Source organism: Amblyomma maculatum, chromosome 11 (genome assembly GCF_055883805.1).
Source record: "Amblyomma maculatum isolate TAMU_Amacu chromosome 11, ASM5588380v1, whole genome shotgun sequence".
Classification (NCBI taxonomy): domain Eukaryota; kingdom Metazoa; phylum Arthropoda; class Arachnida; order Ixodida; family Ixodidae; genus Amblyomma; species Amblyomma maculatum.
The window spans coordinates 122,543,071-122,687,249 of NC_139354.1; the positions used below are offsets into that span (position 1 = coordinate 122,543,071).

Sequence of the window (144,179 nt, forward strand, 5' to 3'; positions counted from 1 at the left end):
TTCGACCACCTGGGGTTCTTTAACGTGCACTGACATCGCACAGCACACGGGCGCCTTGCTTTTTGCCTCCATCGAAAAGCTGCCGCCGAGGCCGGGATTCGATCCCGCGTCCTTGGGAACAGTAGTCGAGCGCCATAACCACTGCGCCACCCCGGCGGGGTCGCACTATGATGGTAGGGAGCATTCTGTGTATGGCTAGACACATTTCACCGGCAAAATATCCCTGCCTTGCTTCAAATAACCGGCAGTAACCAGACCCTCGCCAACCGGTTTTCCTCACCACATTACAATTTTTCTTTGTTATTTCTGCTTTTAATAATTACGAATGCACATTTTATCCTCAGATATAGCTTTCATTATCGACGTCATTATTTAAGCTACTGTAGAGACTTGCGTAGACTATGCTGGCTAATTGAACTATCCTATACTTGTTCTTAAAGACCTCAACTGTCTTGTCTATTAGGGTGTCCGTCTGATAGTCTTCAGCGACAAAGTTCCTCCCAATGTCTTTTAGGCTCCTGCTTTTTTTGCAGCTTTCTCGATCCTCTCCATATCATACTCTCCTACGAAAGTTTTCTACGCTCATATTAAACTTCGGTAGCACTGACAGCACTACTACCTTAGCCTATGTTATCTCCGAGCTAGCTAAGGACAGAATCATTATGTGTACACATAGAAAAAACATCTGACTACATGTGAAATTTATGTATATTGATATTTATGACACACACCATATACAACTGCTCTGAATACAAACAAATTGTCGACATATTTCCTCTCATCGAATCGCTCACGCGTACTATCGAACAAACAGTCTTCTCTCCAGTTTTACGCACTGGCACTGGAGCAGACAAAAGGTGTTTTGGTTTGTGTTTAGGTTGTATACACTCCCACCGTTGAAAACCACACATACTCACGCTCAAAAACCGCACAAGCCCGTCCAGAATAAACGGACATGTGCAAATGCCGCCCTTTTAAAAGACGTCTGAGGGGGAGCCGTCGTGCCTTCAAGCCTCTGTCGTTATTTCGCCTTCAGGAGCACTCTTTGTTCGTGGCCCAGGGTAATCTCCGCAGCTTTCGCTAACCGATTCTAGCACAAGGAAAGGAACTCGCCTCTTAGCTAGTAAAAGAAAATACGGATGGGCGTCTCGAAAACAAACGCAGAAAATGAGGACCGTTGCACTAATACCTACGCCAATAAATGCGGCCACACTATGATGGTTTTTATTTAATCTGTAATTACTTGAAGACCTCTGAAGCATTCGTTTAGCTATCCTTCGTCGTATTCTATACTGCACTGTGTAATCGTATTTGCTAAAGCGTCATACACAGAGACGAAGACGCGCTCGTATCAGGAATAGGCATGGGAATATGCTGTATCAATTATCTACCATTCGAGCCGAAATGAATGTGTTTCTCAGAGAAGGATATGCCCACTATCACCAAACTATATTTGCGATAACTAAAGGGTGTCTGCTTCTTAGTGCTTGCCTGCGCCAATTGGTCGACTTTCATGCTGTGTTTGCAATTGGATATGTTTTACCAAGAGGCATTTAAATCAGTTTGTCTGTAATGTTTGTGGTAGTACAAACACTGTTTAAAATACCAATAATTCTACTGATAGTGTAGGCGGAGATCATTCTAACAGCGGAAAACAACATCGCGGTTTCAATCTAATTTTCATGACATTTCGGACTAGAAATAAATGTCCAATTTTTTTTTTGTCGTTAAAGAATTGGCATGCAGTCTGACCTTTGAGAACAGAGGAAGCAAAGTATCCTCTTATCATAAGACGATTTGATCCCACTGATATATTCTTGGCTATCATCTCTTACCTGAACACACCAAGCAATATCTGGCCCTTAGCCCCTACGCGTCGCTGGAAACATCTCAAATGCGCAGCTGTGTCTTCGAGTTAGTGCATCCTCTTAAAGTGGCAAGAGCACTCGGTTAACCTTGATTTCTCTTATTTTCCAGCAGTTGGCATAGTGGTGCCCTCTAGAGGGCAAAGTGTGCAAGTTTCGGGGATTCTTTCTCGCAGTAAATAAACTTGTCGTGTTGAAGGTGACATTTGCCTATTTGACCTTCATGATCATGGCCTACAAAGAGTAGATCGACTCCATGCGCGGAGTAGGATTGAAATTAAACAATAAGACCTACAAAGGAGCCGGACGTGACGTCATGGCTTGAACGCAGCATTGCTAGCTCGTACTGAGGTGGCCACTGGGGTAGGAAGCCGGGCTTTTTCTCCCCTAATCTGAGGCTTCGATTTACCGCCCACTGGCGAATATACTTGAAAGCGCACCAAGCCTATGCATTCATGCATTCAAGCAGAACGTGGCCACACTGTTGCTGAGCATTTCCGAGGGTTATACGCTGGGAGAACACGTAATGTCACTTTGCTCGTTTTTCTAGCTAGGTCTATGAATGCCTCGGAATCCATCCAATCTTAGGATTCCCGGTTGTCAGTTGGTTGCCAGTAAATGGGCCCCATGGCTACGCTTCCCCTAATTTATAGTTATTTTGTTGCGAAAGCAGCACTCCGACAGCCAAAGCGAGATCTCGGCTGGCTGCAGCTACGCCGTGAAGTTGGGCTATGGTCTCCTCATAAAAATGTGATTTTTCTCCACCGATAATCAAACCTCCATCCCTCAGATCCCTAGCTGAGCGCTTTAACCAACTCAGCCACAGCCGGGATTTTTTTCCAGCATGGTATTGACTACATGCCTTTAAATGCAGGAAAGATCTACAGACATTTCATATAAAATAATCAGCCTGTAGCCGAAAAGTACAACTGAAACATACAACTCAACACCACAAAACCAGAATAAGACAAAGCGCAATTTCAATAAAACGGCGGCAAGGAAAGACAACACTTCAACAATGGCAGCCAATGCGGTTGATAGTCACTATTTTTGTGTCTCTAAGCTGGTGTACCATCTGGTCGAAACGAGGACTGGGGGAAACGAGAGAATCAGCATTATGATCCAACATACGAGTTTTCCACAGGCTATGAAGTCCAAGGTGAAAAATTGTCAAAGGGTTCATGGTCATGTTCGGTGGCCATTAAGTAACGCACACTGTCAGAATTCAAAATAGTCTTCCTTAAGTGTTCTTTGCAGAACATCACGAAATATTATTGTATCTTTGAAGGAATTAATCAATGTTCGATTGTTTCAGGTATGCCACATAGCGAACAATTAGGAAAAGAAACGAAAATATTTTTTGCGAAGCCTCACTTTAAAAGCAGTTTAGCATGAAGTTTAATGAAAAACGTTTTAGTAGAAGGCGAAATCGGCATTTTGCGTATCCTTTTCATTACAATATCCCCAAACAATTAGAATAGAGTGAAGAATATAAAGGAGGCAGGAACAACATAGACATCAATTCTTTGTATACATTTTTCCGTAAAACAATAAATAAGTACTCATATGGAAAGTGAGCTGCCAGAAAACGACCTGAATCGTAAATTTTTTTCATAAAACCAAATAGAGATGTGTAAAACCTAGCCAGCTAGCAGAAACAGGCCTCAATAGATTATCACGCCGCACCATATCAACGTCGCAAACGCTCGGTAGAACCTTTGGATATAATGCCTCGCGCAAAAGAGTACATGCAAAACATGACACATTTTTGCGATCAGGAACGTGTTGCAGGCATGTGCTCGACCAAAAGTTAATAGTTGGTGCGGAAAAATGTCTGACCATAGCTTTGGAGTTCCGGGACGTGGCCGCGGCCGGTCAGCCATAGTCCGCCTTAGAAGGAGCGGTGCCGCTGCCGACGCCTTGGCAACAGGTGCGGCTACCGCTGGTCTCCCAGCTCAAGTCGTCGCGTGGCCGCGGGCGGTAGCCACGGTACGCCTTAGATGGAGAAGAAGAAGCCACGTCGGTTTTGCTTACGCAACCTACCGGGTTAGCGAAATGTTTTTAATGTGATCGATTGCAGGTTTGGGGAAAACGGTCGCGTAATCAGGGACGTAACGAAATTTATTATTCGCGAAGCTCGCTTGAAGCCAAAATTTTCTTGAATTAAATCGCGAGAAGTTGAGTCTAAAACAGTGCAATGAAGAGCGATTTATAAAGAAAAATTGCCAATTGTATTTTGCGAGCGACAACAACTCGCAGCAATCTCAGCCAACAATTCAAGCAAAACGGTTAATCTTATAAGCAACGTACATGAAAGTTTAGTACTATGAGAAATAAATCAATCAATGTATTTTATTTTTTTCATAAAACAAGCTGGATGGTCTCCTGGGCTAAACGCTCCTAAACAAGCTTGACTAAGGTCCAAGCTTGACTAAGGCTGTAGCACACTAAAAGAAAACACAGCAGTAGGATATAGGACCAACAATCGTTATATAGTTGGTTGATAAACAGTCGAAAACATGATATTTACATTGGACATTAAAAAGAAGGACAAAAATCAAACAATTTAATAATTACATCCGAAAGCTGTAAACATCAAAGAGTTCAAAACCCGAAATTCAGATTCGGGATGAAAACAAAAAGGAATGAGAAAAGAAATGGTCCCTACTGCAAAAACTAGCGTCTCCCAGCGTCTTCAGTGCGAAATAAGTACATTTTTCGCACTGCTTTTCGGATCTGCAGGGGACGCTAGAAGTCTGTGATATTCAATGGAGCTGTGACGGGAAGGCACTGGTTGCACTGGTACGATGGGAGAAAAACGCTGGGATTAACTTCTTAACACTGGGTGTGTCGATAGCATTCGTGATTCACTGGGAGAAGTGCTGAATGGGCTCTGGGCCGCACTGGTCGCTGTTAGCATCCCTCAATGGCCAACATGGCAACAGCGTATTCGCAATCGACCATCGGGGCGTATATGAAAAATATGGTTCAAGTAAGCGTTTTTGCTGCGAAGTCGACGCGCACATTAAAGAAATAGACGCATCATCTTTTTCTAGAGTTTCCATGTCTCGATAGGTCGTTTCGAGCGTTTCGAAAGAGGCCACGATCGCCGCGCCTCTAATATCTTATTACACAGTAACGATTTCGTACAACTAATACTGGAATTGAATAATTTGGGTGACCATGCATATCAAACTTCACGGCTGATCTCGTGGGCACTATAAAACAATGATTACTCCCAAAATGTTCAATGCGGACTCAATCGCGGACTCCAAACAGGGCCTACGCATTAGTGAGCGTAGCCTGCACTGCTGCCCAGTATAAACAGCAGAAAGAAAACAATAAAACAAGAGAGTAGTTTACCGAGCGATGGGTCCATAAGAGAAAAAAAAAAAAACATACAGCGCTTGTAATGCATGATATTTTGCGTGTTTCTCAAACTTTTGAGCTCCTTGCTCTGCGTATAAATTAGCCGAGCCCTCGGTCATCTCATTGCTTCCCGAAATGCTTACATACAAATAAGATTTAGTTACCAGCAAAATAGTGTCGTCACTGCTGCACTTGCCGGTATTGAATCTTGATCGCAATTTTTTCTTTCAAGGTTTGTGCTACAGCTCCGTGTTCAGCAAAAATTACGCCCACGGTAGCTGAGCACCACCGAAGAGCCGGCGCTGCTACATTTTCCAGCGATTCCAAACACGAGATGTTAAAATGATTTCAGTTCACAAAATGCTACGCATAGGCATCCTGAACATCAGTAGCAAGTCGTGAGAACAGGCAGCAAGCTCGAATGGTCAAGAAGTTGTAATTGTTAGAGAGGCAGCAATGGCCTATACACTTCGGAACATGAAGTCCCAACCTTATGAATGCGGTTTTGACTTAACATGCAAAAATGTTTCGAAAGTTACCAGTTGTCGGCGGAGCCGGCCAACTCTGTATTGGCAGGTTGCGGAATGAGACCTGGTTACATTGCTCGAAGAACTTCCATGCAATGAAGAACAAATTATTGTCGGCTTGGCCGTGTGGTTAGCGTAGCAGGGTACAGGGGAAGAGGCACCGAGTTCGAAGCGCACTAGAGCTGCAATTTTTTTTTGCCTAAATTTGTTTCTTTTATTCTTTTTACCTTTTTAATGTAGTTGAGGTGGTTCGCGACTTTTTTACCTTTTACTTTTCCTCCGAACATTTTTTTCTCCCGGCGACCAGTGCACCAGTGCGGCGCGTGCCAGTATGCCGCGTCCCTGTACGCCTAGTCTCCAGCGTTATACTGGGCCCATAATCAGGTATGGTCCTTGGGCGCTGCGACCCAGCGGCACTAGTTTTTGCATTAGGGATGTAATCTTTTTTCTCGGCGCGTAGGAAAATTACAGGCGTTACATAAGGAATAACAAAGTTGTTTTAGATATTGCCTATTGGCAGCGTAGTTTGCTTACTGGCAAAAGTAAAATGCGACGTAGCTTTCCACGTCTGTCTACAATCAATGGTCGCAAGGTTAAGGCGCTGCTTGCGTGCGTGGCGGAGGCCTTTACCCAAATACACAAATTCTTCAAACGATAAGAAATGCTCAGCGTACGAGGCCACCCGTGTTGTAGCTAGAATAACATGTCTAGCAACCATTGTGACAAGTCGCCGATCGAAGCCACAAATTGCGCTCAACAGAAGTTACTTTAATTGCATTTTATTTCATTCTCAAATATTAAGCGCCTCTGTGAATCATATAGGGAAAACATAAAAATTAGAAATACTTTCACCCAGGTCCTTGCCATAAAAGGAACCTGAAGTGTTTAGGCGGCGCTGCAATTGTTCCACAGCGCGCCTAAAGACTGCTGCTGCTAGCCGCTCTGTTCGTGATAAACGACAGACCATATTCTACAGCATTATAGACATGCGTGTGGCAGATAACGTCTTTGCCCAGACGCTCTCGACGTAGCCTAGTTATCTGAGCAAGGCCATGCAGGGGTTATGCATTGCGTGCAATCTGATCCCTGTAAGCGCATGTAGGTGGCGTCATCTCGTTGACTGTGTGTTACGGCGCGGCAATCGATGCAACAAATTTAATTGCGGGTTCCCTATAGATGCTCACAGTTGCGACATCCGAGGCCTAGCATCGGTTGTGCTTGGATGTGTTTGGCCCGGTATATTGCCCAACTTCTATTCTTCTCTATGTCCTTCCTTACTCCCTGAAAAAAAAAAAAAAAAAAAAAAAAAAACAAGCCGCCTAAAGATTCCATTTGCGGAGGTGAGGATGACCGCTGGTAAAGTGCCTTTGTACAGCATGAAGCTCTTTATGCTTCTATTTTTCGGAAACTGACTCTTGCGCCCTTTTACGTAGCGCAGATGCTCACCAGAAACCTGCTTCTAAATACTCCTGCAAACGGCATTCTTACACAAGATGAGGCAAAAAATTTTGAGCAGGGCCTGAATTTGTGCTAGCACTCTCGAACAGAGCGAATTGCTTTACTCTGAGGGCTTCCAGCGTTATAGTTTAATGGCCGTATATCGCAATTAAAATAACAGTTAGCAGCTAGTACGGTTGTCGCACAAATATCATAGCTACTGGCGAATTTCACGACCGGTACACTGATGACAAAGGAGCACACTGATTTCGCCCTAGACTGCAGCCTTATGATTGCACAGGTAAGAGATCGATTTAGCTCAAATACATCCGCAGTCAGCGATAAAAAATAAAATAAAAGTTAGATGTCACACAAATAGAAAGCAAATATGTCTAAAAATAACACGCTTTGTGGCAGTTTCGTTTATGGTACAGGCGTTTCTACAAAACGTTTATATATATCCCCTCATTTATACTACATAGATACAAGTAGGGTACTTCGAACAATTTCCAGTGCTCTGTGGCTGCTGCGTACAATAAATTTCGCCTAGTAGCTGGACTTTGTTACGGCGTGCTAAAGTTCTCAGAAACTGCGCAAGATGCGCCGAAAGATTGCAGGCAAGCACAGCAGCTTTTGTACTATTCCGAACTTTTCATTTATACCTTGGCAGGCTTATGTATAAGTGTCTTGGGCGACTTTAATAGACCACTGCCTAATGCAACGGGCGTTGGTACTTCGACCATTGACGAGAACGTTTACTGTTATTGTCGCCACCAAACAGCTTAGTTCTTTAATTGCGTAAGTCAGCCGAATAAATTACCCCGCCGGGGTGGCGAAGTGGTTACGGCGCTCGACTATTGTTCCTAAGGGCGCGGGATCCGCGGGATCGACTCCCGTCCTCGGCGGCCGTTCCTCGCTGGAAAACAAGGCACCCGTGTGGTGTGCGACGTCAGTGCATGCTAAGTAACCCCAGGTGGTCGATATTTTCGGAGTCCTCCACTACAAGGTCTCTCAGCTTGAGTAGCTGTGGGACGTTAAACCTCAAACTAAACTAACCAACGAAACTGATTATTCTCACCGAGGACCGTCTCTTCGCTTGCTGGTTTTGGTACAGTCACCATCACGTGACAATATAACTGGTTTTTAACACTGACGTTACCTCACACCCCTGTCATTGCCAGTACTCTCAAGCTATATCTAATGCAAGTTGAAATTAAGGGATGGAATTATTGTCTTCGCAAATGAGAAAAAGACAATGATTTTTGATTGAGTGAAAGTCTCAAGTTAACAGCATTCCGGCATACTGTATCCGTATACTAATCTGAGCAGCATACGCTGAATTTTGGGATTCCAACTCTCTGATCATTACAGCCATCGTGAAGGCGGACGCATCTATCGGAACAGCAGTGTCATTGGCGTCTTCGCCTTTTGGCTCCACGCTGCTGCGCCGGCCACTGAATAAATTTACTTTACGCTGGACAGCGGCACGATGCAAAGATAATAACAAAAAAAATCAGTACTTTATTACGCGACAGAGTAGAAATCTTTGTCAGTCCAAAAAGCATGACCGTTGCAGCCGCAGTTGCCGTACCTAAGAAAGGAGAAAATTTCGGCGAAAAAAAAAAAAAACAAGCCCCTGAACACGTTTGAAATTTCGATACAAGCGTTCCATCTGCAGCGTTCAGGGTGGGCACATACCATTTCGCTTTCCCATCATATCCACCGGCTAGACTAATTTGCGGCTAGATTGTACAGATGTTTCAGCCGACGTGGTGTATACCTTTAATGCATCATATTTATTGAAGTGCAGGTATCCTCAGGCACCCACAAAGAAACGAGGTAAATACTACGCCTTCTTAAAAACCAAACCGACTAAACGTTTTAAACACTTTGCCAAACTCTATGCATTTGTGTCAGTTCTAGAAGTAATTAAAAGCCGGTGTTAAGGGCTCTACTGCGTGTATAATAATGCGAAGTCCATGGGTCCTCTCAATGTTAATATTGAGTACTGGATAAAAAACGACGTAATTACACGCTATTATTCACAATGAGCAAAAAAAAAACTGTACAAAACATTTCTCGAAAGAAAGATGAGAACAAAGATTTACTGTTCAAAGAGTAAATCCAGTATGCTAAGCAACCTGTAAATATAGTCACGGACAAAATATTACTAGATGCCGGAGCACCGTTTTAAAACTGCATATGCCTCACTAAGCGGCGCTATGACAGCGTCCAGTTTACGCTGGGTGATGCCTAGGCGCATGCCCGTCCTATACTTGCCCGCTTGCCAGCCTGATAGCTCGTTTCGCGTGGGCAGCTGATTTTTCGGAGCTTGGCCGCTGGCGGCCTCTTTTCGCCGCTCGTGCTCGTTAGCCGCCATATGGCCGCCGTTCTCTGTGCGCTGTACGGTGACTGCGATCACCGAAGCAATCACGGTGCTAGCCGAATTTAGTCCAGTTATTTAATGACAGAAGTGAACTGCTGTCTTTTTTTCTTTCTCTAATAATTTGTAACTTCTTCCCTGAGAAGGTGGCCGGGTTTTTTCAAACAGGCCGCTGTAGTCTCCTTTAAGTCTGCTCTGACATCAATAATCCTGAATTTAAAATTGGCTAGTGATATCCCTCGAAACCTGTATAACCTCATCCACAATATTGTTTTCGGTTGAGAGGATGCCTGTAAGGGTGCCAGTCGGTAAACGGCGACTGATCGCTTGCGATCGTAAAAGGGTTTCTAAAGCCCATCGGGGTTTCCCCCAGTGAAATAGCCAGTAGGACTGGCTGGTCCAAGTCCGCCGTAGGAGGCCCTATCCTTGTATTTCGCTGTAAAGACAGCCTTGTCATCGCCAAACGCTCAGTTCAATCTGGAGCCACAAGAGAGGAAAAAGACTTCTTAAGCGTAGCCGTGGCTATGAATAACTGATTCATGTGTGGCAAAGAAATTCGCAAAGAGCACGCGTTTACGGCATTTTCCAAGATAGTCATACGGCGGCTGAAAAAGATTAGCCTGCTATCTTGATTGGTTGCCTGCCCAGAAGGCTCATCTTGGGGATAAAAAGCACCGTCAATGTCTCGAGTTCCCCAACGCTTTGAAAGGCTGGATCATCGATGACTGGACTTTATTAAGAAAGTGCAATATTTCTCGCCTCAAACAACAGCACCAAATGCGACGGGCGCCATGAATGCGACCGTCATCGCAGACACCGGACCGCGCGCCGAGCACGGTGTCCAAAGGGTGGCTGACGAGCGCAAGCGGCTAAAAGCAAATTCAGAACCAGCAGCTGCCCGTGCGTAAAACGATCTATCTGGCAGGCGATTCGGGCAATTATCCTAGTCACTCTACTGCAACCTCCTTTTAGGACAGTATTACTTTCCACTGTTAAGTAACAATACCACTGGCGACCATTCATCCGCGTCGCCACCCAAAATCGCCTTGAGGATACGTAAAAATTGCTAAAGTCAGGAAAAATAGACCTAAGGTAAACACATTTAAAAAAATTTATAAAACTTCACAACCTAAGATTGACCGGAAAATGCATTTAGACGGCATCCAAATGAGCTTGGTGGATTATGTCCCCAAAACAATTTCCCTGAATGCCGTAAAGTTCAGCCCAATATGATGTTGAGAACAACCTTGAAAGCAGCGGTGCAACATAGACACCAGTGAAACGACCGACACATTGAAATATGCGGCAGAATACAGGACTACGCTCAATAGAGAAGCCGCTCGCACAAGGTTGCGACAACAAAACGTTTGCTAAGGCGCGAGCTGCATGCAAAAAAAAATAAATGCTAACGACTTAAAAGTATGTTTCCAAACAAGCCGAAAGAGAAGGTCTCTTCATAGAGGTCTAGCACAAAAAATCCCACTTCACTTTAAATCAAATATTAAAAGGATAGTGTTTATCGATACGGCAGCACGTGGCCGTCTGACATGGCATTCCAATAGTACTCGAGCATGATGCATGGAAGCTTTCGAATGTATGCACTGCCAACGCACAACGATTACTTAAAACAAATAACCACTTTTGAGAAGCCTTAACTACATTTAGCAGTACAAAGTTTTAAATAATTCGACAGAAACTTCGTAAAGCATAACATTCCGACGCTTTAGGTTAGACACGAAAGCGGTAGTGTTATTGCAAGACGACAAAACGTAGAAAGTAAAACTGCAGCGCATGTGCGTAATGTCTACACCGAGCGCTAGGGATGGGACTCGTAGTGCCAAACAGCGAAGAGTTCTGAAGCGCACTTGAAGGGAATCATGAGTGCAGCGGGGAAAGCACAAAGAACCAAAGGGCGCAATAAAGCGATTCGGCACAAAACATATGCTGTCTAAAAGTGAAAATGCAAACACGGGATAAATATAAAAAATAAAGATATAGGCAGACACCATAGAAGTATCAAAGTCAACCGAAAAAGTTACACTTCTCGATGGGGTTCATTTCTTCATCAGCTGTGCATCCAAATGCAGCGGCGAACTCGTGCGAGTGACGCAGAGGCACATTGCACTCGTCTCCGTTGCTGTCAGTGGCGCATGTCAAGAAGCAGTACGTCATAAAGAACACCTGATCATCGTGGTAGCTGTCGAGACCCTTAAGTACTACCATACCCCCGTTTCCTTCATCTTTAACAGACGTTTGGTACGCCTGGTACGCGGAACCTAAGGCAGGCAGCAGCAAATAAAGCGGGCTGGAGAACGTGCGCGACTGCGATCCATGCGGAGGTGAGAGACCACTAGCAGCAGCTCCTAAATTGCACTTGACCCGCTCCTCGTATTCTTTGTACCCCGTGGTCCACCAGGGGATTTCGTCGCCTTTCTCGTTGAAACGAATGCCGCGCTCATCAAACGATTGGACCATTGCCGCCGCAAGGCTTGCCCCCAGGGATCCGTACATGACGGCAGACGTGACATTAGTGTACAGAATCGGTGGTTCGAGAGCGCCGACGTCCATAGAAACGCTGTTGTAATAGTAGCTGTAGCGGCTTGTCATGCGGCCACCTCCCAGACGTTTGCTGAAGATGCTGATGTAATCTTCCCAAGCCACAGTCTTTCGGAACGCCTTAGCTAGGTTAATAATGTTGTCCATGAAGGAGTCGCCGATGTCAGGAAAGTTCTTATAAAGCGAGGCAAGGCTGTAGTTAGAAAAGAACCGATTGTCCGGTAACAAATTTTGCCACATAGTATCTAGCTTGCTGTATAACTTCTTTTTAACTACATCATCAATCCACGAGTTGTTTCCAAAATTGATTTTCATATGTTCTCTCAAATTGTCAAAAACGACGTCTAAATTATGACGCACTTCTTTGTTGAAGTGAGCGTAGATATGTTTAGCCAACACTAGCAGGCCGAAATTGTTTTCCACGTGTGACAAGCAGGTTTGTTTTCTGAAGGCTTGGAGCGTTCTTGCGTCCCCCTTGATCCTGATTTCTGGTTTACCAAGCACCGTCCACAAGAACATGCGAATAAACACCCAGGAAAGCACCCTCCGAAATGACGCTTGTGGAATATTTCCCAACAGGTCGCTGAGGTGGGTAAGTATTGCGGAATGCTGCAGCAGCAGAACATCGTCTACACTCCAAGAGAATTCGGGCCTATAAACGTCATTCAGGTACTGCCGCCACTGATCACTCCAAGAAGCCGTGAACTGGTCGACGTCCTTCAGCGTGAGTTTCTGCTCCTCCCTGGCGTCAGACGTGAACTTTGGGATTCCACTGGCGATAGCTTGAAGATGCGCCTTGAGCTCCATGCTGCTACCTGGCGAAGGCACCCCCAAGTAGTCGCAGTGCTCCTTGGCTCCTTGACAAGTGCTGCGAACTGATCGTCCGTCGTGTTTTCCCACTTGTACCAAATGCCGGAGCTTACGTAGAGCGACTTGCGTCTGCTCCTGTAAGCCGGCATGGCACGTACTTTGATTAGCAGGTTGATGTTCCAGTTTACCGTCATGTTCAGTAAAATCATCAATGGGGCCTTGACGAGCTTGTTGGACTCTGGCCACTTTTCGGGCCACTGCAAGCCAAAGCCAATTTTGAAGCTCTTGAATTTTTTTATCTCACTTTTAATCAAATCTTCTGAGTGGTTCGCCATGCAGCTTTGGAAGTACCGTGGTGCTAGGGGAACTGGGGTCATGTTGGGATCTCCCTCAAGTTCTTGAATAGCATTTTGTTTTGAGCGGACGTAAATTCTTTCTATCATTGACTTTTCCTTACTAGCCGGCTTCCAAGAGCCACATACGAAGCTGTAGAAGTTGGCACACGGCTTCACCGCAGTGTTCATGGCAGTCTTTAATAGGTTTGCATGCGATATGCATGCAGTCGTCGAGCATATCATCACTTTACGGGAAGGTTTTAGCCACACCACGATTATTAACGTGCTGGCGATGAAGACAACCGCCATGAGGAAGATGGCTAGCGCGGACATCCGGCTGTATCGGGAGGACGGTGCATTTGCCCCTTTCGAAATGGCCTAGAAGTGAGAAGAAATAAATGAGACGATATTGCAATTATTAAAACATCTGTATTATGTATCGACTACAGTGCAACCGTTTTCATTCTTTGGTGGAATTGTTCGCTTGCTTCTTGCTTAGCTACGCCTTCATAGTACTATATATCACACAATTCTCCAAAGACGGCATCCCTTTTCTTATCTAAATGCACGCAGAATTCTCATACCCTATCTTATCTCCTTAGACCTCAGCACCTTCACATTCTTCAATACATACGTTCTCTGTTTTTGTGGCGTCAACTGGAAATGTGTTCGATATACGAGTCACAGTGGGTTCAGTGTCGTCAATTTGAAGGTGTCAGCGTCTTCACTAGCCTGAGAATCCACCCAATTTACTTTATTTCTAACCCCCAAATTATCTTGCGGGACTATTAAACTTTCCTGCTTCCTTTTCCGATAAGCCATTTCAATAAATCATGATGTTTAACAATATGTATTGCATCAAGGACATCTGAGGCCCACAAATCCAACACGACGATATTGCCTACGATGTGCTTGGTACCTCGTCATATGTGCATGCAAACGATTCTCCCGTCTACGAAAGTCACACCATTGTTTGACAAACAGCAGCCGTTTTAATTAGACCCATTCGTTTGGACATCCTGTGATGTCTTTCCTTGCTTGATGTTCGATTTTAATTCAGGACTAACGAGATCGAGTTCCTCGAATATATTTTCTTCTCGTCCAAGTTGCAAGCCTGGAAACCATGGTGGCATTAATGGAAGGAACAGGCCAGCCATGGCGATGCAGGCGTTAGGGCACTGGTCTATTTTTCTTAATGATGCGGGATCGAATCCAGGCCCTGGCGGCCACTGTTTGGCGAACCTAGGCGCCCAAGTGCTGTACATTGTGAGTGAACGTTAAAGTACCTCCGGCGGTCAAAATTTCCGGACTCCTCCTCTACGTCGTCTCTAATAGCCTGAGTAGCTTTGAAACGGCAACTCCATAAACCAAAGCAATTCCCATGAAATGAAACATTCATGAAACGAACAGTCATGATGGTAGAACTTATAGGACTGCAGTCTCCGCACGGTTAGTACATTTCATCGCATTTTGACTGACCGGCTGCTAACCATGCATGATGTAACAGTGTCAGCTAAAATTATGTTCTAGTACGTTGTTCACGGTGTTTTTTTGATTTCCAGTTTTTTACAATCACTGAGAATACTGAATGCAAAAGACGTTCCTAAACACTCCCACCAAACGAATAAGAAGAAGCCTTGATTCAGCGGAAAGGGAAGTAAAGGGGAATATTTGTAAAAAACATTATTGCAGTATTTTTTATAGATGCAAAATTGATGACAACCAAATAAGAACGCCCCAACAAAATTTAATGTCGTGAGTTCAGATTTCACCAGTGGTATGTTCTTGGTTTAAGCTTTAAACGATTAGTATTTCAACTATAAAATATTTAAAATAATAATTGCATTAGATATGGATAGTCAACTCGTTTTCCTATGCAGGCCACATAGCGGAAACTGCATTCATCAAGGCCAAGTAGCTTCAAATAAATTGGATCACAATATAAAATTATGTAAAGGAACAAAAGGATATAAATATAATAAAATAAACGGCCTCATTACCAGACCATGCTCTGGAATTCTTCATGAAAGCGAAAACCTGTGAGCGCTCAACTCTGCCTATAGTCAGCACGATCGTCGATTGGGGAAAACAGTATTTAAAAGCATAGCATTCCTAATTTGTATCATACCCTAAATATGGAGAAATGCAAATAATAGGCGGATTGCATTCCTCTGCACCTCAGTAAAAAAAAAAAATAGAAGGTACAGTAAATGCAATACCTTCAAGCCTTTTTCCAAAAATGGAAAGAAATAGCAAATTTATTCTATTTTAAGCTGTCAACCCCCCTTTCACAAGCAGAAAACAACTTTATAACTCGTGAAAAGGCGTTAGATATTGCATAAAACAAAATTAAATTAAAGTCAGCATATACGAAAATGGATTTCCGGTGCCTATTCCTAGGGGAAGGAATCAGAAATTCTAAAGAATGAAAGCATGCATGCACTCAGGTTTATATCAAGTTTTATACCTTATTCTATGCAACACAATAGTTTTCAGTGCCTGATATATATATATATATATATATATATATATATATATATATATATATATATATATATATATATATAATATCAGGCACTGAAAACTATTGTATTGCATAGAATAAGCTATAAAACTAGATATAAATCTAAGTGCATCCTTTTATTCTTTAGAATCTATTTTGATTGAAGTCTCATAAGAACTGTCATCATTATTTAATGATATATATATATATATATATATATATATATAAATATATATATATATATATATATATAGAGAGAGAGAGAGAGAGAGAGAGAGAGAACTGATTACTGTAGAAAGAATATATGTAGAACTGATTACTGTTCTTATGAGACTTCAGTCAAAATAGATGTTTTATTAAATATCAAACCAACGACTGAAATTTCAATGGAATTGATTGGAGTTCAAAAATATACATTAGTTGCAACTCAAATTAGTAATAGGAGAATGGACGGCCAACTCAACACCTACATTTTGTTTTCTCGGAATAAAGAATGAGCTCTGCGTAAGTCTGTTAAAAATTCTAATGCAATAAACTAGTCCATCAGCCAGGTCGTAGGGATAAATTTCAGTACAAGCGCTGAATCGTGTATTTGTTTTAACAATTTTAAACTACATAATGCATCACTTTTTAGTCCAGATATTTCTGAGGTAGTGGGGGTTTCTGATGGAGATTTAAAAAAATTACGAGATGAATGTTTTATTGAATTCAAAGTTGTCCCTTTTTGCTGTTTTAGAAATCTGACTGACCGTGATGGGTTGGGGAAAAGCATATGATGGTCTACAGCCTCAAATGTTACCATGACCTACTTAATTACCAGACGAAGATAAGTACACTTATCGAAACGTTGGCCCGACCTGAGAACTGAGGCGTACCCCTTTAACCTTGCTGAGTGTTCCTTCATACTAAGTAAAAAAAAAAAAAGATTTTAGGGACAACTTAATGCCGCTGGCCAAGATGCAGGATTGAACATTGATCTTTTGAAGAAACGCGTCGCTCTAGGAGTGAAATTAGTGGTCATTTACATATATTATGTCGAGGCATGGAAAGGAAAGAAAAATAAAGAGCCTCTGCCCGTCCCACACAGTATAACGGGCTTTTGCAAAAAAAAAAAAAAAAAAACTGCTGTAAATCAAAATATTTCTAATACATTTCCTAAATTAAATGTTGACAACAATTACTGAGTAAGAAAAAATGCATGCCAAAATCTTAGTGCGCAAACAGCAGCTCTGTACACGTGCAACATTTTGAAGTGGCAAAAATGGCGTTTTTGCAATTGCAGAGATAAGCGATTTTTAAGAGAAAGCTACTGCGTAACATGCAAAGCTTCAGTACTTTCCTTTCTGCCCAGACATCGGCCTACCAAATATAAAATTTTCACGAGTGTAGAAAACAGAGCGAGTTGGACTGGATTCATCTTAAAGCAGCGCGAAACACAGGACAAAAGAACAGGAGACGACACAAGCACATGAGCGACAGAAAGCGCTTGTGTCGTCTCCTGTTCTTTTGTCCTGTGTTTCGCGCTGCTTTAAGATGGATAAAATGTTCATTGAAATAAATGATTGCGGGGGTCGATTAGTGCTTTTATCTGAACACACACACACATTGGGAAAGGTTGCGGGTCTCTTTCTTCCATTTGATAAGCGTTTTCAAAGCATAGACAAGGCGCCATTTGCACTGGTGCTACTGTGTCGCGTTAAAGAGAGTCTACTGGGTTTGACAACAGGTGAGAGACATCCATCCGTCTTTGTAGGCGCGTTCATGCAGGTGTTTTGTTCAACATAAGATAGAGAAAATAAGAATAAAAACTACACGCACTCGTTTACTACGAGTTTTAGGCTCAGCAGTTCAGTATTCAGAACTGTCAGTAATCTTTACTATGCCGATGGCTTGTGGTTCCCTTGATTAGTGGCAAACGTACAGGGCTACATTTATATACATATGCGCGGAACTACTGTGTCGATGTAGACAATTATAATTTCGTATAGAAGCTTTTTATAGCATGCTTTTCTTAAATTCGTGGGTAGCCTTCCTGCTAGGAATATTTTCTAGCCTCATAGTTAGCTACTACTTCAACGGACGGCCTTTTTCAGTAAACACAATATTCTAGAATTCAATTTACTACGAGCATTACGTAGGCGCGTCAAATGCTGAGGAGCCACAACGAATTGTACGTGGACCTATACCATCCTGTGTCGTAGGTGGACATTTCAGCCCACATTACATAAATTTATAACACCATTGCCTAAAACCAGTAAGTCGAAATTTGCAAAACAGATTATGCGAAACAGTATGTTCCCACGGACCCACAGTGAAATAATAAGGCGCCAGCAACTGGAAATTTGTCAGTAATTGTGAAGCAACAGGGGGCTAGTTCCTTTCATATATCGGTCATTCCACTACAATTGATTGAGCATTTAGATTTAAGGAGGTCCACTCATATTGTGTTGTTCCTCTGTGGTCAATTTTCATCCCAAACTTCCCCTCACCTATTCACAACCATATGCCTGCTCTAAGGCCGCGAGGCACACGTGTAGAGGCACTAGGTAACTAATGTTCCTTGAAACGCATGGTCGCATTACATAGCAAGGTTAAATGTTATTGGAATGCTGCCCTTTCTTACGATAAGGTGCTCTCGTCATTCCTAATGTATATTTTGTCCGACAGTATCAAGTACGGGGAATATTACTTGCTGAAAGCAAAGAAGAAATATTATTTTGAAATACCCTAAAGGCCCAGAAGGGCATTACATAGGGGGGATGTGGGAGCAAATTAGGGTAGAACAAAAACAGGATTACAGATGATGGTATGGTGGCATGTGAGGAAGGTATATAACTAGTCAAGTAATCTTTATACAAATTTTGGAAAAAATAGTTGGGCAAGCAATATTTCAACATAATCTAATAACTGTAAAAAAAGAAACATGTCCAGTGATCTCAGCAAAAGGGAAAAACATGCACATCGCGCATGACAGGCACTACAAAGCTGACCATGAACCTAGGCTCGAGCGTGAAACCTTTAGGCTGAACCAGCAAATTCTTCGAGACTTTCTTTTTCAACAGCGCTGACAAGGATGCAAAAAGTGGTTCTTGTGCTTGTCTCACCTGCGAAGCTTCAAGTGATAAGAACACATCTCCCGCCTTGGTGGCCACCGGATGCTGAAACGAGAAATGTCGAAGCGCTTACGTCAACCACTTGGCTATTAAGGCATCTTTGAAGCACTGCAAAATAGATAGGCAGCACGCATACGAAGACGGGACACGCTGTAGCGAGGCGCTCTTCGATTCCTTTGCTTAACGTCGGCGGTACGGGTTCCTATTCCTCACGCCGGTTGCGTGAGAAATACCCAGAACCGACGGAAACTATCGTGATTATGCGCGGCTCTTCCCGAACTGCTTGAAATACCTTCGGTTGATACTTGCCTATCTCGAAAATAATATGCTGACTTTAAACGAATAGCCGCAATTAACATTCAGCACCCTATACTTCGACGTCCTCAAACGCAGTAAGCTCAAGTGCTGCTGCCATTGCAGTAAATTGTGTGCGGAGTAAGGATTGAGAAACCATTGACCTTTTTCTATATTGCTTGCGCACATCTTTTGTTAACGAAATCATCGAATAATATCTAAAAACTCCGAGGAAACTGTACCATGTTCTCCAAATAAAGTTTTCATTCGAATAAAGTTATAAACGGACAAAAACAAATTAGCCTAGTTACTCGATTTCGTTCGATCTTAGTAACGCTTCCATGCATCGCCTGGAAAACTGGTTTGGTTTGGTTTTGGTGTTTAACGTCTCAAAGAAACTCAGGCAATGAGAGACGCCGTAGTGGAGGACTCCGGAAATTTCTACCACCTGGAGTTCTTTAACGCGCACTAACATCGCACAGTACACGGGCGCCTAGCTTTTCGCCTCCATCGAAAAGCGGCAGTCGAGGCCGGGATTCGATCCCGCATCCTTGGGAACAGAAGGCGTCTCAAGCGCGATTCTTCCACAAAGTGTTTTTCCTTAGCAACCACAAAATAATGCGAGTTAAGCAAGGCATAAAACTCCCACAAACTCAATCCGCAACCAATATAGACACTGCCATTCAAGTGCAAACTCGGCATATTAGAGTTCACGACAATGCTCACTTTGCCGCCGTCTTCACTCTCTGCATCTGCAGAATCTTTGCGCTCTCTTCGCTTGCCCTGTTTCTGGTGCTTCTTGTGGTGGTCTATTGCCAACTGCGTAAACCCAATAATAAGTAAACGCGATTCATTTTCTAAACTTACTGGAGCACAAACAGCTATTATTTTTAGGATGTCAAAACGACCGTTTCAAGCTTCAAAAACTTTTACCTTCCCTTGTCGCACACTGGCTGGCACACGGCGTAAAGCGCAGAACACGAAGGCGAAACCAAATGAAGGTTTCTGGGCCATTTCCAGCTGCCTATATGCCGCACTGCCACTGGAACAGCGCGTGCGTGTACTTGGTATGTTTCTAGCTCCGGAGTGGGTGAATCGAGAGAGAGGGCTTATGCTCTGAGTAGTTCGCTATAGCTCTGACCTTGAAGACCAAGCGGCGCATGCGCAATTCTGATGTTACAAGACGAATGAGGAGACCATGCCGAGCATCGGCCATCGTTACATTATGCATGCGGCGCGAGGCTTCTGGCGCCATTCATTTTAGAAGATGCCACCATCTGACATCACTCGAAAATACGCCGTGACAGAGGGTGGACGCGCTGCAAAATGTGCGACTTTTGAGATAAATCACTTGCTTCTAACATCTCTAGGATATAGTGGAGGAAGATATCGCTTTATTTCGCCTATGACCCAGGTTCAGATCCGAGATGGGCTCTGAAATCACATTGCCTCCTGTTCTACCCAGTTCAAGCGTAGCTTAACAAATTGAAAAAAAAAAAACGGTGATTTGCGTCGTTAGGATACATGAGAATTAAGACAGCTAACACCTAAGCTTACAGTAGCGCAAACTCATTATTATACGGTTGTAAACTACCAAAACAAAGGTAGTATGGCAGGCCGCGGAAGGAGAGAGGGTAATAGTACCTAAACAGGGGAAAATCAGTTGTGGCGATTTCAAGGACCCCTGCGAAACGCGATGCACAGAACAGCGAAAAACAGCACACGTAGCAGTGAACACCGCGGACGACGAACTAGTTGTCACTATTAGTCGACAATAGTAATGTCATATAAGCATAAAAGATAATACACGCATAAATACATCGATGCTACTGGTGGAACGTATAAACGGAATAGATATTTCGCGAGACTAAGAGAGAACGGCAGCTGTACGTCCACAACGTTCAGCAAAATCATGAATGTACTCAGGCTTTTTGAGTCTTTGCAAGCGATCTAAAATTTTGCATTTATTGCACTGACCTCTCTGACGTGAACGCTTCAAACATAATAAAGGCGTAAATAAACAAGTCCTATGCTCCTTTCAACTAGTGTTCACTACTCAGAGTGCAGCACACCAGTTTTAGTCTTACAATGAATAACATCAGCCGAGGTCTGCGAAAATATATAAATACTACGCCTGCAAAACACCCCCATTTTGATTAGTGTGAACCAAGCAGCCACCACAGGGATAATAGTTTCTAGTTCCTGTTACAGATAAAGCTGTGTTCCGTAGCGAAACCCGCATTACCCTGCGCCAAAAATCGGGAAAATTCATAGCTAAACATAGCGAATCAAAACCAACGTTATCTGCGCTATTTATCTGTCTACCATTTGTGATGCCGGAACGTTTATTAGACACCACAGACTGCAGCCGCATATACAAGCTGTGTTGGAAATAAAGTATCCTCCAGAGAATTGCAGAATATAGTTTTACGAATCATTCTCTGCAGAGATCGTATTTGGGTAAAAATCGCAAACAATCTAGTATCAAAAGAAATACTTCAGTAAAAGACCGTAGACTGATCAGGCTAGCGGAATTAGCTCGAAATGCTTCGTTCTTTACACACATGTCACAATCATTCGGTACGCTGATATTTAGCATGTGATATGAGAAGCACGTGCGGACATGAGTAAAGTGCGTGTTCGCAAGCGAAAGCCGCATTACATAGCTGCATTACATTTCTTAAGCTGGTAAGATCAGAAAATGGTGATATCAGGGTCAATATTCTATTACAAATACACTAATAGAAGATGGCGTCTGGAGAGAGCGCTAACCACGGCTCCTTGCGTGAAACTAAGCCGAACAATGACACTTCAATGCTCTGTTCCTTCTCGGAGGCTTTGCGGGATTCGCGCTCCATTGCAATTCCATATCGCACGCTTGGTCCTACGAGTTTTCGTCAGAAAATAAAGACTTCTCTTTTTGTTCAATATTTACTGGATGGCAGCAAAGTACTCAGTAAGCCTTAAAGAAAAAGCACGCCTATACAATTTTTAGTGCTCATTAAACGGAGGTATTTTTACATGGGGTTGAATGATACGCCTCGCCGCGAGGAACAGTCTAGCTTATCATGACGAAATATTGTCATAGCGTAAGCAATGACATAGATGACCGCGTGCGATTAGGGTTAGGATGGGGTACACAGTTTGCGAAGAATATTGAAATGTTTAACCTACCCGACGACCCACGCTGCCCGTTCCATTCACGTTCGGTGAGGTTGAGAAGTTCGCGAAATAAAACGTGCCATACGATTGACGCGTCCAGCTAATAATCACGGTGATAGAAAAGTGGACCAAGAACTATCTTCAAAGATTCATTGTAGAGGTATTAAACCAGCATTATGCGTTCAACCTCACAGAACACCCAACTTTACCACAGCACAGCAAAATTTCAGCAGAGCCGTCGAGCACGCTAAAACAGAGGAGACGCTCCATGAGGCAAGTAGCCGATGAAAGGATGAACGCGAAAGAAAGGCTTGGTCTCAAACGGTTTTTTAAAGCAGCGTGTCGAGTAATGCAGCTGCCACGGTGTTTAACACTTTCAAGTGTGTTGAGCTAGTCCCTGACGGGCCGAATGAATCAGAAACCGATTGCGAAGCGACACGGGCCAAAGTCAAAACCTTCTCTGGTTCATACTTGTCTCACGGTGGCACGTCTTTTCGTGGAAAGGCGATGGTACACCTGTTGCACTAAATACATAATTATTCTCGGCCGCGTGGCTAACAGAACTCAACCCAACACGTTTGCTACAGATGATGATTGTCTACCTTATTTCCAGTAAAGCGCGGGATCGTTCCTCACTTCCACTGCTGCTTGTCGTCCAGTGTTTTATTTTTCGAGAGCAGCGAGACGCTGACAGGGGTGATGACAACATGCTCCTCGTAAACCTTTCATGTCCACATCTGCAAGGCTGGGTGATAATTAACACAATATTGTCATCTTTGATATCGTGTCACTAATTCTGGACATTTGTACTAAATATTACATATAAACTGAGCAAACCTTCCGATTAAATTCTGCTTCTTGATCATAAGCTTAGTGCAGCTATCTCCATCGCAGTTATTTTGCAAAACAATTTGTGGTACTCCCATGTTGTACACACCCAGTCAAAAAGCTATCTTCTTTTCTCCTCCGTTTTCGTCTCAACAGACGTTGTGCTGCAACCTGCATTCTCTTCCGCTTCTAGAAGCTCATTCATTGGACATTTAATGTCGGCAATGTATTGTCCCACATACCAACGCGGCAATCGCTTTGTAGTTCTGCAACATAATAGATACGAGTTGCAACTTTGACAAGTAATGAAAGTGTCACGCCCAAAAATAGTTGTTGTCACCTCAGTTAATCTGACGAGATCTGCAGTTTTGTCTCAAAAGCAAAGTTTCTCCAATTACCTTCCATGTTATGCCACCTGGACGTCCTTGATAGCTTCGTGTACAGCTTTTTAGATGTTGGCGCACCATATGGTTGCTGGTGGCTTGTTTCTGATAAAGTTTCACATCACACCAATAACACGACCACAGAAGGAGCGTGTTTACATCCACCAGCAACACTTGCCTTGCAGCTGCAGTTCGTGGCAACTAGCTCTCTGCTGGAGGATAGCTGCACAAAAAAAGTTGCACTCATTGAAATCATTCCACAGAAGCTTGTCTAGTTAAGAAAGTAATTAGGCTTGTCGTTCGCCAAAAAACGCATTTCCTTTCCATATGTAAAATATGTCAATTTTAGCCTTGGCGCGTCCCTTAGGAAAAGATGGATTGTAATTTTTCATATTAACTGGTTTCTACCTTCGAGCATTTGCTCCCCGAGCCCAAAAAGAAGACAACGGCGTGGTTTTCAAGGTCCCACACTCGGAAGGTGTGGCATCTTATTTTGGTGAAATCAAGAAATTTTCCCAAAGCATGGAACCGCACAAGGCGGGCGTCGTGCGAATGAGTAGAGACCGTAGCGCGAAGGCGTCACACTGCGATACATTCCAACACAAGATTGGCTTGAAACAAAGACGTGCCGGACGCACAGCCACGCTCAAACAGGACGTTCTTGCTGGAATGACAGCAAGCGCGAGGAACCAAAACTGTACTCAGGATCCTCAGGGCTACATTCTGTGACCAGGCGTATTACTAATCGTGCGATAAAATAAAGGCAAGGTGCAACTATTCTGCACCCTGCCCCCTTTCTTTCCGCTGCCTGCAACCAGGGTGTTTATGATATTAGATAGAAATTTCTGTGGCCGGCAATATCCCTTTACTTCCTCTTTGATTATTTTTTATAAATCCCCCTCCCCACCACTAAGAACTTTCTTGCAGTTATACCTGATAGAGGAACTAAGTAGGTTCCGAAACGTCGCGTGTTTTTGTTCCATTTTTTTGTTGCTGTTCCTGTCTCTAGCACTTTAGGTTGCAAGAATGTATCGGTAATCCGGGCAGGTTTTTATATTGAATAAAGGTAGCAGCGCAACAGTCAGCATGCTAAAAGCCAGCAGATAAATATACAGTTCTTAACTTTATTTGACAGTTTTCGATGGCGCACTGACGCTTGTCTGCACTACGCACCGGGATGTTACGTGGTCCTCAACACACGAAATTATCTCCTTCACCTCGGGTACATGGCCTCCTTCAAAAAACTGCGTTCCTTTCCTGGTATTTGCACCGCAAAATAAATTTGCAATCCATTAGCAGCTCCAAAGCCCGCCTCTACAATGAGCGGCACACTGCTAGGAGACGACATATTCGTGGAGACGCGGAGGGAGCCTTCATGATAGGAACGAGGAACCGACCGCGCGATGCGCTGAACGTAGCCTCGGCGGTGGCGGTGCCTAGCGGGTGCAGGGTGCCCATAGAACACGACAGAAGTGCTACAAAGTCTGGAAGTATAGAGTCTTAGACATTCTTGCCACCGCAGCTATGTCAAATGGTCGTTCTAGAAACATGGTCACTTACAACTACAAGCTCATAGGTATGTCTAAATATTAGAGGCACCGATTAAAGGAATATCAATTCAACGAGGTGCCAACTGCATGTACGCGAACGATGGTTTGCAGCGGGCGCTGCTGCCGGGAGTCAGTAATGCCGGTTCGGGATCCCTAATGACCGCAACTTAAGCGTCGGCTGCGTTTTTATATAAAAAGTGGGTAAATTCTGAAAATATGACCAGTCATTAACAGATGAGCGTAGTGTCATTGCGTTTTTGAAGTGCATCATGAATATGCATCATTATGAGTATCTATCATGCCCATATGGAAATCTAGGCGCCCCTGCACAGCTTGCTAAGCTAACTGAAATGAAGTAATACTAATCAAATCTTCATCAGGTCCGATCTCAGGTTACTCAGCACACGGCCTGGCTCAGAATACTGACAGACGTTTTCAATTGAGCCGCCACTCCGCAGTTCTTATCTAAGTTATATTGGTTATTGTCGTGCGCGTCTAACATTTATTGAACAGGAATTAGCCATAATGCGACATTCGTTCTTGTGCGTTATCTTTCAGGAATACCGGTTAAAGTATACAGCGAATAAATATATATAGCGCTGATGCCAAATATGATGTAAAAGGTATATAAGTGACCTCATGTTGATTTTCAAGGTGTTTTAGGCATTTCCCGCAATCGCTGCGGAGACAACGTGCTGGGGCTTTTGTTGCTTTTACTTCCTTGTACCATTTCAAGTTAAAACGGCATTGACTCATGAGTACGTTTTCACTCGGTCCGCATCAAGTAGTGAAATTCCCACCTAGGGCTGTGTATATTGCGATGCAAACCTGCTAAATAGAAACCAACACAAGGCACTCAGGCGACGGACCGTATAGAAGTTGGTAATCCCCTTAAAAAATCAGTTGTGCGACTCTTGTTAAAAGAGATAATCGGTTAGGCAACTGCGCAAGAGAGAACAGAATTACTCGCAATATTTACTTAAGAAGTAAGCCTTAAGAAGAAAAAATATAAGAGGACTGTCTTTTTAGGATTATAACTGCTAAAATCTTGTAATCTATTGTCTCTGATGGAGTTCTTACTGTGTTCAACGGCTTCTTCAATAGTGGAGATCTATTCCCTGACGAAATGTCCATCAAGGCGGGCGGTACTAAAATTTGCCCGCACAAACATATAATATTGAAGATAATTTTCTCACCCTATATTTCCATGTAATTATTCGCGTCTGTTTATCACGCGTACTTTTCTTCTGAGATTTCATGATGATATTTCGAAGGTTTCTGTTATAGTCTGTGCTCTACATTTGTGCCTTTTTATTATGGTGTGCTCAATGCCTTTTTACGGCATCTATGTTTTAATCGCGTATGTGATTTTATGTCTGAATTTTACCATTACTCTCTCTCATTCATTGTCAGCGCTGTATAGTGCTTCGATTTATGCCGTTATGCCATTATTAAATTTTTGTTATAGCTAAATAAAAATTATTGCACTGTATATTTTGCTCAGATTGAGTAACCTGATCCGGTACAAAGTAGAAGAAGCCGCCGTATCGATATAGGCCACCTTCTTTTCCCTTAAAATATTATCAGTGTCTATCTACACTTTAAAAAAAAACACTAACATGTATGTTTCGTAGTGTGCCGTTTATTCTGGCATAGCTTTACTTGCGCGCAGAATAGAATGTCCTTGATTACTTTGATTTGCTTCAATGTAAGCAAAGTAAGTCGATTATAGAATCCTTAAACGAGGCGAGTTAGTGTGCCATGTTTACATAACAGAGTACGGCCACGGGCTCTAGACTCCCAATGAAGTACGGCATCTGGGAATGTCGCTTCCTTTATTTAGACCGGCAGCGCCTATGCTAGAAATCGCCCCCTCTTTTTATGGCTTCTCCTGCAAAACGAGCTAGACCTACAGAATTCAGACTGAGCACCCCAGACCCTTCTTCCTTAGAAAGTAAACTATGGTAAAACTGAGGACCAGTTCCATGCAGCAGGGCTCATCTATTATTGAGACGAGCAGATATGATGCAGGAATTAGGTCAGAACTCCTCCTGCCTTGATAGAGTTTTAGGAGCCAGTACCTACGATTTGTGAGTGGCGGACGAGCCATGTTCTGAGAACAAAGCAAAGCGGCATGAAATCGTAAATATAATCCAGGGAAAATTGTTCCGTCGCGGGAACAAGCCCCCCCCCCCCCCCCCCCCACCCCTCTCCTCCATAAACTCTCGCTCTCTCTTTTACGGAAACCAATTGATTCCGTTCCCGAAACCATGCCCGTAGCACATCTGGCGCGTCCAGACTACGTATCATCTCCACGGTATAAGAAGTAACTTAGGAAAGTATACTATATTTCGAGTCTCTTATTTCGGCGCGGTGCCAGCATGGTTCCTATGTGAACACACATAGGACATGCAAATTTACACGCGTGATTCTCAGAACACGCATGCATCCCTTCAGAGCCTTTTCTGTAAGACTGACTGCGGATAAACTTTGATGTTTCAGAGAGTAAAATTAGAATACAACAAGACAACTGTACATCCGGAGTCGCCCTGTCCACCAAAGGCCGCACCAATAGCATTGTACAGCTTGATTAAAGCTGAGTTTTCATATATGTTGTGTGGTCTTCCACTTTGTGGGGAAACTCAAGAATCATTGATAATTAGTTTAAGAGATTACAAAATAGGTCATTATGCATAAAATAGTTAGGAAATTGCATGCACGCTAATTAGGATGCGAAGGGGAGTAGTGGACACAAAAAGGTAAAGATAAGCAAGATCAAAGCATACCGGGCCGTTTGTCATTTTGCACTTAGCCACACATACCGAGAACCAATTTCTTTACAAACCAACTACCATTCTTTTATTCACAGTAAGAAAGGGGAAACCTTCACAATGTTCCTATTCGTGGTCTCTTGTCCTCTTCCCAACTGAAGGTGCAGCAGTCACTAAGAAATTTGCTAACCACCGCTCCTTTGTTTGCTTTTCTAACTTTTCAAGTCAAGAGCATATTCGTATAATAGAAATAGCGCAGATAGTTTGACTGGATAAGGGTGTTTGCAGATACTTTAAGCATAAAAAGAAGCAAAAAGCCTTTTTAGTGCTGGGGTTAACACTAAATTGCATTTATTATATATGGCTCAAATTAAACAGCGAGACCTAGGCGAAACTCATTCATCTCATATTTCTCTCAATATTCGTTCTGAAGACAGAAAACATTCAGAACCAGAAGGCCGATAGAAAGACAATGCAGAATCATTATAGATAAGAAATGCACTACCGGAAAAACAAATCAACCTTCAAGGACTCTGTTGGGAGTTAATAATGGGAAAACTCTTAATAAAAGTGTTACGAGGGTGAGTCCACTACAATATCTTATACATGTGTCATAAGGGCTTAGCTTATAAATAAAGGAAAATATCAATCAGTGATGCCCTGTTTTGTACCCATGTGTTATATAAAAACCACGTAAACAGCACGTGCCTGAAATGTAAATGGCGCCCTTTAGAACAAGCACATAACATAAAGAGGAGAACGTAGAAGCAATTTCCCGCGTTCAGGGCTGTATATTACCAAGGACCACGGTTCGGCTTCCCAGGCCCAAATTCCGCAACGACCTTCGTACTAGCAGCATACCTCAACCGTTCTACGGCTAGAAATAGATTTTCCGGCACAGAGTAGCGCTGCAGAAGAGCGATAAATTGCTCCCGTCACTGCATGTACTGCAATGCCTGAAGTGGCATATTCACAAATCCCGAAAAAAAAAATCTGCTCTGAGCTACAAGCTGGCATGCCAAAAAGTGTTTGTATATGCAATGCGCGTGGCCTCGATACGGCACGTGGGCACGTGGCTGTGCCAATTCCCGGCGAACTAGCCGCCGCTACTACGACCCCCGAAATTGGTAGGCGGTTGTCTTGGTGCGGAGTGAAAAGAGGAAGTTGATTTACTAGCAATATCTTTCACGTGTACATTATTCTACCTTTGTGGCATCCATTATTCACGTGAAAAAATAAGGGTTAAAAGAAAGTTTTCGTACGTAGCAGGACATGGGAGTATGACAAGGTACACCACATTAGAAGCATTATACCACACAACAAAAGACAAAAACACCGCACACACAGTAGGAGAAGCGAGTTATTGTGCATGCGTAATTCAACAATTTGCTATATTCTCAGTAACCCATTATTAATTATTTCTCTACAGCGTTTCTATAGGTAAGAAAAGAGGCATCCAAAATGAATCACGGTGATGAGGTAGCAACTTAGAGCGTAATTTTGTTTCAATTTTCATTTTAATGGGCTGTCCTAGGAGCACATTAAATAATATAAACGTGCATCACGAGTGGAGAAATGCGAGAGAAGAATACAACTCTTAAGGTACATATTGGAATTCTCATTAGGAAAATGAACTGGGTTACCACTTTGTGCCGTCTTAGCAAAATGACGGCCGAATAACAAAACCCCAAAGCAAGACAAACTACGCAAACGAACATTTAAACACATAAATGGAAAACTCCTTACTTCTCCCGGCGGAACGACACATACACACTAAATAAAATTAAAGAGGGTCGCTTATGTGTCTTTTAGAAGAACGGCGAAAACCTAGAAATCTAAAGCTTAGTTTGTAGACAGGAAGAGTCATGCCTAGTCATTGTAGTCATTATCACTCATATCTAAGCGCTTCTAGTCATTTCCAATCAGTTGCGCCTATTTCCAATCGGTTGCGGTCATTACAAGTTGTCGTTTGATATACTTGTCTTTTCGCAGTAAATAGCAGTCGTCATGATTAATGCCTAATCGTTTTGCCCATTTCCACTCAGTTGCGATCATTTCAAGTCATCGTTTGACAAATTTGTCGTGTAGTTGTTATAATATGTCAGGCCTGTAATTGGTGTCATTAGTATTATAGCTAAGCATTTTTACACATTACCAATCAGTTACGGTCATCACAAGTCGTTTATATTGATCGCTTCGCAGTCATTAGCAGTCATGATGAGTCGTGCGTATTGTCTTGGCATTTCCAATTAGTTGCAGTAATTAAGAGTCATTTTTAGTCATTCTTAGTCATTGAAAAAATTCAGTACCTCTGCCGATCTCTATAACTTTTATTCATTACCTATCACTGTCAATTGTTTTCATTCTTAATTCTCCCTCTAGCACTTCCGCTATTTGCGAGTGACACATCAGCGGACAGATGCGACGCAGCTCCTGCGCACAGCTCATGCGCAGTGATTTTCGTTCCATGAGCTTTGAAAGGATTTCGCCTTATCAGTGAGGTTCAGGATCTTCTTATTGTTTTGCCTTGATCATCTCAGGTGCGCGTCTATTAAGCATTAGAGCAGTAGAAACGAAGTCAAAGGACGCTAACACAAAGAGAACCGAGAAAATGAACTTCAGTCATTGCCAAAAACAATGTAATGAGCGTATACAAAACAGTTTGGAACGGGACGTGCCTTCTAGTTACCAAAACTGTGTTAGCGCAAAGTTAAGCTCTCAGGCCACATGACTCGAGCCCGCAGCTATCCGCGTCACGTATTCTTCATAGCCATAGTCTACTTAGTTCTTGGGATCAAATCTGGCTTGGAACCGCTCTTTTACAACTTTACAGGCTCTAGAGAAAACCGAGACTTTAAGGTAGTTAAAACAAGTAGGACGAAGGAAAGATTCAGCGCACATGTGGGAGTTGATTTACGCGACGAAATTCACTGCATAGTACGAGTTTTTGTTGCAGTTTAGCACAGAGCTTAATCGCCTTAATCAAGCAACTTTCGGTGCTCACTTCCTAGGAAGAATTCCCGTGTCGAATACACTGCCCGATGTCGATAGCGAAACACAGCGTTTACTGCTGTGCCCAAGGATGCGGGATCGAATTCCGGCCGAGGCAGCCGCTTTTCGATCGAGGCGAACAGCAAATCGTCAGTGTGCTTGCGATGGCAGCGCACGTTAAAAACCCCGGAAAATTTACGGAGCTGTTCAAAACTGCCTCTCTCCACAGTTTGAGGTGGTATAGGAGTTTAAACCCCCCGAACCAAACCAAAAGATGTAAGCGCTTTTCTCCCCACTCTGCAGCGCTGCCGAGGGTTATCCTGTGCACATGGGAGCCATTTTCTAAGCAAATAAAACACCAGTATTATGTTACCCTTATAAATGTCGCACTTCCCAACAGGACAATGCTCGCATTGATCGGAAACTAGGGCTTTCTATCAGTGTTTAGGTTGTGGCATTTTTTCAACCCGCGCGTATTAGCTCCCACGCTGATTAACTAATACTGGAACTCAGTAAGTGCTTACCATTGATGAGCACAAACGTTAAAAAGTTGATGTTTCGCGATTTTTTGAGAATACTTATTCGACATACAAAATGCAGCACTACTAATAGCCCAGCATGTGTTTTGTGGCTTTCTGACATTAGGGAAAAAAAAGGAGCAATTTTAAAATGGACCATGTGTAAGCCAAATGCCACTTAATACACAAAGCATACAAGAAAGTCTGGAAAGATGTGCTATGCAACTTCGATATGTTTAACTGCCTGGGATCCTAGAAAGCAAGCGGAAGCTGTGGTATTACTTGTAAGTTCGCACATGCTGTATATCACAGAGCAAGCGAAAGAGAGGACGTATATCAAAAGCTTGTGTCAGGCTGTGGAACACGCGAGAGTGAAAGTCCGGTTTTCAAAACTTGACTCATGATAACCAGCTTGGAAAAAAAATTGAGAGTCGACAAAACTAGCTTCTCCTTCAAATGCGGCTCTCTATCCGAGTCGCAACTATTGAAAAATAAACGCTTTGTCGAGCTTTCAAATTGCGTTACCTGTAATCAGCATCACCTTCGTAAGAGAATCAGCACTACCTTCTAGTCGATTGTGTCATCACACTTTTTTCAACATTTCGGTATACAATTGCTTACGAGGTCTAACATTTACGGCTCAATTATGCTCCACGCGTGACGTGATTTCGAGAAGGTAACTAGTGTCGGGTACAGATGTAGAGAGGTTGGAAACGAGAAAAATCACCATTAGGTAAAGAGTTCTAAACAGGTGACAGTAAGAAGAACGCTGATAAGAACACCATTTTTCGTTCCATAGGCCTCTGGGTTGTCCTCAACGTAAGTAGAACTCTCTTGGTTAGCCTCCACGTTTCAGCCCCATAGGTTAATGTTATCTAATGTTACCCATAAAACGAAAAATGGTAGGGGTATCATTAAGAGATAGGAAGCGTCCTGATTGGGTCAGAGAAATAACTCATGTTACCGACATTCTAGTGGAAATTAAGAAGAAGAAATGGGCATGGGCAGGACATGTAGTGTGAAGAGAGGACAACCGATAGTCGCTAGGGTAACAATCTGGATTCCAAGGGAAGGAAAGCGTAGCAGGGGCGGCAGAAAGTTAGGTAGGCGGATGAGGTTAACAAGTTCGCAGGGGTCAAGTGGATGCAGCTAGCACAGAACTGGGTTAAGTGGAGAAATATAGGAGAAGCCTTCGCCCTGCAGTGGGTATAATCAGGCTGCTGCTGATGATGATGATGAATAAGAATACACCTCCGAGGACAACTTTTGGGTGAGACACGACATACAATTAACACGCGCACACTATTATCGCCATGAGCTAGAGACGCTCACAGTTTGCCTTTGGGTAAAGCGTGTGCGTATGTTCACAAGCAAATGTCTCACGCGCAAATGTCCCTGGCTGTGCACAAGTGGAAACATGCATGCCAGTTGGACGTTGAAATCCTTGTTCTCGTGCGCCGGATTGCCGGGGTTACTGTCGCAGAACTGCTGGTAATAGTTCATAAAGAACAGCTGACCGTTGTAATCGTCCTTGATATCGGACAACACGTAGGCATTTTCCAGGCCTCGTGTGTAGGTGATGAGGAATTCCGTGACATCTTCTGGAGGTCGCGTCCCGGTCCTTGTTCTCCTGGAGGTCACGAAATATTTTTCTAGCCGGTTGTATTTGCTCTCGTAGCACCTGCGAAGGAACGACTGGAATCAGAACTCTTTGTTTGAGGAGAGAATGTATCAAGTGTAGCGCAGTGCTCCAGATACATGTATCTCGTAAGCTGTACAAACGGAACAAAGCTGCTCAAAAGTATGTTCCATCGTTTACACAGTTTCTGAGTCACTTTGTTATACAAAGAATTGTGATAAAATAAGAAATGAAATTTTAAGTCAATAAATTTCTAAATAGGAATGTTAACAAAGGTACAAATTTAGGTTCAAAAAGTGTTTACATACTAGCAACGAAAAGCTGATTGGTCCACAGTAATTGTTAACATTTGCTGGACACCATTGATTATCCTCATTAACCTATATGTTGTTCGTAACTCGCTTATAGTTTAATACCTTAAGTTCGGCCACTGCTATCTCAAACATGATTTATTGCTAGCAAAGAGGTACAAGCTCTCGAATGCATTAAGTGAATGAGCATTACATCAGAGATAAAGCCCCACTTATCCAAACCGCGGAAGTGTCTACACGAGTTAGGAGTGCAGCATTTGACCCCAATGTTGAAGGATCCGATCACCTTCACCCTTCTATCTCAAGTTAAGAGCGGGATTTATCACCCCTTTTAAAGCGTAGTCTCCTGGCTTAACACAAAACGACAACCAACTGCTAGATACCGCCTTTCGGTCATAACCGTGATATTTGTTTTCCAACGAGAGACATAGGATTTATGACAAGAACAAGACATTTCATGATACCATGTTAAAACGTCTATGCCTAATTCCACAGGGTATAATGATAAGGAAAATAATATTTTTTGAAGCCATAAGCCTTTTAGGCTCATGCTGCGTTGGTAGAAGGTAACCGCCGGTCGCGAACGCCAGAAACATCTTTAAAAAATGTGCTCGATACGGAGACAGTACAAAAAATTTGGTATATGATGTTTTATGGCGCATGACCAACTATGGCTATGATGGGCCAAACACAGAATAAAGAGGGAAAAATGATTGATAGTGATAGCGAAAAATAGGAGTTATAATAAACATTAGTAGATGTTATATAGCTAATAATGACTAATAACGACTATTAACGACTTGTCGTGACAACTTATGACTTGCAAACACTACTATGAGTTGTAATCACCCATATATGTAACCACGACTTGTAACGACTACAATTGTGGACTAATAACAAAAATGCTTAGTAATGACTGCTAATGGCTTGGATTGACTACTAATGACTTGTATTGGCCAGTACTTCTAACGACGACTTATAACGAATCAAATCATTAGAAAAGACTAAACATCCTTCGTAATGAGTAGTATGATTAAAATGACTACTAATGACTTGTAATGACCATATGTCTAAACATACCTTCTAACAAATGCAACTATCAGAAATGACTAAAATGGTTAATATTAGAGTTGTAATGACTAAAGCAACTACTCTAACGACTACTTCTACTGCTACAAAGCTTGCATTATCTATCTCTTTAAAGATATCTTAAAATACCAAGCAATTCATTTCGTTTCGTGTCTGAGGCAATAATGCGGACACCTAATTAACACTCAAAAAAGCACTTGCTGCTGGGCTAGTTGGTTTTGGTTCATATTTAAAATAGTTTAAGGCGCAAAAAACAGACAAACACAAAGGTAAGTGACAGGACGAAGCGCCAACTTCCAACTGATTTTATTGCATGCAAGAAAACCTACTTAAATAGCTTTGTAGTCACATGAGGAGGTGTCACCTAAAGCTCAGGAACGACCTTATAAGGCGCGCTGAAGGAATATCTTTTCACAGTTATATAAAACAATTGATGTGTCGCCTACACTCATGTCGCCTTTCTTATTGATATAAAACGCTTCAATCAATTCCCTGGCATTTTTATCTTTGCTTTTGCCCAGAATGCGCACATCAGTGAAGCATGGCTCACAATTGCGGGACGGGCATTCATTAATGTGCTTAGTTATATGGGTGCCTTCTTTGTTCTGTTGTACGTTTCTCTCATGTTCCCTCGTCCGCTCATTCAGGCACCTGCCTGTCTGACCTATGTAGGAGTGGCCGCAAGACAGGGGGATTTCATATACAACCCCTTCAGCACATTTCATGAACGGTCTCCTGTGGTTCGTTCCGCAGCCTCGTTCCTTGGTATTTTCTTTATCGGTACGGAAGCAAAGACCACCTAGCTTTCTCGGTACAGAAAAGGAGAGCCGCACACCATGGCGGCTGGCAACTTTTTTCAAATTATGGGCCACACGATGCACGTATGGCACCACCACTGGTCTTACCTCATCTCGAGGGACCTCCGGCCTAGCTGTACCAGTACCCTTCTTTGTCTTGTTTAGCAGACATTCAGCCACCGCGGTCACGAGCGAACGGGGGAACCCGGCTGCAAAAAGCCTAGCCAATTGGTGATTAAATCACAATTGGCTCGTACATGTTAGGGCTCCGTGCTCCTGTGTTGAGCAGAGTGCTTCAGGCATGCCTTTCAGTTTGTCTGGATGCGCCGTTGACTGCAGTCACTCTTGCCTACAAAGCTGGTCCGCATGAGCAGCATGTATACTTCTATGAAATGAATCGTGTTGTATTTTTTTACTCCTCTCAGATATGATAGGTTTTGCCTTTTCTGCTGTGGATAGTAGACGAGTCCGGTATAGCTGTGCAGTGGGTAATTTTAATGTATTTTTCTCCAGCGTTTCTCTTACCGAGTATTTTTGGCTTATAATCTGGTGTAGTGAATGACGTCTCTCTCATCAGACTAGATTTATTAGGTGTATTTACTCTTTTGTTTTGTCTCGGCATTACATCGATTTTCATCCTGTCTCGCATGTGCTTAGTTTGTCACGCTTTATTTTTTCTTTGATTCTTCTGTTCCCTAGTTTGGTTTCTTTTTCTGTCTCTGTGAATTTGTTAACCAACGATAACAATGCAATGGGAAACTGTCATTGGCTATTGTCCACCCTATTTTTTTTTCATTTCTTTTCTTGAGGACTGTCCTGATTACTATTTTACCTCAGTCTGTCGTTTTTATGTTTTGTGCGTTTGCCTCTCTCTCCGTTAGTTCTTGGACATTTTTGTATGTCTGTCGCTTCAAGGCGAAAGCCTTTATTGGCTCATCGTAGTCGTAAGCAAACGTGTCACAGTTTTCCGGTGGCTCTGATACTTTAAACATTTAGCTGGGGTTTAGATTTAGTTAAACCCAGTAGGTTGGGTAAGCGAAGTAGACGTAGATTATCTTTCTGTTCTTTCTTTTTCTGCCTCTGCGGCGCGGCGTGGCTACCCACCGGGTTTACCCGACGGCTCAAACAGGGGCCCCATCTGCGGTCGCTGTAAATGTCAAACGTGGCTACTGACCGGGTTTACACGACGGGGTGAAACCTGGCGTACAAAAATTAATTGTTAACCTTGTGTCCCACCGGGGAATCGAACCTCCCTCCCTTGGATCTCCAGCCCAGCGCTATACCACAGCACCGCACCCCGGATTAGTTTTTTTTATTGCCTGGCTTTGGGACACGACATAACACGCAACCGATAAATACATTAAAAAGACACACAAGTCAATATAAAAGAATGAACGTCATGATCAGTCAGCGTTAGACTTGCCTCATCACATCAAAACACCTGCAGCGACAAAAAAGACTCTAACCTTGAGAACCATTGAGGAGGTTCTGCATCCACTTTTTGGATAGCAATAAACCACTCAATACTGACTCGAAAATAAATTCGAGCAGGTCTGGCATAGCTGTCACAGTGATAGCCTGCCATTCTGGAGCGCGATATACAGTGGAGGCCCATAGAAATAATTAAGCCAAATAGAACCCCATCCTCATTCTCTACGTTTAAAAATCGAATGCTGTGCGAGTCTAGTGGAAAATGTTTTTTTTATGGTCCGTTGTAATATAAATGCTGAAACAAACCACATCGACAAAATAGAAAGGCGCAGCATCTTGTCCGCAGACAACGGTCACATCCAAGCGATTTTCAGGGAACATTACCAGGGGCGCATTTAAAAACAAGTTTATGGAGCTGATACCGCGCCTCGATGATGAAGTAAAACATCGATTAGAACTAGACATAAGGGAGAGAGAGACGTCGAGAATTCAAGTGACAGGTTAAAACCCGGTGAATCACCGGGACCAGATGGGTTCATCATCATCATAATCAGCAGCAGCAGCAGCAGCAGCGGCGGCGGCGGCGGCGGCGGCGGCGGCAGCGGCGGCGGCGGCGGCGGCGGCGGCGGCGGCGGCGGCGGCGGCGGCGGCGGCGGCGGCGGCGGCGGCGGCGGCGGCGGCGGCAGCGGCGGCGGCAGCAGCAGCGGCAGCGGCGGCGGCAGCAGTAGCAGCAGCAGCGGCAGCGGCAGCGGCAGCGGCAGCGGCAGCGGCAGCGGCAGCAGCAGCAGCCGCCGCCGCCGCCGCCGCCGCCGCCGCCGCCTGACTATACGCACTGCATAGCGAAGGCCTCTCCCATATTTCTACACTTAACACGGCCCTGTGCTAGCTGCATTCACTTGACCTCCGCGAATTTCTTAACCTCATCCGCCCACATAACTTTCTGCCGCCCCCTGCTACGCTTTCCTTTTCTTGCAATCCAGTTTGTTACTCTAAGCGAACATCGGTTATCCTCTCTTCGCACTACATGTCCTGCCCATGCCCATTTCGTCTTCTTAATTTCCACTAGAATGTCGGTAACTTGAGTTATTTCTCTTCACACTCTGCACGCTTCCTATCTTTTTATGTTACCCCTATCATTTTTCGTTCCATAGCCCTCAGGGTTGTCCTCAACTTAAGTAGAACTCTCTTGGTTAGCCTCCACGTTTCAGCCCCATAGGTGAGTACAGGTAAGATGCAACTGTTGTATACTTTCCTATCGAGCGATACCGGTAAGCTGCTAGTGATAATCTGCAGGTGCTTGCCAAATGCGCTCCATCCCAATCTTATTCTTATTTCCTTTTCATGGTCCGGACCTGCTGTTACTACCTGTTCTAAGTAGACATAATCGCCAGATGGGTTCAGCGCGGGTTCTTACAAACACTTCAAGCATGAAATTATCCCTATATTGACCATGATTTTTAACGATGCCTTCAATGTTAATTCACTGCGTCCATAATATGCGTCATCATAAATGATCCTAATCCATAAAACAAATCAGAAAATAAATTATGACGGGTTATAGTTTTACAGCCCAAAACGCTTACAAACGTTGAATACAAAATATTTATTAAGATATTAGCTGGAAGGTTGCAGACCCTGATTAAGGGCATAGTTTTTAGCGGACGTGTGGTATGAAAGGACGCTAGATGTTTTCCAATATTGTCACGTAGTGGTGACAAGGCCGTTGTCACCGAGAGAAGACACCGGCTTGATGGTACTGAAATTAACTCTTTATTGGGCTGACTTGAGCCCGCAAAAGAACTAAGCAACTCAGCGGCGGCGATAGCAACAAACGTGCTCGTCAATTGCCGAACAAAGAATGCCTGTCACACTTGTCAACGCTGAATTTAAAGGCTGCTCAGAACAATCTAGATAACGTCGCAAACTGCTGCTAGTACACCCTGGAACATTGTGGAAACATAAGCAAGTGATCGGAATCTTCGAGACAGATCTCGGCGCATCTTTCGCGACAAAGAAAATGATAACGCGTCGTATCGCGACAATGAGCATGAACAAACACGGGATACAGAATTGGTACGCGTGCCAGAATCACAGTGATAAGGCCGCTTGCCGGCGGCTGTTAAAAAACAACAAATAAAGTTTTGAAGGTTTCGCGACATTACTTCCCCCTTAAAAAAAAACATCGCTTCGATGTTCCAAAACAAAGCAACTTAAACTTAAACAATGCTAAGTTTAAACACCACAGATTCTTTAACACGCGTAATATGGCTTCAGTCGTGCAACATGTACAATTTCTGGGCGTTCGCGTCGCCGTTGTGATGCTGACGTTCCGTCGGGAATGACTTCATAGTCCAGTGGTCCGACACGGCGAATGATTGTGTACGGCCCAAAGTATCGACGCAACAACTTTTCACATAGTCCACGACGGCGAATTGGTGTCCAAACCTACACTTGGTCTCCTGGGTTGTACTCTGCGTTGCGTCGTCGTAAGTTGTATCGTCGGCTGTCGGTGCGCTGTTGGTCTTTAATACGCAGACGTGCGAGTCGGCGGGCTTCCTCTGCACGCTGCAGGTAGGCGGCGACGTCAAGGTTGTCCTCGTTGGCTACGTGCGGAAGCATTGCGTCGAGCGTCGTCGTGGGCTTTTTGCGTGTGAGACATTTGCTTGTGAACATACGCACAGGCTTTACCCAAAGGCAAACTGTGAGCGTCCCTAGCTCATGGCGATAATAGTGCACGCGTGTTAATTGTATGTAGTGTCTCACCCAAACGTTGTCCTAGGAGTTGCATTCTTATTCATCATCATCATCATCATCATCATCATCATCATCATCATCATCCTCCTGACTATACCCACTGCCGGGCGAAGGTCTCTCCCATATTTATCCATTTAACCCGGTTCTGTGCTAGCTGCATCCACTTGACCCCTGCGAACGTCTTAACCTCATCCACCCACCTAACTTTCTGCCGCCCCCTGCTACGCTTTCCTTCCCTTGGAATCCAGTTTGTTACCCTAAGCGAGTATCGGTTATCCTCTCTTCGCACTACATGTCCTGCCCATGCCCATTTCTTCTTCTTAATTTCCACTGAAATGTCGGTAACTTGAGGTATTTCTCTGACCTACTCAGCACGCTTCCTATCTCTTAATGTTACCCCTACCATTTTTCGTGGTAGGGGTAGCATTAGGTAACATTAACCAATGGGGCTGAAACGTGGAGGCTAACCAAGAGAGTTCAACTTAAGTTGAGGACAACCCAGAGGGCTATGGAACAAAAAACAGTGTTCTTATCAGCATTCTTTTTGCTGTCACCTGTTTCGAACTCTTTAAAAATTGTTGATTTTTCTCGTTACCAACTTCTCTAAATTTGTACCCGACACTAGTAACCTTTTCGAAATCACGTCACGCTGGGAGCGTAATTGAGCCGTAAATGTTAGACCTCGTAAGCAATTGTATAGCGAAATGATTAAAAAAGTGTGATGACACAATCGACTAGAAGGTAGTGCTGATTCTCTTACGAAGGTGATGCTGATTACAGGTAACACCTTTTGAAAGCTCGACAAACCGTTTAATTTTTTGCTAATTGCGTCTCGGATAGATAGCCGCATTTGATGGAGAAGCTAGTTTTGTCGACTCTCAAATTGTTTTCCAAGCTGATTATCGTGAGTCAAGTTTTGAAAACCGGACTTTCACTCTCGCGTGTTCCACAGCCTGACACAAGCTTTTGATATACGTCCTCTCTTTCGCTTGCTCTGTGATATACAGCATGTTGCTAATTTACCAGTAATACCACAGCTTCCGCTTGCTTTCTGGGATGCCATGCAGTTAAACATATCGAAGTAGCATAGCACACCTTTCCAGAATTTCTTTTATGCTTTGTGTATTAAGTGGAATTTGGCTTTGCTCCTGTTTTTGCGTTAATGCCAGAAAGCCACAAAACACATGCTGGGCTATTAGTAGTGCTGAATTTTGTATCTCGAATAAGTATTCTCAAAAACTCGCGGCACATTAACTTTTTAACATTTGTGCCCATCAATGCTAAGCACGTACTCAGTTCCAGTATTAGTTAATCAGCGTGGGAGCTAATAGGCGCGGTTTGCAAAACTGCCACAACCTAAACAATGATAGAAAGCCCTAGTTACCAATAAATGCGAGCATTTGTCTCTGTTGTGAAGTGCGACATTTATAAGGGTAACATAATAAAGGCGATTATGTGCTTAGAAAATGGTTCTCATGTTCACAGCATAACCCACAGCAGCGCTGCGGAGTGGGGAGAAAAGCGCTTACATCTTTTGGTTTGTTTCGGTGGGTTTAAAGTCCTATACCACCTCAAACTGTGGAGAGAGGCAGTTTTGAACAGTTCCGGAAATTTTCCGGGGTTCATTACGTGCGCTGCCATCGCACAGCACACTGACATCTTGCTCTTCGCCTCGATCGAAAAGCGGCCGCCTCAGCCAGAATTCGATCCCGCATCCTTGGGTGCAGCAGCAAACGCTGTGTTTCGCTATCGCCGTCGGGCAGTGTATTCGACACGGTAATTCCTGCTATGAAGCGAGAACTGAAAGTTGCACGATTAAGCCGATTAAGCTCTGTGCTAAACTGCAACGCAAACTCGTACTGTGCAGTGAATTTCGTCGCGTAAATCAACTCCCACATGTGCGCTGAATTTTTCCTTCGTCCTACTTGCTTTAACTACCTTAAATTCTCGGTTTTCTCTAGAGCATGTAAAGTTGTAAAAGAGCGGTTCCAAGCCAGATTTGATCCCAAGAACTAAGTAGACTATGGCTATGAAGAATACGTGACGTGGATAGCTGCGGGCTCGAGTCATGTGGCCTGAGAGCTTAACTTTGCGCTAACACAGTTTTGGTAACTAGAAGGCACGTCCCGTTCCAAACTGTTTTGTATACGCTCATTACATTGTTTTTGGCAATGACTGAAGTTCATTTTCTCGGTTCTCTTTGTGTTAGCGTCCTTTGACTTCGTTTCTACTGCTCTAATGCTTAATAGACGCGCACCTGAGATGATCAAGGCAAAACAATAAGAAGATCCTGAACCTCACTGATAAGGCGAAATCCTTTCAAAGCTCATGGAACGAAAATCACTGCGCAGGAGCTGCGCACATGAGCTTCGTCGCATCTGTCCGCTGATGTGTCACTCGCAAATAGCGGGCGTGCTAAAGGGAGAATTAAGAATGAAAACAATTCATAGTGATAGGTAATGAATAAAAGTTATAAATAGAAATCGGCAGAGGTATTGATTTTTGCCAATGAATAAGAATGACTAAAAATAACTCGTAATTACTGCAATTTATTGGAAATGCCAAGAAAATACGCACGACTCATCATGACTGCTAATGACTACAAACCGATCAACATAAACGACGACTTGTGATGACCGTAACTGATTGGTAATCTGTAAAAATGCTTAGCTATAAGTACTAATGACTGCAATTACAGGCCTGACATATTTTAACAACTAGACAAATTTGTCAAACGATGACTTGAAATGATCGCAACTAAGTGGAAATGGGCCAAATGATTAGGCATGACTCATGACGAGTGCTAATTACTGCGAAAAGACAAGTATGTCAGTATGTCAAACGACAACCTGTAATGACCGCAACGGATTGGAAATAGGCGCAACTGATTGGAAATTACTAGAAATGCTTAGATATGAGTGATAATGACTACAATGACTAGGCATGACTCATCCTGTCTACAAACTAAGCATTATATTCCTAGGCTTTAGCCGTTGTTTTAAAAGACACATAAGCGACCCTCTTTATTTTTATTTAGTGTGTATGTGTCGTTCCGCCGGGAGAAGTAAGGAGTTTTCCATTTATGTGTTTAAATGTTCGTTTGCGTAGTTTGCCTTGCTTTGGGTTTTTGTTATTTGGCCGTCATTTTGCTAAGACGGCACAAAGTGGTAACCCAGTAGATTTTCCTAATGAGATTTCCAATATGAGCCTTAAGAGTTGTATACAATTCTCTCGCATTTCTCCACTCTTGTTGCACGTTTATACTGTTTAATGTGCTCCTAGGACAGCCCATTAAAATGAAAATTGAAACAAAATTACGCTCTAAGTTGCTACCTCATCACCGTGATTCATTTTAGATGCCTCTTTTCTTAGAAACGCTGTAGAGAAATAATAATGGGTTACTGAGAATATAGCAAATTGTTGAATTACGCATGCTCAATAACTCTCTTCTACTACTGTGTGTGCGGTGTTTTTGTCTTCTGTTGTGTGGTGTAATGCTTCTAATGTGGTGTACCTTGTCATACTCCCGTGTCCTGCTACGTACGACACCTTTCTTTTAATCCTTACTTTTTCACGTCAATAATGGATGACACAAAGGTAGAATAATCTACACGTGAAAGATATTGCTGGTAAATGAACTTCCTCTTTTCACTCCGCACCAAGACAACCGCCTACCAATTTCGGGGGTCGTAGTAGCGGCGACTAGTTCGCCGGGAATTGGCACAGCCACGTGCCCACGCGCCGTATCAAGGCCACACGCATTGCGCGTACAAACACTTATTTGGCATGCCAGCTTGTTGCTCAGAGCAGTTTTTTTTTTCGGGATTTGTGAATATGCTACTTCAGGCATTGCAGTACGTGCAGTGACGGGAGCATGTTATCGCTCTTCTGCAGCGCTACTCTGTGCCGAAAAATCTATTTCTAGCTGTAGAACGGTTGAGGTATGCTGCTAGTCCGAAGGTCGTTGCTGAATTTGGGCTTGGGAAGCCGAACCACGGTCATTGGTAATATACAGCACTGAACGCGGGAAATTGCTTCCACGTTCTCCTCTTTATGTTATGCGATTGTTCTAAAGGGCGCCATCTACATTTCAGGCACGTGCTGTTTTCGTGGTTTTTATATAACACGTGGGTACAAAACAGGGCATCACTTATTATTTTCCTTTATTTATAAGCTAAGCCCTTTTGACATATGCGTAAGATATTGTAATGGACTCTCCCTCCTAATACGTTTATTAAGAGTTTTCCCATTCTCAACTCCCAATAGAGTCCTTGTAGGTTGATTTGTTTTTCCGGTAGTGCATTTCTTATCTATAATGTTTCTGCATTATCTTTCTATCAGCCTTCTGATTCTGAATGTTTTCTGCCTTCAGCACGAATATTGAGAGAAATATTAGATGAATGAGTTTCGCATACGTCTCGCTATTTAATTTGAGCCATATATAATAAATGCAATTTAGCGTTAAACCCAGCACTAAAAAGGCTTTTTGCTTCTTGTTGCGCTTAAAGTATCTGCAAACACCCTTATCCAGTCAAACTATCTGCGCTATTCCTATTATACGAATATGCTCTTTACTTGAAAAGTTAGAAAGGCAGACAAAGGAGCTGTGGTTACCAAAGTTCTTAGTTACCGCTGCACCTTCAGTTGGGAAGAGGACAAGAGAACAGGAATAGGAACATTGAGGATTCTTCCCTTTTCTTGCTGTTACGAAAAGAATGGTAGTTGGTTTGCAAAGAAATTGGTTCTCGGTATGTATGGCTAAGTGAAAAATGAAAAATGGCCAGGTACACTGTCAAAGGAGATGACGAAGCCTGAAGGAGGTTTCAAGTGAGCGAGCGCGAAGTTTAAGGGATAAGGGAGGAGAGGGCAGTCGAGGGTGCCAGAAGAATTAAAGTAGTATGCCAACATGACCTTGCTGCACGAACGGAAACGGTAGAACAAAACCGAGCCGTTGCGAACTGGGCACAAGTATCAAACTGTCAAGAAACGAAAATCGAAAATTTAGCCGACGGGAGGGAAACCACCGGGCTTCATGCAACCTGCAGAGAGCCGATACCCATGGGAAATCGTAGCTTGCGACATTATGGGTCCTTATCCCAGATCAGTGAAAGAGAATCGCTACAATTGTTAGTAATCGCTGATCATTTCTCGAAATGGGTAGAATTGTATCCCCTGAGTAGGCTAGACTCGAAAATAATTTGGGATAAGCTACTAGAAACATTCACTCGCTTTGGTTTCCCAGCTCAGCTTATCACTGGTAATGGCACGTATTTCACCGGTAGGATATTCAGTGCCACCTGCAAAGTTCTTGGCGTGCAGCACAAAAAGACTACGCCCTGCCACCCTCAAGCAAACATTACATAGCGAGTGAATCGAAATCTCAAGACTATGATGGTGGCATTCCCGGAGCGGCACAAGGACTGGGACGCTCGTATCCAGGAGATGGCCTTCGCCACAAGAACCACAGTAAACCGGTTAACAGGTTTTAGGGAGCGGCCATTCTCCTTGGTCGTGAGCTCAGGTTCCCTATTGAGCATGCTCTGAATGGCTCTGATTTACCGGGTCTTAGCCATTGCGCATGATCTTTCCAGCCGCTTGGCCGAGACTCTGAAGGAGACAAGGGAAAACTTGGACCTTGCCCGCCTGGAACACTGTAACCAGTACAACAAGGGAAGGCGACCTTTGGAGTTCACAGTCGGCGACAAAGTCCTTCGCCGCACGCACCCACTAAGTGACGCAGCAAAAGGGTTTGCTGCTTCTCTCGCTCCACGATGGACTGGCCCTTACAAGATAACAATGCCCGTGTCTCGGCTTTCTTACTTTATCCGCCATGTGCAGGGTGGTCGAGAAACCGGACCAGTCAACGTGGCCGATCTTCGAGCTTACCACAACCGTCCACTAGCCACATAGAACCACTTGACCTAGCAGGCACTACGGTTACCCACGCTCGGCGAATACCTCCAAGCATGCGCCCCTGAAGGAGCAGTACCAGTTCCATCCTTATCCCGCGTTATTTTTGTTTTACACCTCGGGAGTTGTCCCGTCTTGAGAGGGGGGAGTGTGGTGCCCCACAGCCCATTTTAGTGTTTCAAACCACGCGCGCTTTTTTCTGTTTGTGTTGGTGTCCGCCCGGGCAGCGCGAGTACGCATGAGCGAGCTGCCCTGAGCGGGGACGGCATGTTATCGGCGCGAGACCGAGGGTAGATAAGCGCGTCGGAAGCATGGCTCGGGGCTTTTTCGCTGGGCGGCCGGCCAGCGGAGGGCGGCGAGGCAGCGTCTCAGGCCGGCAGGATGTACACGGACGACGGAGCGGAGTCCTGCGAGACGAAGACGGAAGGGGCATATTCAAGAATGCCTTAGGAGTGTTAGCGTGAGTGCTGCCACGCGAGTAGCAATGCGTTTGTGCCATCATCAACGCTTTGGCCCTATTACCCGCCCTATCCGCGCCGCAGTGTGTTTTGTGTTGCCGCGGTGAAGCCCTGACCTATGTTCCGTTTTATTCTGCATAGTTCATTGTCGCGCACTTCGACGGCATGTCTCCAGCGCAGTTTTGACCAATGCTGTTTCTTTTCTATTTTATACTTTTCTGTTGATCCGGAATAAACCAGTGTTTTTAAGAAAGACTCGGTTTTTCACTCGTCGGGCGATACCATCGCTCGCGGACCCGTATTTTAGAAGGCGGAGCCTTCAATATTTACACCCTTAGTATTTTGCAGTTATAAATTCTTCGCTTTGGCAGACTAAATGTCAGTGACACTGCCAGGTGATGGTAACGCAGCCGATGACAGCAAATGAGTCTGGACTTGCACTAAAAGAACTCTTTATTGGGTTTATTAATACCATCGAGTGAACTAAGCAATTCGTCGCGGTGATAAAAGAAAGCGTTCTTGATCTTCTTTAAACTTTGAATCCTCATGAAATTTAGCAATTCTCAATTTATAGAATGCTCTAGAAGATTTAGATAAATCACCCAAATAATATTGGAAAAGACCACAATAATACTAAAATAGTTGTACTCGCCTGCAATCAGCCTGATGTCGTGCATCTGGCTCACAAAGAAAATGTTAAAGGCGTGTTTATGAAACAACAAAAACCACAAGATAAATCTATGCGCAACTATCATAGGGATTAATCCGCATGTCTTTGGTCGCGGAAAATGAAAAGCGCTGAAAGGCGCCGGCAATATAATAGCGCTAACAATTTAAAAGTGAACCTGAGAGGGAAAGGCTCGTGTACGCCGTGCTTCGCGCGAAATGTTTCTGCATGGAGGGAAAATATTCATTTGAGAACCCTGATTATAAGAATCATCTAAGCGTCCCGGTGATTCATGGTTCTGCAGTGTTGAATAAGCATGGCATTGTTTTGAAACGTGTCATTATTGACATTGAGCAGGTCCATTTTGCGGCATTGGGGAACTCCCAACATGCGTAATGCATTTTCCATCACAGCACTGGCCAAGACGACCTTCTGGGCTTCCTTCGTTCTGCGCAGAACAAAAAGGCAGATTAGAAATCTGTGATATCATCTAGAGCAAATACGTTTTAAAATAGTGTTAGGTCTATTTGAACATTATATAAAATTGGTTCTGTTTGCTTTATGTTGATTAGTAGTTTTAAATCCCAATGCGACTTGAGTATTCAGAACTGCCGTAGTGGAGGGTGCAGGAAATTTCAAAAACTAGGTTTGATTAACGTGTACTGGAATCGCGAGCACACAGGCGCCTAACGTTTCACTTCCATCGTGAAGCGGTCGACGGGGTCGGTACGCTATCTCGCATCCCTGAGCAAAGCAGTCAAGCACCAACGCACAGCATCGCGAATGAGGACGCATGAAAAGGCGCATTATAAAGCGCGGTTATGTCCACTCCGTATATAATTTTATTTCTGAACGAAAACTGATATTGGATTGCTTTAGGGTTAGGTTAGAAAAACAGCTCCATAAAGAACAAATCCAGGCACTACCATCACCTCACATTCATTGAGTTGTCTTTGGTTCGCACGGTTGTTTTCATTTAACTGCAACACTTGCGTATAGAAAGAAGACATTAGGAGGAAGCCATTCTCATCCTGAGCTTCTGCTTCTGGCACATCTACAACAAAATATTTCATTACGGTCATATGTAAGCGCCCCGAAAAGGTCAATCCGCTATCTAGGTGCACCTATCAATTCAAGCTATGGTGGACAACGCAACACACTTCTAGGGTATGGCCGCTGCCTGTTGCTTCGGACTTATGCATGGAGCAGCGGTGCACGGTTCCTCCATATTGCTACTTTGTTCATCAGAATGGCCAGCTACGCTACAATTTGGTACACGTTACACAAAGCAAAGAGAGACCAACTGCTTTCAGTATTGACTTCACAGACCACAAAAATTCATCTGCCATTAGACATGCGGTTGCTTGACCTTCCATAATTGAGGCTGTTGCCCTATTAAGGAAGAGCTTACAGAGATCAGGTCAAATATGTGCAAGAACGAACACCTGGCATTGAATTAAAGTCTGTGGCCGCGAAGCCCCTGACCAAGAATGAACTAACGCTCTTTCAGAAAACAGAAGAAAAATGATTTATTACAAGGACCATCATTCTTCTGGTACGAAGACAGTCATTAAGGGGGTAGCCAATCAATATAATTATGTACCAGACTTGAGAGACCTCAAAAATTTAAGGTCGCCACGTTATCAGTTTCCGCCGTGTCAGGTGCTCCCAATCTATTCTCATCCCGTTTGAAGGAGGCTGCAAGCTGCTCCTTCAAGCAATGTTTTCGTTTTAAGTCAGCAATCTTTAATAGCTCATTGGCGTGGATCGTGTCCGTCTGTTTTTGACGCGTTCGGTACGTAAGAGACGGTAGCTGGCAGCTGACACGGCCGAGAACTAACTGGATGTCGAGCTTCCTTGCAGTATGTTTGGCAGGAGCTACCAACTCGGTGCTCTCCTTTCATATGGGACGGTGATATCAGAATCAGCATGCCAAGACCCTGTCATTCACGTATGCCTAGAACACGCAGGTACGTTCATACTGCTTAGATAAAAGCAGGGCTATATATGTTGACTTGTAGATTACGCTACCGCACCATCGCAAAGGCGGGAGTAAAAACATAAACAGGTGTCGATGGTGGAAGTGAAAATAGAGGGAAAGAGGTGCCGTAGTGGTGGGCTTCGGACTACCGCGCGTAGAGGCTTTCGCTTCATCGAATTTTAGGGATCCAAAGTGCCCCCTAGAATTTATTTCCTCATTGGGCACCCGCGTTTACTCTCCTCGCGTCAAGTACAGACTATACATGTATTGCATCAGTTTACACCAATTCATCTACGATTGACCCGCAGTAAACGATTCTCCTACGTTGCTCCGCTTCAAGGATGCAGTTTCTTGTTGGCCAAAATTTAGACACACGACACTTCTACGGAGTCTGCTGACATAGTTGCCATGGTGAGCATTCTGCTATTTTGTCTTTATTTTGCCTGCTGTCTATTTTATTTATTAATTTATTTATGCCGCAAAGGCCCCATTTAAGAGGTATAACATAAGGGAGTGGTTGACGAGTACATGAATCATTTGATGAATGATCTGAAGGTTGATGGGTCTATCTGTCAATCTTAGAATGCTGCCACGTAGGCCCAAGGTATTGATTTTGGGCCAGTCGAAGTCTCATCGAAAACGCCAGATTTCTGCCGTCTACTTAAACATACAAGTGGCGAGCGCTGGCCACTGCAAAGCGCTTCGGTCATTTGGAGAAATTACATCTCCCTCATATTGAATCCGCAAGCAGCCCCAGCTAAACATATTGCGCATCAAGGCAAATAAGACAATCCGCCACACAATTGGCGTGCGCATGTCGGTTAACCCTGCTTCAGAATACGTTTCGTCGCCACCGGCTGTATTGCTGTACCAGTCAGTACATGCAGCAGTTTCCATAATCCTTACACACTACAAGATAATGAACTCACATTTATGAGGCTGAGTCCCATTGCTAAAAAGACCTGCCCTACCCATTGAACAAGCAACATAAATCGCGCCCGCTTCTGATGCACTCTAACGTAATGCAGGTACCAGCAGTAACATAACCTCGCGGATAGTACTGCAGGAACATACAAGACAATCAGTTTTCCAGTGCCCTTCTGTACCATCTAGGTATACGTGCAAGGTGTCTTCTATACCCCTCTCTCAAGCAGTGAAACTCTTATCAGCATGCAGCTTTACTTTGGAAGCAGTAAATCAACTGCTAAAACTACAACTAGAGGAATCAACTGTGATTATTTCCTCTCGACCTTTACCGAAATCTACCCAAAAGATATTTCCAATGGCACTACAGCGGAATTAGAGGAGGTACAGAAAAATGTAATCTGCTGCTGCATGGCTAGCACAAACATCACGGATTATTGCGCATCAAAAACTCAACAAACTTCCTTTATTTCCTGGCTCGCATCTCACTCACACCAGTGTAGCACGCAGAAGCGAAACGTTTCAAAACGTCATTATAATTACTTAATTACTGATTTACACTTGTGCGTCTAATTTGATCAGGCAAGGCAAGTTCTATACCATAACGCCACAGTAAGATTCATTCTAATCTGCATTTATTACAGCCGCTTGCGTGCGGCTTTATCAATTTGATAGCAATTCTGTATTCTTTGTTCATGCTCTTTGTCGCGAAACGCGGTTTTATCAGTTTTTTTGTCGCGAAAGGCGTGTCGAGATATGTCTAGAAGATTAGGGCCACTCTTGTATGTTTGTGCAATGTTCTAGGTTGTGCTATCCACTGTTTGCGGCTTTGTATAAAAGTTTCTGCGCTGCCTTTAAATTTGACGTTGACGGGGGAGACGGGCATTCTTTCTTCGACGACCGCTGGGTACGGTTGTTCCTATCGTCGCCGCCGCTTGCTTAGTTCTTTTGCGGGCATAAATCAGCACAATAAAGAGTTTCCTCAGTGCACTCCAAACTCTATGTGTTGTCATCAGCACGTGAAAGTATAATATATACCGTCATCAAGAGCAGCAAAGTGGTCAGAATCATGCTACACAGACAGAAATACCGCTGGAAGATCACCGACAACACCAACACATTGTCTAATTCGACATCATTGCTTCCGACTCCCCGCTCGACACATCGTGTCGTTTCTCAATTGTGGAGTTGACATCGTAACACTACGTCACCTTTCCCGAGGGACAAGCGCGATGCCTGTAGGGTATGACCGCGAAAATTGTCCTGGGGGACGGGACGGGATTTCGTAGATAATGTGATAAAGCTGCTGCAAGAGTTTCTCCCAAAGGCCCGCCAGGCCAAAGAGAACTTCGGTGCCAAGTGGGGAGCGAACATCGCAATATTTACGGTTGCAAGGGCATTCTTGGACAGTCTCTATAGCGCTGAGGTGATCTTGCCCAACCTTTTAGTAGGAAGTTTTGGGCTATGCCATCAGACGTATACAGCCGGCATGGTCGTCTTTAGGCAGAAAACCGTGAAACGCCGGAAGTTGTTGAAGTCGAAAAATAGTTAAAGATAATTAAGCGATGCAATCTTGACTGCCGGAACTGTAAGCACATGTCACGAAAGGTATATCTACATCCCAAAAATGATGTTTTCAGATGTGTATATGACAAGCATTGCCGCAGGCGTCAGGCTAAAGCGCTCGAAGCGGTCAATAGGGTTATGACCTTATGACCTACAGTACAAAACACTATCGTCTGTCTCAACGTAGAAGGCCCTCCAGAAGAAATAAGGGCGAAATTCAGTCAATGAATTCGCCCTTGTGAATATGAATTCGAAGGAAGTCACAGCAACTTCCTTCAGACCAGGTGTCACCTTGCAAATGTGACTCTGCAGACTACAGGGTCACTATTGGTAGGTGACAGCTGGTGCAATGTAGGCATGCCCTCAAACGCAAATACAGCAGTCGTGTTGGAAAGAAGGACTCCGGCAGTGCTTGTCTCGATCAAAGCGCCGGAGGAGCTGGAGTACCGATTCAAATGTGGCGCACTCTGCATTCATATGATTGAATGCGTAATCAGTGATATATTTATGGATATAGCCCTCCTTTTCGGTCATATACTGCTCTGTTCACATTATTTCACGCTGCAGAGACGTGCTGAATGTACGATTGGTAATACTGGGTAGGGTAACTGTGCATGACAATCAAGGTGGGTGCCTGAACTTGCCAATTAAGTCTTTCTATTTCTGCTTAAGGATATCCAATATGTGACGCATTCTGCATGCATCTCGAACCAGACGCGACATCATAGGCATGTAGGAAATTACGTTAGCAAGTATGGCAGTATGGTCATACTAATTGTAGTAGCTTATCCTCTCATATATTATAACTCAGTCCACGTCGACTTTTTGTATGGTGCAAAACATGCAAGGAAGCAGGTTTGCGAGGCTGCACCATGACATAGTTTGGTTCTGGTGTTGGCTCCCTGGATGAACTTTTTGGACGTCATAGTCAGGGAAACGGGCTGGTGTCCACTGCAGTATTTCCGATAGTGGGCCTAGATTTGTTGTACCCCATCCTTCCACTAAACTGTTAAAGCATGCTCTCGAGTGGTCTAGACTCCACAGTCAACAGCAACTCCAGAACGCCAACGCGCACATCAAACATCTACCTCAAACTTCGAAGTCGTTTTGTCAGGCGCACCCCCAAAACACCCTAGTTGCAGATCGGCTTCTTGACTACGCACCGCAGCAATACAACTACCGGGTGCTCAAAAGCTCCGGTTATCCCACTGATGGTTTGTGACAGCTACCCTAACAACTGACGTACTGAACTTGTTTACGTGCTATACACTAATTACTACGACACAGGGCCTATACCAACCCACCTATCATACTCCTGGTAGAGCTGGGCCACACCTCCTGCTGAATTTTGTTGACAACAGGGACCACAGCTCAATTGTCATTTTACTTATGTCAAAAATGTATGGGTGCCAACTCAACAGTTTGAAGAGAAGCTCAAGACCTGAATCAATTCATAAATGTTTATTTCACTCCCTCTCTCTTCTCGCCAATTTTCTGCGATAAATGTCTGCAAGGTGATATTATTTTCGCAGTGATTTCACTGTTATACATATAAGCGCCGAAAAGACGAAAAAGTGAAGTAGCAAAAATGATTGCCGATATCAGCTATTTTATGAATCTTTGCAACAGCTCGCAGTAACGAACACATTGTTAGTATATCAACTAATACGCTAGTAGCCACTTTTATTTTTTTATCCTCCCTACCAATCTCAATTCTGTATGAAATGTTGAAATAGCTGCTTTCCAAGGCGCATTGAATTTGACTACACAGGGCGAACAACTAAAGAGGATGGATGCATTTGCTACTTTCGTTACTAATGAAAATATTGCAGGGAGACTGTGAATTGTACAAAAACGCAGATGAGACTGTACCGTTACTTTATGATTGGCTCTTATTTGCCATAAAAATTTTTTGATTTATTACGCAGGACGAGCTGAAATTGTGTGTGCTAGGCAGGAAAAATGCGTTGAGGTCATGCGTGTCACAAATGCATTCCTGTTTCTCGTGCAGACCCTGCTTTGTGCTAGACCTAGCGCTGCAGCAGGTGAAGAATGCCACTGAATATTCACACTTAGCATGGCGGAGCTGCATGTTCTCCGTTACAACCCAAGATCCAACAATCCCACCGATGAAGCCTGGGGCATGCGCATCTGGCCCTCGTGGATTGCTGCGAATCGCCCACCGTCATCGAAGTCAGCACTTTCGGGCATTTAAGTCCGACTGCTTCGCGGCCACCGACGAGTGGGCACGGCAGAGGCGTTGAGGCCATGTGCTTCACGAATTCATTCCTGTTTCTTGTCAAGGTAAGAGGCCAATGATTAGTATATATATATATATATATATATATATATATATATATATGGTGCCGATGGTGGGTTCGGATCCCACCATCGGCACGTTGTTTTTTCTTATACTTTGTGTCTAATTATCTTTCCCCTAAACAGATTACATTACTAATTTCTGTGGTTATCGAAGTAAACATTAAAAAAATGACCTAAAGATACCATCCCCAACGCTTTCCTTGGCCTCGCCGACTGTTGGCTTCCTTCCTTCATATATATATATATATATATATATATATATATATATATATATATATTGTGAGCCCTCCACGGATCTTCTTTCATTTGTACATACCATGATCTTTGTCTTCCTCTTGTACATACCGTCATCATCGTCCCGCGGCGCCGGCTCCGGCGCGCGCTTGGGTTTTCTCCATCAGATTAAACGCTCACACGGCATACCTTGCCTTGCCTTCACGACCTTGCCGTCTGGACCTGGCCTTCTTCCACAAGTGGTGGAGGTGAAATTAGATCCCCTTGCTGCCTTGTGCCCTGCCTCTCGCTGGAGCTACGTTCCGGTCGCTGTTTAACCACTACCATCGTCATGTCAACCGAGAGCAGTCCCGACCCGGCCGGACCCTCTACCTCGGCTACACCGCCGCCTCCGATGGTGCCCACACGACAACGCGACCCGCCGCTGTTCGCTGGTCGTCGCGACGAAGACGTCGATGACTGGCTTGACACTTATGAACGCTGCAGTGCCTACAACCGGTGGGATGATGCTTTGAAATTTCTGAACGTATCTTTCTACCTTATTGAGGTCGCCAGAAATTGGTTTATTAACCGCGAGCCCCACACCACAAACTGGCCCACCTTCAACAGCAGTTCCGACAGTACTTCGCTGACCCGGCTGTTCGGACGGAGATCGCAAGGAACAAGCTCGCTACCCGCCGTCAAGGTCCCGATGAGTCCTATGCGTCATACATAGAGGCCGTGCTGTCACTCTGTCGGCGTATTAGTCCCACTATGCCGGAATCTGAACGTGTACACCATGTCTTGAAGGGAATCAATTCAATGGCATATAACGCCCTGGTTGCCCAAAATCTATCAAGTGTTGATTCCATTATAACGACCTGCCAACGCATCGACCAGCTACAGTCCTCCCGATTGCAGCCCAGCTTCACTACTGCCCTGACCTCTTCTGACCTCGATCTACGAGCCATGATTCGAGCGATAATCCGCGAGGAGCTCCAAGCTCTCAGCCCTTTCTGCCGACACGGGTGCGATCATTCGTCTCCTCCTAACGACGCCTGTCTCCGCCACATCATTAAAGAAGAGTTGGCCACTATCAACCACCCTGTCACACCTGATTCTCCTGCACCTCACCCAGCACCGACTTACGCTCACGTCGCTGCATCCCCTCCTCCTTTTGTTCCCCCACCCCAAGCACCACCCTACAACCACATCAACGCCATGACGACGGCTCAACCGACGCCACCCTATTACGCACCTTGGCGCCCCTCTCGCCCAGTGTGCTATTATTGTGGAATTCGAGGACATATATCTCGCTTTTGTCGCCGTCGCATTCAGAACGAGCGACGTGGTTATGACGCCTTCGAAAGTGACACACCTGCATATTATCAGCGACGATAAATTCCCAGTCAACCTCGTCGATTCTCTCTACCGCCGGTATCCTCGTCTGAACCAAGTGGGGCTCATGTATCCCGACGCCGATCCCCTTCCCCATCCCGCCGCTCTATTTCGCCACTTCGACCAGCAACAACTGTTCCTGTCCGTAATTCGGAAAACTAAGCGATGCAGTTTCCGGAGGAGAAACTGCACTTTGCGAACTTGCAAGAAGTCCTCCTCGTCGCCCGTATAATATGATTTCCGTCTTAGCTGAAGGATTACCGGTCGAAGCTTTGATTGACACAGGAGCTGCACTTTCTGTTATTCATGCTGATTTGTGCCACCGTTTGCGGAAAGTAACGACACCATATGATGGACCTGAACTTCGTGGAGCAAATGGCGTCCCTCTGCACCCTTCAGCAAAGTGTACAGTTCGAGTTGTTATAGACGGCGCCCGCCACCATGTGCAGTTTGCTGTGCTTTCACCGTGTGCGCATTTGATGATTTTTGGATGGGATTTTTTGTCAACCACTTCAGCGTTAATTTCTTGTGGCGACCGTGTCATCCATATGACAGACAGTGATTGTTCATCTGACATTTCTGCACGGCATCATTTCCTCATTGCCGCAGCTGATACTGTATTGCCTCCACAGTGCGAAACACTTATTACCATTTCTTCCGAACACATCAGTGACGGGGATGTACTCATCGCACCATATCATCGTCATCTTGCACGTGGAATCGCCTTCCCATCAAGCCTTGTACGATTCCGCAGCAGCTCAGCAATAGTAGCTGCCACGAACACTTGCCATGAATCCCTCGTGCTGACTAAAGGAACTTCCCTGTCATGCATAGCGGATGCTCACCCTATATCCATGATGGTGCTCACTTTCCCGCTACCTCCGCAACGCGATTCATCGCAAGTCTCTCTTTCCATGCTGTCGAAGACAATCAATCCGAACCTCATGCCAAACCAACGTCAAGAATTGCTGCAATTGCTTCAAGCCCACCAAGCCATTTTTGATGCCACTTCCCCACCACTGGGACGGACTAGTGTTGCACATCACCGCATCCTTACCGAAGGTAACTCAATTGTACGCCGACGACCTTATCGGGTTTCTCTCTCGGAACGAAAAGTAATTGAAGAAAATGTCAATGACATGCTCCCTCGCGATATTATTCGTCCATCAACAAGCCCATGGTCCTCCCCAGTAGTATTAGTTAAAAAAAGGACGGATCCGTACGATTTTGTGTTGATTATCGCGCACTCAACAAAATTACCCGCAAAGACGTCTACCCGATGCCGCGTATTGATGACTCCCTTGACTCTCTCCAAGGTGCCGAATATTTCTCGACCTTGGACCTCCGCTCAGGTTATTGGCAAATACCTACGCATGAGGACGACAAAGAAAAAACCGCTTTCGCAACTCCTGACGGACTTTACGAGTTTAATGTTATGCCCTTCGGCCTTTGTAACGCACCCGCAACATTTGAAAGAATGATCGATACTGCACTCCGTGGCCTCAAATGGAGAACCTGTTTATGTTACTTGGATGACATTGTTATCTTTTCGTCAACATTTACCGACCATCTCACGCGCCTGAATGAAGTCCTCACGTGTCTAGCTTCAGCGGGCCTTCAGCTCAACACCAAGAAGTGCCACTTTGCAGAGAAGGAAATTCAAATATTAGGACATCTGGTTAGCCATGACGGCATTCGCCCAGACCCTGAAAAAATAACCGCGGTCTTGAACTTTCCTCGTCCGCAACGGACTACAGATTTGCGCAGTTTCCTCGGCCTGGCGTCCTATTTCCGGCGATTTATAAGACATTTTGCAACTATTGCTGCGCCACTTCATGAACTACTTAAAGCGCGCAGCCCTTTCGTGTGGACTGAACAGTGCAACACTGCTTTTAACGACCTAAAGCACGCCCTCACATCAGATCCAGTTCTTGGCCACTTCAGCGACAGCGCTCCTACCATCCTGCACACTGATGCCAGTGGTCACGGTCTTGGCGCTGTACTTCTGCAGCGCGATGCAACTTCACGTGAAAAAGTGATTGCCTTCGCCAGTCGGACCATGACTCCAGCTGAGAAAAACTACACCATTACCGAGCAGGAATGTCTCGCCGTCGTCTGGGCTGTTCAAAAGTTTCGCCCTTACCTGTATGGTCGGCATTTCACAGTTGTGACCGATCACCATGTTCTTTGCTGGCTATCTTCACTGAAAAATTTGACAGGCAGACTTGGCCGTGGGATTCTACGCCTGCAAGAATACCATTTCGACGTCGTTTATAAATCGGGCCGCCAACACCAAGACGCCGACGCTCTTTCTCGCTGCCCAGTTTCAGAATCAGCCTGCTGTTTTTCTTCACAATGCATTTCCACCTCTGACCACAGCCGATCATCACTTCCACCGACGCATATCACTGCAGTTTCTTTTGACGACTCTGAGAACAAGCACGCTCTCCGCTCACAGCAATTAGCTGATGCCTACTGTCGGCCCATCATCGACCGCCTTATCGGCGCTTCGAGCCCACCCAACGCTAGGCTTCGCTGACAGCTTCGCAATTTCAAGCTTGAAGATGGCATACTACGCCGCTACGTGTATTATCCTGATGGAACTCGCTGGCTCCCAGTAGTAGCACGTGTGCTTCGCCCACGTATACTAGCAGCTTTCCACGATGACGCTACCGCAGGTCACCTTGGTTTTAACAAAACATACGACCGCGTGAAAGGACGATTCTTCTGGCCTGGCCTGTCTACCACCGTAGCTAAATACGTTGCTTCCTCCCACCTGTGCCAACGTCGCAAGCGGCCGACTTCTTCCCCCGCTGGTCTCTTACAACCCCTTTCCTGTCCCGCCACACCATTCGACGTAGTCGGCATCGACTTATATGGTCCCCTACCTCTCTCCAATGGGGGTAACCATTGGATTATAACAGCTGTCGAACACCTTACACGCTATGCTGAGACCGCCCCTGTACCGACTGGTTCCGCTGAAGAGGTAGCTAATTTCTTTTTGCGGTCAATTGTATTGCGTCATGGGGCTCCTCGGGTGCTTCTAAGTGACCGCGGGACGGCCTTCTTATCGACAGTCGTATCCGAAGTTCTTCGTGCGTCATCCACCCTCCATAAGACAACCTCAAACTACCATCCCCAGACTAACGGTCTGACTGAGCGATTTCACCGCACCCTATCGGATATGCTATCCATGTACATCACACCGGATCATCAAAATTGGGATACTGTTCTACCATTCGTCACATTCGCCTAGAATACTGCAGTACAACGGACTACCGGTTACTCCCCATTTTTCCTCGTTTTCGGCCGTCCTCCAACTACAATCCTCGACACTTCCTTCTTCTCTACGCCCGACTACTACTCATAACTACCAGCCCAGTTCTTATTCCGTGTGGCCAGATGCCGTCATCTTGCCCGTCTCAACACAGAAGCGTGCCAGCAGGACCGCAAGAGTCGCTACGATTCGAAATATCGCGTGGTCTCTTTTCGTCCTGGTGACGAAGTACTGCTGTATACACCACTGCGCACCCCTGGCCTTAGTGATAAATTTCAGCACCACTATCTTGGTCCCTACAAGGTAATCACACCTGTTTATCCCCCAGCTGACCGACGCCACCGTGGAACTGAAATTGTTCATGTATCTCGCTTGAAGCCGTTTGCGCGCCGCGGTACATCGGTTGGTTAGGAGCAGCCAGGCTCGCCGCTTCCGACCCCCCGGGCAGATTGTGTGAGCCCTCCACGGATCTTCTTTCATTTGTACATACCATGATCTTTGTCTTCCTCTTGTACATACCATCATCATCGTCCCGCGGCGCCGGCTCCGGCGCGCGCTTGGGTTTTCTCCATCAGATTAAACGCTCACACGTCATACCTTGCCTTGCCTTCACGACCTTGCCGTCTGGACCTGGCCTTCTTTCACAATATATATATATATATATATATATATATATATATATATATATATATATATATATATATATATATATATATATATATATATATATATATATGTTCCATGTTTAAATACTCAGAAAAGTGCGAGGCACAAATGACACTTAGCATACGATGTCAGGCATCATAACAGGGTTTGTAGCAAATGTTTTATTTATGCCATCACTTAGCTTGGTCTTTCTGTTTTTGTGCTTAAGGGGAGTATGACCAGCACACATGCTTTTCCTTGAACTTAGGCGCAAATCTAGAAACTGTAGCGTGTCTTTCTCAGGAAGTTCATAAGTAAAGGGTAAGCCTTTTCCATGCAGCTTAAAATCATTCAGTACACTCATCAGTGTAGCCGCCTTCGAAATGGAGCAATGCTTATTAAGAACAATTAAAAAGTCGTCCATATACCGAAACACTTTAAGGACTTTGTCATTGTTGAAATGATGAAAACGATCGTGTAAAGAGCGATCGATGAAAGATAAAAATATATTGCACAGTACCGGGCCAATACTTCTCCCGATACAAATTCCTCTCTTTTGAAGAAAAGATCCCTTTACTTTCTTTCCTTTTTTTGCAGATCGTAGATTATAGTTTATAAAGATGCTGCCCATGTTGCAAGTGCTCAGGCTGATCAAGATATTTGTTTGGCAGAGTGCACTAGTTTTATAGCCGTAAAATAATATAAATAAATTAATATATATCACAACACACGAGCCCGCTTCACATTTGTCATTGGCGAGACGCCTAGGCAATATGCTTCTGATGTGCAAGTTTAGAGTACTGTCCCCCTAATGTGATGGGAAATATCAGGATACAGGTCGAACGGCCGTACTCAGCAGCGAATCAGCATAAGGGGAATATATTGTGCTGAGAAAAACCAGTCCATATTGGTAAATGTGCAGGCAGACTACAATGTACAATTGATCCCATCTATTTTCCTTTCTCAGAATAATGCAAATCAAAAAGTTCTCAAACAGAAGCCGTAGTTTTAGTTGGTCTTCAAAAGCTATCAGTAAATGACTGCGGCATTGCAAATATCTTGAAAAAAGACACGGGACAGCGACAATAATTGCATTGTATTGTATTGGGTTTTAGTGGCTCATAAGCAGCCCAGGCTATTTTGCGCCAAGCACAAGGTTGGATCTTGAGTTTAGTTTAGTGGAGTATATGTATTCATTCTACAGTTTCTTTAAAACATTCGCTTCCTTTAGAAAGCTGAAAACGCATGACAGATGAACAAGACCATTTCACCTAAGACTAATTCTGGATGGAACGGGATGGGCTCATTGTAAAATCTAGTAAAATACTTTTCCCTTTGTGTTTCAAGTCCTGTGCACGAAAATAAAACATGATTTATGGTAAGTTCCTCTCCGCATTCTAGACAGAATGGCTTGCTTTCTTTTCTCAACAAAAAATTATGCGTCAAGTGTACATGTCCAATGCGGAGTAGGCATAAAATCACTTCTATGAAACGTTCTTGATGATGACATGATTTCCATTCCCCCAAAATCGGCTTGCCCACCTGCAGTTTGTTATTTATCTCGCTACACCATGGCGACTTCCATTTCTCCTTTAGTTTACACCGTACTAGCGCCATGCAGTCTCTGTGTGGAATATTTATGTTCTTGATCTGTTTGGCACGGGCTGGAGCAACGCAAACGTCTGCTCTCTCATTGCCTCCAATTCCGACATGACTCGGGACCCAACAAATTGTTATGTTATGTCCTTGAGCAGAGGCTGCTGATATATAATTTATGATGTCTCCAAGTAGTGGAGCAACTGCTTTTTTGTGGTGAAGGGGTGTTAAAACATTTAGAGAGTCTGTGTAAATAATGCTGTTTGTGATGTGCCCATTGGCTATTTTTCTTACTGCCATAGAAAGTGCATAACACGCAGCGGTAAAAATGCTCGTACACTGAGGTAGCCTTACTATGTTTTCCCATTATCGTTGCACTACAGAACTTGCAACATGCTTGATTGTCTTGGAGCCATCTGTATAAAACTGTGTGCAGTTTGAGTACTTTTCTTCAAGAGCTAAGTATTCTTGGAAAAATATGTTCATGCGGTGTTTTATGTTTACAAAGCTGAGTCAATATGAAATCACAAACAATTGGGGGCTCTACCATGGTGGTAGTGGATAGTGTCTTGTTTCAATATCATGAGGGAATTTAGTATTCCCAGCTCTTGGCATTTATCCTCGAACCGGAGTAGCGAAGGTCTGATTAAGTGCGGTCTATTCTTGAACAACATTCTGCAGCTGCACTTTGTAACAAGAGGGTAGCATATATGTTTTGGTAATTTTGCATATTTTGAAGAGATATGAAATTGTAAGCATAGTTCTTCTGTATTCGAGGGAGGGCTCAATTGTTTCAACATAGAGACTGTTTATGGGAGAGATTTTATATGCACCAGATGCGAGACGCAAACGCAGGTTGTGCACAGGGTCCAGTCGTTTTAGGTATGACGCTCTTGCAGACCTGTACACTACACAACCGTAATCCAAACACCAAACAAAACAGTACAACAGAGTGATGAATACTCAAAAGGCATGTTCTATCGGACCCCAAGTGTTTTATTGAAAGGACGTTGAGCATCTTTAGGGATTTGGTAGCCTTCTTTTTAAGAGTATTGATATGCGACAAAAAAGTGAGTTTTCCGTCAAGAGTTATCCCCAGGAATTTGTGCTCATTTTTAGCTGTTAATTCGGTCTCGTTTAGGTGCAGAGTAGGGTCAGTTTGTATTGCACATATGAGTGAAAACGTAACCGTCACTGTTTTCTGTGGAGAAAACTGAAATTCATTTTTGTCTGCCCTTGTCACTAGCTTATTAATAGTTAGCTGCACTTGCCTCTAACATCTTGCTACGTGTAAAGGCCCGTTCACACTTGCGACTCGCAGTGGTCGCGAGACTGGTTTGGTCGAAAAGCGACAGTCGCAAATGGTCGCATCGTTCGAAAAGCGACTGCCGCGCCGATCGGGCACTGCTCGAATTTCTAGTCGCGCGACTACTAGTCGCAAACCATTTCACCAATCAGCGAGGTCCCGGCACCTTCTCAATGCAATTAAAGAATACCCCTACCTTTTCAACAAACGGCAGCTGGAATTCAAAGGCAGGGAGAAGGATATGGCCCGGGAGGAGATTGGAAAGATATTAGGACTATCGGGTAAGTACTATGAACTTTTGAGAAATTGGTTTTTCACGCAGGCGCAACATTTTATATCGACACCGTCTATTCGTCGTCGGCGTTCTCGCCTGAAAAAGCTAAGTGTCTGGCAAGCGGCTGCTACCGACGTTCGCTGTCATCGCCCTGCAGCTTTCCTACTCCCAACTCGTTTTTCGAGAAGGCGACAGTCGCAAGTGTGAACATAGCTCCTGTCCTCTGGTCGCAAGTGTGAATAGACCTTGAGGAGGTGCAAGCTATTTGAAGTTCGTTGACGTAGACCGAGTACATAATATATTTTGGTATTACCTTGGAAATGGAGGTCATTTTAACTAAAGAGTGTTGCGTTTAAAGTACATCCCTGCGGAACACCATTTTCTTGGGTAAAGGTTATTGACAGTGTAGTACCTAGACGCACCTGTAATGTGCGTCTGGATAGAAAATCATTCAGAACTTTCAGCATTCGGCCACGGATCCCCAAGTCACGCTAAGTTGAGGGGTCACAAAGAAGAAAGGGCGAGATGACAGATCCAATGTACTAGAAAGGAGTATAATCAGGCGCGACATTTGGGTTAGTTGTATTTTAGTAAATGACACCGACAATGAGGTACCTACGGAACAACTCTTTTTCTACGCCAGTTGCAATGTCGCAGTCATTAGGAAAACGCGTCAACTAGCCCAAATATTTTCCCGTATCAAATAGCTATAGGCCATTGTCTTCAAACATCAGGTATTGCAGCTGCAATGATTGTTTTCTGAAGGAATATTTACCTGGCACGTTGTGTTCTTAGTGTAATAACCGTAGTACCAGTCAGCGCCTTGTTTGCAGTAGTACCTGCAAAAAAACACGGCTCTTCGCTGCAAAAAAAAAGACCTGATTTCAGCAATCTGTCTACATTCTTACGATGTTTTTCATGAGTCGCATTTACAAAAGAGGCCTCTTGAATTTTAAACATTAGGAATTAGTTTCAATAGCATGTCTACATTTCTTGGCCCCTGAAACATATACCAGGCTGAGACGTTAGCTGTACAGGGTAGAAGAAAACTGAACAGGAGATGAGGTGAAGCCTCACTTCACAAGAGAAGGCAAAGATTCGAGAAGCGGTATTTTCTTCTGGGCAGGGCAATCAATATTGACAGGTTTTGTATGTGTGTTTGCTTCCGAAGAAAGAAAGCGAGGGTTAGCGACAGGAGCAGGGCAAGCGACAAATGAATGTTTCTTTGCATATGAATTTCTGGGTACCAGGAGCCGGAAGTTCCGTGACCTGAAAAGGCAGCATGTTATTTCCGCTCAAGGGATCATTTTTTACAGGCTGATAAACTTCATTTGAAAGGAAATATTCTTTCATATCTTTGCCTGCTCATCTAAAGCCGCTCCTCATATTTTCTTGTTCGGAAGCGAACGCGTATGCGTATGCGTATGTAAACATTTCTAGTGATGATAGCGCTTCCCAGACAAAGAACCGTTCGTTGTTCTCCCGAACTGAGGCTTACAGGAGTTGCATTTCACATAATTCCTAAAAATGTCATATTCAACTTAGGGGTCCTAAGAGGTTACATATTTCTTACGTACTAGTGAGAGACTTGATGCGGCCGTATAGTACTCGGTGACTGAATGAATACCGTAAACACGTGAAAAAAGTGTAAAATGTGCATATTTTTTTGTGGCCAGTACATGGAGTTAGTTGGCATGCATAACTGGAAGGAAAGGCATAAAAATTGGTTTCAATGATCAAGCAGCAAAAAAATATTATTGCTAAGCATTTAACATTCCAAGCCCGTCAAGATCGTCTACAATGGACTTCTGATTTTTTTTTCTATCCTGTATTCAAAAGCGGTCAGCTGAAGTGTGCAGATCTCCTAAGCCCTTCTTCCAAAACATATATTTTGTGCTAAACATGCGCATTTTTTATCATCTCATGAAATGCGTCGGAAATGGAGCACTTAGCTCGAAATCAGTCGAATGGTTACGATATTGCAGATAAATATTGTATTCCTTTTTTTCTTGGAACCAATCGCTTGAAGTGGCCTTATCATGTTGCTTGTAACGTGCCAAACAGTATTTTGCTTTTTGTATTCACGCCATGGTAGAAGAACAAATGGGAGCGTAACTCCCACAGAAGCCTGCGTGTCGACTTTGAGCGAGGCTTTATTTTCCTGGCGCCCCCTGCGAACTGTGAGGCGAAACAAAAACGTGACGTTGCTTGTGACGTCCCAGTGACGTACTTTTAGCGGGGAATTTGATTGTCTTTTTACTTATGAACGAAAAACAAGGCCAACAACGAAGGAGGCAGAACGAGGCTCGGATAAGGAAGAAAAATGGACACCGTAACTGTTCAGCCAACTTTACTTGACATGGATTTCTACTGTCAAGTTTTACGTTAACTGAAATGTTACGGCATCTTTAACCACCTTATCATAGCATCTTTCTGCCTCCGTCATCGTTAGCCTAGTCTTTCGTCGCGCGTCATGTAAACGCATTCTGGGGCTTATTTCTTCGGGCACGTTTGTGAACAAGGGTGTTCACGTCAATTCGGCAAGCACATGAATAGAATCACATGGCTTTAGGCATTTCACTAAGGGCATAAATGAGTGAAGCTGCGCCAGGCTTTATTAATTCACGATTACATTCACGGACGCTTCAGGACAATGAAATCTTTAAGTGCAGGAAAGCGACCACCGCTCATTCGTCATGGTCTTCATGAAATCCTCGTGATAACAAAATGACCTGAGCGTAGGTCTCCAAACGAGACGCGGTGAGATTATAAAGGGATAAAAAATCTTGCTAACAAACAAAGTACATATCAGTGTCAAAGCACAAAAAACAAACGAACGGAATAACTAACTCTAGCGCTAGAACGCTAACCTGTAAGAGCTTAGGTAAGCAATTCAAATTGGGATGGCTAGTATTTAGAAGTTAATGCGTCTGAGAAGTGAAAATATCTACGATATAGCTTCGCTCCAATGAATCTCGCCCTGTTCACGATTCCATTATTTTATTCGCGCTTCATTTGCCACTGAGAGGAGTCAATGTGAGGTTACAAATTTACAACTTAAGCATTTAACACGTTCATGAGAAAGATCCCATTGACAATAGGAACATCACTGTGATAACAGCTAAAGCACGTTCAGCGAACGTTGGTGCGGTAATACGACGCAGTAAGCAAAACACGCAGCAAAGGGAGCGGAACGAAAGGCTTTGAACAATGCGACACGCGTCTTGGGGGGCAACAAAATCTCACCTCCACCTTTCAATTAAAACTTGCAGCGATACGCCGCTCATGCAGACGTGTATCCGTAAAACAAGGTACCACTTTTGCGACGTGCCTGGGAGGCCGAGCCGAGCCGCCGAGCTGTGACGCAGCATTGTCCCATCGTCCGGAAATGCGCACATGCAGCGGCAATGAGTTTCTCATCGAGCACACACAGTCTTCGCCTTGCTGTAAAGCTCTACTACAACCAGCAGAATGAAATAATGACTGTTTGGTACAGATAACCCACTCTGTACGCAGCGCGCAACGATGAATATTGAACCGGGGCCTGTGACGCACCGTGCCACTCATTCCGCGGAGGAAAAAAGCTTTGGGCTTGAGCCATTTCTGAGCTTTGGGCAACTACGCAGCGGATAATAAATGGCCGAGAGAGGCCGTTAAAAACATGTTAAAATATTATTATAAATGTGACACGTTTTTTCCTACGCAAGAAACAAAAAATGCATTCATTCCTGAGCGCGAATATGTTTACTTTCTACTTCTTTGGAGTTCTGGCAGATCTTAATTTCTGTGCGCTGGTAATTTGCCTCACAGTTCGCAGGAGCCCTCATCATCGAGTTGATGCCGCTGACAGTAAGCAGCTGCATGCGTTTTCTTCCAAGTTGCGCGACCAGTTGTGCACAGACCTCTTTGACGTTTCCCACTGAGCACAGAATATCTTGTAGCTGTCTTCATATGTCTATATTGGTCACATATATCTTGAGCTATCAAAGACATCTACAAGACGTCGCTTGGTGCTAGTCTAGAAGACATCATCGGCAAGATGTCTGGAATCTGTCTTGTGAAGAATTTTTATGTCTTCAGCTACGCAAGACAGTTATTAGCCGGCTTACGCCAGATGTCTTCTAGAGTTCTGCATCAGAAGTCTACCATACTTCCTCGCAAGACGCTTCAGGGTCACATATGCGCCTATAGTGCAATATGTACACAATGTAACTGGAAGACACTGTTCTGCATACTCTAAGTATAAATTATCGAAGGTTTGTTCCAGCAATTTTTCAGCTTGCAAAATGCTGTATCCAAAGTTCCAGCGCTTTTGAATTAAGCATACAATCTGGGTTGTTTCCAGCATGCAGGACCAATATGGCACCAAGAAATGCTGTTTAAGCGATGGGTATCTGAACATAATGTACAAAAGCCGTTGACACCTTCATTTCTGCATCGTTTAATTGGTGCAGCCCATAGCCACACGCGTACTGTGTCGACCTCGCTGGGCGCAGTCCAGTCCGCCGGAAGACTCTAAACTCCGAGTGTTCACTACGACAAAGTAAGCTAGCGATGTATCCGTGTGTGATAAAAGCCAGTAGTTCGCATAGAGGAACGATTTGCTGCGCCGATGTTAATACGGAATGCTAGCTATGCACGATCCGCCATTCCCAAACTTCGCGCGCCGTGGCCTTTTTGCACCCCTCCTCTTTACAGCGAGATAGAAAATAGTGCGCCAAAATAATTACGCAAGACGCAGGTTGTATTTACCGTTTTGAAACAAACACGTCATAAGCAACAGTTACATTTTACTTGTATAGCTTGTTTTATGGAATATATTTCAGATTTCTATTGTTTTTAAAGTTATTGTATCAATGCGTTGCTCGGCCGCTGGCCATTTCGTCGTGTCTAGTCGTGTCTGCACGTTGGGCCATTGGTTTGTGACTGCGTTCAAAATGTATCCCGCACAGCGGCTGCTACATCTGGCTGCAAGGCAAGCTTCGCTGGGTGAGTAAGAAATTGGTTCTTCTAAATGAGTCCCTTAATGGAGCAGTAAAGTGACTGAGTGTTTTCTTTCTCCGATAAAAATGCTGCAAGGACCGTTGTTTGCATCCGCCGGCGCAGGCTGTATGGGCGAGCAAGATAGCGCGCGCGGACCCTTTAGTCAGTACGAAAGGCGGTGTTTTATGGCGCATCTATAGTTTTGTGCATGCAGGAAGGTTTTGCGCTTGTAATTCTACTCGCCGCGTTTCGTGAACTGCCATTGGGGGCGGAACCTCGCGATGTAATTCTTCAAAATGAGCTTGGCGATCCGACGTCTTTCGTTGATTGCTGCTGGTTCTAACACTTTCCTGGGAAACACAACTGAGCACGAAAGTCTGCATGTTTAGTGTGGCCTTCACTCAGCAGCAAGATACAGAAAATACGCACCGTCGAGTGGAAGCCGTGCATTGTTTATGGCAGCCTGCAGTGCTCTATGCGCGCTAAGTTATGCCGCGGTTGCGAAAAAGAAAAAGAACGATCTCAATAAGCCGCCTTAGAGGGGAGGGTAAGGTGCATTCTGGCCACAGCGACTCTCCCAACTGCTAGCAAAATACTCTCGGCCTGTTCACAGGCACAAGTTGAAACACATGGCGAGATAGGAACGGCGTACAAACATTCTGCAGTGATTTAATTTTAATTGGTCATAAAATGTTTACAGTCAGCCATTACATCGCCACAACAATACTATAGTCCGTATATATTCAGTGATTAAGCGATTTTACATTTTCATATAGTCAGAAAGCACAATTTAGTTTTTTTTAAGTTCCTGAACTGCATGCTGTGTGATGTGCTTGTGCTCTATTTTCTTTGGTCCTCAGGTTTTTTTTTTTTATTGGCGAAAATGTTTTAAGAAATTAAGCTTCAGTTCAGTTGGTACAGAAAGAAGTCGAAAGCAAATCTTTCGGAGGGACCTCGTATAACGAAAAGCCTATTATTAATACACAAAAACATATCAATTTCATTTGTTTTCTTGCTTCAGGGTCAATAGACTCTTCCTATCCAGAACTGGGAAAAGCAAAGAGAGTACTGAATCTTAACTTACTTTTAAGGCATACAGAATGTAGCCATGTTATAATATGGGTTCAGTGTATGCCTTCTGACTGTCCTCAACAACAAAGCTGTGACTCCACGCAAACCTTTTGGTAGCATATGGACTCCTCCCGAAGTGAAGGTGTTTGGCATCAAAGGTGAAATGCCTTCATTTGATTTAATGCTCTTTTTCACATTGTGCTGTTGTGTCTGTGTTTGGTGCTCTTGTTATTTTGTGTCTGCGCGAATTTTCATGTAAAAAAACACTTACCCAACAGCTCAAGCAAGTGAGCTATGCATTATTTTTTTTTTACTCTGGGTGCATGCTCACTGTTTAAAATATTGTTTCATTTGTTCTAGGAAAAACTGGTGATGCATACATACATAGGTACCTACATATATACATGCATAGATACATACATAGGTAATGCATCCATACATAGATACATGATACATAGATTTATTTGTTCTCTACATATGTCGAATGAAACACTTGACAAACAAAGAGGCAGAAACCTTACCCAGCATAGAAAGTGATTCTCAATAAAAAAAGGAATGTATAAATCAGGAAAATGGTGGTTCTCTTCAGGTGTGTCTGTTGGTGAAGACAAGCAAATGTTTTAGCCTTCGAGGTCATCAAGGAGTTATTAATATACATATATTATACTCAGCACTATTTTGTGCTGCTAGTGCGTGTCTTGGTTAAACATATTTCTATTGTGCACTCAGTACTCTCAACCATATGTGACATATTTTGAGGTTAAACTCTTATCCTATAGTGGAATTTGTGTCAGTGTTTTGTAGTCAGTGATTTGCTTTATTAAACTTCACAAGAAATCTTTAAAGCATTGAACACCTTGCAGGTTGCCACCACCTCCACGGCTGCCTAGCAACTATCCTTTTCCTGTCTGTGCTGCAAACACAACTTAGCGATGAGGGCCACAGGGCTGACATCTCACTGGGCAGTTACGGGCTACTGACTGAATACACGGGTATGGTTTGACAGTGCCAAAAACTTAGAGTTGCCAACAGTGGGACGTTTTCCTTCTGTTTGGGAGCTCATATATCTAAATCGTGATTTTGATTTTAATCCGGGCAGGTGTGACATGGAAAGCCTTCAACATCAATGAAACTTAGTTTTGCCGACATACAAAAGTGTGGTTGGTGTTTGCCTTGTGACAAAGACCAAGTCCACATCTAAAGGCGCTGCACAACCACATGAACAGTGCCACAATAGCAAGCAGCTGGGATCAAGGCACCTTCTGTGCTCATTTACAACTCAAGTTTGAAGCTTTGTAATTTTGCAAAGGTAGGCCTCCAACAATTGACAGAGAGGAGCCTCCAAATCAATTGAGCCACAAAGGAATTCCCCCTTTCATGGCAGTAGGTGGCAAAAAAGAGGCAGTGCAGCTGGTGTTCAGTACCGATAAAGAAAAAGCTGCCCAGCCTAGTTAGCTGTGGACAAGGGCTGGAGTGGTGCCAGTGTTGAGAACGATCTGATTGGCAGAAAAGCCTCCTTTGAGGGATATTCGCCCCTTCATTCTTAATTTGTAACTGACTGCAGTGGATCTGATAGCCCGGAAGTTTTTTTTTTTTTTTTTTTTTTCAATTTTCTCTGCCCTCTAGGGGTTGTACATAATAACAGATGCACAACCCATGCCAGTTCCCTCATTTTACAATGCTTTCATGCCAGAATGTTGGCAGTGGTATTCAGACCTTGTTTGGTTTTTTTTCAATGCCTTTTCTCCATGCATAATAACCGGCTATTTAGCATACACAGTCGCACACAAGACAGAGGACACCATCAGCACTTACAACTGTTTAGCGGAAAGCAGCCGATATACACAGCCTACTCAGGTGATGCGCACGGGTACAAGGCAACATGGAAACAGCACCAATTTTGTCAAACTATGCGTGAGAAATTTTTCTTCAGTCTCATAAGAAAAACCAATTTGCTGCTGACACAGCTGTAACCTGCTTTTTTATATGAAGGGCTTCTAGTGTTTCATGAGCCATTACCCACAGTATTCACAATTGGTGCAAACCGTACGGTGCAAGACAGGTCGCTCACCTTTATTGTTAATGTCTTTTGCATGTTCCTTAAGTTGGCCATTGACGCAGAATCCTGGCTGTGCAAAATAAGATTTCTCTAAATGACAGTAGAACTTTATAGACGGTGGTGCACTTTACGAAATGCTGGCCATGTCTCTTCTGATAGTAGCTTATGTGATGGCTTAGCTGAGCAAGCTTTCAGGGAGCAGAGGATACCATCTATACATTAAACAGGTTTGAGCTGTGTGAGCGACACTTCAGCTTTTCTTTGAGGCTGAACAGATATTTCTCATACCTGCTTTGATAAGATTGGTGCTCTTTTCGTGTTGCCTTGTACATGTGCACATCAGCAGTGAATGCTATGCATCGACTGCTTTCCCCTAAATAAACAGTTGTAGTAAGTACACGTGGTGTCTTCTTTCATGTGTGTGTCTGTGTTATGCTAAATACCTTTTTTAGTTCTGAAAAGCAACTATCTCAGCAGTTAACTTCCTTCTTTTTATACCAGCAGAATGTGAAGAGCAGCACCGTGTGCAACACTGAATTTTATTCTCTCTCTTTTTTTTTGCTGTGCCTTCTGTACTCCTCGCAAGCTGTTTGCTGCACTACAAAAGGTAAGGGTAGTTAGTGCCATCATGGCTAGTTCATGCTGCCCTTATCTCTTGTAGTGCTGCAAACAGCTTTTGAGATGGAATATAGTGGTTCGTATGTACAATCAGTTCAGTTCAGTCGTTCAGTCGTGTCCGACTCTTCGTGACCCTATGGACCATGTCACGCCACGCTTTCCGGTCTCTCACTATCTTCCTAAAATCACATAACTTCATCTGCAGTGCCTCGAGGATGCCATCTAACCATCGCGTTCGCTGCCTACCCCTTCTCCGGCGACCCTCAACCTTTCCCAACATCAAATCATTCTCCAGCGACTCCTCTCTTCTCATCAGATGACCAAAGTAGCTGAGCTTTAACTTTAGAATTTGACCCTCCAATGAGCAGTCAGGGTTTATGGTCGACAATATCGACTGATTTGATCTACTGGCAGTCCAAGGAACTCTCAAGAGTCTACGCCAGCACCACAATTCAAACGCGTCAATTCTTCAGCGGTCAGCCTTTTTCACAGTCCAACTATCGCATCCATACATCACAACTGGAAAGACCATAGCACGAGTTATACGGATCTTGGTTGGCAGACTAATGTCTCTGCTCTTTACTAGGCGGTCAAGGCTAACTATTGCTCTCTTTCCCAGAAGCAGGCGTCTCCTAATTTCATGGCTGCAGTCTCCTTCCGAGGTAATCTTGGAGCCCAAGAAGAGAAAATCTGTCACAGCTTCCACTTCTTGTCCCTTGATGCACCAGGACTTGATAGGGCAAGATGCCATGATCTTTATCTTTTTAATGTTCAGTTTAAGCCCAAACTTCTCACTCTCTTCTTGTACGCGCATCAGAAGTCTCTTGAGTTCCGCTTCACTTTCTGCCATTGAAGTGGTATCATCCGCATATCTAAGGTTGTTGATACGTTTTCCAGCAATCTTTACTCCAGCTGAAGACTCGTCCAGACTGGCCTTCCTCATGATGCACTCTGCATATAGGTTAAATAGGCAGGGCGACAGTATGCAGCCTTGCCTCACTCCTTTCTCAATCGGAAACCAATCAGTAAGACCATGCCCAGTTCTGATTGTGGCCTCTTGCCCTTCATACAGGTTTCTGAGGAGACAGATGAGGTGAATTGGAACTCCCATCTCTTGGAGAGCTTGCCACAATCTGCTGTGATCTACGCAGCCAAACGCTTTCGCATAATCAATAAAGCAGAAGTAGATGGGTTTCTGGAACTCTCTTGCTTTTTCCATGATCCAGCGAAGATTGGCAACTTGGTCTCTAGTTCCTCTGCCCTTGCAAAACCCAGCTTGCACGTCCGGAAGATCATAATCCACATGCTGCTGCAGCCTACCTTGGAGGATTTTCAACATCACCTTGCTAGCATGCGAAATAAGCGCGATCGTGCGGTAGTTGGAACAATCTTTGGCACTGCGTTTCTTTGGAATGGGGATGTAAACTGACCTCCTCCAATCCTGTGGCCACTGCAGGGTTGTCCAAATCTTCTGACATAATGTCTGCAGAATGTTAACAGCGTCATGGTTGAGGTTTTGAAGCAACTCAGCTGGAATGCCATCAGTTCCGCTAGCTTTGTTCTTAACAATGCTGGCTAAGGCCCATTCAACTTCACTCTTCAGGATGCCCGGCTCGAGATCAGTGATCACAAGCGTCTTATGTTGGGTTTGCACATTAGGGTCCTTCTTGTACAGTTCTTCTATGTATTCCTGCCAACTCTTCTTTATCTCTACGGCTGCAGTGAGGTCCTTGCCTCGTTTGTCCTTTATCACGCCCAGCTTAGCACAGAAGCTTCCTTTGATATCTTCGATTGTCTTATACAGAGCGCTTGTGTTCCTTAATTGGCTGTTGTCCTCAACTGCTTGGCACTGTATGTTCAGGAAGGCATTCTTATCTCTCCTTGCTATTTTCTGAAAATCCGCATTGAGAACCTTGTATCTTTCTCTTTCCCCCATAACTTTTGCCATCCTCCTTTCCTCAGCTATTTGCAAAGCCTCTTCAGATAACCAGTTTGCTTTCTTGCATTTATTTTGCTTTGGAACTACCTTAGTAGCAACTTCATGTATTATATCACGAACATCAGTCCACATCTCTTCGGGCTCTTTGTCTTCTAGATCTAATTCTTGAAATCGATTCCTCACTTCCACAGCATATTCTAATGGAACTTGATCCAGATTATACCTGATAGGCTTTCCAGTTTTCTGCGTTTTCCTCAATCAAAGCTTAATCTTGGCAACAAGAAGCTGATGATCGGTGCCACAATCGGCCCCAGGCCTTGTTTTTACAGCTTGTATAGCGCTTCTCCATCTCTGCCGGCAAATAATATAATCGATCTGATTCTTGTACAGACCGTCCGGTGAAGTCCATGTGTACAGGCGCCTCTTGTGCTGTTGAAAATGAGTATTCGTTATGGTCAGGTTGTTTTCTTGACAAAACTCTACTAGCCTCTCCCCAGCTTCATTTGGCTCACCAAGACCGAACTTGCCTGTAATTCCGGATATTTCTTCACTGCCTACCTTAGCATTCCAGTCTCCTATGAGAAAAACGACGTCTGATGATGGAGTGCGGTCTAAAAGGTATTGTAGGTCCGCTTAAAATCTCTCAACGTCAGCTTCTTCAGCAGTAGTGGTCGGTGCATAGACTTGCATAACTGTTATGTTGAAAGGGTGACCTTGGATCCGAAGTGAAATCATTCGGTCGTTTTTGGGGTTGTATCCTAGCACTGCTTTGCCCAGTCTTCTGTTTACTATGAGAGCGCTCCAATTCCTTCTCATGGATTCGTGCCCACAGTAAAAGACAATGGTCGCCGGAGTTAAATTCTCCCATTCCGGCCCACTTGAGCTCGCTGATACCCAAGATATCAATGTTCAATCTGTCCATTTCTCGCTTGACGATATCCAGTTTACCTTGCGTCATAGATCTTACATTCCAAGTTGCTATGTGATACATCTTGCAACATCGGACTTTAGGGTCGCTTCCCAACACATCCATAACTGAGCGTCCTTTTGGCTTTAGCCCAGCCGCTTCATTCGTCCTGGAGCTACTAGGAATCGCCCTTTGTTCATCCCCAGTAACATGTGGGATGCCTTCCAACCTGGGGGGTTCATCTTCCGGCGCCATATCATTAATGGTATTGTGACTGGCCATAGGGTTTTCTTGGCAGGAAATACTGGAGTGGGTTGCCATTACCTTCTCCAGTGAATCACATTTTGTCAGAACTGTCTGCCGTGACCTGTCTATCTTGGGTGGCCCTACACAGCAGAGCTCACGACTTCATCGAGTTTCGCAAGCCCCTCCGCCACGAGACAAGGGATGCAAACCTTTTGCTCCTTCCTTTTTTTTCCTTATGGTGCCTTCTAGTGTTTCTTGTAGAGTGATGTATGACCCTTACCTGCTACCTTTTCCTTAATGCTTTTTAGTTATGATAGTAGAATGTAACTATGACAGGCATGCAGCCATTGCATTTTTTTTTAGTGCATTCTAGTCATGCTAGCAGGAACAGCAGCAGTGAAGCAGTCGGCTTCTTTTTTTGCAGTGTATATTTTTTTAATGGATTTGATGTCATGCCTAATGCTCAAGTGTTTATGCAGTTTCTACAAGATGTATGTATGACCAGCATTCAGTTGGTGACATGCATGCACATATAGTATATGAAATGCAACACTGGTGGTGATGGTCCTTTGTGAAAGCACCTTTTTCTGTATACTGAAGCTTTTTCATTCGAATTTGTTGCTTTGTTTTATTTTGTACAAACATTATGCAGATAGTTCGTTCAACCACACAACCAGTTTTGTACACTTTTACATACCTATCTATCCCTGTTTATTTCTAGTCATTTCCTGTTCTTGTTTGGAGTATGGATGTTTTCATTGTTTTTGTAAACAGATCATTTTAAGCTTGGAGAGAACTGCATTATTATTTTGTCATTTTCATACCACTCGTAGTGTCTAGTTTCTGTGTTTTTAACTTCGTAGTGCATTGTTGAAAAAAAAAACAAATATATGATTTACACATTTTGTTTCCTAGCACCTTTTGCAGTTATTGCCGAATCTCCCAAAGAGCACCCAATCATGGCTGTCCACCGTGCAGTGTCGCATGTTTTGTAACAAAAAATGTGTACAGATCTCACTTACTGTTCGCAGTTTTAATGTCTGTGAGAATGGATGACAATGTGCATCATTCTTTACATGTCATGTGTTCATGAGTTGGCTCTTTCTGGTGTTTTCTTCCTTGGTACAATATTAGGCTTCAGAGAACCACATTTTTTCATTTGCATACTGTTGCTTGTGGCTTTCCTTGCCTTTAACATGCGTGAGATTGTTTAAGTTGCCTATTTGCAATGTATAATGTTGAGGAAATTAAAGAGTTTTGTAGTTTACTCATGTCATTTTCTAGCATTGGGTGCAGTTACTACCAAACTTTCCAAAGAGCACCTGATGGCCATTAACAGTGAAATGTGGCACGCTTTGTAATAAAAAACACAGTTCTCATTACTAGACAACAGTTGTAGTGCGTGAGAATTAATGATTTACAATTGTACATCAGTTTAGCTTGCATCCTTACTGAATGTGTGAAAGAGCACTGTGGGTGTGTGACGGCAATGCAGCTTTAGTTGTAGTAGCATCTGACGAGACTATATTTTATGTCTGGCAGTGGTGTTGAAAACCTTTGCAAATACATAAGCATATCAGACAGTTTTGCGAGAAATAGCAGGGAATAAATAATTGAGAGCATTGCAGGAGATTCTAGAGCTCATTTTAGACATTCAGAATCTATTTTAATGATTTCTAGATGATGACTTGCAAGACGTCTTGCAGCTTAAAAAAGTGGGTGCATTAGCTGAGCTAGAAGGCAGCTACAAGATGTACCAAGACGTATAAAAACGTCTTTCATATCTTGTCAAAGCATCTTTTAAATGTCTATCAGCTGTCTTGGGTGCCACTTCAGATGTCTATAAGGTGACTTGTTTTTCTTGGGCAAGATGCCTTATAGCTATCCGCTAGACTGACTTACATTTAGTATGTTATTTGTCTTCCAGGTTTCTAGGAGATATCTTGCAAGACGTCTTGTAGCCTAAAAAAGTGGGTGCATTAGCTGAGCTACAAGATCACTACAAGAAATATCAAGACATCTGGCAATATCTTGCATATCTTGTCGAGGCATTATATACGTTTAGTAGCGATCTCAGAGGTCTACTGAGACATCTATCAGGCATCTTGCTTGTCTTGGCAAGACAGTTTATAGCCGTCTCATAGATGGGTTGGTGTTTACTGGGTTAGTATCGCTGGGACACAGTACCATATATTTCCTTTAGTGCAAGGTGCTCTGATAATTATCTGGAATGAGTACAGACAAGCACAACCCCTTTCACATTATTCCAGATGATTTGTTAGAATTTGCCCGGATATATAAGTGTTCCTTCGAAACTGGTCAGGTCTGCGTGTGTGCGCAATTGGGCTGATTTGACGAGCGCGCTTTTTCTTATTGTTGGCACCGATGTGCTGAGATTTTGCGGACGCTGGTCAGCTAAATAATGTGTAATTTCTCTACTACATATGTATGATGGTTTGCGGTCTGAGGCGTTGTCACCACCTTGATAATTAGATAACCTTCAATATATTAGGCGAGAAAGGGGTTAACTAATGGGGGTAACTTGTTACTGCAACAATAAAGTACAAAACATTGAACGGAGTTGGTGGGTATGTTTTATAAGGAAGTACCTAATGCACCACCTTTATGTTAAATTTGATTATTCCTGATTCCTGAAGACTTTATGACCAATTTTATGATTCTTACCTACACCTCCTGTCATCGTGTAATTCTACCAGATGAATATTGGGATTAGGACCAAGAAACAAAACACTGAAAGATTAGCAAATTTAACGTTTTAGCCATATAGGACAATATGTTAATGGTATGGTGAAAACAGCGTAAAGTGCATGGGACACCTAAAGAAGAAATGTCACAATCTGCCTCACCTATAAAGCGGAAATCACGGGATCTCTTGCCTCACTTATAGAGCGGAACTAACGGGATCTCCGCGCTCCTCCGAGCATGCTTTGACGTGATTTTCAGGGCAGCAATCGCGTGTCCTTTACGAGGCCACAGCGCAGCCAGCCGAGAGTATTTAAAGAATGACCGCAGCACGCCCGCGGCAGTGTGCTCTGGGAAGATTCAGTCTAGGGAGCCTACATGCTGCGCCACGGCTCCCGGCTTAGGGTGGTGCCATCCTTTGAAGAGGCACTTGCCGCCGCCCGCTAAAGACCAGGGTTGCCAGATGGGCTAGCGGCGCCATCGTGGTCCCCAACTGAACCAGCGCAGCCGGGCGCTCCGCATGATGGAGAGTGTTGGCGCTCGTACATTGCGGAGGTCTGATTTATTCTTCGCTGCTATATGCACGAAATATTTGCGCGCTGCGGTAAATATTAAGTGAGGCATTTTGTACAGCTCATTCGGTAGAAAAGCCGTCGACCTACTAGAAATAGAAGTAGTAGTTGTAGCAGTCTGAACCACGTGCGGGAAGTAATCGGGGGCCACGTAAAAAATCGTATCATAGTAATTTGTGGTTCTAGTGATTGATGACTGATTGATGTGTGATAGGCGATGATGACTTAATTTATTTTAATAATTTACTGAATTAAACATAAAAAAGAAAAAATTGGGTGCAAATGCGTCAAAATGCTCACAATGTAAAGCAAATGTTTCATGATGCTCAATAATAAAATTTAGAGCACGTAATAAAGTATGAAATAATTGAATTTAAAAAAAAAATAAACTCTAAAAAAGAGGTTCTAAATGTGTTAAAATGCCCATAATGAAAACCCAATACTTGATGAGGCTAATTAAAAAGTTTATATTTGCAATTGAACAATTAAGCAATTAAACTAATTGGAGAAATGAAAACGTGAAATTGATGGTCCAAACGTGTAGAAGTGCTCGAAAGAAAAGCCAATGCTTGGGGATGCGAATATAAAAAGTAATAATTATAAATAACTAATTTAATTATTTTCATATAAGGATTAACATATTCTCAAAAAGAAAATTAGTAAAGGGGTTTAAAATGTTTTAAAAATCACAGAATGAAAATAAGATGCTGGTTGATGCTGAATAATAAATGTAGAGTGTGTAACTGATCAATAATTGAAAAACTTTGAAAAATAAAAGTTTGGAAAAAGGAGGTTCAAAGGAGTCAAATTTCTCATATTAGAGAGTCAATGCTTGCTGATGCTAAGTATCGATGTAGAAAAGACAAAAACGAAAAATGCACTCAATGATTTTTATTAGTTATAATTCACTGTTTGGGAGGTTATAGACAAAGGCCACCAATGGGCATACTGGCAATCATACTTGATTTAAGATACCCAGTGATATTACTTGGTGCAGCCGAAAGTACAAATATTAATCACAATAACTAATAACCAACTAATAATTAAGACCCGAAATTACTGTACTGAAATATGCCACATAAAAGATATCCTGTGATATATGACTTCACGTTACTGAAAGTTAAAGCAATGATTGCAACTAACTATCTAGCAGTTCTTGATTAAAGCAGGTAATTAGTGTACTGCAAACATACTCACTATAAGCTCTCAAATCATATATAACTTCATGCTATAGCCTGAAGTTGAATATTTATTCAAAGTTAAATACCGGCAATCAAGAAAGACCGGCAATTAGTACATTGCGATCATGCCACATATCAGCTATCCAGTGATATATAACTTAATATTGCAGCCCTAAGTTCGATAGTTATTCACAGTTATCTAACTAACGGCAATTAACAATATTAGTGTATTGTAATTGTGGTAGATATAAGCTATCCTGTGATATGACTTGACATAACCTAAATTTCAAGAGTTAGTCACAATTATCTAATTAACGGTTATCAACTAACATTAACTTGAAATCACTATTAACTAGGTAACAGTTTCTAACTAAACCGACAATTAGAGCAGTGCAAACATGCTCTGTATAAGGTATCCAATAATATATGACGATGCTGTAATCTTAAGGTATATATTTATTCACAGTTCATCGAATATAAGTAATTAACAATGACGGGCAATTAGTATACTGCATCTGTGATGGATATAAGCCATCCTGTGATATATGACTTGACGTTGCCTACATATATAATGGAAAAGCACACCAAAAATTGGAAACGTCACTAGCAACTGTGAATATAACAACAGCCTAAAACATATTGAAGTACTTAAAATAGCATCATCGTGTTTAGCCTGTTACTGAGGAAACGACGATTAAGATATATATGTAATTAAATCTGAATTACCTAAAATTAGTTTTGTAGGCATCCGGTTATCCTATGCAAATGTTTTTTGCGCAACCTTTTTTATTTTATGTGAACATATTTCACAAGCTTCGACTGAGGTCAATTTTCTTATTTCTTCCTCCTTCTTCTTATATATATATTTTCTGTTCTGGGTCAGTGCTCGTGGTGGCTTCCTTTCTTTGCGCCCCATCAAGTTTTCCCTCCTCCTCACAACATTTTTTCACCTACACTTTTACCGTGAACACAAACATGTGTAACAATATCACGTATATTTTTCTTACCCCAGTATAATACTTTTCACTGCATCGCAGATACTGAGCAGGATGCACTTGCTTTTCCGCAGAAGTCCCGGTGGCCTCTAGAATTGAATGGTTAAGAGAATGATACTCTAAATTATTAAGCAATATTTTTGTTTCGTTGCTCCTGGTTCCTCATCAGTTTAAAAGGAAATCCAGTTATGTTACTTTCAGTTAGACACTTAACCTTTTGAAACGTACCTCTTTTGCACAGTAACAAGGCTCCATGTTCTGCTTCGTACTTTTATTATAAAGCCAATACCAATTCCCAGAGGATCATAACTCATTGAGAAGTGAGATGATGCGCTAGCCATTAGTATTCAGAGATTTAAAGCTTCAAATATAGAATGAAGTTACTACCACACGACCCAGGATCAGAGCCTGCAGCATGGTTACTTTTGCCAAAGGCGGTATATAAAGTCAGATGTTAAAGTTGTTTTTCTAATTTCTCACTCATTCCAAGATATTAAAGATAATAAAATGGTTATTAGCCAACATTTTGAACAAATCATCTTCACTCTTGGAAGCGTTCATACTCAAAATAGAGATCATTCACATGTGCAACCATGTACAACGCAAGCAGATATTTCATGGGTAAATACTGACAGAAAGTCTTCAGACTTGATCAAAGTTTCGACAGGGCTAGCTGGTGCGCGGTATATCAATGGTAACTGGTGAGCGCAAACGCTAGGCAATCCAAGGAGAAGATCAGTAACGAGAAAAGGTGCTAAACGACAGGTAAACTATTCTCATTCACAACCAAGTATATATATATATATATATATATATATATATATATATATATATATAGCATAAGTAAATAGACGTACTTGGTTGCTAGAGGTTACATACAAGTGAAAAATTGCTTCATACTGTTTCCAAGCTTATTTGGGCGAAAACTGTGCTAGGTCGTGGGTTCGGTTCCCACCATCGGCACGTTGTTTTTTCTTCTACTTTGTGTTTAATTATCTTTCCCCTAAACAAGATTACATATTTAATTTCTGTGATTATCTAAGTAAAACATAAAAAAAAGACATGCAGTAACATCCCCAACGCTTTCCTTGGCCTCGCCGACTGTTGGCTTCTTTCCTTCACGTATTATAACGAGAACCCTCATTTCCCCTTAATTGATCTGCTTGTAGCTTACGGGGGTCTCGGTTCTGGCAGTCTTGAAGCCATAGGTAGCGTAAGAGGGTTCTAGCACAGCTTTCGCCCTCGCTCTTGATCACGTTCTACGTGATGCTGGCGGTAACAAAGGACGTTCTACGTCCGCCGCTATGTTTGAGGGTGGCGCTGGTGAACACTCTGAAGGTTCGTATACAGACAACACAAATACCCAAGCAAGTAGCAGGGGGGACAGCGGCCGATGTAGCTCAGTTGGAAGAGCACCGGACGCGATATTCGGAGGTCGTGGGTTCGGTTCCCACCATCGGCACGTTGTTTTTTCTTCTACTTTGTGTTTAATTATCTTTCCCCTAAACAAGATTACATATTTAATTTCTGTGATTAAGTAAAACATAAAAAAAAGACATAAAAGTACCATCCCCAACGCTTTCCTTGGCCTCGCCGACTGTTGGCTTCTTTCCTTCACGTATTATAACGAGCACCCTCATTTCCCCTTAATTGATCTGCTTATATATATATATATATATATATATATATATATATATATATATATATATATATATATATATATAGGATGCGAGAACATTTAACGTACTTGGCCGCTTAAAAAATAATAGAGCGAAGGGTACGCTTCATTTAAAGAAACATTTTATTAGCCTCGACGTTTCGATCGGAGACCGATCTTTGTCAAGAGTGAATCTTCTTGGATAGTGTTGCGGCTTTTTAAGCATTTGGACATAGACCACACCTGGGTAGGAAAACAAAACGTGGGAGACAGAGAAAAGAGACAGATACAGTAGGGAAGGATGATGTCCAGGTGTGCCATCGCAGGTGCATCGCAGGTGCTGGACAGGCCTGTCGAACTGCGCTGACACAGGTGCCTAGATGCATAGTCTCTGCTGCGAAAGAATGCGGGCTATTTTCACTCTTCCTGGCCACGACGGCCGAAGAGTGGGAGTAGGGAAAAAAATATAAATGAATAAATAAATAAAAAAAGAAAAAAAGAAAAAAGGGGGAGGGATGGAGGTGGATAAGGAAAGGTGTTAGCTTAGAAAAAAAAATGTCGGAAGCAAGCGAAAGAAAACAGAAAGGGGGGAGGGCGGTTGGAGGTAAGTGGCTCTGACAAGACCAGAACACACCAACACTTTGGTATTCAAAAAAGGTGATGACCTCAGACGACTTGGCCAGGTGTGCACATTTCCTGTGTTCGTGACATCGGAAGAGAGGACAGGACCCCGTGGTTTTCGTTTAAGCCCTGTTGTAGAGTATTAAATTTAAAAATGAAATATGATTCTCGTTGTTCGCGCTCACGAGTGTTTTTGAAGCCACTCTGTAATATTGTGACTTTAAGATTATCGAACTCATGTCCCTCCTTGCGAAGGTACTTCGAAAGGGGGAGGTTGGGAAGGGTTTGAGCGTGCGAGCGGTGGTTATTAAATCTCAATCGGAAGGAATTATCTGTTTGGCCAATGTACTGCATACCACAGTCACCACACTCGAGCATGTAAACAACATTGCTAGAATCGCAATTTAAATCTTCTCGTATAAAATGTTTGAAATTTGAGTGGGTGCTTTTAGCTAGTGCTGTGGATTGCATGTGTTTACAGATTTGACATCGGCTTTTTCCGCATGACGTGCAACCCAAAGGTCTCGGTTTATTGACAGTTGAGTGGACAACGTGGTTCTGTAAATTCTTTGGTCTTCTGTATGTTACCTGAGGAGCAGTCGAGAATATTTTGGAAAGTCGTTGACTTTGTTCTATGATATTGAAATGTTTTTTTTAAGGATTTTGTTAATATTTGGGATATTGTCTGCGAAGGTTAGAATGAGATTACAGTGTTGTGGTGTTGGCTGTGATTCCGCAAGGGTGTGATGACAATTACTTATTTCAGCCTTTTTTATGGCATCTTCGATGATAGAGGGCGGGTAGTGTTGTTTCTCTAGTGTTACTCGCATGCGATTAGCATTTTCTTGAAAATCTATGGATTTTGAGCAAATACGTTTGAATCTGATAGCTTGCGAGTATGGGATTGAAGTCTTGCAGTGGCGTGGATGGCAGCTTTTGAAGTGAAGGTATTGTTGTCTGTCGGTGGGTTTTTTGTAAACGCTAGTGATTAATGCGCCCCCTTCAACTCGAACCAGAACATCTAAGAAGTTGATTTTACTAGTTGAGTAGGTGTGTGTGAAAGAGATGCTAGGGTGTATGTTGTTGAATGAGGCGATAAATTTTACGAGTTCGTCCTCTGTTTCGGTCCAAATCATGAATATGTCATCCAGAAAGCGTTTGTAAAAAATTGGTTTGATTGCACATGAGGACAGAAAGTCGGACTCAATTTTGCTCATAAATATGTTTGCGTAATTTGGAGCCATTTTGGTGCCCATAGCTGTACCACTAGTTTGAAGATAGTATGAGTTGTTGAATTCAAAAGTGTTAAGTTTAAGGACCAGATTGGCTAGTGTCTCGATGGTACTGGGACTAGGAGAGTCTAAAATTTTATATTTCTCGTATGCTCCGATCATGGCCTGGATTCCGTCGTCATGTGGGATGTTAGTGTAAAGTGACACCACGTCAAGGGTGACTAGAAAAGCGCCATGAGGGAAGGTAATATTGGATAATTCTCTCAGGAAATGATTGGTGTCGCGTATGTAAGATGGATGTTTCGGAGGTATGTGTTTGATTAGGGAATCGATATAATCTGAAATTGGCTCTGTGAGTGTGCCGATACCGGAAACAATAGGTCGCCCTGGATAATTCTCTTTGTGTATTTTCGGGAGCACATAGAAGCGCCCCGCTGAGGCATTTTTTGGCGTCAGTGCCTTACTTACACGTAGGGGTAATTCACCTTCATCGGTTAGTTTAGTCAGAGTTTTTCCTATGATGCTCCGGTGTTCAGCGGTGGGGTTCGATGAGAGTTTCTTATAGAATTTTGGGTTATTGAGTTGACGGTTGCCCTCTTGAATGTAATCGTCTTTGTCTAAAATGACTATACCTCCACCTTTGTCGGCGGGTTTAATAGCAATGTCATTTCGTTTGCCGAGTGAGCCTATATATATATATATTGTCACGAAGCGGCAAACCGATGAAAACAGGAGAGAGAACATGACCGATGACGATCGTAGATGACGTTTAATGAATGTTCGCGGCGGGCCTAGCGCGAGCGCTCCTGTCCGCACCACTGCCCGCTTCTTCTTCCTTGTCGTCCGTAACATGACCCGGGGCCACCGAGCGATCGTCCCGATCGTGGACGAGGAAGTTTAGCGATGTTAATGATTTTAAGGCGTGATGATGGGCGTGTCTGGATGCTTGAAGAAGAAGAGGAAGAAGGAAGAATAGAACGGCTTGCCGGTACGATGTCTAATGCGTGGGCGATCCACCTCCCTTGGAGCTGTGAACCATCCGTCACCAGAGTCCATGGGACCGATAGCTCGAGGTCACGTCGGGCAGCTTGCGCGGGGTGGCGTGTTCGTGTCCATCGGTTCCTTCGGGTCTTTCGGGTCCTTCATCTCGGTTCTGATTGGTCTGTTCTCCTTGTCTTCAGGTCCGGGCTGGGGGCTGGGCGGTGGTAGTTGTTCAGGTCTGGGCTTGAAGGGCTGGGGCGAAGCTGCTCGGCGATGTCCCTGGGCCCTCGGTGATTGTCCCGGCTTGAAGATGGCCTCGATGCTCCAAGGCGAGGATGGGGACGTCGTACCCCGCACCTCCAACCAAATGTTACGAAGCGGCAAGCCGATGAAGACAGGAGAGAGAACATGACTGATGACGATGGTAGATCATGTTTAATGAATGTTTGCGGTGGGCCTAGCGCCGTAACAATGTATATATATATATATATATATATATATATATGAATAAATAAAGCCAACAGTCGACGAGGCCAAGGAAAGCATTGGGGATTACGTTTTATGTCTCTTTTAATTTTTACTTCGATAATCACAGAAATGAGTAATGTAATCGGCTTATTGGAATGATAATTAAACACCAAGTAGAAGAAAAAACAACGTGCCGATGATGGGGACCGAACCCACGACCTCCGAATATCGCGTCCAGTGCTCTTCCAACTGAGCTACATCGGCCGCTGTCCCCCCTGCTACTTTCTCGGGTATTCATGTTGTCTTTATACGAACCTTGAGAGTGTTCACCAGCGCCACCCTCAACCACCCTCAACTCTGAATCGACCAAAGTCCCTCAAGCATCAGCATATGCAGCAGAATGTCGCCAGCTGGCGCGATCATTTACATATATACATACACACACACACACACACAATATATATATATATATATATATATATATATATATATATATATATATATATATATATATATATATATATATATATATATATATATATATATAATAAACCACGACTGAGATGACCACAATCTTGGTGCTGAAGTGGGGCTAGTCACGAGGTTTTATTTGTCTTCTGCGGGCTTTCTTCTGAGTCCGGGAACAAAATACATGATGCTTTCGTTATCACAATAACTGGAATGGGGGTTTCTGAAGGCGCTCTCCAGCTTTTCGATTTGCATTTTTGGTCTACAGTTGATATTTAATTAATTAGAAAAAGAACATAATTAGCCAATTAGGTAACTACAAAACAAAGAATTATCTGTAGTGCGCAAGGAGGCTGGCAGTTGTATGCAACTGGTTTCATTGACCTACCTCAAAATTACTTTGTAACCCTTGGTTCAAGTTAGCTGGGACACCCGGTATATGTGCCTTCAAGCTTGACAAAGCAGGTTCATGTACGGGAGTTCCTCTCTATTACGCAGATGGCAAAGTTTTTGTCAAAATGGAAAAAGGCCCGTCTATTACCAGCCATTATCATTCTTTCAAGAGGAAGAGTCTAGTGTCCTTCAGCCTTCTATCCTTTGAACTGCTAGATGTACTGAGGAACCCCGTTAAACAGATTAGATGCTAAAACTTCGGAACGTGCTCTTTTAATGCAGACTTTACGCATCGATATATTCAACATTTTCTTGAGCAGTCTGGTTCTTTGAGTGCAATGCTTTTATAAGCAAGCACTTTTACTGCAATCGCTACTGTCAAGCTCAGTGGTTCGCTTTAGGAGCAACTCCGCCGAGAAAAGATTTATTTAACAAAGCCTTTGTAGTGAAGACGCTACGGGCGCTACGACTATGTGATAAATAGGTTTGATTTCATTAAAACTAGAATACTCTCTCAGAGCTAATAATACGATATTGTAAGATATTGCAGTCTATTGGGGTCCTATGGTGCAACGAAAATAATGCTTATTGCCTCTTCACAAATGGCTTTTAGCGTTATAGTTGGATTTAAAGGCTTTTCAGGGACACAATTAAAATGCAAGCACTCTCATCGCCGAACGCTGGCAGTGAGTTTTACAGTCGCGACGTGCACCACTCCGTCGGGCAAGACATTTTGTTCAGTTCTTTGAATTAATGTATTCAAGCCTTTGGAGTATGTTGAAACGAGTCTTCATGTAACAAACTAATCAATATTATATTCGGCAAAAACGATATTAATAATAACTCTGCTACATACCCAGGTCTTGATAGCTCACGCATTTTCCGCCTTTACAGAATCCCACCGTCTGTGCCATTTTTCCGTTAGTGTAAAGCACCTGGAAATAAAAGCTGCCAATTAATATTCAAGTTTGATGTTTTGTACGTAGCCCATTTACAACTTCTACATAACACATCGCACTAGAAACATATTATACACTCTTCACCGGCAACATTTTCTATATTGCAGTAATAATCCTGGCATGAGACGACATTAGCAAATTTAATGTAAATGCTTCAATCACGATAATTATCGCATTAACGCGGCGAGTACGTGCACAGCAGTTAGAGCTCCTTGAGTCCTGTTCTCTTCAAACAATGTTAGTTAAAAAAGAGTGGAATCTAGCGCAATACCAGAGGTACGGTTTTCATTTTGTTATGCTGGTTGATCATTGCTTTTCTTATATTGCAAATATTACGAGGCGGATACTTTGCCTGATTGCGCTTCCATGCCCAGACCGTTTCTAAAACCTATTTCTCGTCTGCTCTGATTGGTTTGCGGCAAAAATTAGGCCCTTCTGGTTCCTCACAATGCCACGCTGCATTCCTTTCAGATGGCGAAAAAGAGAACCAAACATTCTATTTGCATGAAAAGTAACAAATCAAGCGTGTAGACTGCAAGTGGGAGTTCTAAAATTTCCAATGACAGAGTATCCGCTGCTATTGACATCAGTTTATTGGAAACTGCTGAAAACTGGTAGTCAGTTTTCAGGATCTACAGCAACAAGAATAGGACTAGGGGAACCTCAACCCTAGGAGCACGGGACAACAAGCGGCACTCTAAATATTACCGGATGATGATGCTGAGGATGCTTGTCAGTATGAATAAACGTTTATGGCTGAGAACTCTGACTACGCGAGCCGTTGAATATTGTAACGGGTAATGCGCCAAACGACCGGGCAATGCCCTAAGCCTAGAGGACTGCCGAAGCTCGAGAGCTGTCAGAGGAGCGGTCTGAGCCCGGTTCCAGGCAACCAACTTCGTCGTCTACCCCTATCAGCCACCACTTAATCGTCTACGCCGAATAGCCAGTGATTGTCTCCGCTTCGTCATCGGCTAAAGTTTGTATCACTGCCCCCCTCCTCTGTATCATAGACTCGTTGCGACGTGGTGCTACTAGGAAGAGGCTAGCGGAAGGGTACACAAAAGTGTCACAAGGATCCAGCGGCGTTGACGAAAAATTCAGTTATGCACGAACATGATAGGGCTTCAGCCGAACTACGTGCACGACTTCAGGACGTTGTGGTCTTCGGGATGGAACTGGGCTAAGGGAACAACGGCGTAGGTGACGTCACTGATACCGCGAACAATATCATAAGGGCCGAAGTATCGGCGTAGTAACTTTTCACATAGGCCGCGATGACGAACAGGCGTTCATACCCACACGAAGTCGCCCGGCTCTTTAGTGACGATTTATCGGCCGAGGTTGTACCGAGCAGCGCGTCGTTCGCCTGTTGACGGTGGATTCTGAGGAGCGCTAGTGGCCGCGCTTCCTCAGCACGCTGAACGAAGATGTCGGCGTCAAGTTTGGCGTCAGAGCCGCAAAAAAGACCAACTGGCATCATTGCATCTAACGGCGTGCTCACTTGGCTACCGAAGACAAGCTGGAACGGGGTCAGTCGCGTCATCTCGTGAGTGGCGGTACTGTACACGAAAGTTATATAGGGCAAAATCGCAACCCAGGGGCGACGTTCTGAGTCCACATACATAGAGACCATGTCGGTGAGGGTGCGATTCAGAGCTCCACCAGCCCGTTGGTCTGGGGTGATCCGCCGTCGCACGTCGATGGCTAGTGTGAGTCAGAGTCATGACCAACCGGATTAGGCGAGCCGTAAAAGCTGCTCCACGATCGGTGATTACCACGACGGGGGCACCATGACATAGGACGTTGTTATGAACGAAAACTTGCCCAACTTCAGCTGCAGTACCTTTAACAAGGAACGCGGTATCTGCGTACCGTGTTAGGTAGTCTGTCGCGACGACTACCCAACGGTTGCTAGACGAAGACTTCGGAAAAGGACCGAGAAATTCCATGCTTACTTGACAGAATAGGGTCTTCGGCGGAGCAACAGGCTGAAGCAATCCTAGCGCTTGCCTGCGTCGCCCTTTCTGTTCATGTGTTATTCGCGCTATTTTTTACATCATGAAGCAGTCCAGCGGGCTTCGAAGGTGGAGACTTGCGACGTTGGCAGTCACAACATGAGCGTAAACAGGCCCACACCGATGGGAGTAACCTGGGCCATTAATACTTTTGACGAATTCGTGCAAGTGTACGACTGACCGCCAGGTAGCTGGCGGTGAGTTCATCGTGACAGCACTCAATATAGCTAAGCGCTACTTCGAGGGTACAACAAGGAGAAACGTCTCTTCACTGTTAGCCAAATTTCACTTGTAGAGGACGCTACCATGCACAGTGAACGTTTGAAGACCACGATGAAAAACACGCGAACGACGCCGTCGCACCTTAGCAGCGGCCTCTCTCTGCGTAAATTGATCATGCACCATTTTCTTCAAAACTGCCCGCTCAGTCTTTAAAGTGGGGGAACTGCTTAAAGGAGGAATTATGAGGGCCACTGCAGTTGGCGCACTTCAGAAGACTCGCACGGCAAATGTTGCCGTATGCGAGGCAGAGCATCTAGGACACACGATGGAATCTTTGCAGTTATCCACTGACGTGCCCGATCTTCATGCACTTTCTGTATTTAAGGGGCTTGGACCCGAAAGGCCTGACTATGTGTCAGAAATGCCCACCTTTCACAAGCGATGGTAAGCAGTCGCCCTTGAAAATGAGCTTGGTGCATTTCGATCTCCCGAGGCACTGCACTTGCAGTTTGGAGATACTATTTGATGCTGGCTTGATTACGACAGGGAGGTCGCTGTCAGTGATGACCACGTCGACATTGTAAATAACGCTGACCGTAGTACCGCTGTCCGGAAGAACATGGTAGCACACGCTGATGTCGCCGACTTTGTTGATGGCGGTCAATCTTTACAGTGCGCTCTGTTTCATGACATCAGGGGCGATTATGGGGTTATAGGGTTTCACTCCGACGTCTTAAATCTTTCCAGGAACGACGCTTTCAATCAGTACTCACATGAATTCCCTGCTAAATAGGTTCAGGTTGTCTGTTGGCGTCTCTTGGCCAAACAAGACTGTGTTTGTCGGGGGGAGGGGGGGGGGTCGCGTAGTGATGAATATAGACGTGCTGGGTGAAGACCAGTCTTCTCATGGGCGTAGTCTTTGCTTTGCTTTCTTGCTAAGCGCCGGCACGAACCCATTGTCGTTGGTCGAAGAGTCATCAATAGCAGCCGAATACAACATGGTGATCTGGCTGCTTGCGTCACCCTGGACGACGGCTGCCGACGCCCCGGGTTCCAAAGAAGGCTCATGAGTGTCCACTTTCATCGCCGTGCGAAAAAGGGAGCAGCGCCTCCCGTTTATGGCACAAATGACAAAGAAAATCGGAAACGAGAATGCCGCGTTCTGGTAAAGACTCCGCGAACGTCTTAACCTCATCCACTCATGTAATATTGTGCAGCCAATCAAAAAGCTCTCAACCTGAAGGTTTGGTTTAAAGAGAACAGCCATCATGTTTTGGCAAGACGTGTTTTAGCGTTAGAAAGTCATGCATTTGCAAAACCCTCCTTAGAAATTTGAAATAAGATAAGTGCAGCAGCAACATTACGTTGTGCGTCCCTTTTCTCGTGAAACGAGAGCACACTATGACGAAATTTATTTCTAGGGTAGGACAGCACGCCGAATTTGAGCGGAAGGACGAACATCGGTCATAGTGTGGTGCATAAATGATCGCCTTCATGAGCACCGAAGCAAAGCGAGGTACGCGTGTCGAGGCTGGATTATTTATCCGCAGTGCAGGAAATATAAATTTCACACAGATACCGCGACACAGCCTGTTCTGACCCAGGTGTAGACCTTTTTGTGTAAATAACCTCCTTGTTTATCTTTCAAACATGCACTATTGTCAAAACAAGCTGTAGCCGAACTGATAAGTAAAAGGATCGAGGTGGGTGTCATTTACATTGATGGAAAAGTGTGCGTGCCCAATTGCGTGTTACTCTGTGTGTAAAAAAATTACAGTATCGAAGTTTGTACTGATTCATAGCTGCCTGCGCGTGTTACGTAAGATGATAACTTGCTCGTTTTCCGGTTTTGCTGGTAGCAATGAATTTCTGCGTGTTATTACCAGCGTATTATCCATCTTTCTGCTTTATGTCCTTCTAGTTATGCCTTACGTTTCTATGAAGTCGGCGCTGACGTCGCGAGATAGAATTCAGCCTTCACTGCTTTCAACTAATGAGACATTGACCTGATGGCTATAGGTAACAGGTAACATTAAAACTTGACAGTCTCCCCATCCCACACCAGGAACATCTTCACGCGTTTAGCTTCGTCTGGTAACAGATTGGCAAACATACATTGAGAACACGAACAATCTTCTAAGATGTAAATACCCGATACCTCGACCTCCAAGGTATCAGCTGTGAGAGATGGGCTCAGTGGACTCTAGTTTACGGCCACTATTCCTGAAAATAATGTTCTATTTGGTAATGTATTCTAAGAACCAATCGAAACTCCTATTTGTCATGAAACCAAAGACGAATTTGGGTTCGCTAAAAAACGCGGCCTCGGTGAGCGCCAACGCCGATTGGGGAGCCGTATGTGGTCGGCCGTCCCGATGGCATGCGTTGTTTTTGCACCCAAAATGTTCGCGCGCTTGTACCCTTTCGTCTTGTTTTTATTACTTTGTGCGAAATTGAAGGTGAGTACCTGTATCCACTGCATGGGCGCAATTATCTATAGAGTAAGTTTATATGAAGAAGGCCCTGCTGGCACAGCAGCGTGCATTTGGCTCATTGCCCTTCATTGTCTTGCTCCTGCCAGGTGATTTGTCAGACTTGTAGTGGGACACTGAAGCAGTGCCGATGGGCAGGGTGTTTTATTAACCTACAACATACAAGTAACCGCGAAGAAGTGCGCAGTAAGGCAAAGGTCGTGTTAGCAGACAGCTCTCAATAGATTTATATTGCGCTTGCTGCGCACCCTGCTCGCTTATGTGGTCACCCGACCCCGAGAGGTTTTACAGTGCGTCACTCCATCTTGCTACACGCTGACGACTAGATGGGGTAGAATTTTACTGAATGATTGATCCTGCCATCTTAGACAAGCGCATGCGCTTCTCTAAGATGGCATTTTGCACGCTAGTGCACTAGCGTGCAAAATGTGGCATTCGTTGCCACTGTACGAGGCATTCAGGTGCTGAGCAGAACAATCCATTTTCGCCCGCGATACTTGCGCAGAAGATAACATTTTCGCTTGTTTGTCTTTTTAGTGTAATATTTTACATTTCCGAGTGGATAGGTTTACCATTTTGGCGCCGGGTTCAACGATTTGTAAATTGCAAATTTTATACATGTGGAACAAAATTTTCACGCCTCAATCAAATACCATCGTTTTGCATTGCCCGGTGCTTAGATACAAATTACAGTTTTGTACCGACGTGTTTCCCAAACCAATGTAGATGATATCCCTTAATTTGGCCCCGCTGTCATCGGCAGTGTAGATGGTAAAATAAAGAAGCGGGCTCTTTATATATACCCAATGAACAGTGTATTCGCATGCTCTCACGTAGGTCAGAAGATAGCACAAAAGCGAATTGTTTTTTAAAGAAACACATTATTGAGTTGACAAGTGTCAACAAAGAAACGCACACTTGGCGCTGCCAATGACAAAGTACTTGGCGGTAAAGCAAGTGCGGGTAAAGAATGTAATAACTATGCTTTCTGTCCCTTCGCTTAAATAGCGACGCTGATGGTGTTTAACTTCCCGAAGTGGCTTAGGCTAAGAGAGATACCGTAGCGGAGCGCTCATGAAATTTCTAAAACCTGGGGTTCCTTAACATGCACCGACATCGCACACTGCACACCGCCTCCTCTCTTTTGACCTCCACCGAAAATCAGCCGCCAAGGCCGGCATTCGATCATGCATTCTTGGGCACAGATGTCTAGCGACATATCAAATGAGCCACCGCGGGGAGGCACAAGTTGCATAAACAAAAAACTGATAAGTACAGCCAGTAAAGCAAGCAAGAAGAGTAATGTATATTTGTAGACGTCAGATGAGCAACGAAAGGCAGAACGAGCCCATAAGGAAACTGAGCACGAAATCAGCAATGCTTTCGAATTTCGTAACGTAAGGGGAAACCACTGTCAGTTGTTTTTTTTACGAAGTAGTGCATTACTGGCTGCCGTATACAATCTCACTTGTCAATTTTAATTGCACCTGCATTCACCATTCCTATTTTTCGCTGCAATATTTTTATATGCCGCTTCTAACGTGACTTATGCTTTCTGGGCTGTTTTACGAAACGTATATTTTTTAATTGAATTGAATTGAATAAGCTTTATTTCTCGTCTCAGCGAGGGGAGGCTGGGACTAAAGACACCAGGGGCCTGACAAAGGTCCCAGCCCCCTGCTCCATCTTGCAGTGCAGTTGGCCTCTGAGCGTATTTAAATAAATATGGGCTATCAATGTTTGCCTCCGCTGGGTAGACGTTTAGTATTGCACATAGTCGCTTTCATGGCGTTTTACCCGTGTTAAAATTATAGGCGGCATTTCAGAAAGAATGAAAATGATGCCACTTGGAGAGTGATGAGGATGTCGTGTTTTCATCGTTAAATACCATGGGAGCTCTTCGAACATTTTTGGAACTGTTACAGGCATCAGTTTTGGCAGTTTGTCGAAGACACAAGTTTCCCATTCGCTGCAAATGTATCGTGATTCACGATATCCAGAGTGCTTAAACGTATCTCAGAAACAATAATTTCTGGAGAGCTAAATTAAGGATCCCAAATTTCTTTTTGGAGGATGCACGTATCGACGTCTGTCGTAATTCGACCCCATTCTTAAAAGAAGTAGGGACACCAAGTCGTTGCTCCCCGAACTTAGCACCAACCCACCATACAAGCTGACAGAATCCTTCGCAGAAGCCAATGGCTTAACGAAAACAGGCGCACTCACACACTTCGACAATGAACCAATAAAACCACCGCGAAATGAAAACCCATGAAACGCACCCTGCAACACACAGTTTTCCATGCAGATCACCGCCCGCTCCACCGTCCGCAAAAACTTGCTCCTTGATCGATGCCAGCGCTGCCCTGCGGCCGCTATGGGTACCGTGCCAAGCTCTCCCACAGAGTGACGGAGAATTTAACCGCTATATTGTGGTATTAATGGATTATGGTATTTTGTGTCCGGGCAAGCCTGCCGGATACCGCTCAGATGATCGTTAGACCTCTCCTACAACACCCCGTTTTGCAAGCCCCGGGGCTTCTCTGCATGACGGCGCCGCATGGTAGAAAAGCATTTGTGAGCTTTGTGTTGGAAAAGGCATGAAATCCCAGGCAATCTGGTGCCTGTCCCTTATCGAGGAATCACCTTTGTGCCGGTAAATTTTTAAGGGCGTGATCAGCGTGCTGGCTGATTTGACGTGTCGGGCCGCCGTCCATTGTGGCCTCCATATTGAACATTTCGAGCGGCAACAGCTTTCCACCCTATATAAGCGAGCACACTGCTTCTGGAGTCCGAGAGTTTCATGGGCGTTCATCGAGGACAGTGCCGCTCGCTCGGAGGGGACACCTCTTAGTCTCACTCGCCGTTGTTGTTCATCGCAGAACTGGTAACCCTGGATGGAAGCTAAAGATCGACCGCCCTCAGGCACCGCAGTGGTGAGTAGCTGACGTTTCCCTCAAACACCACTTTTTCTCTGACATAGCCTGTGATAGCTGAGTAAAAGTTTGTGCGTATCACTGTGTTAACGATGCGCCTTTCCAGTATAGTGATGAAAAATGTTTTGAAAACCAAGAGATGCAAAGAGGGCAAACAAAGCAGCTCGGTTTGAAATACGTGGTGGCATTTTGCGGACGCGAGCTCTGAATGAAAGTATGTTTTGAAACATCCCAACAGCAAGAGGCCGATGTGAAATTGTAGAGTTTCAGGACCAAAGAAATTCGCAAAATTTGGGAAGAGTTGAGCACCGACATGCACTCCACAAAAAAGTAAGGAGCTCTGTGATGTCATGCGATCTAAAAACACAATGGATGAGGAAGGTGCGGAGCCTTGGCAAATATCGGCGAGCGACGTGAGCAGGAGGAGAACAAAGAGTAGGAACAGCGTAACGAGAAGGAAAAGAAAGAAAAGGTTTAATTTGGTTTGGTTTGTGGGGTTCAGCATCACAAGGCGACTAAGGCTATGAGAGATGCCGTGGTGGAAGGGTCGGGAATTTTCGAACATTTGGGGTTCTTTAAGGCAATGACATCGCACAGCACACGGACTCCTAGCTTTTCGCGTCCGCCTCCGCCGAGGCCAGGAAAAAAATCCCGCATCCTTGGGTACAGTAGTCAAGCAGCCTAACTACTGTGCCATCCCGGCGTGGTGAAAGAAACGAAAAAGATGAAGAACAAACTTTGTGAGTTGAAACGTCGCGAGGAAAAAAAGCGGGAGCGTAAGTCACATAGATACTACGCCTAAAGTTAAACAGGTCGAGCTCCGCAAAAGCTCACCAGTGCCTAGTCTCGCTTCTACGACATTTCCTTGTAAAGGTCCAAACATCCGCAACCAACTACCGCTCTTTGTCGTTGGCGAGAATATGGCGAAATGTCTCGTGAAATTGGAACATGCGTGCTAACGGAATGAAATCCACCGAAACCTCTGAGCACAAAATATTTTAGAACTGTTTCCATATGAGGTATCGGACCTATTTGCGTGGCTGTCGAAGCAGGAATTTGAAAGATGCAAATTGCATTAAGAAGGCGCTACTGTCGAAGTACAGATTGTCGCCTAAAGCTATCCGGAAGAGGATCCGGTATGCCCATAAGGGCAAGATGTTGCATGTTTAGTATGCATTTCGTCTAAACACCGACCTAGTGGAGTAACCTGAGGGCGAAGAGGGTTACAACTGCGAAAAAATCGTCGAATGCATCGCGTAAAAGCAGTTCTGTCTATGCTGTGTGGCCCCACAGCCCCGTTTAGCGTCTCAAACCGCGCGCGCTTTTTTCTGTCTTCTGATTGCTCATGCCCGGAACCCGCCTGTGTGGGAGGCCGAACTGTCTCCGTTAAGTGGGCGCTTGCACCCGGCAAGTCCGACATCGGAACGCACGAAACTGCATGAACCTCAAATTGCTACACTCGCGGGGCAAGCCAAAGCTCGAGCAGAAAGCACGTTGGACGCAAAATAAAGGCTCCGCCTTCTAGAATACGGGTCCGCGAGCGATGGTCTCGCCCGACGAGTGATAACCAATTTTTTCTTAAAAACACCGGTTTATTCCGGATCAACAGAAAAGTATAAAATAGCAAAGAAACAGCTTTGGTCAAACCTGCGCTGAAAACATGCCGTCGAAGTGCGCGACAATGGAATATGCGGAATAAAACGAAACATGGGTCAGGGCTTCACCGCGACAACACAAAACACACTGCGGCGCGGATAGGGTGAGTACAAAGCGTTGATGACGGTACAAAAGCATTGCTACTCGCGTGGCAGCACTCACGCTAACACTCCTAAGTCTCTCCTGTAGGCGCCGCTTCCGAAGTCTTTGCCTCGCAGGAGTCCGCTCTGTCGTCCGTGTACATCCCGCCGGCTTGGGACGCTGCCACGCCGCCCTTCTGTGGCCGGCCTCCCGGCGAAAAAGCCTCGAGCCATGCTTCCGACGCGCTTATCTACCCTCTGTCTCGCGCCGATAACATGCCGGCCCCGCTCCGGGCAGCTCGCTCATGCGTACTCGCGCTGCCCGGGCGGACACCAACACAAACAGAAAAAAGCGCGCGCGGTTTGAGACGCTAAAAGGGGCTGTGGGGCCCCACAGTGCATACATGATAATTGACTCTGGCTGCTCGATAAACTAATGGAGATCAGGCTACACGAGGCAGCAGAGTTAGCTGAAGAATAATACAACAGACTAAGGCTTCAGAGGAGGGCTGTTTGCATAGAAAAGAAAGACAGGAAAGATGTTTGTCGAAGAAACAAGACGAACGCAAGCCATTCTCGCGTCGCGAGTGCCGGCAAGACTACTCTTTTACAAAGGAAACCACAACGGCAGTACAGACTGACTCTCACAGTGCTAAAAATGCTCCCAAGCAGGTCAATGATGCAACATATTTAAATAACGGAAGTAATTAACGTACTAGAACTGCAAAAAGAAAGGGCACATCACAAAGAACTGTGAAGAGAAAGTTGCTTTTTGTAACAATTCCGCGAACAGAGAAAAATAGCGACTGTTGAAACCGTATATGCTCAACATTAAGGTAAACGGCAGAGCACTTCGATCGAGACTTCACTATGGACGTTGTTCACCTATCGTGCATCTCCCCGAGTGAGTTTACGGGACGACACATTGGGATACAGCAAGTGGCTGAAGAGCAGAGTGCCTCTAAACCCATCGCAATGGTTAACTTTGAAGGAGATTTTGAAAACCCAAACACAGAAGCCGCTGTGTCGGCCACCCTCCCGGAACAGTTCTTTCATTTATTCTTAAAATCTAGGAGAACCTGCTGCAGGGTAAGGGCAACTCATTTTTTGCCGATTTGATCAGAGAAAACCACTGCCAAAGAATATCTAGATAGCGAGGTGAGGATGTCGAGAAGCAAATTAAACTTACACCGAAGCTGAAATTTAGCGTGGAGAAGCGGCCGAGCAACGCGACTGCAGCAGCGAGTCGACCGAGCCCCGAACAGGAGGGCCTCGGCTGAAGTGCAAGCTTAAGCGATTTGCACCTACTGAAGTGATTTGCGCCTAACTACATCAGTGATGAAACAGCAGTGACACCGTCTGGCGAGGTGAAGTTCCCACCAGCCCATGAGGCTGTAGGTGATCCGGTTCCAGTCAATGAGAGTGAGGAACTGACCATAACTGGGCCGTCTTTTGAGTTAAAAGCAGAATTTGCGGAGCATGAGAGAAATGAAAAAAACTCCAATTTCCGAAATCAGCATCGTTGCAGAGGGTGATACGCCGAAAAATGAAGTGGTCAACCAACAGTATTGTTCCCTCAGCAGTTGCAGCCGCCCGCATCAGTCATTCCACAGTCAAATCACAATGACGAAGGAGGCGCAAGGAAGCTCCACCCAGTCTTTGTGTGTTTGTTCCAAGGCAGAGAGGCAAAGAGAGGAAGGATGAGACCTGGGCACAGAAGAGCAAGATAGGTTTTTGCCGCACCGGGCGCATGCGGAGAATGACGAATCGCAGCAATGCAATTCAACTAGTAATTCTGGCACAAAAGTCCTAAAAATACTGTCTTCTATTTTTTTTTTGCGGATTTCATTTCATTAAACATATATGATGGGCTCCAAAAATAAAGAGCACTCTTGAATGCTCTGATATTTAGCTATCCGGGATCATTAGCTACAGAACCAGACCTATGACGAATATCTACACTAAGGTTTGAGCGCCTGCCGTAAAATCCATGTCATCCGAGTCACAATTTTTCTAACGCCCTCCAGTCATCTCGTTTTTACCTACTTGAGAGAGATTCCATGTGACAATCAGGCATATACCCCGCCTGATTGTCACATGGTACACTGGTATAGAGGAGGGATTCATCACGCCGAAAAGCAACAGCATATCACCTTCCGTTGCCATCATATGACAAAAATCCACACGTAAATAATGAAACGCTCAGCACTGTCCCTCCCCCATAATAAGAATGTGGCAGCTATGTTGACAATACACACATTTCAGATCTGTTCATATGCCACACAGTCACCAAATTAAATGCAATGCTGCTCCCACCTAAACAACGTACCTGCTTAATGGCAGAGGTTTGCTGCTCCTATTGCTACATTTCGCCGGTTATAAAGGTCGCAGATTTCTGTTTAACGCTAATGAGTTGGGCAGTGTGCTGCTGAGCACGTCGTCTTAAGGCAATAACCGAACGAGGTTGAATAAACAAACACTTCTATCTCTCTCGACATAGAACGAGGCTGGATTTGAATTTGTATGGTATATGCAGAAGGCCGTAAAAGAGGGCGATGACACTTTCTAGTGTTCCTTAGTGTTCAATGCTATTGGGAAGTACGCGAGAGCCCTCGCGTTTTTCTACAAAATGAAGCTGCCGCGGCCGTGATTCAAAAAAAGCCTCTTGGGTTCGGCATTCGAGCACCATAACGTTTAAACTACCGCGATCGGCCCAACAAATATGACATTCCAGCAAGCTAATACAAGCTATCCCAGCCCGTTTCTGACTTCCCCGACATTTTACGCATGCCTTTCGGAATGTAAGCTGCCAATGCTATGCAGCGTTTTGGCACACAAGCCGAGCAACACAGAAAAACACTCGTACTACTTCTCGACACCAGCACAGCACAGTTTGCTCGATGATTATTTTTAAACCCTCCAAGAACAAGAACAAACTATTAGTTACAAATGATTGCTTTCAACCTACCTAGACACGTTACATCATAAGATATGGATATAATATTACAAGGATAACTGAGCTTACAAGGATACTGTGAGCACTGTATAGAGCTCCACCTCTTGTAGGTACCCGTCGTCATCGCGGAGTGTGGTTGGCTACCGTGTGAGACCAGGGCTTCGGGTCTCAATAAAACCTGATCCGCCAAGTCCGACATTCGCGTTACCTTACCATATATTCTTGATAGTTTCCTGTTATTACAGTCCTGGCATCACATCATCATCATCAGCCTGATTATACCCACTGCAGGGCGAAGGCCTCTCCCATATTTCTCCAATTAACCCGGTTCTGTGCTAGCTGCATCCACTTGACCCCTGCGAGCTTCTTAATCTCATCCGCCCACCTAAATTTCTGCCGCCCCCTGCTACGCTTTTCTTCCCTTGGAATCCAGTTTGTTACCCTCAGCGACCATCCTGAGGCCAACTCCTGTTCTGGTGAGGGAGCGCGTTGCCGGAGGTGTTCACCGGCATCAGGTCGCACCCCAAGCCTGTGTATGCAATTCCATCGACACGCGGAATTTTTTTTCTTTTAATCCGGTGGAGAATTGCGCGTCACCAGGATTTGAACCCCGGTCCTCCTGCATGCGAGGCGGATGTTCTACCGCTACGCCACCGCTGCACTCTGGCATCACAAGCTCTTGCAAATATCTTTGTTATTTGGACATTGTTGAATAATATGTATTCAGCTTTGCTCTGATGCCTTTGCTAATGTCGAGTATGAAGGATCGTCAAATACCTCAAGATATTTTAGTCGGCTCTCTACGTCGTTGTGAGAAATAAATCTGTTTTCTTATAATAAATATTTTAAAAGGATGAGCCCCTAGTTAAATAAAATTATTCTCTAACCTCAGCAGAAGTTGAAAAACAAGGTTCTGTTTGGTTTGCAACGCGCAACGTCCCAAAGCGACTCAAGCTAATAAGTATGGCTTTGAGAAGAGATCCGCAAATATTGACCATCAGATATTTGTTATGTGCATTATTTTTGTGCGTGCATTGAGAGGTGACCGACGCGGCCCGCAATAGCACTTATATTTTTGGGTTCAGCAGTCCAGTGACCTGATCACAGTGTTACAGTGGCGAATATTAAAACACATGGCTAACTGTGGCGCGGTTTGTACCCTAGCTATCAAGATGACATATCCTTTGAGAACAGCGTGAATACGACATGATTTTGGCACTGTGGTGTGTGAAATTATTGTAGCTTATGCTGCGGCAGGCAGAATCATGTAAACCTACTTCGTGCCGCAATTTACCGACAACAACCCGGGGAATTTATTGGGTACCACTTTTGCCATTCGGACATGCAAAATAGCGCGCCTTGATATGTTGTGGCCCTGCTGAATCGGGCTGCCCCAGCAGTGAATACGTCATACCAGTTGTTGGACGAGTTGTTGTGCACGATTATCCATAACAACAGCGCGACAGACGGGACATAGAAGAACGGACGACAACCCTACAACGCTGACTCACAACTGAAACGTCTATTAGCCACCAGCCAGTATAAATATTGCCCGACAGGTGGCCAGAAAGGCAACAGGCACGCTTGGTTTGCGTGAAATTCAAAATCGTCAGTAGACTAGGCACGTGTCAATAGGCAAGTGTCATACTTGGGAAAAACTCTGTCGGCATTACAGCAGGCACAGGTTAATAGTCACAATCTAAAAACAATTTTCTTTATCTGGCAGTGCTACAGAGGAAGCACTGATACATTGTTCTGAGGTCTTAGCTATCATGTGGGCTTCTGTTATTTCCCTTGCTAACGTGTCGCGGTTGTTTGCTATCACAAAGCATTCCTTATACAGTGGAAAACCGAATCTCGTATCATCGTCATCTTCATCGTCATCTTTGCAGTGTCTGCAGTGTTTCGCTATGAGGCCTGTGATAGCAACAACCGGAAACATTGTATTCGTGACCCTTTAACCTTACGTTAACACATCGGCCAGTTTGGCCGATGTAGCACCTGCCGCAGGAATGTAGCAGAGAGTATTACTACTTCCTGACAGGGCACGAATTGTTTCGCGTGCCTTGTCGAGCAGCTGCGTTATTCTTTTTGCATTGAATTAACTTCTTTAACCAGGCCAGACAGTCGCTTGGGCGCTGAAAAGACGACTTCGACCCTAGCACGTTTCCCAATTTTTTTCAAGCTGTGCGAAACTTGATGCAGATACAATACTACGGCGATCTACATTTTGCTTTCCTCCTTCCTTTCTTCATCTACCCTATCAAGTCAACTTTTACTGCAGTTTTTCTGCAATGAAACATAAAACATCTGGAGGGTAGCCAGCTATTGTCAGATAGTTCACTTGGCAGCAGAGGCTGTGCTCCAGCCTGTGTATACAAGGCTTCTTAACAGCTTTATAGAGCACAGAATGAACAATTGCTCTTTTCATCAGCTTTGAGTGACCTGATGAAAAAGACAAGATTGGCTTAGCACTACTGGGCTCAAAAGCCCAACAAGCATAAGATGAGCTGAAATGAACTAGAGATCTAAAAACCTAATAAAATCCTTCACTGGTACTTCGTGTGTTAAAATGTATGGACTAAGGCACTCCGAGAATACCGAAAAGAGGTCATGAAAAGAGGTCACGCAAGTGAAGCGCGCCTGTTTCCGTTCTGGCCAGCAGGGCAGTATTTATACTGGCAGTGGCTAGTAAACGTTTCAGTCGTGAGTCAGCGCTCTATGGGGGGGGGGGGGGGGGTCGTCATCCGTTCTTCTCTGTCCCATCTGTCGCGCTTATGTTATGGATCACAATGAATACGTGGGCTTCTTTTACCTTTTAGGCTTTCTTTGTCGCGGTTAAAATGGCGATACGAGGCTGTATTGCTACGGACCAGAAAGTGCGGATAGTGGCGCATTCAAGAGCGCTCACAGTGATCCGTCATCTTCTGTCTGTTCTCCAGCTTGCCGGCTCTTAACGTTTGGTCGGGGATGATGAGTTCGTTCATCATGCCTCGTCTTCCCGTTCCGGAGCTTCGGTACCGTGCGTCTTTTTGCGCCGTTGGCAGCGGGCAGTTGGGAGGATCGCCCTACTGTTCCCCAGCATGCTGGGCTGGACGAGACTTAAGCGTAACACCGCCCCTTCCTCCTCCTTGACCGGTGTTATATGCCTGCGATGGTGAAACGCAGGCATTAACACCGCCGACCCAAGAACCCCAAGCAGCCTCGAGACAAGATCGAGACCCACTAGAGAACCGACCAGGTGCCCCACTGGCCAAAATGACGACGATAACCAACAAACCCAAAACCTCGCCAAGCATAATGACATCACTCCTGCCCTTGCATGCTGTCCTTGCCTCTGATCCTCAGCCATTGGATGTTGGCGACCTGTGGCCCTATACCCTCTTGGGCCAGGTTTCATTCGGCCATCATCGTGGCGACAAGACATAATCTGCCTTCTTGTCTGCCGTCAGTCCCCTAGGCACGCCCATCATCATGTCATGCATCTCTTTATCTTCGTCACTTTTCTTTGTCCCGTTGCCTTGGGTAACGCTGCGGACGAGGAAGAAGGGGGCAATGGCGCATGCAGAAGTACACGCGCTAAGGCCACCGGTTTCAATAAAAATGTGTCATCTACAGAGGTCATCTTTCTGTCCTCTGTCGTGGCGCCTCGTAACGATATTAACAGAGAACCAGATGAAAGAATTCTGCAGTGCAGAAAGAGCCGGGTGTTAACCTTATATCAACCAGGCAAACAAAATGAAAATGAGAACAGGACCGCAAAGTTCCGCGATTACAATTTCTTTCAGTATCCGGCCCCCCAGACCGCGAAGCAGTGAAATTAAGAATACTACATGAATAAAGGAGAAAAATATGCCACATCAGGCTGAGTGGAGTACATTAAAAATCATTCGAACAGATGAACAATAACACACCTCAGTTAAAAGCGTCAAAAAGTATAAAGTGTGCTTTAGGGAACATTCATAATAGTACAGAGTGGGCCCTGAAGATATAAAAGCAAGTGATATATGCCGTAGTATACAATTATACACTACACATTTATTTTATATAAAATTTATTTTGTTTCAAATGACCAAAAGTTGCAATTTACCCACTCCTTCAGAAGTCAAAAGTAATTGCGGAAAAAAATGAAGTTTTAGAAGGGGAACACAACTGCTGTTTACACCTTAACAATGCATCAAAAAGTGTCAGTAAGTTTAAATATCTTAATCCCTATGGCGACTGTTCTCGTTTAGCACAACTTATGTTTCATTTAGGTAGTCACAGTGTTTTAGGATGCTGCAGTGAGCTATTCACCTAAATATTTCAATCTTCTCTTTAAAACTTTGTTGTCTAAGTGTTTATTTGATAGTTAGTTCTCCTCTCTGCATTTTGTAAAGCTTATACGCCGTGAATATTTCTAAAAAAAAAGTTAGAGAAGAAAAAGCGAATCTGTTGACCTATTGCAATGTGCAATTGAAACTACAAATGTTCTGTTCTTATTTTTTATGTAGACACCTGAGAAGTTTGTCGGTTTTCTCTTGCATCTGACATTATAATGTTTAATATTTATAGCTTATTGCTGATGTCTAATAAGACGTCATACTTACAACACATAGTGTATTGTCACAATAATTGATTGTTTCGCCAGTTTCAGGACACCTGTTTTGGCATGAGGGAGCATAACGGGTCTGAAAGGTGAGGTACGTTAGATGAGAACACAGCGCCACACGTAAATAAAAAAATGTCCAATAAATCTACGTAGTGACCTTTTAATTGTCTTGTGACAACAGCGAGAAAATGCACTATCTAAATTCAGATAGCAAAAGAAAGCCAAGCCTGTTTAGTAAAATGTTGCAGTATAATTATGCATGTAAGTTTTTTCTGCAGTACTTAATAAACTCAACGTGCATATGTTCCAGAAATACTTCATAAAATAGGTGTGGTGCATTTCTTGGGTATTTTTGTAGTGTTTAGGGCGCTCCGTTTCTTATATTTAATAGGAACCAAAGGTGGGCTTGTAATTTAAATATTCTCTCCACGACGGCAGAATCTTGATGAAACTAAAGCACCTAATGAGCGCATTTTCTGCTAATGAGCTTAAGGAAAACCTTATATCTGGGAGATTCAGACGTTTATTCAACATAGCCGCAAATATTTGTTGGCTGAAGTACATAACTAGATATTTTCTTAGTGAAAGTTCAATGTGCGGAAACGCACTATGACAATATCCAACTACTAGCGTTGCCTAGTAAACAAAACTATACGGAAACCCACTTGGTTGCTATTGTATTTGTAATAGAAGAATTTCCTGCTGCAAAGTCCAGTAGAGCGAAATATATTGATATCTTTATATAAACTTAACTTTCAAATACATGCGTACTCGAGTTCGCGTCAAAAAAAAAAAAAAAAACTTTCTGCTTCTAAAAACCTAGGACACAGATATCAACACCACCGGCCTTACTGAATCCACAGCCCTGCGAAGGCCTTTCCTATATAATCTTCCCTATTAATCCAGACCCATACCAGCTGCTTCCATTTGTTTCCCGCAACCTCTCTGATGCCGCCCTCCCCCCTCCCCCCCAACTATGTGACCCAGATTGTGAACCTAAAATGTAGTGTGAATCTATTTTTCTAGAAATCACGATCTTTCCTTTCGCATGAAACGACGAAGCGCTTTCATTCTTAAAGCACTTTCAAAAAAATTATAGATATCACCCGATAATTTAGAACTGTTCAAAGTACTATATTGTGGTCTTGACTATTTGTTTTACGAAGGAAATAGATTTTTGGTAATATTATACAGAGTACCATAGTTGTAAAATTATATTTGATATAACTGTCTGAGGACAGTTTATTAACGCAGAGATGGAAACAAATGTGTAACACCATATACTAGAAACTCGGATGTAATTTTGTTTGCTAATAATCGAGCTCTCGGGATGCAAACAATTTTTCAAAAAAGTGCATAGTACTGTGAAAGTTAATCGCGGCACAGAGCTCCTGAATAAAGTGCCGTCTTTTTTTGCATGAAACCTCACAATGCCCTCTTGAGCCCACGAATGAGCATTCCGAGCAATTCTCGTTTTTGAGTTTATGGATGCATTGAACATTTTGCATACACAGCGCTGCATGGTTCCTCGCAACTTGCGCTGTGTCTTTGAAACTTGTCACGTGGCGCAACGAAATGACACGTTTAACCTATTGTTTTCCGGATATGGCACTACTGAGATAAATCTTATTCTCCATCAAAGGTTAAAATCTGCGATTGAAAACCTACACAAATTTTCATGGTATATAATTTGGGATCCAGAGCTTCTTGGGGTTTAAGGAAAAGGAAGGAGGAGGAGAAAAAAATATTTACTTTTTTATTGCGGTAACACCTTTGCGAAAAGTAGCAGGCTGCCTCGACTGCGGCAAGGGTTCACTTGAGATATATCTGTGATGCTGCGATATCTAGAGCAGCGCGCTGCTATCCGCTGCAAGTCTTACGTATGGAATGGAATTTTGTACCCTCGGCCTCCATTTCTCTGCCATGAAACTCTGCCCCAGGATGTTGTGCGTGGCAAACGCTTTCACACCTGCGAAGACCGGTGCCGTGCAGCGAGACTGTTGCGCAAAGGAAATGCTTCGTTCTCCTGTTGCTGACGATCGTGCTCCAACTACTGTTTAAGAAGGGAGCTAACAGCTGCTGCCGGAAAGTTGAGCATAAGGTATGCTTTGCATTATAATGTGAACCGTTGAATAACCGAGGAGATACTGACTAGAAACTGCAAGACAATAAAACCATTAGCCGCCGATAAGATCTGAATCCACGACATCGAAATTTCGCGCCTGGAGCTGGACCACTCAGACAGATATGGTGACGGTTGTTTATATCTGTAACTTCTAATGGTGTTTGTGGAGCGTGTAAATAATCCTTGAGGGTGTTCGCCGGCATCACCCTCCTCCATATCGGGTGATACATAACGGCCTGTGTTAATGCGACTGTCGCGAAGAGCGTGATCTAGCTTGAAGTGCAGCACTGTTTGCTAACCCTCTTAAGCTACCAGTGCATTTTTAGTGATTAGCTGCTGCCGCTAGTTACGTTAGAAGCTCCAGAACATTTCGCCCTTAGTTCTTAAGGTAAGCTGGTTATGTAATTCTAAGTGATATTGAACTGCTTTACACGCGTTTAATTTGGATCAATCCTTAAGGCGCACACCATAAAATTTTCACTCCATTGTTTTTTTTTTTCGGCTCGCGATTTCACTTTTGTTTCGCTGAGAGAACATTTCTAGCAGCTCCTAATGCATTTCGGAATGCATTTTACTTTCTGTCAAGTTGTTTTTGTGTCACAGTTAAACCTTGTACACAGCTGTGTAATTGTTTCAAGGTTAAAATCCGCTCTGAATGATATAACACAGATAAGTCGCCGCTACACCATAAAAGAGAATTTGTTATTATCGCTAATGCGTTATTCGTCCTATATAGCGCTTAGCAGGAATAGTGAACAAAACATTTAAAATTGTATACAGTTTACCTCTTCATGGGGAGCACCAGCATATTGCAAGATTTAAAAGCGTCAAAATTTCGCGCGCGTAAAGAAAATCGAAGTAGCTGCACAAATGGTTACTTCACTGGTCAGCTCAGATAAATTTAACTGAAGTAGTGAGACAGAAATGTAAAGGGCAAAGTTTCCTGTTGCGGTTATCATGAATGGAAACTTCTGTATTGTATATTGAATGGACGCAAATCCTGTTTACATCAGGGAAGCATTTATCAAATTCAGAAATTATTTTGTTTTTGAAGACTCGAATACAATTCTCCTTGTGCCACCGCCTGGCCTAGTGTGGCACTTATATGCACACCATGACGAAGTGCAAAGCACCTATTTAGGTTTCATGCAAACGTGTAAAACTGTGCGAAAGGCACGGGACTGAAGTGGCACACAGGAGTGAACAAGGCACAATACTTCCAACTGTATTTGCTTATTAAACAGGTGACTTATAAAGCTTCAGAAGAAAACGAGAAAGGCACTATAGAGGAAAACGACTAATACAGTAACAACAGCACTTGGTAGCACAATAAGCGGCTGTGCAACATTAACATGCTCTTCTAGATATTCAATCCATGGTCTCGATACTGATGCTGCCAGCGAGTAGATGCAATCGTCATCTTTTTTGGTGATCAGGAAGGGTTCGATCACCTCTCTTTCAGTTTTATTTCTTTATTTAAATATCCTAAAACCCATGTGGGCTTTACATATCGCGGGGGGGGGGGGGGGGGGCATAAAAAGAGCACAATATATAATTTTGACGCAGATTAGTTAACAAAATTCACTTAAGAATTATACATAACATACAGATCGAAGTAAAATGCACTACATTCACTAGGGGATACATAGATGTTCAGGGCACAGCACATAACGCTTAAGAAGACAACAGTGAAAACAATATACTACGGTGACTACAGACAACGAAAGTGCCCTGAAAGCCTTATTTAAAATTGTGATAAAGTAGCTTCTGTAGCTATATCGCTCGGTAATGAGTTCCAGTTTTCTATGCATAACAGTAGGGGTGAAGTTTTATATTTTATCATTTGTGCGAATATTGGCTGCACTTTGTAGAGATGACCAGTCCTGGATGAAATATGATGGGCAGGGGCGATGCGATTAGCTTCCATTGGGCAGTCATCGTAATGTAAGGAATGAAAGAACGATAAACGAGAGAACATGCGGCGAGTGGCAAGGTCGGGAATATTGATAGATTGTTTAAGATTAGACACACTGTGATACAGTGAGTATGACGAACAGATGAGCCTGGCAACTTTGTTATGGACGGACTCAAAACGGTTAATTATAGTAACACCGCTTCGAATCCATATTATGGAGGCATACTCTAAATCTGACCTTAAAGGAGTTGTGTACGCATGAAGTTTTGTCTCGGAGTTGTCAAGGGGTAAATGACAGTTATTGGGACCCAGTTTCCGAAGTGCTTTGTTCGTGATGTAATCTATATGGGCGTTCCAGCCTAAATCAGAACTGAAAAGAACACCATGCTACTTGAAGCAATCTGCTCTTTAAACTAAACTGCCATGAACCATGTAAACATAGAAGGCGTATTATTGCGCGTGGAAATGGTCAATAACTTGATTTTGTTATTTGATTTTCATCTGCCATATCTGACACCACAAGTTTAGATGCATTAATTCAGTCTGCAGGATAACTGCGTCACTGGGGTCAACTATCTTTCTATAAATTACACAATCATCAGCGAAGAGTTGTACGCTAGATGATATAATAAATGCTATGTCATTAATATGAATTAAAAATAAGAGAAGCAGAAAAATTGATGCCTGTGGTACTCCGCATATGAACTTTCAATTGTTAGGCGAATACTATTTAATTTTGACCCGTTGGGAGCGATTTCTTAAGAATTTTTTGATCCATCGGGTGATGTCACGATGCAGCTGAGGGTTATTAACTCTTCATTAATCCTTTATGAGGAACGCGGTCAAAAGCCTTTTTAAAAAATGTATAAATATCGCGTCAGTATGTATTATTGCGTGTAGCGATTCATTAAGGTCTGTGACAAGCACGAATAATTGTGTTTGACACGATTCCTTTTGCCTAAAGCCATGCTGGTTGTCTATAAGCAAGTTGTTGTCGTTTAGATGGGTCATTATGGGCGAGAAACGAATATGTTCAAGTAGTTTGCCACAAATCGAGATTAGTGAAATAGGGTGATAAATTCCGGAGACGGGCTGTCACCGGATTTAATATCTGGGCGGTCATTTGCTGTTTTACAGTCATTTGGAATGCATCCGGTATCTATGGACTGCTGAAATATGAGAATTCTGAAGTTAATAAGGTAGCCGACACATGTGTTGTAAGTTTTAGAAGTTTAGTGTTGACACCGTCTGGACCAGGGCTACAATTAAGTGGCAACCGATTAATAGCACGGGCAACACCAGATATGCTAAGTAAGAAAATAGTTTTGTCCAGATTTGCTTGTGCCTGTGTGTTACTTCACTCCCGCGTCTTTTGCGTAGCTTTACTCCTTCCGTTTAAAAGAACCAACTAGCCCTTCCTAACATTTTACTTAGGGTTTTATGTCGGCAATAATCAGGTGACGATGCCAAGTGATTTCCACTCTGAGTGTCTACACCAATATTAATAAACACGTTGTTGCAAGTGGACAAAATTGTTAAAATTGACTTTACCCGGTTAAATAGCTGCGGATATTACAATAGGAAAGCACCCCGCCGGGGTGGCGTAGTGGTTACGGCGCTCGACTACTGTTCCCAAGGACGCGGGATCGAATCCCGGCCTCGGCGGTAGCTTTTCGATGGAGGCGAAAAGCAAGGCGCCCGTGTGCTGTGCGATGTCAGTGCACGTTAAAGAACCCCAAGTAGTCGAAATTTCCGGAGTCCTTCACTACGGCGTCTCTCATAGCCTGAGTTGCTTTGGGACGTTAAACCCCACAAACCAATCAATAGGAAAGAGGAAGGAGGAATGGCAAGAAAAACGATTTGAATATTCTGACCGTTAGTAATACTTCTTTTGCTTCAAGAACCAAGCTTCCTGGATGCGCAGAAATTCAAATTTGTGTTCATTTGTTGAAGTAGCAGCGAAAATGGGCTGAAAACTAGAAATTGTCTTTTGTGATGCAAACGAATAAAAGATTTTGCATTACTTATGGCCTTGGTTCAGTGGAAGAGAGATTCGAACGTTAGTAGAGAGAGCGTTTGAGGAGATACCTCATCATCCGTGTGCTCCCGGCATTTAAAGTTAGCCTGTGAAGTCTGAACACCGACTACGCAAACATTTAACCCTCTGAAGTAATCGCGATTCTTTCGTTCTTGCAAATCAAACTAGGAAGCGCCGAAATAGTCATAGGGGAAAACATTTTTTTTGTTTAGCTGTCTGATTGCTTTAAAAGTTGAAACATGTGCACTGGAAGGCGATGCACTTTGAAAGTTTTAATTTGAAGTTTTCAACCCACCATTGTTGAATACCGAATAAACACTCATCCTATAGCAATTCTTTCTATTTGACCTAGAAGATTTCATTCATTATAACAGAAGCTGAGAAATTTCTGGATAGCATTGCATATTGCAATAATGTGCCTTTTTATCAGCAAGCTTCGATATGCTGCGTTTGTGAAGCTTTGGCTCCAGTTAATAAAACATTTTTCATATTAACAGTACAGAAAGGCTATTATTGCCAAAATTTAACTTTTTGTTTCTCGATGCCAAATTCGTAAATTACAAAAGTTTTCTGCATATTGTATTTGTATCGGGTTGCAAAAAGTGTTTTCGTTGAGAAAATAATAACTTGTGCATAATGTGGCGTGGCTATTGATATATGTTAGTATTTGGAGGATATTTGTGTGAAATTAAACAAAAGAGCCATAAAACTTTCCATCTGTAACCTGTAAAGCTATATTATTTCGAGCCGCAGCTCTACCAATATGCGCTATCATGTTTATATTTATTTTTAACATCTCAGAAAAAAAGGAAGCAAACCCTTTGGCACAATATCGTAGTTATAGATGTTACACCCAACAATGAGCAATACCAATGCGGCCAGACGATCTTATCTACTATTTATGAATTTTTGGTTCTTGGTGCTCTCGCATGAAATCCAGCTATTTTCACCGAAGCCGAATGAATTATATTGCTGCGTTTTTCATCAGAAGTATTTTTTTTTATTCTGCGCAATCTTTCCTAAAAAGAAATAATTATCCACCCACAAGAGAAATAAAAGTTTTGTACTCACGCCTGTGTACGTTGAACTGCAGGAAGTATCTGGTTTTTCTGTAAGATATAAATCTATTCAGAACAATTTTCTGATCCAATACACAATATACTAAATATAGAGTTTTAGTTACTCATTTCCCGCATCGGGAAATGAGTATTTTTTGTGGGAAAAAGAAGACACACGGAATAAGAAACCTTTCGGGTTAGTGGCGTCCCACTATGATGCAACCTACCATGGAAGTATGGTAGCACGTAGCTCCCCTTGGACGTCGACATTACCCCCTTGGCTATTTCGGCGTATGAATAAATTATTGTCTCTAATTACCGAACCAATTACTCCACAGGCAAGAACGTTTTACCGAGTGAGATTTTTACATCTTCTTCCTTGTGCAATCATTCGCATTATAACTTTTTTTCGAACGTAATCCTTCCTAGAAACATTTGGTTGCACGACCTTGAAAACGTACCCGACGTCTGATTGACATATATGACTATAAATAAATAACTAATTGCTCTACATGCACCAGTTGTTCTTCCCAATATGTTTAAATCTTCTATCTAGTGGAGCTATTCGTTTTCTTATCGTTTTTTTCGTTCTGAACGTAATTCAGCCGACAAACGTCAGCTGACACGACATTAACGACGTCTGATTGACTTAATTAGTTTTCATTAAGTAACTAACTACTACGCATGCAGCAATGCTTTTTCTAGTTACATTTTTATCCTCCATCTAGTTCATCCAACCGTTTTCTTATGGATCGTTTCATTTGAACGTACTCCTGCCGACGTACCTCTGGTGACTCCACCTTGAAAACATGCCTACTTATTGCTTATTCATTAAAGAGAAATATGCCCGTAGACTGCACACTTCAGTGAGCCACCCATGTAATTAGCTGTTTACAACATTCCTATCAGGCAGGTGTTGAATGTAGGCATCAGTCTACACTCGCCGGTCTGTGTGCGTGAGCTAAAAAGATTGCTTGACGTTTGCGTCAAAATTCAATTATAACAGGCGCAATGTTTATCATAAGAGCATATTTGAAAAATATGCGCTGACATACATGGGACATACACCTTTAGGCCACCGTATTACTCACAATGACCATGTTAAATTATGAGCTCTTCAAAACATTACTTTTTTCCTTGATTTCAATAATTTATTGCAATATATGCTACCTGGAGACTACTGCGCTCTACAATATCTCAAGATGTGGATTCTGTACTTCCAATATTTCAATTAAATTCAGCGAAGCAAAGAACCCGTAGGTGAAGTGCTTCAAAATTATATAGTCTATCCTATTAGCAAAGAATGTGCGCGTTGCAGAGCGGCATACTGAAATGCCCAAGTTCAGGTAAGCATGTTCTCTACCGGTGGTCCTCAAAAGCTCCATCTGACATCTGCCACTTTGCTTATCGATACCAACGTGAACCAGACTTCAGAAGATTTGCTTAGGAGAAAAAGGAGATGGAGTAAGGTGTCTAAGTTAAGAACCCAGTGGGTGACCGGAATGGGTCACGAAAGCTCTCATGCAAATTAAAGGACGCCCAACAAGACGGTGTTTGCCACAACAAGAACCCAGTGAGCAGCCGAAGCCTCACGCGCATACAGGACCCAGGCAGCACAAAACATTGGGCCAATGTTGTAAGTACGACGGCAAGCAGTGGCCCTGCATTGGGCCGGCCTAACCAGCATGCTCCCAACATAGGACATGCCAGTCAACACAATGTCCAACAATGGCCCAGTCTAGCCAGTGCTCTCCCAGTGTTGGCGCTGCCAGTAGCCAACACTGGCTAGCTTGGGCCAGGATGTACAGTGAGTTCCCGATATTGGCAGTGCCGTACATACAGAATGTCTATGTTGGACCGAGATTGCCGTTGTTCCTCCAATAATGGTCGCACGGGTTTTAAAACCGGCTATAATTTGCCAAGCTGTCCTGCCTTCCTCCGTCATTGGGTTTTCCGTTTTTTAAAACTGGCTACAATGGACCAAGTTGTCCTGTGTTCTTCCGGCATTGGATGTTCCGGTTTTTAAACATGGCTACAATGGACAATGTTATCCTCTGTTCTTCCAGTATTGGATGTTCAGTTTTTTAAAGATGGCTACAATGGACCAAATTGTCCTGTGTTCCTCCGTCGTTGGCCGTTCCTTTTTTAAAACTGGCTACAATGGACCATGTTGTCCAGTGTTCTTCCGGCGTTGCCCGTTCAGTTTTTAAAACTGGCTACAATGGACCAAGGTGTCCTGTGTTCTTCCGACGTTGACCATTCCGTTGTTTTAAACTGACTGTAAGGGACCATTGCAATTTGTCTTGTGTTTTTCCAGTATTAGCTATCCCTGTATGAAAACTGCCCACGATGGACCACTTTTTCCCCTGATCTCGCAAATGTCATTGCCATCCTAAAAACGCAGCTTTAATGGGCTGCCGAAGTGAATATTTTCCGTTGACCATTCAATCAAAACAAATTCTCCATTTTTATGGTTGAATACACGTGCGCTGGACGCCAAACCGCGGCATTTAATTCCGACAACATTTCAGCCGATCGTTCGGACCTCACCAAGTACCACGTACGGGACGACAATTACTATAACGCATTCAAGCACGTACCGCTGCAACTGTCTGGATTCGTCATATGCGGCGCACCTTTGGGGGTCAGCTATATGTGTTTATGGTTTTAGCCTATTGGCATGCATGCAGATTTCGTCGCAGGCGCATACGTTTGTCGCACAATTATATCTAATGATAGCACGACCGTGCGACCACATATGTATACCCCAGACCGGCTAGCACTCACGACCCAATATGCCTGTATTGGACGCCGATTACATCCCTGCATCTATACGTAACCTATAGTACAAATCCAGTTGTCAGTGAGAACGCGCATAAAAACGAAATCGTGTCGCCATAGCATGTTCATGTGACATTAAATTAGTGATTAGAAGGTAGCTTTTTCATTGCCGAGAAGGAAAACGTTGCCTCAAGTTGAAGGAACAAATGACCATTTTCTCAGCGATGTTTTTGTTCTAGTGCTTTTGTATTATCCATAAGGAACTATACGCACAGCATCGTCTGCTTACCTGGAGAAAGGACTGAATACGATGTGTGTACTTTCTAGACGCAATCACTGGAAAATGAAAAGCCGGAAGACTCGCGAGGTTACCATTTTAGTTTTGGGCATTCACACGGTGGTAAAAAAAAAATGACAGTTTTTCGTGCAGACTGCGAGCATGAAGGCCCCGGTACATTTATATGGCGCACAACATATATATCGCCAATAAACAAAAAAAAAAATAGTTTTTTCCGCCTATTAGTTTAGAGTTTGACCATTCCAACCGCGCTAGGCGGTGGCAAAGGAATAAAAAAAAACTGTAAAGGAATGAAAATAATGTGCGCTGTCGAGTCATTCGAAAAAACGAATGCAGCCTACAAACACTGTTTTAATGAGGCATGCAGTTTTCCATGCCCTTTTCAATTCTTTCATTCTACTAAAATGATTTGGAATACGTTGCTTGCTCATTGAACGTTATCGTCTTTTTGTGCAATCCGCGTTAAAGTGAAGGTAATTGCGAAAAACGTCTGTGTATTACCTGATGCCACAGCGCTTCAGGACCTCGACGCGCACAAAATTGATTTTGAACCATTCATTGCTGTGTCTGTCACCGTCGATTTGCGAAGTCGAGACAAAACATGAGCGAAGAAATATAATTGTTACAGCTGGAGAATGATGAGGACGAAGTGGCGCGCTCGTTTGTGGAAGATTAAGAAAAAGAAGTGCGTCGAATGGGCGGCCCTCGTAGCCTGGCTCCTTGGCTGTTCCTCAATGTATATATCTTTAATCCTCTTTTGTAAATATATTTCTCCCTGTTACAAAATTATATGCCAAAATTTAAAAACCTTGAACAATTCACAAATTCCGTAGAATGTTCAGAACAGCGCGGTGCGCTATAATTGGACAAAGGCTTTATCGATGTGGCCATAATTACTTGCGCAACAAAATTATGCAAGGTGTGTTAATGGTTTTGAAAGCTGAGGTAGTGTAGAATAGGTGGAAAAAGTTCAAACAATGTGAAAACTGTTTTTGTTTTCCTAAAAATTTTCAATGTTTGCTGTTTTCTGTAAATTAGCGCGATCGTATCTCTGTATCCAAATGTCATAAAAATATGAGCTTTAGCTGTTTGCGGATAATTATGCTGAGAACATATTGTGGAATTATTGCTGCTCTACCATGAACCTTTTCTGAAATAAAGGCCTGCAAATTAGGAAAATTTTCGTTTCTTGGGCCGATGTTTAGAATTTTTATAAAAACATCTGCTCATACCCGAAAAGCGAACATTAACTGAATACAAATAAAAACATGTATATATTTAGTCGGATAATTTTCAGCTAGCTAACTTGAGCATAATTTGTATAATCTATAACCAAAGTTGGCCAGAATAGAAGAGAAGCTCGGAACTCCACCTCTTTGGCATTATTAATCAGTCATCACGCAACAGTACATAATATTTTGAAGTAAATATAAAAGGTCGAACGACCATCCTTTGTTCGATCACAGGTGGCGAAAGGGAGGGGACGCGCGCATTTGTCGATGCACCAGCTGTATGGATTCACGCAAGAATGTGGATGGTAGATGGGGAGGCTTTCTATTTTTTTAGAAAATGTTTGTCCGTGGTTGGCTTGAAGAAACAATGCGTTTGCGAACACACAAAACAAAACTATTTATTAGAACTCGACTCGAGCGGTGCGCGCTGGCGGCCGCTCATCGGCACGGTCCGAAGTCACGGCTGGCCGGTGCAAGCAGAAGAGGGCTGGGTAAAGGAGGAATGGAATGTTGAGAGGGTCGTTGGTCCTTCGTTCCTACGCGCAGCCCTTGGGAACACAACACCCCGGCGGGAATCACGCGCTGGTTGAGCGGGTCGTTGTTCCCCCTCGCCTACGCGTCTACGTGCAAGACACAACAGACAGCATCCCCAGCTGCGCTGCTGTGCGGCCTCCTCCAGAAGCGTTCATTTCAGAGCTTGTTGGAGACGCTACAAGACTTGTGACAGCTTCTTAAACCTTTCTTTAATTTCTTCCCTCATTATTTTCTTTTTCATTGTGCTGTGCATAATTTTCTCTTGCGCCTATACATGTCCATGTGCTCCGGTTGGTGCTTGCTACATATCAGTGAATAGCTGAGCTGTGAAATGTCGCCGGAGTACGGATTACAGCAACGGCGGGATACCATCGGCATTATCAGACTCAGTGAACGCCGTCATCTTAGACCGTGAGTATATATCTTTGCAGCATGCCATTGCTTCATAATTGGTTCTATATAATCTCCTACCAGTCCCAAATGTTCTCTTTCCTTATTCTCCTCGAAACAACTGCTGCGAAGCATGACTTCAAGAACTAAGCGAATTTTCGTCCGGGTTACGTGCAAGCAATAAGTGCGTGGACTTATTTGCTGGCTGCGATATGAATAGCATTTGCGCCGAAAATAGAGGAGCCGTGCGTAACAGGTGTGTATGCCACCAACACGTGACAGAACACTGCAGGCAGCCATTTGCGCAGTTTTTTGACTGTGCAGCGCGCCGCAATCAATTAGTAACCAGATACTATGCGCCCGGCTTTGTACATATATTTTGGACAGCCTCTCTTCTGCGCGCAGGAAGCCATGTTGACACAGTTTTTGGATTTTGTTAAGAGTTAAGGGCAGTTTTTTGTTTTCAGATGTACAGACGAAGTTTTGAAAACTGTTCGTGCCGTCTGTGCAAGCGAATTTTACAGTGGGGCAGACATGTGCGTGATGCCGCTTGATGACTAGGCTATAATTAAGTCATAATGAACCTCCACTTTTATAATGGTTAATATCATATTGAGGAATTGAAAGCCGTGAACAGCGCAAGTGAGCCCCTTTTCAAAATTTTCTTAATCGACGCCCCCCTTCTGAGCACGTGCCTTCAGGTGAGGGCGTTATCAGAAAGCGGCGACAATAGGAGAGCGATTTCGCAGACGCGCTTCGAGGGCGGGGGAAAATAACAATACAAGCAAAAAGGCACATCAGCCGTGTGTGCACTGCGTCCCTGTCACTGCAAAGTAAACAACGTGCACGCGGGACACAATGTACAAAACAGTGACGGCCGGTATGAGGCAACCATATCGTCCGAAATATTGCTCGCGAAGCGCTCGATGACGGCGCGCACTTTCAGGCGAAATGGGACAGGACGTCAGGTCCGCCTGTTCGGCAGTTACAGCTCTTTCTACCTCGCGTGCCGTACCGTATGCATGAAGTGCACGCCATAGCCATCGTGCAAGAATGTTGAAACTGAAGCAGCGATCCACGTATTCTAATTCTATAGGAAATCATTTGGGAGTAGAAAAGAGCAACTTAATATGATGTGCATGGTTCTTTAATGAACGATATGTATAAATGGACGGTTGAATAGTTACAGTAATGGAGTGTTCCGCTAGAATTGTTTACGGCCGTGACCGCTATAAACATTACTCATATTGCTCTTAGCTTTAAGCTCTGGCATTGATAAGCCTATCTAAAGAACCGACTGGCAGTGACAGGTTGTTTACAGCTGTTGATCAAAAGGTAGGCCATCATGCTATTATTGCAGGCATATTTGCTTCTTTTTGTACCTCTGTTTACTAAAACTTAATTTTGTTCCCCATTCCTAGGGACGCTGCACCTCTTACAACACTCACTGTTCAGTCGCTTTTATTCAAGTATACAAAAAGGAGGAAATGGGCATGCACTCATAGGATAGCCTGTCTTTCCGTTAACAGCTGCAAATAACACGCCACTGCTCCTCGGTACTTTGGATGAAGTTTTCAATGGGGTTACCTGAGATGCCTAGCAATTGCTGTAATATTTATACCAATCACTGCAGTGAAACAGAAAGGTAACACTGCATCACTTTAACTGCTGCATGCACCTATAAACGTGCCTTAATTTATTGCCTATTCTTATAGACGCAGGACCTCTTACTATAGGCTTTGTTCAGTAAGCAACCGTCTTTCATTGCTTCAATTTCTATCTCTCCACCACTTTCTTGTTGCTCTGGGTGTGATCATTTGATTTCATTGTTCAAATCATATTGTTTTATCATGTCTGAATGATTTAGCCTGCACATACATGCTTTCATTTTTTTAGATGCGCATCGGGAGCGTTTTCTACGTAGAAATAGATCGATTGAGTTGTATCACTGGTGCGAAAACCGACAACCCCCCGAAGATATGTGTCCTGTGGTTGGAAGGGCAATAAAGAAGAAGAAAATCAGCGGAAAAGCCTGCCTAAAAAAAGGTAGCACTGCATCACTGTAACTGCTGCATGCACCTTTAAATATGCCTTATTTTTATTGCCTATTCTTATAGACGGTGGACCTCTTGCTATTGGCTTTTTGCAGAAAGCAACCGCCTTTCATTGTTTCAATTCCTATCTCTCCACCACTTTTTTGTTACTTCGAGTGTGATCCTTTGATTTTATTGTTCATATCATATTATTAAATCGCCGGTGAATGATTTCGCCTACACATACATGCTTTCATTTTTTTTTAGGTGCGCATAGAGAGTGTTTTCTACGTATAAATGGATCGATTAAGTTGTATCACTGGTGCGAAAACCAACAGTTCGGTACCCCCAGAAGATTTGTGTCCTGTGGGTGGCAGGGGTATAAAGAAGAGGATAATCAGTGGAAAAGCCTGCCTAAAAACTTACAAAGATGGCGCAAAAGCGAAATGCTGATCAGGGTTAGAGTCTGATTACTTCTGTTATCCCATTTCACTGGCTAGGTGATGTGACATATATGAAGCACCTTAGTATAATTTGTGGTATACTCACTGAAAATTGTGTAGACATAAACTTTTTTCTCGTTCAATTATTTTGAGTGACGCACGAATTGGAATAAAACGAAGTCATCCACACGTCTAATGCCCATAGACATTAGATGCGTGGATGAGCTCATTCATTGTGTTCCTATGTGAGCATGCAATAGTTTGTCGAATATATTAATATGTTAAAAGTTGATTTTTTTACTGTTAACCGGAGTAATACATATGCTCCATAGCATAGCATTATTCGCCTGTAGTTTGTATCTGCTCTTTCCTAAATTGTATTCTACAAAGTATACGTGTGTCATCTCGTACGTCTATTTAACTAGCGAACAATTTGCAATCGAATCCCTTTTGTGATGTTTCAGCTACAAATAATGTATGACAGTTGTGACAATATAGGTAGCTTTAGGTATAACATATAGCGCGAAAATCTTTAATATATGCGATGATATTTTTATTCACCGCATTGGCTAAACCAGCCTGTTGAATAGACGAAATGAAAACAAATATGGATGTCTTCGGACAGGAACAGTAATCGTGGTGCCCATTTTTTTAATTAAATCTTCATATGTCGTGGGCTAATGTCTCGACACAAAGGAATGACCCTTAGGTTTGCCAGATGCGGCGTACTATTCTCGAAAAAAAAAAAACGCCTATCACTAAAGCTGGAAAACGCCGTTTTTGTCGTTTCAAAAAGTTGCACGTTTGGAGGCCGGCTGGTTGCGTAAAATTTTGTCATCCACTGTTTTTTACTCACCGCATTTGGGTAACGTTTACTTGTATAAGAAGTATTAAAAGTGTGTTTCATTGATGCAGTTGATTTAGTAAAAAATCGCAAACTTTGCTTCAAGAACAACGCGCTACAAAAATGTTAATGTTCAACCTTACATACTGGCGTGACGCATTGCGTTGTTTGCACTAAAATATTCTGTGTTTATTACCCAGGTCATATTGTTAATTTAAGGCAGAATTTGGAGCTCTAAGCTGCTATGTGTGTTCTCTGTAACGCCACCAAAAGTATTATGCTGGAAAGCGATTTGCTTAAGATTGTAATAATAAAAATTACACATTGAAAAATCATCTTCAAAAATATAGTATTGTTAGTGGTGGTCAAAGCTGACAAATGGAATAATATATTAATAACCTAGATTGAATACTATTGCACCTAGCAATAAAAAAGAATGCAGGACAGAGAAAAAGTTCAGCCTTCACTTGCGTTCTGCCATGAAATTGACAGAAATAGTGAATCAATACCATTTTAAGCTATATTAAGTATTTGTCCCAGAAGCATAAAAACGGTGTTAAGCGCTGACAATGTTTTAAATTTTACTTAAGGTAAAATGTAACTAAATTAAGCAAATACTAAATTGAAGTTTTGATGCCTATTCCATAAGGGGGAGCCATATAAGCACATCTATAGAACAAAAACAAGCATTTTTATATTTCTAATATTACATTTTGCAGAATTCACTATATTTACTGACTCAAATTAACAAAGTACTTTGCATTGTTTCCACAGATTGTGATAAAAATTGATGTTGCGGCCGTTTCTTCAATTTTAATCAGTTTTCCTTATTTTACCATTTTCTTACTTTTGTCCAATTTCAAAATAATATGCAGATACACACACAAATCTAGAGCTTCAAATTTTTTCAGAAATAAAGAATGGAACCTAGATAATGTAGAAAAATAGTTTCTGTGCCAAGATATTATTGGATCTTGCAAGAATGCAGGCTGAGTTTGGCCATTATCAGCACAAGCACTCGGTTTAATATTTAATGTTATATTTTTAAACAGTATAACGCAACACTTTTTAGTCCGTGATATTTTTGAGGTACTGAAGATTTTTGAGAGGGATTTGAATGAAAATCGAAGATGATCTTTTTTTAATTGCAGCAAATTTGCCCTTTACTGCTGTTTTCGAATTCTGAGCAATTTTGATGCGTTGTGGAGAACACACCTAGTGGTCTGGAGCTCCAGATACTGCCTGGAATTAAGAACATGCGTCAGGAAGTGAAAACATATTTAGTGCAACCAACCTAATGCATCATATGCCAGTACATAAGGTTAAAAATGAATATATTTGCAGCGTATCGCTCCTGAAGAAAATTTTGCGATTTTTTAATAACACAACTGCAAAAACAAAATAGGTTTCTAATAGTGTTTGTAAATATAAAACCTGCATATATTTAGTGAGTAAAAAAGAGCAGATGACAAAATCATGGCATCCAAACTTGCAACATTTTGAAATGGCAAAAACAGCGTTTTCTACCTCTAGAGATATACCATACAATTGTTTTTTTTTTCGAGGAAATTACGCGTATCTTGAAAAACTAAGGTTAATTCTTTTGTGCCTAGATACTTGTCCACCACATATAAGAATTTCATTGGAAACGAAAGATGGCCATGGGACCTCGATTATGTTTCTTATCTAAGGCACCCATAATACGCTGTGAGAAAGCCAATATCAAGGGCTTTTTTTAATATTCCATATTTCAAACAGTTGTGCCATCTAAGAAAATTAGAAAGCTAGGCACACCTTAGGTGTAGCCAGCCCTCACTTCCTGTTACAGCTGCATTTGCTAAGCTGAATTAATGCGTTGATTACTTTATTTTAGTCACGAATATAGCGATATTACGTGTCAATTTTAAAGAAAGGCCGCAGTGACTCGATTCCTGTAGAATTTGTAAGTGAAATCTGTAAACCTTACAAATCTACCCATATATATGATCTCTTGCAGGTTTTATTCAAGCTACATTACACCTGCTGCGCCCCATAGCTTGAGCCAAGGGTTATAAATAAACCATTAGAAACAGACGATGGAAACCGGTGGTGCATTGCTGGCAGCCACTTAGGACAGCGCAGAAAATTTTTATTTTGTACGTGGGGAAGTGAGGTTATTCGCTTCAAGTACTAAATATTCACTTTAGACAATAAATAGAACTTACAGAGTCGGTGAGCACGTTCGGAAACCCCTGTTTCAATATTTGCGGTTAGAAACCTCATGTGTACCTTTTTTTCCAGCTGTAGATAAATTCCGGGTTATGTAGATACCGAAACCGTTACCAGCCCATTCGCGCACCTCAACTGTGCTGCTCACAACATGATTTTGAGCGGACAAAACAACCTGCCGCTAAGATTGCTAGCCCCATGCATGAGTAAGGGTGATATGCTGGCGATGGTTGCTTCGCGTCGGCCCTTTGGCGCACATGAAGGCTCGAGTTACAATGAGCGCGCCGAACTTTGCAATGCGGATAATGACTACAAAGCGGTAAGGATATAAATGAGTTTAACAGTATTTTTCAGCTGTAAAATACAAATACAGTCTTGTTGGACGATGTGCTGGCGCGGACGAAGAAACCATAGGCAACTTGTAGGTCTAACGCTACACAGGGCTGTCGAGCCAAGCCAAGTCCTCAATTGTATTGTCCGGGAATCAGATTTCTGTATTTTCGTGGTTTCCTATTGTATCTGGCGTTCAAAATGCAGACGTGAGGGTTCTTTATCACAAATAATCAAACGTGGATTGTGCCGGTACTCTTCAAAGTAGCAACACCATTTATTGTGTAAGTCATTAATCAGTAATTTAGGTAAATAATGTCAATAAGGATTCCAAACAAAACCTTTTCTGTGGCGCTCAAGGTAGCTTCCAGCAACATATATCTGGTTTCCTTTGCCTGGCTCCGAAATGTTTTTTTTTTATCCCTTGGATCAAATTTGCTTGGACAAGCAGTATATGTGTAAAAATGATGCACCTGTGAGCTACCCGTTTAAGTGAGCTCCCGTTTAAGTGAACTACCCACAAAACCAGTCAAAAGCGTATATCAGCTAACCAGCGGCCAGTGCAGCAGTCGTGGGCTTAGATCGCTTGTGTATATTATATCTAGCCATTTAAAAAAAATGAAAATGGTCGCCGAACATTCTCTTGGTAACGATTATTAGTATAAACTGTTCGCACATCGCAGAAAGCGTAGGAGCGGCAAAAAACTAGCGCGCCAGTCATATGCGGAGACAGCCGATAATCAAGCACTAATTCCTAGTGTGGGATGAAACACTGGCTGTCTCAGCCGTATTGCTGTGGAGGCGATCAAAATGCAACAAGGCACATGCTATGCAATGTATGTGCGTCTTTCATCCTAATAAACCCAAGGCAGCTGAAACTAGTCTGGAACTCATCAGTATAGTGTTTCTCATTGACCATAAATTTCGGTACATGAATCCTGGAATTTTCTACATCTTCCTAAAATAATGCGCGCGATTTTATATGCCTCGTAATAGTGTTGTAAATTTTGTTTCCTCATTGTTTTTGTGCAGGTGCCATTTGCGAAAAAGTTGGGGTGGATGATTTGGAGGCACACGCATTTATTCGCAGGTGGCTGCCTGGTTCCTGTGACAGGGGGGGGGGGGTGGAAGAAAAAGGCGTTATGCTGAAACCTCCCCTGGCGAACCAGGCATGCCACCTGTGAATGCAATTGCAGGGTCAGCCCCCTCACTACGCCTATGAGTGTGCCCTCCAGCTCCCTGGCCCCTTCCACTTCCCGAGAGCCCGCCCTGCCCTGACCAACCCTGCCACTGCCCCGCTAACTGCTGCTGTGTGTGCCCTCAGCGCTGGCTATTAACAACTGCCGTCTATAGTAACAACTGCAATAAATATTATCTTTTTGTGAACCATGCCCTTGTTTTGTGAATATCTACTGGTTGCTCAAGAGCAACAATTTGAATTTATATGGCCACTCCTATTTGAAAGGCCATTATTGTCCCAGAAAGTTCGATGTGCTGTCACGAATATGGCTAGAATGAAAAAGGCTGCATTTTATGGCCTGCACAGGCAGTGCCACAAAATGTGTAATCTTGACATCATCAATGGCACATGAATGGAGTAGCCGGTGTACCCATAAACCATTTGATTAATATTGGTATCGACAATATGCGGCATGAATGGAGTAGCCAGTGCACCTGCAATGGCTAATCATTGGTATGATATTGGCATTGACAATGGGCCATTAATGGAATAGCTGGTATTAAACAAATATTGGTAATACAATGATGGTATAATGCTGGACAGTATTGGCAAGAATCATGGTGCATGAATGGAAAGTCTAATATTGTGCCTACATTGGTGGCTCCAGCTTGGTTGAATACTGGACCAATCTAGGAACGAAAGATGGGCCAAGAATGGAGAATGTAGTAAAATGCCCAAATGCCAATATCAGTCCAATATTGATGCCATTCTTTTCCAGTGATGAACCATTGTTGGACCAATGCTGGTGTGCTGCTTGGGGACGTACGTCTTCGACTTAGGTGCTGCTATGCGAACTATCTTTCACGATTTATTGAAATCTTTGAGGTCTTTTCGGTGAGTGTCATGAAAGCGGGGAATTCACTGTGATTCCGACAAAATATACTAATTCAGAAAGCACGAGCAGCCACCCCCTCAGAAACTACAACAGCGAAAGACCCGTTATCCATCTATCTAGGACAACAGGAACATTAGTATCTGGTTCTTATGTAATGCATGTAACTAAGATGAAATAAATTTTAATTAAAGAGTTGGGCTAACACATTTTCCTTCTAAAAAGAGTCCGAGTCAAGAGGTAGGAATTGCTCCCGGATGTATCCATCCGTCTCTTCTATATACTTATATAATTCCTGATGTGAAATACTGCCTGCTGGCCCGTAATCTAGCACACGAATTTATGGCAGCATTAGGTTAATCATACTTGAAGGTGAAAGCCTCTCTCGGCCGAGATTATCTTCATCGGAAATCGAACAACTATCGTTCTGGCCCTTAGTCGAGTGCGCAAACCAGTACTCTAAGCCTAGTGTTTTTTTTAATTTTATTCTATTTATAGATACTGCCATCCACAGCGTCTATCATAGCCTGAGTCGCTTTGGGACGTTAAACCCCACAGACCAACCATACTACGATCCAGTACAGATCGCGTAAAAACATAACTCAAATTCATAAAACTCATAACATATGCAGGCACTTTTACTACACTATTTTGGGGAACAGTCTCGCTGTTAGGGTACTTCCCCCAAGTAATTGTTCTTGGAAAAAAGAATATTTAAAGCAGTTATTTCGCGCGTTCAAGGGAGTTATTGTCAGAATGTGCCTTTGTCTCGTGTTATAACTTGAGGAGTAAACAAAATAAGTATTGTGTTTAATTATCTTTCCCCTAAACAGATTACATTACTAATTTTATGTGATTACCGAAGTAACAATAAAAAAGATCACATTAAGTACTATCCCCAATGCTTTTCTTGGCCTCGCCGACTGTTGGCTTCTTTCCTTCTTATATATATATATATATAAATCTATATATCGGGTGTTCCAGCTCATTTGAGGCAAGGTTTAAAAAATAAAATATTTGAGGTAGGCCATGGAAACTAGTTTCATACAACTGCCAACTGGCTTGCGCACCTCAGGCAATGTTTTGTTCCGCACTTACCTAATTAGTTAATTATTTTAATTTGTCTAATTTACTAGCAATTGACTTTGGACCATAAATGGGAATTGGAAAGTTGGAGAACACTACAGAAACCTCCATTCCATTAACTGAGATCAAGAAAGTTCTACGTATATCCTTTTTTCCAGGATGAAAAGAAAGCCCACGACATACAAATAAAATCACGTGACTAGAGCTTTTGAGCGAACGAAATCAGCTGCGGTCCAAGCTCGAAACGTGGTGGGGGCGTTGCCCTTCTAATCAAAGAAAGCTACTAGTGCCAGATCTTATCAGAATACTGTCTGAGCGACCAGAACATTGAGATGCTTACGGTTCATTCTGGCCGTCAATCCTTTACTGTTGTTTACCGCCCACCGCAAAGCAGTATAAACGAGTTCCTTCGGGTTTTTAAAAAAGAAATCAATTTCTTGTCAGATACATTCTTATCTTGTATAGGAGGTGATTTTAATATAGACATGGGTGCACACAGCTCTATGCAACAAGAACTCACGATAGTGCTTCAAGCTGCTGGCTTCCAGAACGTCATAAATAGGCCAACGCGCATAACGGCTACGTCTTCTAGCGTTATCGACCTCTTTATTAAGAATTATAATGTGCCTCTTACCGCCGGGCGTTTCGCAATAGACATCGGAGACCATCTATCTATTTTTCTACGCATTGATACAAAATCCCGCTTAACACATAGCTTTAATCCCTGTCGGCAGCTTATTTCACAGAAAAACCTTGAAACATTTAGATTGCCGTATAGAGTAAACAAACTGGGAACCTGTTTTTCTAAGCACTGACTCGGATGTTGCCTATAAAGCTTTCTTGCGGATATTTTTACCAATCTATCATTATTGTTTTCCTACTATTGAAGCAAAAGTGCCGAAAAACGCTCTAAAGCCGTGGATGTCCCCACCGCTTCGCGACTTGTAAAGTAGAAGCACAGAATGTTCGCTAAATTTATTAGCACGAAGGATACAGCACTACTAGCCCGCTTTAAAGCATTTCGGAACTTTTTGAACCAAGAGATCAGGTCAGCTAGGACGACTTACCACAATAACCTCTTAAATAAGGAACTATCCAATAATCCTAAAGAAAAATGGAGGCGCCTTAACCAACTTTTAAATAGAATCACTCATCCCAATAGCATAAAAAGCTTAACAGTAGATAGTATTGACCTAAATGGGCGTCCTTTGGCCAATGCTTTTAACGAATTCTTTACTGCAGTCGGGAGTCGATCTCACTGCCCTGACTTCTCTAAATTTCTGGGCGATAGAGTTTTGCAATCTCTCATTTTTGAGCCGACATATGAAAATGAGGTGTCCTGTATTTTAAAAAGCCTCAAAAATACGACAAGCTTGGACTCTTGCGATCTCGAAAGTCGCCCAATAAAATATGTCTTGCCTTTATTAGTTCCATGTTTAACCCACATATATAACACTGCGCTAATTACAGCAAATTTTCCTGCTGATATGAAACTTGCTAGGGTGGCAGTAATCTTCAAAAAGGGAGACAGAAATAGTTTGAGTAATTACAGGCCAATACCTGTCTTAGCTTTCTTCTCCAAGGGACTAGAACGCATAATTCATTCTAGAACGCATTGTTTCCTTCTAAAACACTCTACTATAAATGACTGCCAATATGGGTTTACCGAACATAGGTCCACGGAGCATGCATTACTTGACCAAAAAGAATATATATTAGGCAACATAGAATCCCAGAAGCTTACTCTTGGAATTTTTGTAGATTTCAGTAAGGCGTTTGATACACTAAATCATAATACCTTTTTGCTAAACTCGAACATTGTGGTATACGTGGCCATGCCCTCAACCTTCTAAAGTCATATATGTGCTCGCGATCCCAACATGTTGTTATCAATAATTGTCGTTCCGATGTGCTAGAAATTTCGAATGGCGTGCCACAAGGCAGTCTTCTGGGCACTATACTCTTTAACGTATATATTATTGACATTGTTAATATAAGCAACGAGATAAAATTTATTATTTACGCTGACGACACCAGCTTATTCTGCTCCTCTACTGACATTAATCATCTAACGGACTCTGCGAACAAGGTACTCGCTTCTTTGAAGGAATGGTCATGCTTAAATTATTTGACGGTAAACAAAGAAAAAACAAAGGCAATAATATTTCATGCTAAGGGCAAGCTAGTAGGGAATGCGCCACCTATATTTTTCGGCGGCTCAAGCGTCGAATATGGCCAATCATTCACATTACTTGGCATATATTTTACACCCACAATGTCATGGGATACTCAGATAAACAAGGTCTGCACTAAGCTTTTCTAAATTCATAGAATATATTCTATCAACGAAAACGAAACTTGACCTCTACTATGCATTATTTTTCTCCTACTTAGGATACTGCTATTTGGTGTGGATAAATACCACTATGCCCAATTTGCAAAAGCTTTTTGTTCTGCAGACGAAAATGCTACGCGTTATAACAAATTCCTCATATGACGCCCCAACCCGTCCCATACGGATGAAATACGAAATAATTCCAGTACTTATGCTGTTCGAGTACAGGTTTGCTTGTTTTTATAAAAAGCAAACCGCACGAAATGACCCATTTTTGTCCCGCATTGTACAGCTGGTGCCACACAACACGCCCTATGCTACAAGAAACCCTGAACTGTTTGAGGTGCCCAGATGTAGAAAACGCTATGCTTTTGCTATGTTGAAATATATACTGTCAATGTGTTTGAACACTTTTTTTACAGCAACATGAACAAAATGATTTTTTCTTTCCTGCGAGAATCTTCACTGATTAGGTTGTATTGATAAAGAATGCGTCTATCGACAATTCATATTTTTACTTTTTCTTTGTCATTCTATAATTTTTCTTCTGTTTCAAAACACTGTCGCATTTTGTAGCGCAGAATTGTTCGTTTTATATCGCACAAACTGCCGCTGCTGTTCATCGTCGACTTCACGGGTGGCGAAGCCCGTCAACGGGTAATTGCGAACTGCTTTTTGTTTTAGTCACCCGCGCTTTTTGTACGACAAAAGCGGAATAAACATTCATTCATGCAATACTCGAAGGTTAAGTTGCAGCGGCAGGCTGACATATATATATATATATATATATAATCATCAGCCTGACTATACCCACTGCAAGGCGAAGGCCTCTCCCATATTTCTCCACTTAACCCGGTTCTGTGCTAGCTGCATCCACTTGACCCCTGCGAACTTCTTAATCTCATCCGCCCACCTAACTTTCTGCCGCCCCCTGCTACGCTTTCCTTCCCTTGGAATCCAGTTTGTTACCCTCAGCGACCATCGGTTATCCTCTCTTCGCACTACATGTCCTGCCCACGTCCTTTTCTTCTTCTTAATTTCCACAAGAATGTCGGTAACTTGAGTTATTTCTCTGACCCACTCTGCGCGCTTCCTATCTCTTAATGTTACCCCTACCATTTTTCGTTCCATAGCCCTCTATGAAACGATATATATATATATATATATATATATATATATATATATATATATGGGTTTAATATTTACAAAATATACGGGAAATGTATAAAAGCTACGCACAGTAAGTCTCAAGCGCAGTCTCAGTAAAGCCTGTGCCCGAACGAGTCTACGCGAAACCATTTCGTCCTTCTCTTTCACATGCGCTACACCGCTCGGCGCAGCCTAATTGACGCAACTGTTTCCCCCGGGACAGATGAAGGTCGTCCTCGGGCGAGTCAAGAAGATTGGGAATAGCAGCGTTTCAGCCGTGCCACATGAACCAGCTGAGTCATCCCCGAGCATCTACTTGTCGATGTTACTTTAGCGACTACGTACGTTACTTCACTTAAACGACTTACAACAACAAAGTGTCCGGCGTATTGCCACAAGAACTTCTGGTACAGTCCGCGGCGTCGCAACGGCATCCAACGCCAAACCGAGTCTCTGGGTTCATAAGTTACTGCAGCATGAGCCGCATCATACCGAAAGTTCGCGCAGTCTTGGAGCCGATAGTTCGCAAACGAGCAAGACGACGCGCTTCTTCAGCAAGACAAAGATGTTGGGATACGGATTGGTCTTCGTGCACCGAGAATGGAAGAATTGTGTTCGGGAAGGTTGACGATGAGCGTGCGTAAAGAATGAAAAATGGAGAATATCCGGTCTCTTCGTGCTTAGTTGTTTTATAAGCGTGAGTTACAAATGGCAAGACGGCGTCCCAGTTCTTGAGAAGTAAAACTTGTTGCTGGGCTAGTTGGTTCATGATCGTACGAGGAAAAGTAAGCGCCAAAAAAGACAAACACAAGAGAGGAGACAGGACAACGCGCTACTGGCAACTGATTCTTATATTGAAATCCACACACAATATATAGGGTACATCGCCACAGCACCTATCGGCTACATGGAATTTATTGTAAATTGTTTTATTTTTTATGTTGCTTTGGGCCCTTTACGGGCCACGTGTCATTTTGTTTTTAAAAAGCAAGGTGTTTTTATCGGGTTTAGATCACCCTAGAGTAAACATGGAATCTATTGTTAGGTCATAATATGGCCTTCTGACGTGTACGGAGCTGATAGGTGGTGTGGCAATGTTCCTATATTTTCTGTGAGGATTTCAATAAAAGAATCAGTTGCCAGTAGCGCGTTGTCCTGTCTCCTCTCTTGAGTTTGTGTTTTTTGCGCTTACTTTTCCCCGTACAGTTCCGGTGCTTTTATGTTACTTACACTGACATTTTGTTAATGAGAGTCCGGTTTAGACGCTCGGTAAAGCCGTTTGTATGAGGTTGGTAGGGAGTAGAATGACGATGTTCGGAGCCAGAGAGCGGTAAAAGGTCTTCCACAACATCTGCAGTTAACTGCCAACCACAATCACTGATGATCACTCGGAAGGCGCCGTGGAAAGGACCATTTGGTGCAATAAAATGTTCGACACATTGGTTGTTTTGGAAGAAAAGAATGCAGACGTCTCCACATACCGGGTCAATTAGTGAATAGGTACGATAATACAGCGACGGCCGTCAGACGATTTGGGAAAATGACCAATCAGATTAATCCCAATTTTCTCGAAAGGCGACCTAGGGGGCTTGACAGGTTCAAGAAGGCCAGCAGGTGGCATGGTGTTTAGTTTGAGACGTTGGCAAGGGATACAATATGCTACATAGCGCTTCGTTATCGTGTACAACTTTAGCCAATAAAATCTTTGTCGGACACTCGCGAGAGTGCGCGCAAAACCAAGATGGCCTGAAGTGATGTCGTCATGCATCGCATCTTGGACAGCATTGCGAAAAGAAGTCCGGACAATAAGCTCAAGACGGGCACCATCAGTTGAGTAGTTTTTTTTAAGAGTAGACCATCTTGAATACCAAAAGCTGTAGATGTTGAATTGCGCGCCTTATCAAACAATGGAGTAAGTTCATGGTCTCGCCATTCTTCTTGACGGAACTTTACGTGATCTGACAATGTATCCCTCACAGGCGCCAGGCATTCGTCCAGATCATGTTCACCGACTGCCGTGCATATAAGAGGAAATCGGGAAAAACACTCAGCGTCGGCGTGGCGGGAACCACTCTTTTGGGACACAAAAAAGTAATATTTCTGTAGACGTTAATGCCCAGCGAGCTAATCGACCGGAGGGGTCGCGCACGCCAACAAGCCAATACAGAAAGTGATGGTCGGTGATTACGTTCAAGTGACGGCCGTAAAAATATGGGCGGAACTTTGTAACGGTGAAGATCAAGGCGAGACATTCCATTTCTCTCGCTGTGTAGTTGCGTTCTGCTTTCGTCAAAGTGCGGCTTGCATATGCGATGACAAGCTGGGCACCGTTCTGGAGCTGGATGAGAGCCGCATCAACGCCTACGCCGCTCGCATCGATGTGAGCCTCGGCGGTAGCAGCCGGATCGAAATGGCTTAAAACAGGACCAGACGTGGGCCAAAACTTCAGCTGTCGGCACGATGACTTGCATTCCAAGAACCAAACAAGCAGATTATATTTTTGCAGAAGGGAAGTGAGCTGATGGGTAATTTGGGCGAATCCTTGATTGAAACGGCGGAAATATGAACATAGCCCCAGAAAGCTTCTCAAATGTTTTACGTTTTGAAGTTTTGCAAAGTCTCGCACAGCAATAATGTTTTGGGGGTCAGGCCGAATACCTTCCTTGTCCGCTTACAATCCAAGCACCAAGGTCTGCCGTTCACGAAAGTGACACTTTTTAGATTTCAAAATTAGTCCGGTGTTTCGGATACAGTCCAGCACAAGACTAAGTCGCTGATTATGCTCCTGAAATGCCTTTTCATAGATGATGATATAATCTGGGTAGCACATGCATACCTCCCATTTTTAACCACGTAGAATTGCGTCTATACCCAGGTAGCACAGAATGTGGGGCCCCAGTAGGTCCGATGTAGGCAAGTGGGGCTAGGGAAACCATCATAAAACCTGCATCGGTCCCCGATGGGGCAAAAGGGGACCTGTTCCTCCTGCAAGGGTCCAATAGCGGCGTTGCTCGGGCTAATGCAGAGCGCATTCCTGCATCCAGACCACAAGGGTCCCTTGTCGGGTATTTAAGGCCAATCCAACCTAAATGTGGGCTTTTTATGGGAAAGCCCTCATCGATCCGAAATGAGGCCGCCCCCATTAAATCTTTGTGGGACCAACGTCGGCCGTATTGGGGCAAGAAAATGGACATATCCACATGCTGCCCCAATTGTTGGTTACTTGAGGGCAGGTGAAATATGCATAAGGGCTCAATTTGGGCAAGCCTTCGTGAAGCCCAAATGAGGCAGCCTTAGCTAACCCGCTTTAGGTCCCACATAGGCTGTAATAGGGCTAGAAGGCGGGTGTGCCCGCATGGTACCAAAATCGGTCCTTTGTGGGGACTTTGAAGGCCCGTACAGTAGCAGGTGGGCTCCAGGTTCAAAAACAACATCCAGCCCAATTGGGGCTGCCCACACAAAACCGCTGTAGGTCCCACATCGGCCGTAATGGGGCTAGAAGGGGTGCGTGCAATTGCCTAATCATTGTTTCCAAGTTTTATTTGCATTAGATGTTGCCCTAAATTACTATTATAGATGATTTGTATAACAGTTGTTGCCATGTTTAGTCGATTAAAAATTTACATGGCTTTAGTTCTTGCAATCATGCAAATTGCGCTGCAAATACTAAAGTAAGCTGATTGCTAACTGTTACCTCTTATGTGGTTGCTTTGGACAGCCTGCAACTCGCAGCACAATATTACTGCTCAGAACACACATCTCCGTAGCCTAAACAAGATGTACATGAAGTCATTTCGGCCAGATATGTTATGAATTATTGGAAAATTTAATATTGTGGCTATTTAGAAAGTGCACACATGTGTAAAATATTTATGTGCATAAATATTGATTGGTAAAACTTGGACTAGGGCTTTGCATCAGTTTCCTGCGTCGGGCCCCTATGAGAATAATGTGGGCAAGCTCAAGAGCGGCTAGCGCTATAGAACCCGCATTGGTCCTATGTCATTATCTGAGGGGATAACTGAAATAAAAAAGTGTTCCTCCAGAGCGGCTACCCAAATCGGTCCAAAGTAGGACCATCAGGGGGAGCTGGCGGTATATGTGCCCTTTTGACAATGCCGGAAAAATGTGGGCAGCCCCGCAAGGGCTGACTGCATCGGCCACTAGTGGGGCCCATTGGGGCTTTGTCGACAGCCCCCTTCAGGTCTACGTCGGCCCCTCTTGCAGCCCCCACATTGAGCCCACAGGGGCTGTCCTGCATTGCCTACATCGGACCCACCGGGGCCCACCCTTCATAGCCCACTTTGTGCTACCTGGGTAAATCGTTCGAATGTCGCTGGTGTATTGCACAGTCCAAAGGGCATCACGTTAATTTCATAAAGTCCGTCAGATGTTACAAAGGCTGTCTTTTCTCGGTCCGGCGGATGCATCGGGATCTGCCAATAGTCACAACGAAGATCTACTGACGAGAAATAGGAGTGGATTGAAGACAATCAAAGGCATCGTCGATACGTGGAAGAGGTAAACGTCTTTTTTTGCAACTGCATTTAACCGACGACAGTCCACACAAAATCTCCACGAGTTGTCTGTTTTCTTCACCAAGATGACGGTGGCTGCCCAAGGACTGGATGACTCGCGTATAACAACTTTCGTCAACATGTCCTCGACTTGTTCGTTAATTGCTCTGTGCTCGACTGGTGGTACTCTGTAGGGCTTTTGTCTGATAGGAATCGCATCACCAGTGTTGATCTTGGGTGACATCCGTGAATGCGGAGGAACAGCAAACTCGGCTTGTAGAGCAAAGCCAAACACAGAGGCGTAGGTGCCAGAACTTCACATATCTCTTGCTGGTCGAATGACGAAAGCGATTTGCTTATCATCCGGGTTATATTCGTGCTGTAATCAGGATCCAAACGATGGTGCGGGTGAGAAGACACAAATCGAATAGAAAGGACCTCGTAGCCCTCAAAGGTAGCCAACCTGAGGCCGCTTGGCAAAAAAAACGGGTTCTGATGAAATGCTAACAGTCCACAAGAGGGCGCAACGACGGCACTAGGCACGACGATGACGGCACGACGGCAGCACGGGGCACAAGTAAACCTTTCTTGTCAGCTTCAACAAACAGAGTGGGTGCCTGCTCGCTCGGCAGAGCTGTGAACCGGCACAAACATTGCAGCCATAGAAGGTAACACTACATCGTTGGAGACATAAAATGCGCCGTCACTAGAGCTAGGTGTCTCCTCTACAATAGCAGACTGGATATTGCGGCGCAGAGAAATTTCACAGGCTGCGCAATCGACCGTAGCTCCGAAAATCAATAATGATAATAACATCATGTGTGGCTCTTGCTAAAACTATAAATTCAACTTTAGCGATGACCACTGGCACACAGCAGAGACCAACTGGACGCAAATGTTCTCCCCCAACACCGCGAAAGCTGGCACTTCGGTCTTAAGCGAACATTATTGTCGGTTCAAGGCGATTTTTAAAACTGAGACTCAACACGGAAATTGCGGCACTAGTATACACTAAAGCTAACATATTGTCACGCACTTCCCGCGGTCCTTATTGAAGGAAGATGAGGTTTGGCAGAATAAGCAGAAGAGGACGAGAAAGCTGGGTCTGTCCGCTGTGGTGTGCTAATCTCCAGCGTATCCTACCATCTGCATAAATAAACGTCGTAATAAGTGTGGTGGAGTTTGCGGGGTACAGATCACCACGGAGCCTCTCCTACTTCGCCGGAACAGAAGAATAGCTGGGCTACCCCCCTTCGGACGGAGATGGCGCAAGCAGATGGTTCAACGCAGCCCACGCCAGCAGCTCATCCGACCACGGCACAGCATTATCGGGAACCCCGGCACTTCTATGGCAAGCCCGGGGAAGACGTGGATGACTGGCTCACCCACTAAAATCGGGTGAGCAAATACAACCGCTGGGATGCGACTACCAAGTTGGCGAATGCGGTATCGTTTCTTGAAGAAACTGCGCTAACTTGGTTTGACAATCATGAAGCGTCTCTTACCACCTGGGATGGCTTCATGGAAGAAATGAGAGCGGGATTTGGTGATGCCGATGCTCGAAGAAAGAGCGCCGAACAGACTCTGGCTCAACGAGCGCAAGTACCGGGGGAGACCTGCACAACTTACATAGAAGAAGTCCTCAAGCTGTGCAGAATAGTTGATGCTCGGATGACTGAGGAAGACAGAGTGGGTCATCTCCATAAAGGTATAGCGCATGACGTGTACAACTTTCTTATCTGCAAGGACGATTTGAATACCACCGCTGATGTAACACGACACTGCCGCACGTCTGAATCTTTGAAACGACGCCGTATTATTCCGAAGTTTGGTCGGCTGCCTAATGTGACAACTGTCGCTAGTGTGGACGTGTCTGAATCGACAAGCCTGACAGATACAATTCGCCAGATCGTCCGCGAAGAGCTTCGGAGGTATCAAGATATTGGGGGCCACGTCAGACCCGTCTACAGTAGCACCTCTTCGTCAGACAATAGCCCATCTTCTACCTGTTATGATCCCTCTGTTACGTCTCCTTCGGACACCCGATGCTCTGCTGCTCATCGCCCGAACATCCAGCCTCTCACCATCAACGCCTACAACAGCGAGCACTCTCGTCCTCCTCGTCGACCACATCCAGAGCATGAAACGTTTAATACAAGCGACGATGAGCCTTATTCATCGAATGAACGTGATCCGCCAGTGTGTTATGCCTGTTGAATGATCGGCCACATTTCCCGCTTTTGCCGCAACCGTCGTCCGTACCAGCAGTATCGCCGACAGTGGGTGAACTCCCGTGCAAGGCTTCCTGCTGACAAGGATGATTCATATAGAAGAACACCTGGCCGGAATGCGCACAGAGCAACAACTAGCCGATAAGAACGCACAATGGCGTTGAACGGAAACGAATCACCGCCTCTGACCGTAGCCTGACACCACCATCTCGGCGCCTACCACGCTCCCCTTCTCCTCGACGACGGTCGCCACCTCCGGGAAACTAGTGAGTGCGGCCGATGGAGATGAGGTCGCAAATGATTCTAGCTTACCCAGGCTTCTGCCCGTTTCGATGTTAAATAACCGAATTGAAGTGTTTGTGGACGGTGTACGTGCTATGGCGTTGTTGGACACAGGTGCAACTATTTCTATTATAAGTCTCGCTTTTAAAAACTGCCTTGGTCGTAAAATTATGTTTGCTTGGGATAGTGCGACAACATTATGTGGTGTTGGTGGCGAATCGCTTAACCCACTTGGAGTCTGTTCCGTGAATTTTCTTATCGCCGGCCACACATTCCGAACTGAATTCGCAGTACTTACTCGATCAACGTATGAAATAATTCTTGGACTCGATTTTTTGGAGCAATGTGGGGCCACTCTCGACTTTCGCAATGGAGACATTTCTGTGAGCATTCGAATTGAATCTGCTTTGCGTGAAAGTTCGCGGACCCAACCTAGCACGCTTTCGGTTTCGGAAGATATAGTCATTCCTGCAATGTCAGCAGAGTTTATACGAGTTGTTAATTCCAGCTGTGCCAGTGATGCGTTCGACGCTGTGGTTGAACCACTCACCCTCAACTGCGGGAAGAAAAATATTCTGATTCCCCGCTGCATCATCTCAGTCATGAATGGCCATTCTTCTTTGTGGACGACTAACTGCTCTAACGAACCTGTTGTATTACCACGTGGTCTAAAACTTGCCAACTTTGACGAAGACACTTTTAAATCAGTGGCCGTGCTCAGCACAGACAATTATCAGCCTACCGCATGTTCAGAAGAAGATGAGCCAAACTTTCTTGCCATGATTAACAAATCTTTGCCAACAAGTGACCGTCACAGTTTAGTGGAAGTTCTGGCGAAACATACTGTGGCTTTCGATTTCTCTCGGGACTCGCCACCACAGATTCCCATTTCCCGTACTCAGCACCGAATCAATACAGGAACTGCTGATCCAATCCGCCAGAAGCCTTATCGTGTATCCCCATCAGAGCGCCAAACAATCGAAGAACAAGTTCGTGACATGCTGCATAAGTGCATCATTCAGGAATCGTCTAGTCCGTGGGCTGCCCCTGCGATTCTAGTCAAAAAGAAAGATGGCACATGGAGATTTTGTGTTGATTATCGATGTCTGAATACCTTTACCAAGAAGGACGTGTATCCCCTGCCACGTATTGATGACGCCATTGATTGCTTACATGCCGCCTCCTATTTTTCCTCAGTTGACCTGCGATCAGGCTACTGGCAGGCCCCCTGCAGCCGGAAGATAAAGAAAAGACGGCATTCATCACCCCAGACGGGCTGTATGAATTTAATGTGATGCCGTTTGGATTATGTACGGCTCCAGCCACGTTCGAATGATTCATGGATACAGTTTTGCGCGGGCTGAAGTGGCACATTTGTATGTGTTATTTGGACGATGTAGTGATATTCGGGACAACTTTTCATGAACACAACAGTCGATTAGAGATTGTCTTGGAGCGTATTGAGAAAGCTGGTCTGGTACTCAATTCCAAGAAATGTCGTTTTGGAGAACGCCAGACTGTGGTACTTGGACATCTCATAGACAAGGATGGAATCAGGCCTGATCCGAAAAAGATCGAGCTGTCACTTGTTTTAAACCGCCGAAATCGTTAAAACAGCTCAGGAGTTTGTTGTGGCTTTGCTCCTATTTTCGGCGTTTCGTTCCGAAGTTTGCTGATCTAGCATATCCCCTTACTTGTCTTCTGCAAAAAGATGTGCCTTTCAAGTGGACTGCCGATTGTGACTCCGCCTTTCGTCAGTTAAAGTTTATTTTGACATCAGGACCAGTACTACGCCACTTCTGTCCATCAGCTCCAACAGAACTTCACACTGACGCCAGCGCAGTTGGAATTGGTGCTGTGCTCATACAGCGCCACAATGGCGATGAACATGTCGTTGCGTATGCAAGCCGTTCTTTGAGGAAGGCTGAGCGTAATTACACAGTAACTGAACAGGAAAGCTTAGCTGTTGTATTCGGTGTGCAACGGTTTAGGTCATATCTTTATGGATGTGCATTTAAAATTGTGACGGACCATCATTCCTTATGTTGGCTTGTAACCCTTCGTGACCCCTGTGGACGCCTTGCGCGGTGGGCTTTGCGCCTTCAAGAATTCAATTTTACTGTGTCTTTCAAGAGTGGTCGTAAGCACGGTGATGCTGACTGCTTGTCAAGGTTGCCATTTGAAACTACTGATTGCGACAATGAGGTCTTGGATGAATATATAGCTGCTATCTCTACAAGTTTCCCTGATGTTGGCGAATTCAAGATTGCGCAGCGGCACAACGAGTTGGCGCCGCTTTTTGAGGCAGCAAGTTCCCGGAACCCTACGACCTCATTCTGCATTCGTGACGGTGTACTATACAGGAAGAACTACTCGTCAGTAGGCGCGCGGCTTCTTTTGGTAGTTCCTACAAGTCTTAGGTGTCAGGTTCTTCGGGTAATGCACGACAATGCCACAGCTGGACACTTGGGTTTCGCAAGGACATTGCACAGGACTAATGAACGTTTTTATTGGCCGAAGATGCGTCAAACTACTCAACGTTATGTGGCCAGCTGCCTCCAGTGCCAGCGTTTCAAGCACCCAACCTGCTCACCGCCGGGTCATCTTCAGCCTATAACGCCACCACGAACCCCATTCGAACAGGCGGGAATTGATCTTCTAGGACCGTTTCCCCGTTCCTCCAACGGAAACCACTGGGTCATAGTGTGCATAGATTACCTTACGCAGTACTGTGAAACTGCTGCTATACCGTCAGCCACTGCTTCTGATGTCTCGGCGTTCCTCCTACGGTCCATCATCATTCGACATGGACCTCCTGGTGTGTTAATAAGCGATCGTGGCCGACAGTTTACAGCAGAAGTTGTAGAAGAACTTCTTCGCCTCTGTTCATCCCATTTTCGCCATTCAACTCCTTACCACCCACAAACAAACGGTCTTACCGAACGCACCAATCGGACGCTTAGCAATATGCTCGCAATGCATGTCGACTCCCGCCACAAAAACTGGGATGAAGTCCTTCCGTTTATAACATACGCATTTAACACTGCTAAGCACAAAACGACAGGCTGCAGTTCGTTTTTTCTTCTCTATGCACGACCTCCACGAAGCACTTTGGACACGTTTCTGCCTTTCTCACTCCCTGCTGAAACTTCACTAGCGCATACTCTTTGTTTGGCTGAAGAAGCTCGTCGACTCGCTAGACTTCGCACTCTAGCCTCCCAGGAACGCTACAAACAACGCTACGACAAGCATCATCTAGATGTTAATTATGTCCCTGGTGACTTGGTGTGGCTTTGGACGCCGTTGCGTAAGCGCGGCTTGTGCCAGAAACTGTTGCACCACTACTGGCCCTTTCTTTGTATTGCATTACCTCAGCGCAGTAAACTTTGTAGTCTCTCGCGTGACCACCCAAGGGCGTCGTTCCGGAAGACTCAAGTAGTCCACGTGGCCCGCATGAAGCCCTTCTATCAGAGTGAAAAACCTTGACTCGCCCGGCGGGCATCGTCTGCGAAGGGGGCAGTGTCACGCACTTCCCGCGGTCCTTATTGAAGGAAGATGAGGTTTGGCAGAATAAGCAGAAGAGGACGAGAAAGCTGGGTCTTTCCACTGTGGTGTGCTAATCTCCAGCGTATCCTACCATCTGTATAAATAAACGTCGTAACAATATTTACATCATTTACAGTAACGTGCACTTTGTTCTTCAACATCACAGTAGGCAGAGGAATTGGCGAAGATGACCGTTTTGCGAATCCCTTCCATCGGCCGGTCCTGCTAGTTTCCCGGTGGTGGCGTAGGTGAGCGTCGACGTGGGCGCGGGGACCGTACTCGGCACGGGGGTGGTGGTGTGAAGCTGCGGTCAGAAGCGGGAAAGTCACTGCGAAAGCCGCCCGGGCGAGGCTGTAGTGGACGAGGCTGACGCCATTCAATGTTGTCGTGGTCAAGGAAACCTACCTAAGGGCGGGTCCAGGAACGTGAGCCTGCTGTCGCCGGCGTTGACAAAAACCGCGCTATGTGCCCACGGCCGCAGTTGTAACAAACGGGGACTCGCGAAAAGCGCAGGTCCTGGATCCGGAGAAATTCGATGGTGGTTGAGAGACGATGGGAGCTGCATGAGAAGCGTTTGAATGTGGAGGAAAGCGGCTGTCAGAGGCGAATAGGCGCAATCATTGCCGAAGGAGTAGCGCGGAAGTTCGGGTTGACCCGCCCACGAGGCTGGATGTTCAGCCTGCTGTGGCTGAACTGCGCATTTCGAATACATAGCTCGCGCGTCGGTGCCTCGCAGGTGCTTGGCCAGCTCTTCACTCACAACTCTGCGGACAAGAGTGGCGAGATCGTCGTGGACAGTGTAGTCAAAGCTGGCAACTGTTGGGTCGTTGGAGAGACGTCCAAGTTTGGGTGCAACATCCCGAATTTTTAAAGCTTCAAATGTTCCACAGTACTGGATAACGTCCGAAGTACTGGCTAGGGTTTCTTTCGTGATAAGGAAATTGTGAACATCTACGGCGAATCCTTTTAGGAGATGGCCAACCATGTCTTCGGGCATGCGTCTATTAACAATATGGCAGAGCTTCAGGGCTTCCTCTATGTATGTCGTGCAAGTCTCTCCAGGTAACTGTGCTTGTTGGGAAAGGGTTTGCTCAGCCTTGCGTTTTTGTGATGTGGAGTCTCGAAAACAGTAGGTTATCTCTTCCACAAACCTGTCCCGGGTAGAAAGGTTGTCTTTTTTGTTCTCAACCCACAGCAGCGCCATGCAGGTCAGAAAGAATACCACATTTGCGAGTTGCATGGCCGAGTCCTGGCGATTGTAGTTGCTGACACGCTTATAGAGCGTCAGCCAGTCCTATACATCCTCATTGGCCAGACCAGAAAACGTTCTTGACTCCCGCTGACGCAGCCATGAGCTGGACGGTACATGGCATGCTTGGCCTGATTTAGAAGCAGCTCCAGTGGAGCGGGAAGACTGACCTTCTCTGTCGTGGTCGTGGCTTGCTATGGCTGTAAGGTAAGGAGGGAGCCCGGCCAAGCGTCTGCTTCGTTGATGATATTCGAAAGGTTCCAGGACTATCCTGCACACTCCTCCAAGTTGTTACGGGGAAATGGGTTTAATATTTACAACATATACGGGGAATGCATGAAAGCTACGCACAGTAAGTCTCAAGCACAGTCTCAGTAAAGCTTTTCCACGAAGGAGTCTACGCGCAACCACTTCTTCCTCCTCTTTCACACGCGCAACCGTCCACTTCGTTCTCTTTCGAAAGCGCAACACCGCGCGGCGCAGCCTAATGACGTAACAATATATATATATATATATATATATATATATATATATATATATATATATATATATATATATATATATATATTGTGAGACAGCACTTGCACAAAACATCTGTTCTATTCCAGAACCAGCTGGCACACAGCGCGCGACGCTCCGAGCAGCAGTCAGCGATGATGATGATAATGATGATGGATCTATACAGATGAAAGAGGTGAAAATTCACGCGTTGCGCTCACAATATATATATATGTGTGTGTGTGTGTGTGTGTGTGTGTGTGTGTGTGTGTGTGTGTGTGTGTGTGTGTGTGTGTGTGTGTGTGTGTGTGTGTGTGTGTGTGTGTGTGTGTGTGTGTGTGTGTGTGTGTGTGTGTGTGTGTGTGTGTGTGTGTGTGTGTGTGTGTGTGTGTGTGTGTGTGTGTGTGTGTGTGTGTGTGTGTGTGTGTGTGTGTGTGTGTGTGTGTGTGTGTGTGTGTGTGTGTGTGTGTGTGTGTGTGTGTGTGTGTGTGTGTGTGTGTGTGTGTGTGTGTGTGTGTGTGTGTGTGTGTGTGTGTGTGTTTATTTATTTACAAAATACTGCAGGCTCTTGAAATCCTTGGCAGCAGGGGCAATACAATGGGATTCAAGTTCAAAAAAACACTAAAAGCAATTAAAAAGGCAAAGCCGATAACACTGATGCCGTTATTCTTCCGTTTGTTCAATGGAATTTTCGGTACGTAATGCAGACTTAGGTAAACCATTCCAATCACTTTTGATACGAGGGAAGAAGTACGTAAATGAGTTAACCGTGGTGGCACTATCCGGCGCCGATAATTGGCAAATTGGGCTACACTGTTTCTAGTTTTTGGCGCACAATTCGTGTTAGGCTGTCGGATCATGGCAGAAGGCAAGGTGGGGTTGAGTCCACGCAGGACGACGTCGCTGCTGTCTTCGGCAGCTGCGTGAACTGAGAGGCAATACGCCCACTTTTCGCTTGTTTAAACAGGGTACATTATTTTAGAATCACGTCCACCGTTCCGCAGTCCTTCTAGACGAGCAAGTTGAAGGCATTATCTGATATTCCCTTTATTACGTAACCAAGTTTATTACTATCTGACATAGCAGCATCAACCTTCATGCAGATGTCCAAAATGGCCCGAATATACGTCACATACGACTGTGTGGACGAGTGATTTAGGCATGCAAGCTCCTTCTGTGCGGCCAGCTGACGTCCTACTGGCTTACCCAAAAAGTTAGAAAGCTTCCGCTTGCAGGGGCCCCAATTGGTTAGTCCATTCTCGTGTGTCTCCAACCATACCCTTGCAGTAGCCGTAAGGTAGAAAATTACGATAGACTACTTCATGGTAGGGTACCACCTGTTGTGTGCACTCGCGCTTGTACACAGTGAGCCGATTCTCCACATGAGCACCGTTCACACCATTGAAGGTTGCGAGTTCACGCGGGTGGGCAGTAATGATAGCCGCGTGCAGGACGCCAATGGTGCGGCCCCGTCGCATTGCAAAAGAGCCGGGAAGTCGAAGACCGCTCCGGAGTTCCGTGCTTACTGCAGGCTACCTATCACCTATAACCAATAATGTAGCGTAGATACACTCACACAGAGTAGATGTGTTTACAGATATTTAAGAGGGGTAGCTGACTACAGCACAGACGAACAAATGCAGACCATTGGCGGCCAGCAGGAACCACGCACAATTCGGCGTCCTCGCGTTCCCCACACGAGCACAGCACTTTGTCCTCGTCGTTGTCCCTTGACAGTATATACACATAGTGGAGTGAATTCACTCCAAACTTGAGGAACAGCGAAGTGAGACACTTCAGTGAAAACGATGACAAGTAAATTAGCGCTTCTGACAAGAAGCACAAATATGGATTGTATACATCCCTCACCAAAACTTACTGATTCGAAAATTAGCATTGGGCTGAAGTGCTAATGCTCATATCGTCATTAGCTGGATGAATCAGGAAAGGCAAATTGAGAAATCAATTTTACTTATAGAGCGCACTTCTATATAGAACATTATAGGCACTTCACGCATAGCAGCAAACCTACACGTGCAACCATCTACGGCAAGCAACCTATGTTAGCGTTCTCTTTCATGCACATATTAATGCTCAACTAATAAATATACACTCATATCAGTACATAATCGGTTTAGCAAGCCAGTTCATGTATACGTACTAGTGTCCTGGACACAAACGCCTTTCTGGCAACGACCAAGACCATTTGTCGATCCGTGTACCTGAAAAAACAAAATGCCAGAGTTTATATTGTGGCTAAGAAATGCAATAGCAGTGAGCTTCTTTCTCCCTCGCAGAACGTCTAGAGCGAAAAATACTTGTACACTCACTTTATGAAAGTACCAGCCAAATGTGGGAGTAATGCAAATTTCGTTCAACAGAATGGGCTTCTATTCGGTGCTTCGCACATGGCACGCCGCTCGAATCATGCATGCTGTGTTAATCTTGAATACACTAACTGCTGAGAGAGAGAATAAGGGGTCTTCAATCTCAAATAAGAGCGATTGAAACACGTGTTTATTTAAAGCCCTGAGTCACTAGTTACTCAGGGCGTTCAATAAACAAGTATTTTTGTGAACTTTTGCTTCTGGCATCTGTGTGGGCATCTGGCCCCGTTACAGTCATGGCGGCCGAGGCGGGTGCCTTTTCTTTTGTGTTCGGCAACTGCCGTGAAGCTTAGTTCTGGGGCCTAACTCAACAAACTCCCCGAGCTTTCTACAGAGCACAGCGACGGCCGCGTTGTCGAGAGACAGCAGAAGGACACAGTCAATGTAGCTGGCCGGGAGGATGGCACTGCAAACATCGGCGAGAGCCTTGACTCAAGTGTAGGAATAGTCTTGACAGTAGCATACTAAACGATCAGCGGTCACTGGTCTTTGGAAGTGACGGCACATTCCTGAACGAGAAGTTTTGGAATAATATATGCCTCAATAACGAGGTTAGTTAGTTGGTGTTAGTATTAGTTGCGAGGAGGCGTTAGGAGGCGAGAGGTGTTAGTTGCGAGGAGGCGGACTAATATCTACTTGGCCCTCGATAACCCCTCCGCCATAGGAGAATGGGGCGCGCCGGTTCCTCGGCGCGCCCCATTCGAATGGTCTCATGATGAGCAAATGAAAATTGGCACAAGTTACACCACTGCTATAACACTAAATTTTTTATTTAAGGCAGACTCAGCGACGTTGGATTCGCTAATAAACTCAACGACTGTGTAATACAATAGGAATGCTACTGTCTGACTTAGAAGTGCCGAAAAAGCATCTTGCGAACACAATGCACCCGGCACCATTACTTTTCGTTACTAAAATGTGAGCCCGCTGGTAGTTATGTCGATGACCTAAAAGTCAATGTTTCGTCTTAACTATTCGAAGGGCATTTTGATTTAAAATCAAACATCGTGGGCCATACTTAACTTATTTATGAACAATTTCAATGTTCATCATTTTCTCACGTCATTTACGTACTTATCATTATAAAATTATGCAACACAGTGACAAAATGTAGCTCACTTGCCCAGCTAAATAGATTACGAGAGCAGAAATTAAAGGCTTTCAAGGAATGACTGGTCGCAGATGCGTTTTAATTTTTTTTTTTCAAAACACTGCAGGGTCGAGCAGGAAGGGCGGAAACATTTATTCGCCTATTATCGCTGGCGCAGAAAACATAATGGTAAAACAGAGACCACAATTAATATTCCCAATATCAAACACGTAACCTAAAATATACGTGTCTATTCTTAACTCTTTAAAGATCTTTGTTTTAAACCCTGCTAGAGATACGTCTTGCGGGTAGCTTCGAAAATCATGCAAGTTGGACATCGCATACCTTACAGATATCAGAGATGAAACCAATAAATAATTACCATTAATAGTCGACCATTATACTTTAGATCTTATTGATACCATTATATTGAGAAAATGTAAGGCGTCAACTTTGACATTTGATGTCAAATATAAGAATTTTGTAGCGCCTAAAGTTGAATTCCCATATTAACTTTTCCTCAAATAACATATCCTGGCGGACTTGTGTGG

General features: G+C 43.9%; 3 protein-coding genes and 1 long non-coding RNA gene across 5 annotated transcripts; 1 reads left to right on the forward strand and 3 right to left on the reverse strand.

The window, feature by feature from the left end:
- Positions 1 to 11,603: 11,603 nt before the first annotated feature.
- LOC146174880 (neprilysin-like) lies at positions 11,604 to 12,284 on the reverse strand. Its single transcript, XM_084585479.1, has one exon. It carries the CDS (start codon positions 12,282 to 12,284, stop codon positions 11,604 to 11,606), a length of 681 nt encoding a protein of 226 aa, XP_084441605.1.
- A 572-nt stretch (positions 12,285 to 12,856) lies between these two features.
- Positions 12,857 to 35,344, reverse strand: LOC146174881 (uncharacterized). Its single transcript, XM_084585480.1, has 7 exons — positions 35,340 to 35,344; positions 32,779 to 33,076; positions 22,991 to 23,076; positions 20,126 to 20,234; positions 19,919 to 20,011; positions 18,890 to 18,943; positions 12,857 to 13,660 (listed from the first exon to the last, which is right to left on the reverse strand). Exons 1-7 carry the CDS (start codon positions 35,342 to 35,344, stop codon positions 12,857 to 12,859), a joined length of 1,449 nt encoding a protein of 482 aa, XP_084441606.1.
- Positions 35,345 to 46,225: 10,881 nt separating this feature from the next.
- LOC146174882 (uncharacterized) lies at positions 46,226 to 95,675 on the reverse strand. 2 transcript variants are annotated; one of them, XM_084583193.1, is made up of 5 exons: positions 95,493 to 95,672; positions 85,904 to 85,982; positions 79,240 to 79,316; positions 62,729 to 62,815; positions 46,619 to 46,899 (listed from the first exon to the last, which is right to left on the reverse strand). In XM_084583193.1, exons 2-5 carry the CDS (start codon positions 85,959 to 85,961, stop codon positions 46,792 to 46,794), a joined length of 330 nt encoding a protein of 109 aa, XP_084439319.1. In that variant the 5' UTR covers positions 85,962 to 85,982; positions 95,493 to 95,672; the 3' UTR covers positions 46,619 to 46,791. The 2 variants fall into 2 exon arrangements, with proteins under 2 accessions (XP_084439320.1, XP_084439319.1); XM_084583194.1 differs by lacking the exon at positions 79,240 to 79,316 and having other exon boundaries at positions 46,226 to 46,899; positions 95,493 to 95,675.
- Positions 95,676 to 115,099: 19,424 nt separating this feature from the next.
- Positions 115,100 to 122,544, forward strand: LOC146174883 (uncharacterized). Its single transcript, XR_014701667.1, has 3 exons — positions 115,100 to 115,349; positions 117,225 to 117,374; positions 122,219 to 122,544. It is a non-coding gene; the product is annotated as an uncharacterized LOC146174883 (long non-coding RNA).
- Positions 122,545 to 144,179: the final 21,635 nt, after the last annotated feature.

Excerpts from the sequence above, each read along its gene's own strand:
- LOC146174880 (XM_084585479.1), bottom strand. The coding sequence starts at position 12,284 with ATGGACAACATTATTAACCTAGCTAAGGCGTTCCGAAAGACTGTGGCT.
- LOC146174881 (XM_084585480.1), bottom strand. Across the intron at positions 18,944-19,918 it reads AGAGTGAAGACGGCGGCAAA|CATCCGGTGGCCACCAAGGC; the intron begins GTGAGCATTGTC and ends TTCTCGTTTCAG. Across the intron at positions 13,661-18,889 it reads TATCACTTGAAGCTTCGCAG|GCCATTTCGAAAGGGGCAAA; the intron begins GTGAGACAAGCA and ends TCTCACTTCTAG.
- LOC146174882 (XM_084583193.1), bottom strand. The coding sequence starts at position 85,961 with ATGGCACAGACGGTGGGATTCTGTAAAGGCGGAAAATGCGTGAGCTAT. Across the intron at positions 79,317-85,903 it reads CGTGAGCTATCAAGACCTGG|AGGCCACCGGGACTTCTGCG; the intron begins GTATGTAGCAGA and ends ATTCAATTCTAG. Across the intron at positions 62,816-79,239 it reads GTGAAAAGTATTATACTGGG|CGAAGAGCCGTGTTTTTTTG; the intron begins GTAAGAAAAATA and ends TTTTTTTTGCAG.